The sequence below is a fragment of the Trichosurus vulpecula genome, chromosome 5 (genome assembly GCF_011100635.1).
Source record: "Trichosurus vulpecula isolate mTriVul1 chromosome 5, mTriVul1.pri, whole genome shotgun sequence".
Taxonomy (NCBI): domain Eukaryota; kingdom Metazoa; phylum Chordata; class Mammalia; order Diprotodontia; family Phalangeridae; genus Trichosurus; species Trichosurus vulpecula.
Window position 1 is genome coordinate 298,153,557 of NC_050577.1, and position 142,458 is coordinate 298,296,014.

At 50.0% G+C, this 142,458-nt stretch overlaps 1 protein-coding gene across 1 annotated transcript; it reads left to right on the forward strand.

Moving 5' to 3' along the window:
* Window positions 1-4,428: 4,428 nt before the first annotated feature.
* CACNA1I (calcium voltage-gated channel subunit alpha1 I) lies at window positions 4,429-119,518 on the forward strand. The gene is made up of 33 exons (XM_036760824.1): window positions 4,429-4,525; window positions 27,071-27,230; window positions 33,290-33,605; window positions 33,758-33,910; window positions 42,188-42,500; window positions 45,953-46,353; window positions 58,589-58,740; window positions 59,930-60,115; window positions 60,893-61,010; window positions 61,902-62,057; window positions 63,096-63,189; window positions 63,780-63,982; window positions 65,277-65,765; window positions 68,578-68,678; window positions 70,251-70,374; window positions 71,006-71,074; window positions 71,388-71,572; window positions 71,842-71,968; window positions 75,819-75,944; window positions 79,468-79,557; window positions 86,532-86,724; window positions 87,682-87,833; window positions 91,089-91,198; window positions 93,921-94,054; window positions 95,094-95,164; window positions 99,712-99,790; window positions 101,348-101,469; window positions 103,530-103,877; window positions 104,699-104,845; window positions 107,794-107,916; window positions 111,993-112,158; window positions 112,925-113,121; window positions 118,793-119,518. Exons 1-33 carry the CDS (start codon window positions 4,429-4,431, stop codon window positions 119,516-119,518), a joined length of 6,228 nt encoding a protein of 2,075 aa, XP_036616719.1.
* Window positions 119,519-142,458: the final 22,940 nt, after the last annotated feature.

The window sequence follows — 142,458 nt, forward strand, 5'->3', positions numbered from 1 at the left end:
TCCTTGTGCGTCCACATTGGTGGGTGCTCCGCCCACCCCATTTTCTCCCCTATCAGAATTGCAACTTTTGTATCATCAGCATTTTGTTCTTGAGAACTTCCATCCATCTTGGGCTGTGGGACCCAGCTTTTCTCTGAAATCTTGGCCATCAGTGCTCCCCCAAACTAGGCTGTACATCACACCATTCCCTATTTTCCATCCATAATTGATAGCAAAATCTAAGTTAAAGAGATCACTTCCACCCTGGTCTTCTGTGCTGGTAATGTCTAAGATGAGTGTGGGGAGCCTCCACATATGACCTTAAGGCTGCAGGTTCCCCACCCCTCATCTAAGATTTTAAGGAACAGAGACCAAACCTCAGATTCAGGTGATCCAACTATACCGTTTATTGGGAGAAGACAGACTCCTTTTGGATGCGCTCTCCTGTCATAGGAAGAGGATGAGAAAACATGTGCACTCAGTTTCATTGCAGCCTGGTGGGGCCTTGTCTTATCTGGCCTGGGGAAGCCGGTGTAGTGGATGGAATGCTGGGCTTGAAGGTGGGAAGACTTGGGTTCAAATCCTGCTTCAGATGCTCACTGCCTGTGTGACCTTGGCAAAGGCATTGAATGTCCTTCAACCTCAGTTTCTAAATCTATAAAATGAGGTCGTTGGACTCAGTGGCCCCTTCCAGCTCTCAATCCAGGATTCTATGAAATGTGAGCCAGCTTTATCAATTGTTCTGTCTTTATTTTTCCTTTATTATTATTTTAGATGTATTAAAACTGTGATTAGGTCTGTTTCTGCTCTCAAGATCATTCAGAGAAAACGATGGAAGGCTCTTTCTCTGCACTGCCCCATCCCCATTTCCCAGCCCCGTTTTTGAGCCAGGCCTCTCACCCACTGATTGCTGACAGATCCCCCCACTCATCCCTCTCAGCCTTAGCCCAGAGTTCCACCTCCATTGTCCCTGTGCAGCCTTGGGCAGTCTGCCTCCCCAATCAGGCCTCAGGTTCCACATCTCTGAAATGGGGAGGCGGGATTACCCGACACCCAGGGTCTCTCTCAGCTGGAAATCTTCGCTCTCTGATCAGCAGGTTGGCAGATCTTCTTTGATCTTCTAGCCAGATGGTCTCCAAGGTCCTTTCCAGCTCTGAATGTAAGATCAATGTTCTGAGGGCCTTGAAAAGCCAGTTATTAAGTCACTAGCAGCCTTCATCCGACAGGAGGGCTTGTGGAAGCGCTGCCCGGCATTGGCAGTTAGGAGATCTGGTTTCTGGTTTCTCTGCTGCCACTGGGGTGAGCCTGTTTCCTCCTCCGTAGAATGGGAACACTTGTCCTTGCCTTGCCCCACCCCCACCCCCATGGAATGGAGAAGCCCACCCGAGGAGCAGCTGACTCACTGCTGCCCTGCACTGGTGCCCACTTTGGGATACATAGAGATGCTCATGTCCCTCGTGTCCTCTAGGCCTGGCCTTGGCTCCTTCCAGATGGAGAGACTGGAGTTGGGTTAGGAATTGGACTCAAATGAGAGGAGGTTTGTGGAAATCCAAGAAATTCTAGCTCAGGCTCTGACAACAACTGGCCATGTGACCTCGAACAAGACCCTTTCCCTCTCTGGGCTTCAGTTTCCTCTTCTCCACAATGAGGAGCTTGGACAAGATGACTCCTGAGGCATCATGGCAGAGTAGAAAGAACGCTGAACCTGGAATCAGGGCCTGGGTTCAAATCCTGCTTATGATGTTTCTTACCCATGTGACCTTGGGTACATCATTTATCCTTCCTGGGCCACAGGTCCTCATGTGTTAAATGCAGAGGTTGGATTGGGTGGCCTCCAAGGTCCTTTCCAGCTCTTAATTCAGGATTCTATGAACAAGAGGGCCTGGATTCAAATCCTGTATCTCATGCTTACCATCTGTGTGACTTTGGGAAGTCATCTCAACTCTCTGGCCCTCTGTTTCCCCATTTGTAAAATAAAGTGGTTGGAGTGGGCAGCCCTATGATTCCATGAATGTGGCAAATTCTCCATCACACCTTTTGTGATGTGAGTTGGGGGGTGGAGGTGGTGGATTCCTAACTGCCTAGATCCAGCCAGCTCCAGTCTGCAGGCTGGGGGGCACCAGAGGTGGGAGGCTTACCGTGTGCTTTTCTACACCAACAACCTGCAGGCTCCAGACCCTCCTTCGTTCAGGCTGGGCCTCTTTTCCTCCCTGCTAGTGCAGATAATTGAGTGTGAGCAGTGTGAACCGAGTCAGCAGCTGGGACAGGCTTGGTTTAGGTCCTCAGTCAGGTCCCCTGGGGCATGATGCTCATCAGACAAAAGGCTGATCCAAACCTGGGCATGTCTTAAATGAGGGTTGCTGCATTGACGTCTGGCACCACACCGTGAAGAGGCAGAGCACAGCAAAGAGCCTACCTGCCTGTTTCTTTTCTTGCTAAACATTTGGATGCCAATCAGTCTTGGTGGCAGCAGGGACCAGGAGTATACTCCAGACCAACTAGCTTCTGGGTTCTTCTCACAGGTGAAAGCTGCTCCCCCCCAATGGACCCCTCCCCACATCTCTGAGGTCAGAGACCAAACCATTTGGTGTGGGACGGCTAGGCCAGCATCACTGGGGGATATTGGGGACATTGGGGGATATTGACAGAGGATATCAGACCACATGATCGTGGTGGGAGGCAGAGGGAGCTGGGCTCCAACCCAGACTCTGCCATTTCCCGTCTATATGACCTTGGACAAGTCTTTTCCCTTTACCTTTAAAATGAGGTGATCAGATTGGCTTCTCTAAGGAAGGCCCTTTCCTGCTCTTCTGTTCCGACTTCTCCCAATAATTTTAGGGATCATGATAGGGCCTGGACCCATGATTTTGTTAGCATAGTGTTTCAACAATCTGGCTGGCAGCTTCTGTGGAGGTATAAGATTCACCCACAACCAGCACCCAGAAAGCTGCCAACAGCACACGTTCTTCTGATCTGCTTAATTAAGGAAAGCAAGGTGAAGGGGTTGACAGGCTTACTTTTAATTCAGCATTCAAATATCATTCAGTTAGTTCAGGGGAAAAAGCCAGCACCCTGAACTTCAAAATAAAATGCAAACAAATTACAAACATCAACAGACTTTGTCTGATTCAAGTCCCAACAGATAGTTACCAGAGTTCAACAAAGTCTCAGCATCCAGGTTTACAAGCTGGAGGGCTCCTTAGCTACAGCTGCCCAGAGTCTCCTCATCAACACCATCTCTAGGGCCCTGCGCAAATGGCTCTGTCCTCCCTTCTTATAGGGCTTCCGACATCATCAAACATCATCTGAATCACCAGAGCTCAGGCTCTGGTGATTGGTTCTTGAGTTGGCCCCTCCCCTTAGGACCCTGGGAGGTTCACATCCACATGGATTAGGTTAACACCTAATGGGGTTTGGGCCTGGGGCTTAGCACCTAGTAAAGCTCACTGAGATAAATTGAGTCACTCAAAGAAAACAAAGGCCATTCTGGTTACACATAGAGTACTCTCAGGTGATGAAACTCTCAAGCAAGGAATGTTGACTCCTTCTCTCTGTCACTTAGAGAATTGTCCAGAACACTGAGAGATGGACACATGACCTGTCCAGGGTTCACACTGGGCACTAACAATTCCATCGTGCTTATTTCTGTGTGTTTGACTCCCTGCCCCTGCCCCCACCCCAGCCCCCCCACCCCACCCTCCCCAACCTCCCCACCCCACCATTAGACTGTAAGGTTCTGGCGCAAGGCTCTACATCCTCTCTTTTGTATTCCTTCCTATGCCTGAGCAGTTCCTTATGCTTTGGGGGTGGGGTTGCAAACCTGGGATTTCACCAGTATAAGGAACTCCCTGTATGGAAATGCCTTCTCCCAACGCAGGTTCATACCTATCTGTAATTTACCTTTTAGAGTTAGTCACCTGGGACCCTGAGAGGTTAAACTACATATCTATGACGTGTCAAGACTTGAACTAGGTCTTACAGACTTGAAGGCCAGCCCTCTAAGCACTGTACATTCTGCCTCCATACTATACACAATGTAGCAGACTGTAGTGGGCAGCTAGGCCTGGTGGGTAAACACTGGACCTGGAGTCAGGAAAACCTGAATTCAATACTAGCCTTCCACAAATTATTGTGATCCTGAGGCAAATTACTTAATTGGCAGCTGCCTCAGTCTCTTCACCTATAAGATGACCATAATAGCAACCCTTCCCTTCCAGGGATGTTGTGAGGATGGGTGTAAGTGCTAGCCATGAGGACAGTCAGGAGACCTGGGTTTGGTCCTGGCTGAGCTATTTGTGTGACCTTCCACCCCCAGGCTTTCATGTCTTTATCTTTAGCAGGGTTGTGGCTGGACTGGCCTAGGTGATATCTGAGGCCCCTTTCCAGGGGCCAGCCCCACCCACCACCCTTGCTCTCTGCCCTTACTCTCTCTCCATCTTTCCCTGCAGGATGGTGGAATATTCTCTGGACCTTCAGAACATCAACCTGTCGGCCATCCGCACGGTCCGAGTCCTGAGGCCCCTCAAAGCCATCAATCGAGTGCCCAGTAAGTCATTCCCAGTCTGACTCCCTTTCCCTGACTCGGCTCTTCGAAGGAACGACTGACAGGAATTAGCCATTCCCAACCGGGGTATAGTAAACTCACGTTCTGTGCCGTGTACAGACAGGGAGCTCACCAGCCTGCTTAGTGCTGCTGGCACTGCCGCTGGGCTGGGTCACTCGTCACTTGGATGAATGGCCTCTGGAGACTACTGGTCATTGAACGTCAGGGCCGGAAGGGACCAACCCCAAAAGACTTCAGGAGAAATAAACTTTTTAAAGGCGCCACCTATGCGTGTAGGGCAATGTTAAGAGTGGCAACTATAACATAGGATAATGTTAAGATTTCAAGCTGGAAGAGATAGAAATCTCCAGTTTTACGGAAGCAGAAACTGAGGCTCTGGCTAAGGGACAAAAGTTTATCTATGAAGGGGGAACCTGGACTGGGGATGGGGGCATCCCACTCTTCTTGCCGGAGCACAAGACATTCCACCCCATCCCTCCTCCTTAATGCCTGAAATTCAGAGCTAGCCTTCATGGAGGTGATGAGGAGGGAAGGCAGGCCAGGGCTCAGCTGGGAAGAGCCACCCATTCTCAGGGACAGGTGACACTTTGAGATCACTTCATCCACTTTCCTCCTGCTCTTCCCTTATTATACGGATGGAGAATTGAGGTCCATGTGACTCGACCACCCTGGGTCACAAGGGCTTATGATAAATCCTGTGGAAAAAAGCAGTGTGTGATGGACAAGGGGGCAGTCTAGGCAGAAAGTCTAGACATCAGCTTGGAGAATGAAGAAAGGCTTTGTGGTGGAGGCGGCCCTTGAGATGGCCCTTGAAGGATGAGAAAGATGAGAGATGTATTCTGTTGTTGCATAGTCTAAGTAGTCATGTCTGACTCTTTGTGACCCCACTGGGGCTTTGTCTTGGCAGAGATACTGCCATTTCCTTCACCAACTCATCTTACAGAGGAGGAAACTGAGGCAAACAGGGTAAAGTGACTTGCCTAGGGTGACACAGCTAGTAAGTGTCTGAGATAGATTTGAACTCAGTGTGTTCTAGGCATTTGAAAAGGTAGGAAGGGGAAGGACAATATCTGTTGGGGGTGAGTAGTCCACTTTGGTTGGAGTATGGAGTATACAGAGGAGATGTTGTGGTTGTGAAAGGAGATGGGAGACAGGCTGAGGAGAGCCTCGAATGCCAGGCCAGTATTTGACCCTAGAGGCAATTGGGAGCCATTGTTTTTAGGATCAGACCTCTGCATTAGGAAGCTCCTGCACTGTTCAGGCCAGCGAATGAAGAGCAGCCCTCCAGGATGCCGGGAGGTGACCCATCTTGGAGAGGGCAGTGATTTTTAGGAATGAGGATTTATTCCTAGGAAAGGCTTTGGAGTCAAAAGACCAGCTTCAGATTTCTCTTCTGATGCTTCCTGTCCTCAACCCTGTTGAATGAGGCAGGGTGGCACCATGAAATGGTCACTCACTGTGGACTCAGAGGACCTGGGTTCAGATTCTGTGTCTGAGGCTTTCATCCCCCTCCTTCGCCTTCTTAGGTTGAAGGCGTGACTAACAGGCCTCACCTATGCCTGTTTACCAAGGCCTCGTTCCTCCTGTTGGTGCTGAGGGGGTGTGACACAGGGACCCGTGTCCCTTGGACTTGGAGCCTCTCCCCCGGATTCCTGGCCTGAGAAGGCGGCTGGCAGATGAGTCAGGCTTCCAAGGAGAAGCCAAAGGCACTCTGGGGACCCTGAGAGTGGAGGGCCACAGGATTGGGGGGTGGTTTGAGAGGGCCCAGGGTTGGGGCAGGGACTGGAAACCATACACAGACGCAGACACTCCTAGCCACACAGACACTTGGAGGGAGTGCTGAGTGTGGACGGAGCAGGGCGGGCCCTTCAGGATGCATGGACACACAGAGAGCACAAAAATCCAGACACAGCAGCAAGAGCCCTGGGTCTGAGGCCAGAGACATGGGGCCAGATGCTCCATCCTGCACCGTCAGGCTATCGCCTCACCTCTCTGAGCCTCAGTTTCTCCATCCATTAAATGCGAACAGAACAACCTTTGTACTCTCTACCTCAAAGGGTTGTTATGGGGAAAACAGGCCTGAAGGTGTTACAGAAATGGAATGGGACGGGATATCCACTCCCAGACATACGAAGACAGATTCAGCTGGCAGCACTGAGGGTGGCAGAGACATAGATACAGACACGTTCGGATGCCAACCCCCACACCCTCGCCCCTGCAGAGCCCCACACTGTTACCTTTTGGGGGAGAGAGGCTTCTTCCTTCCATCCTTTGTGGCTCCCTGATAGCCCGGGGGTGCAACAGAAGCGCAAGAATGCTCATCATACTGGAGGCAGGTGGTTTAGTCAGAGGAGCCCAGGCTGAGCTGTCCCAAGAATGGGGTGAATGGCTTCTTCTCAGCTGTGACTGTGGCCCTGGCCAGGCTCTGGCATGTGACTACCCCAGATGGTCTCAGCTGCGTCCCTCCCCCAGGCTACACTCTCCCTCAACCCTTGCAGAAGTGAGGATGAATTCCATAGGCCTGTGGCAGAGGGGGAAACTGAGGCAGCCTAGGAGGGGAAGTGACTCATCCAAGGTCACAGGAGTTGTGTTGGAGGCAGGATTTAAACCCAGACCTTCTGACTACAGTCAGTACAGCATGCGTGTTCTGGTGAAGACTTCCATTTCATCTCTGCTATGGAGCGCTGGGTTCTGACTTTCCCCATGTGACCTTGGCCAAGTCACTTCCCTTCCTCTGGCCTCCGTTTCCTCCTCTGTCACTGAGGGTATTGGACGTGATAATTGTTCTGGTCCCTCTGAGCTCCAGGATCCTGGGCCCTGGTGGCTGCCGGTAATCCCTCTGGCTGTTAATCCAGCCATTTAAGTATGAAAGGCACTTTGGGGCTCTTTAATAAGAAACTAGGACATTTGTTGCAAGAGGCTGGAGGCAGAATACTCTGTCTCTCTCTCCCAGCCTGTTCTTCCTGAACTCCTTCTCCCTAGAATGGCTCCTACTCCAAAAGCCCTGGGGGAGGCCGGAGGGCAACCCAAGGGACTACGGGGAAAGGGCCTCTCAGCCTCCCATTTCATCAGGTGGTCCAGGCTTGGAGGGACGCAAGAACATAAAATATTAGGCTATACAATGTCAGAGCTGGGAGGAGCTTTAGAACAGGGAATGTCAGAGCTGGGAGGGGCCTTAGAACAGGGAATGTCAGAGCTGGGAGGAGCCTTAGGTCAGAGAATGTCAGAGCTGGGAGGAGCCTTAGAACAGGGAATGTCAGAGCTGGGAGGGGCCTGAGAACAGGGGATGTCAGAGCTGAGAGGAGCCTTAGAACAGAGAATGTCAAAACTGGGAGGGGTCTTAGAACAGGGGATGTCAGAGCTGGGAGGAGCCTTAGAAGAGGGAGTATCAGGGCTGGGAGGAGCCTTAGAACAGGGAATGTCAGAGCTGGGAGGAGCCTTAGGACAGGGAATGTCAGAGCTGGGAGGAGCCTTAGAACAGGGAATGTCAGAGCTGGGAGGAGCCTTAGGACAGAGAATGTCAGAGCAGGCAGGGGCCTGAGAACAGGGGATGTCAGAGCTGAGAGGCGCCTTAGAACAGAGAATGTCAAAACTGGGAGGGGTCTTAGAACAGGGGATGTCAGAGCTGGGAGGAGCCTTAGGACAGGGAATGTCAGACCTGGGAGGGGCCTTAGGACAGAGAATGTCAGAGCAGGCAGGGGCCTGAGAACAGGGGATGTCAGACCTGGGAGGGGCCTTAGGACAGGGACTGTCAGACCTGGGAGGGGCCTTAGGACAGAGAATGTCAGAGCAGGCAGGGGCCTGAGAACAGGGGATATCAGAGCTGGGAGGGGCCTTAGAACAGGGAATGTCAGAGCTGGGAGGAGCCTTAGGACAGAGAATGTCAGAGCAGGCAGGGGCCTGAGAACAGGGGATGTCAGAGCTGAGAGGAGCCTTAGAACAGAGAATGACAAAACTGGGAGGGGTCTTAGAACCGGGGATGTCAGAGCTGGGAGGAGCCTTAGAACAGGGAGTATCAGGGCTGGGAGGAGCCTTAGAACAGGGAATGTCAGAGCTGGGAGGGGCCTTAGGACAGAGAATGTCAGAGCAGGCAGGGGCCTGAGAACAGGGGATGTCAGAGCTGAGAGGAGCCTTAGAACAGAGAATGTCAGAGCTGGGAGGGGCCTTAGAACAGGGGATGTCAGAGTTGGGAGGAGTCTTGGAACAGGAATGTCAGAGCTGAGAGGAGCCTGAGAAAAGATGATATTAAAGCTGGGAGGAATCTCAAAATCATAAAGTCCAACACTCTCATTTTAAAAATGGGGAAACTGAGGCCTAGGAGGGCATGTGACTTGCCCAATCTCCTGTAGCAAATATGTGATAAATTCAGGACCAAGCTCAAGTTTTCTGGGTCTCAAACCCCTTCTGCCTATAGTGTGCTCTGTCCCCAGGCTCTGCTCACCCCGTTATTCCTCAAAGGGGGCTTTGGAGAGGAATGATAGAACAATGTACCTTTCTCTAACACTTTATGCTTTCCTTCTCCTGGCCTTGGGAGGAAGGTGATACTTGTGTGATTATCTCCATTTCACAGGTAAGAAGACTGAGACTCAGGGAAGGAGAGTGACCTTTCCAGGGTCACAGGGCTGGGACAACCCGGGTCCTTTTGACTTTCGGCATCCATTTTAGCAAGTCCAAGTCATTCCCAGGCCCCTGGGGAGTGACGTTTCCTCTTGGATCAGTTCCCAGAATACCCGAGTAGAAGGGAACCCGGGGGTCATCCAGCCCGACCTCACTTGAAAGTGAAGGAGATGAAATGCTTTGCCAAAGGCTGTGGAGGCAGAATTTGAACCCAGGCACTCTGAGTCATCACTTCTGCAGATCAAACTGCCCACAGTCTTCACGCTTGTGAGCATCAAAGCCAGCAGCAGGAACCGGGCCTTGGGACCCCCAGCTGCCTGCTGGCTTTGATGCCGTGCTCCCCCTTTCGTGAGCATGCTTTACGGAGATGCCGCATGTTCATTTGCTGCATGCCTGACCCAGAATTCTTGTACTGGGGTGGATGTGGTGGGTAATTGCCAGATAAATGAAACTGACTTCAAATACTCTGGTGGCCCCAGAAAGAGAAAAGTCGGAAGGGCCCTGCCTCATGCCTGAACGGGGGGCGGGGGGGGGGGCTCTTCTTTGCCTCCTCAGCAGGGCGACAGCCAGCTCTGCCGACAGACCTCCAGTGGCCTTCTCTGCTCTCCCTCCCCCCACGTTCTTCCCCACTACGCTAGGCAGCCAGCCCTTTTCACCGTCGATTTCTGCTCACGATTTACTATTCTACCTTAGAGTCGATCCCAGAAATCAGTGGGGAGCAGGAAGCAAACACCTCGGTATTATCGCTTGACCCTTGGAGAAAGAAGGACACTATTAAAAAGCTAAATATACACTGGAAAGAAGACTGTCAGGGATGTTCTTCAAAGCAGTATTTACCAGGCAGTGATCTAATTTCCAGAGTCTGAGTGTCTTCTTGGAAAGGATAACCTTCAGCCTAGAGAGACCCTCCCTCCTTACTTCTCTCTTCCTCTTAGAAACTCGACACAGAAATCCAATCAATCAACCAACCAACAAGCCTTGATTAGGCACCTATGGTGTACCAGCTTGTGTCTTAAACACTGAGTAGGACACACAAAGATTTATAGCTGACCTGCATTGCTTAAGCACCTACTGTGTATCAGGTTCTATGTGAAACTGTGGGGTTGGAGATACAAAGATTTATAGCTGACCTGCATTGCTTAAGCACCTACTGTGTGCCAGGTTCTATGTGAAGCAGTGGGGTTGGAGATAATAAAGATTTATAGCTGACCTGCATTGATTAAGCACCTACTGTGTGCCAGGTTGTGTGGTAAGCATTGGGGTTGGAGAGACAAAGATTTATAGCTGACCTGAGGGGTCATCTAGTCCAGCCTGCCCCCTCATTTTTTAGATGAGGAAACTGAGATCAAAAGGTTAAGTCACTTGCCTAAGGTCATGCCTCTAATAAATGGTAAAGTCTGGATTTGAACCCAGGTCCTTTGACTCCCTTTCCAGAGGTCTCTCCACTGTATCACACTGTCTTTCATCATAAGAAGTTAGTCTTCAATGGGCCCTGGGCCTAGAGAGTTAGACAGTTCTTCGCTGAGATTCATCAAGCTAGAACTTCTCAGAATATCTTTTTTTTTCTGTCTAGGTCAATAGAGTCAGATTTCCAGTAGAGACCACCCATAGCTCCCTAGAAATATCTGTCCTCTGACCTGGGGACCAGACGTCTAGTGCCTTGGACTCCCTGGCTAGCAGGTGGTGAACTAGGGAGGATCGTGCCTCATGCTCTCCTCCTAAAATATTGTCCCAGGAACTAGGGTGTGGCAGAAGGGCTGGGAGCTGGAAGGGGCCTCTTAGGTTATCTAGCCTGAACCCCTCACTTTACAGCAAAGAAAACTGAGGCCCAGAGTGCCTCCCAGAGACTGAGTAGGATCTGAATCCAGGGCCTCTGGCTACTTGGCTACTCGGTTCTAATCCTGGCACCTCTGCTAACTTGCTGTGAACTTGGGTAATTGTGTGGGCCTTGGTTTCCTTCACTGTAAAATGAGGGATTTGGACTAGATGGTCCCAAAGGTCCCCAGCAGCTACAAACGGCAATTATTCAAGGCCTCAGTCCCCATCCTGAAAGAAAGACCAAATCATTAAAGAAATTCTGCAGTGCAGACTCTGGCCCTCCTGCTGTTTATTTGGGCCAGCATCCCCAGAGTCCCAGCAGGCTTAGGGAGAGTAGGCCGGGTTACCCTTGAGCAAGTTTTTCTCCTCCCCCTCTCCCTTTCTCCCTCTCTTCTTGCCTTCTCTTCTCCTTCCTCCTTCCCTCTTCTCTCTTCCCTGCTCTCTTCTCTGGGGCTTTAGAAAAGGACACAAATGAGGAACAACAGGGGCTGGTAATTTGCAAAGCACTTTAAAGATGACCCAGGATCCCCACCCATTACCTCTAGTGATCCCCACAATCCCCACAGGGAAGGGGGTAATCCTTGAAGCCCCCAACCAGTGGGACTTCCTATTATGAGGATAGGCTTCCAAATCAGAATTTAGGCTCCTAGGGCCATAGGGTGAGAGGTAGAGGAAGAGGGCACCTAGACCAATTGTCCTCTCTGTTCGTGTTAGAGATTAGGAAACTGAGACTCAGAGTCTGACATGGAATTTGAACTCCCAGTTCCCCAGCTCCAGCCTCAGTGCTCTGAATAGCACCATGCTGTCCTTCCGTTCCTGCCCCCTTTCCCCTTCAGAGCTATCCCCTCAGCATCAGGCCATCCAGAGAAGGCTTTAGTTGGCTGCTGTGCTGCTGATGATCAGCCTGGTGCTGACGGACAGCTCATCTCTCAAGATGGCGGCAGGTAGATCCAGTGCAGGGCCTTCTCCCTGCCCTCTTCTGAATCAATGTAAGAAGGTTCTAGACTGGCAACAGACCAATGGTGCTGAGTGCCACAGATACCCTGGAAATTCCTGGGCAATAGTAGATAGGACAAAACCCAAGTTGTTCAGGGGTCATGGTAGAGACAGTGCTTGGGAGTTCAAATCTCACCTCAAATACTCTCCAGGTGACCCTGGGCAAGCAAGTGACCTCTTTGGCCCTCACTTAGAGGGGCTGGGCTAGATTTATGCTCCTACAAACCAACAAAGAACATTTCTTATAGCTAGACTGTGTCCAGAGCACATACTAAAGGAGATGAAAAGTTTATATGAGACACAGTTCCTACCCTCCTGGAGCTTCCCATCTACTAGAGGGAATAAGACACATCCAACAGATAACTGTGATACCTAAATATTATGTGGTAGGTGCCTCAGAGGGATGCAAAACCAAGAGCCATGTAAAGTAGAAAGGTACAGAGCAGGATGGGGGGAGAGCCAAGGAGGGAAGGGAAGGTGCTGGAGTTGGGCTTCGACAAAGGGCAGAATTCATCAGGCTAAGAGGGGAGGGAAGGAGGGCATTCACAGGAACAGCATGTGGAAGATCTTCCTGGATCTCATCACTACCTTATTAGTAATTGGTTGGGCAGGGGGTTGGGAGGAGAATGCCATCCAGGGCCGAGGTATCTCCAAGGGGGGAAATCTTCCTAAATATTTCAGTGCAGTTATGGTCCCACCAGAGGGCCCCCAGGAGCCTTCTGGGTATCCTCAGATCCCTGACCACCTCCACAAACCACATCAATACTGGCAGTGTCACAACCAAATAGCTGTTTGGGGTTCCAGAGCCCCAGCCTCCTTCTAATCTTCATAAGTTGGCAGATCTTAAGTAAAGAAGGAGTGAGGAGTGGTTGGTAGAGAGGAAGGGGGGCAGAGCTTCCTGGACTCAGCCCATCCTTGCTTCTGCCTCTGACCAGCGGTTTAGACCAATAATGCCATGCTGCATCTCTGTGATCCCTCCTGAGCTCACCTGGCTTTCCTCCTCCTCCCCTGCTCTGCAGCCCTAACTCTCCCAGTGTGAGAAAACACCACGTTGCCAGCTGGAGCTCTGGGATCTCTTCCACAGTTTGGCATGGCTAGTCCTTCACACTTTCTCTGGATTTTGCTTATTTATACCAGTTTGTTAAGATTCATCGACTCCCAGACTCCCAGGATGTCAGGCTTTAGACATCCTCTGGTCCATTCCTCATTCTCTGGGCATAGGAGCTGGTGCCCAGGAAGGAGAAGGGACTCAGCTTGTAAGAGGGAGAGCCAGGGTCTGAGCCCAGAATTTCTGTATTGAATCCAGCCCCCTTTCCACTATATTTCTTTTTTTTTTTGGAGGAGGGGAGGCAAGGCAATTAAGTGACTTGCCCAAGGTCACACAGCTAGTAAATGTGTCAAGTGTCCGAATCCAGATTTGAACTCAGGTCCTCCTGACTCCAGGGCCGGTGCTGTACTCACTGCGCCACCTGGCTGCCCCTCCATATTTCATTACCTATCATAATTCTTGCAGGAGAAGGGGTTCAAGGCTGACCCTTAGTTTCCTTCTGCTCCAACCAGCAATGGCCCTTCAGAGGCTCTGAGAAGAAAAGATTCTAACTCCTTCCTTCCCAACATTCCCCCTCTTACCTCTGAAGACAGTCACCTCTGCCCCCTAAATAGCCCCACAAAACTCCCCCTTCTCCCTTCCTGTCCCTTACTCACTTCTTCATGGTCTTCTATATACATACTTTTAAATATATAGCATCAATCTTCCAGGCAAAAGACTTGGATTCTATACCCTTTCTGCTACCAAATGGCTCTGTGTTCTTGGGCAAATCGCTCAACTATTTCTGGCATCAGTTTCCTTATCTGTAACTCCTATTGTTATGTCGGAGGTCTATGGGAGGAGTTTGGGATCATTGGCTCAGGGAGCCTGGGGCCGTGTTTGGTGCAGTGGTCTTTCAGGGGTCATGATCCCTTTATGCTTTTCTCAGAGGGGGAAGGGAGTGGCTCGAACCCAGGCTCAGAGCCAGTTATTCCACCTTCCTCTGTAGCCAAGGCTAAGCTTGCTTTCAGAAGGTCATTCAATCAGAACAGAACGAAGGAATGATCTCATTGTCCTCTGCTCTGGTCAGTCCCCAACTGGAGGATGGTGTTCGGTTCTGGGAGATACATTTTAGGAAAGATATTTACAGGCTCAAAGGTGTCATGATGTGAGATCGTGGGAATCACAGATTTAGAGCTAAAAGAAACCTTAGTCCAAATCCTTTGGTTCACAGATGGGGAAGCATAGACCCAGAGCTCTGAGATCAGGGGCCCTATGAAGGGACAGGAAGACTCAGGGGGCACATTATACCTGTACCCATATATTGAGAGGCCTGTTATATGGAGGAGGGATTAACCTCTGACCAAAGGGCAGAACTAGGAACACCAGGTAGAAGTTTCAGAGAGGCAAATTTCAGATGGACACAAGGAAGCAGTTACTAGTTATTCAAGCTACCACACAGTGGAATGGGTTGCCTCTAGAGGTAATGAGCTCTCTGTCACTGGAGGTGTTCAAGCGGAAGGTAGGTAGCCACATGTCAGGGATGTTGAGGATGGGATTCCTGTGCAAGCCTACACTAGACTAGATGGCCCTTCCATGTGGGTTTATGATTTTGAGAATCTGTAGTTGGGAAGAGGGTGGGAGAGGAGATGAAGCCAGAGGCTGAGCAGTAAGCAGCAGGGGAGGGATGGCTGAGGGGTTGCTGGTGTCTTCTTCCCACAGTGCCTTTGGATCTTCTCTCCCACCCCCAGGCCCACCCTATTAGTGTAGCTGCCCTTCCTAATGAGTGAGAATGGCTCAATCACCCCCAGAAGGGCTTTTCTAAATGGGACAGCAGCCAAGAGGAAGAAAAGGGAGGGGGAGGGAAGGGGGAAGGAATAGAGCTGAAATGGAGTGGAACCCATGGCGCTGGGGCTTCATCTTACTGGAAGAGATTCAGCATTGGCGAGGAGGGAAGGGAGTGTCGAGGGAGAACATCTGGACCCAGCATCTGGTTCAGCACCAAGGACAGAGACAGAGAAAGAACAGCTGCAGGAAGTAGGGAGAGAGGTGGGGGGTGCGGGGGAGTTGTGTCGTGCATAGAGTATTGGGTTTGGAGCCGGAGGACCTGCCTTTAACACCCACGGAGAGCAACACTGTTGCCTCCTGCCCCTTTTTGGACCCTACAAATGGAGACGCGGACGTTTCTGGTATGGTGGACAGCAGGGAGATGGGGGAACGTTAGCAAGGAGAACGAGGTAGTCTGGAACAGGGATGAGCCTGGGGGGCTCAGGGTGGCCTCCCCTAACTCAGTAACTTTGGGGGAATATCACCTCAGTAACTAGAATCAGGGGACAAAACTGTAACAGATTATTCTGCCATGAACACCCCAGGTTTGTGGTTGGGATGGGATGGGATACGGTTGGGAGGTCCCAGTAGTTGGAGGGACTAGTGAGCTCCTGATAACAATCATGAAATTACTGATCAACAATTGGGAAGGAACTTATAGGTCATGTAGTCTAACTCTCACTCTACAGAGAGGCAGATGAGTCCCAGAAAGGTGAAGTGACTCTCCCAAGGTCACACAGATAGTAAGGGATGAAACCAGGGCTTGAGTTCAGGTCCTGTGGCCCCAAGTTCATCATTCTCTCTGTGACCCCACACTGCCTCAGATGATCCAAATCCAGACATTTATACCAAATTTTATATGTTTCAAGGTCATTTCATATCCATCAACAAACAAGTTCATCCTATTGAGGACCAAGTGAGTAGTGAGGGCAGAATGGTTCCATGACAGGAGTTCTGCATCTGGATACAGAGGAGCTGGGTTCAAATTCTGGCTGTTACATATTAGCTGTATGACCTTGGGAGAGTCACTTCACCCTTCTGGGTCTCACTTTCCTTTTACATAAAATGAGGGGTTAGGATTCAATGACCTGTACAGTCACTTTCAGCTCTAGGGTCTGAAAGCTGCCCTGGGGTCATAGACCCTGGGAAATGAAGGGAACATAGAGATTATTTGCTTCCCCTTTGGGGGATGGTGGGTGGAACTGGAGATGTTTATTTAACCTCAAAAAGAAATGTTTTTGTGGGGACCTCATCCCTGCCTTCAGAAATCTGAAGGATTGTCATGAGGAAGAGGAAATAGATTTGTGTGTGTCTCCAGAAACAGGACCAGTGGGTGGGAGTTACAGGAAGGCAGATTGGAGTTCTCCAGCAGAGCTGAGCTGTCTAACAATAGAACAGGCTGCCTCTGGAAGACCTAGTGAGCTCTCTGTCACTTGGAGGTATATGAGCCCCGGCTGGCCAACCATCGTTCAGGAGCCCTGTAGAGGGTGCCCTGCAGGGCTGGGGGTGGAGTGGGGGCAAGGTGATCTCCAGGGGCCCTTCAGAATTCTCCAGTTGCATTTGGCATCATTAGGAACTAGGGCTGAGGTTATTACCCCCTTCAGTGAGATAACTGAAGCCCAGAGATGTTAAGACCGGTCCAAGACCACACAGCTAGGAGGAAGGGCAATTCAGCCCATGTTTTGTGACTCCTCCCCTTCCCATCCCCTTCTCTCTCTCTTTTCTCCACCTCCCTCTTTCTCCTTTCCCCTCTTTTTCTCTCCCTCCCTCTATCCTTCTTCCCTTCCTCTCACTTTCTCTTCTCTCTCTCTCTCTCTCTCTCTCTCTCTCTCTCTTATTCTCTCTTTCTGCCTGTTCATCATTCCCTCTCTCTCTCCTTCTTCCTACCTTCCTCCTCGTCTTCCTTCTTCCTCTCTCCTTTCTCTCCCTCCTTCTCCCTACTTCCCCCCCTTCTCCCCACCAGCTGTGGCAATCTGACAACTTTGATGTGTGTGTGTGAGTGAGAGAGCTCAGACAGACATAAAAAAACTTCCTGAAAGTTGGGGTAATTGCACACTAGATAGGGGACTGGGGCTGGACTGGGTCAAAGGTCAGTGAAGTGCACTAACCATTTGCCAGGAGATGCATGGTACTGTGGAAAGAGCCCTGAATTTGGGACCAGAGCTCCTGGGTTCTGATCCTACTTACTCTTACTGCTGTGTGACTTTGGGCCAAGTCACTTCCCTTCCTCCTGTAGAAGACATGGGAGTTGATCTCACCTTCTAAGGCCCCTTCTGATGTGGTTTGGAGTTGTTGGGAACCGCGAAATGTAAGGACATAGGGTGAGTCTGCCTGGAAAGAATTCAAGCACCCAAGCCTACTTTCAGGCAGAGTAGTGAGGTTTATTGTCACACCAACAGGAGATGGCGAGATTCCTAGTAAGTCTGCACCTTAATTGGGGTTATACAAAAAAGGGAGAAGAGGGTCAGTGAAAAGCTCTAGATAGAATTAAAGAGCATTGAGTAAGGTAATTAAGTAATTCAGGTGGGCTGGAGTGGTCTGGATGCTTTAGGTGAGTAGCCGGTGATCCCGGCTGCTGAAAGTGTATGGGAAAGTTCAGGGACTGACTTGCTTCTGGAGACATGGTCTTTTCCTTTAGGGTCCAGGTCTCATCCCATCATTTCTACTCCAAATCTATGATCAGGAGACCCCATTAAGCACCAGTGATAGGGGCTGGGCCCTGGGAATATAGGGGTGGGCGGGCCACTCTCCAGCTCTCCAGGAGTTTACAATCTAGAGGAATGAAGGGAGATGCCTTCAGCTTCCAATTCTTCTGGGACTCCTCTGAAGAAAAGGCTGGACAGACCCCTTTGAGGGTGGTCTTTCTGGACCCTTCCTCTTTTTTTTTTTGGCAGTGTGTGTGTGGGTGGGGTGAGGGAGGTCCTCTGCTGATCCAGTCTGACTAGACTGAGGTGTTCACACTGTCTCCACGGATGGCCATTCAGTGCTTCCTGTTGCCAGAGTCTGGCCCTTGGACAGCACAAACACATACAGTCTCTCATGCTGGCCATTTCAGACTTCCCAGAACTTGGGCTATTTGAGTGTGCCTTTTGAGAAGGCAGAGAAACCTCCACACCACCATGAAGCACCCATTGGAGGACGGGCTTTCTTGCATGGGAGTGGAAGACACTGAGAACTCTGCCAGGACAAGAGGGAGCTGGGATGTCCAAAGGAAGGTCCAGGCAGGTGGAAGGAGCACTCCCAGAGCAGAGGGGCACGGGAAGTGGGGGAGGGGAGGGCCCGAGGTAGCCAGGCAAAGTGATAGGAGAACAAGACTAAGAGTTGGGAGTCCTAAGTTAAAATCTTGGCTCTTACTTATTGGTTACTTCCTCTCTCAACCTTAACTTCCTCATCTGTAAAAAAGAGAATGAGATTCCTCCTCCCTAATACCCTCGTTAACATGTATAACATCCAGGGTTGTTATGGGGCGAATGTCTGGCACACCTCAAAACACTAATGAAATCCGTTCATTCAGTAAACGTTTATTAAATGCCTACTATGTGCCAGGCACTGTGCTAAGTACTGGGGATACAAAAAGAGGCAAAAGTTGATCCCTGCCCTGCTTACAGTCTAGTGGGGGAGGCATGGTGCAAACAAACGTATTACAGAGAAATAATTAACGGAGAGAAGGGTTTGGGAAGGCATCTGGGAGAATGTAAATTAAAACAATGTTCACCCTTGGGTCAGGCCTTGAAAGTAAGGAGGAATATTGATTGGATATAGATTGTAATTCTAGATAGAGCACTGGGCCTGGAGTCAGGAAGACCTGAGTTCAAATCTCACCTCAGACACTTACTGGCTATGTGACCTTGGGCAAGTCACTTAACCTCTGTCTGCCCATCTGTAAAATGGGAATGAATAATAGCACCTGCCTTTCAGGATTGTCGTGAGCACCACGTGAGATATTTGTGAAGTGCTTAGCATAGTGCCTGGCACATAGTAGGGGCTTAACAAATGCTTATTTCCTTCCTTCCACGTACAGCGGAAGAGGCTTAGAGGCTTAGATCAGGATCTAGAGATGGAAAGGACTTTAAAAGGCATTGAAAATGCCTTCATTTTATTGGTAAGGAAATGGAGACTGAAGAAGGTTCCGTGACTTGGCTCCAGAATCCTAGGCAGGATTCGAATGTAGATCTTCCAGACTCCAAGGCCAACACTCTATCTGCTGCACCTCTGACTTCTGGTCTAGTGTGACCCCCTCATATTAGATGAGAAGACCAGGAAGTGGAGAGGTGACTTGTCTAAGGTCACACAGGTAAAAAGTATCAGAAGTGAGATCTGAATCTAAGGCAGTGACTAGGCTGGAGCTTGGGGTCTACCCAGAACCGGCCTTTGTGCCTGTGGATCTCCTCTCTTGTTGAGGCCACCCTATTGTCAGGAGCTGCTGAGCTCCCGTTGTTATCTCTGCCCTCATCCTGGCCCAGGGAGTGCTAGCCAGGGCTCAGTGCCAGTTGCTCTGACCTGGGCAGCCACAGACCATATGTTCTTTCTCTCTCTGCCCTCCCCCTGGTGTGCCCTGCTGTGGCCCTGATTAACTTGGCACCAGAGGAGGGCAGAAGAGGAAGGAAGCTGGCTGTTTTCCCCTTTTCTGCTCACCCCAACCCCTTTAGGTTTTCTTGCTTCCCCTTCAAAATGGTCCCACCAACCTCAGGGAGTCCTTCTATCCTGACCCCCAAGGCTGTCACTGGAATTTGCAGCATTCTCTCCACCGTGGAGAGCCAAGGAGGAGGATGGGAGGGAAGGGATGGGGTGGAAAAAACAGCGGGATGCTGGGATTTCCAGCTGGAAGGACCCTGTGATCACTGCGTCTAACAGCCTCATTTCCTAGAAATGACATGGTCCAGTGAGGAGAATGCTGGCTTTGGAGTCCGGGGTCCTGGATTCGAATCCTATGATTGTGTGCTCCAGTTTTCTCATTTGCAACATGTGGAGGGGTGGCCTCAACGGCCTGTGAGGTCTCCTTCAGTTCTAAATCTGCAGTCCATTGACCCTGCCTTTGTTGTTTAGCTGCTTAGCCTTGGGCAAGTCCCTTACTAGCTCTCAGATTCAGTTTCCTGAGCTATAAAACAAGATGTCTGCAGAGTCTTCAAAGTCCCTTTTAATTCAAAATCCCATAAGTCTACACACACAAATAACTCCAATTTCTGTAGCATCCTGTGGTTTACTGAACTGGGCAGGGCAGATCTGTCTGTGGCACCTTTTCACCCTTCCCCATCTTGGCTTCCTGCTCATTCTACTCTCCTAGATCAGGATCTTGGGATGGAAGGGACTCTGAAGAACATTGAAAACACCTTCATTTTACTGATAAGGGAAAGGAGACTGAGCAAGATTCGGTGACTTGGCCCCGGCTCCTCCAGCCTCTCCCCTCCCCACCTCGCCCTGTAGGCTCTTCCCCCAGGGGGAGGCTGGCAGGCACACTGACTGAGCCTCTAATCTAGGATGACGGGACTGTCTAGAAAGAGAACAGCACAGTCTCCTAAGGTGATGGAGCCACTCAAGAATAGCCAGCTTCTCTCCCCTTTTGGTCCCTCCACCAGCAGGGCCACCCAGGCAGGAGCCATCCCAGGTGGGCAGTTCAGCTTCTCTAGAAAGGCCAAATCCATTCCATTACCACCCACATACCCCGATCCATTGGGGTGACGATAACTGGAATTTGTGTTTGGATGGTGCTAACATTTAGCTTATAGGGCTACCACACTGGTGGGTCATGGGAGTGCTGTAACACCTGGTATCTGTATTTCAGTACAGCTGCTCACAGCAGCCCTCGAGGCCTCCCCATGCCCAGGGCTCAGCTGACTCAGTTCCAGAAATGTTCACTAAACACTTCCAACATGCAAAGCGTGCAGCTCAGGGATGTGGGGGAGCTGGTCTGGTTCTGGATGGCTGCTGGCCTCCCTGCAGTGAGTGCCGAGGCTTGGGAGCAGGAGAGCAGGAAGACGGGAGGCCGTGCCTCAGGTGGCAGTGGGGATTCTTAACCAGAAACTAAACATACTAGCTCTCTTTGAGAATTTGAAAGGGCTGTCCTGTGGAAGTGGGATCTTGGGCAGAGCTTGGATCATGGGGAAGAATGTAAGAGGAGCAAGTGAGGTTCTGATTCGCCAAGCATTTATTCAGGCTCTGTCAGGTGATATGGGAGTGCTGATGAGAACTGGGTCTGGAGTCTCCTTCATCAGTTCAAATCTGGCCTCAGACACTTCCTACCTGTGTGACGCTGAGCAAGTCATTCTACCCTGTTTGCCTCAGTTTCCTCATCTGTAAAATGAGCTAGAGAAAAGGATGTGGCAAATCACTTCAGTATCTGTTGCCAACAGCAACAGCAATATAAAGACCCAGAGGTGGAAGATGAGATGTTTGTATGGGGAATGTCTAGCCAGCCAACTTGGAATAAAGAATGTATTTGAAAGCAGAAGGGAAAGATTGGCAGAAAACACATGGTGGAGCCAAAATTTCAACCTAAAAGAAGTAGGGAGTCCTTAGTGGTTCCTGAGCAGGAGAGTGACAGGGGCAGGTCTGTGTTTTTGGACTATCCCTGTGACAGGTGTGAGGAGGAGCTAACTAAAAACAGAACTGGGTTCCCCATCATCTGCAGTCCTTAAGCCATCAGAGATGTTATAAAAGAGCATGTTTATTTCACGATCTCTGAGCTTGCATCAACCTCTGAGATTCTGGGATTTAGATTCAGTGGGTCCCTGGTACCTGCCCTCAGACAGCTTAGAGTCTAATCTAATAAGATGAATAGCAGCGCAAACTCCCTAGATAAAAAGCAGAATGTTGTGATGAATGGGGATACCAGAGGAGGGCAGAACAAAGCTCTGGAGGAAGGAAAGACCTTGTGCCTAGTGGACTCCGAGAAGGGCCACTGGAGGAGATGACCTTTGAGCTGGACTTTAGCTGGGGTGGGGGTGGAGGAGGGCATGTCTGATTGGGGAACTGCCAGAGCAACGGCATGGAGTGGGGAGATTATTAGAGCCCACATTGGCTAGAGCAAGGATTCATTTTGTGCCAGGGACCCCTCTGGCGGTCTGGTTTGGCACTCATTCTCAGAATATTTTTAAATGCATAAAATAAAATATATTAAATTACAAAAGAAACTAAATATATTGAATTACTGTTTTTAAAGCATTAAAACAGCCAGAAGTTCACAGGCCCCTAGTCCCCTGGGCTAGATAGAGCACAGGGTGTTTGGGAAGGAAGGGGAGGGAGAAAGGAAGGATGGGAACAGATTGTGGAGCCAGTTCAGTCTGCCCTGTCCAGGGTGCTGGACTTGGAGTCAATAAGACCTAAGCAGAATGTGTTCTCAGATGCCTACTAGCCGCGTGGCCCTGGGCAAGTCACCTAACCTCTCTTTGCCTCAGTTTCCTCATCTGTAACATAGGGATGATACTAGCCCTCAGTGTTGTTGTGGTGATCAAATGTGCTTTGCAGACTAACAGGGCTATGGAAATTCAAGCTATTGTAATCCTTACTCTGTAAGCATTGGGAACAATGTACTAGTTTTGGGAGGGTGACATGCTAGATTGGTGCTCAGAAGAACTAACCTGATGGAGCTGGGGTTTCCACCTGGGCCCTGCCTACCCTTTGCATGGGGTAGAAGGAAGCTCGCACTCTAGTTTGGAGATGTTGGGGGTGGACATGTGGGAAAGGGGCTGTCTGGATGATCCTCTCTCCCTCCCTGCTGGCCTTGCCCCACACCTCCCCTGCCTGAGCTAGGAGGAGACTGACCAGGAGGAGTGGGGTAGGTTAGGGTGTGCAGACAAAACTTTGTGAGCCCCCCCCCCCATCATCCATATTTTAGAATTCTTGTAGCTTCCTTTTGGGCCTGATCAAGCCAGGTCTCTATGCTGGACTCATCTCACCCCCCCTCCCTCTGAAAGCTTATTCCTGCCCCACCCCCCACCTTGGAGTAATTTTTTTTTTATTTTAATTTTTTTGGAGTAGTTTTAAAAATGCTTCACTGACCTTTTTCTCCCATCCATCAAAATAGTTTGACCACATGGTCAGCTCATGGCGGGGGTGTATGTGGAACACATAACTACTCTGTGGGGGGGGGGCAGGGGGAGAGAGAGAGAGAGAGAGAGAGAGAGAGAGAGAGAGTGAGAGAGTCTATGGAGGAAAAGAGACAGAGTCAGAGACAGAAGGACAGAGACAGAGGGGGAGAGATCAATCACCAGTTGTGGAGCTGCCCTACCCCACCCCACCCCCCAGATCCAGGAATGAAGAAGATGGGAGAACTAATTACAAAGAGAAAGAGAAACCCTGCCCCCCCCCCCAGGGGAGATAGGGCTGTGGAACTGAAGGAGAGAGACGTCATGGGGAAAAACAGCTGGATTTAGAGTCAGATCTGGGTTCGAATCCGAGGTCTGCCTCTTACTGTATAACCTTGGGCAGGTTGCTTCTGCTCCCTGTGCCTCAGTCTTGCCATCTGTAAAACACAAGGGTGTGGCTATAGCAGATGATCTGTAAGACCCCTTCTGGCTCTGAATATCTGGGGCTATGAAGGGGTGATGGGGGATGACAAAGAGTCTTGGGAATTCACAGTCAGGGCTGGGGCCCAATGAAGGAGTGAGTGGGGCAGGGAGCCTGGAGATTGAGGAGAGAGGACAGAAGGGAAAGAAAAATGGGGGAGGGGCAGAAAAGGATTTTCTGGAACAGTCTGTGCCTGGGAGATGTTTTCTGCAGCCTTGAGTGGCTGGCCGTAGCAGCCCCTCCGCCCCTCCTCCCTCCCAGCAGCTAGGGGAGGGGAAGCTGGGAGGATGGGCAAAGTGGCCCTGATCCTATGCTTCTAGCTTCTAAGTGCTTTATAAATATTTACACCAGCTTTGTGTCAGCCCACCTCCATCTGAGCTGGCAGCCCTGCCTTCCCCTTTGCCTCTTCCCACTCCACTCCTGGCCCAGATAAGGTCTAGCCAGCCCACTTACAGGTTCAGCAGCAGGGGAGCTGCATTTGACTAAGGGTGCCCAGGGTAGTCACCCCTTCCCCCCCACATCTCAGCTTCTTTGCAGACAGACCTGAAGGGCATTTACCTTGAGAAACTTTTATAAAATTTAAAAAAAACTGAGAAATCCCCTGGGCAGGGAAAAGGGCAGTAACCCCACTGCTTCCAGGATAGGTAGTGAGATCCCCATCCCTGGAACTCTCCAAGCAGATGCTGGGTGGCAGTTCATCCAGCATGTTCCAGAAGAAGTTCCTGTTCTGGTGAGACTTGGATTTGACTGCAAAGCAGTGGAAAGGGCCCAGGCTTTGCTACTTGGTGGCAGTGGTAGCTGGGCAAAGTCCCATCTCCACTCAGAGACCTAGGTTCCTCCTTTGACCCTCAAAGTCCCTTCTAGGCCCTAATCCTCTGACTGCCAAAGGCTTTGAACTTGGAGGCTGTGAACTTAAAAACAGCATTGACAGGCCTATTTCAATAGATTTTATTTCTTTTGTCACACATGGTATTTCCTTCATATATTTAAACACATGGCTCTGAGAAGGGCTTATGGGCATCCCCAGACTGACTGCCCGAGGGGGCCAGAGGTGAAGGAAACCTTTGGGTGAGAAGGTCCTTTCCAAGGAGCTACTTCTGCCTCAGGAGTGAGGGAGGATCCAGATGGCTTTTTTATGTCATTACAGCAGCTTTCGAGGCAGCCTTTAGGGGAGCAGATAGAAAAGGCAGGTAGCAAGAGGATCCGTCTGCCAGGCTTACCTCTGCCACATCCTGCCTTAGAGGCTAAGGGAGCTGCCCAGGTCAGAATGAGCCCCTCAGTGCCCCCTGGCAACTCTTCAGATCAGGCACTGATTGGTCTCCCATGGAAGAAGGAATTTCCGACACTGGAACCTCCCCACACTGATGAAATCACAGATGGGGCCAATTAAGAGAATAGCTCACATTTATCTGGCCTTTGAAGTCTGCAGAGCACCTCACATACACTATCTCACAAGAGGTGGGTGGAATTAATACCTTCATTGCAGGAGAAATGGAGGTTCAGAAAAAAGGTGTGCCCAGTGTCAGTCAGCAGGCATCCGATGTGGGATTCAAACCTAGACCTCCAAGGCCCGTGCTCTCCGTACTACACTGCATTAGAGCACCTCCCAAGAAACTCCCATCTCTTTGTTGCTCCTGTCTTTTCCTCTCTGATTTTTCATTTCTTCCCCTCTTTTCTTTTCTGCTCCTTTCCAGTTCTCTTTCTTTCTGCAGCTTCTAGCCTGGTCCCCCCTGAGAACTGGCCACACACTGTTAGAGGCCCAACCTGACTTGGCTAATTACTTGACCACAGTCATAAAAAAGAGGATTAACTGGGGCCTCCAGGGTCTTCCCTGACTCCTGATTTCAATGTTCCCCTTTCCCTGGCAGCAGAAGCAATGGACTAGTTACAAATCCCTAATTAGCTAATTACAGTCTGGACTCCATGGATTGTCTAAAAGATTTGGAATTCCCAGGACACCTTAGAGGAAGAGAGCCTTAGAAAGGGGAGTGGGAGGGAGGGAGTCCTTTGAGGATGAGGGCCAGGCAGCAGGGCTCATTCAGAGGACATCTTCTCGAATTCATCATTCTCTTCCCCAATTTCCATATCCCCAGAGAAGAAGAGAAAGGATAATTAATTGAGGAAAAGGAGTGGAACCTTTCCTTTGAGGGGTGTGCAGGGGAGGGGCAGCCAAGCTGGGGGACTGAGAAGGAATCTGTATGGGCCAGCGCTCTGGTTTGCTGGGAGTCTGGTTCTCGTGGAGCTTTCTAGTTGGTTCCATTGAATGTCTCACCTCACCCAACCTTGGTGCAGTGAAGCATTCTCTGTTGGGTGGGGGTGGGGGAAGGAGGAGCAGAAACTCTAAACTCAGATGTGGGCCAGCTTCCTAGCTCATTCTGGGGCCTGGAGAGAAGCTACGCCCCCTTCCCCAGGAGGAGGCTGACCTAGTTTCAGGGGCAGAAGTTGGTGGTAGGCATTAATTATTGATCCACAAGCACTTGGTACTTGGAGCCAGGGATCTGAATCCCCCAAAATTAACCTCGTTAACAAAGCTGCCATCATTGGCCCCCAAACAAACAGAATTCTGGTCAAGGATGTCAGCCTCCTTCCTTATTTCTCCCTCACTCCCATTCCTCATCTCCCCTTCCCACTGTTTGTCATCCCAGTGCCATCTTGAGCACCACTGAAGAGCCTGTCCTGGTGTCGATGGAGGATCTGGATACTTGTGTCACCCAAAGTAGACCCAGCCCTCCGGGAGCCCTATGGCTGATGCTCATCTTGCATTCCTGAGGGATGTTAGGCTCATCACCAACTCCTCTGGGCCTTGGTGGTTTTATTTATAAAGTAAGGGAAGGAATCATTGTACGCAATGATCTCTAAGGGCCATCTCTAAATCTATGATCCCTGAACAAATGAATGAATGGAAAAATGTTGTTAAGCTCTCCGTGTCTGTGTGCCAAGCATTGTGCTAACCGTCTGGGGAAAACACACAAAGCAAAGACAGTCCTGACCTCAAGGAACTTAAATTCTAGGGCATAAGTCATTCCCTTCTCTCTAGGCCTCAGTTTCCCCCTCTGTAAAATGAGGGGATTTAAGTGAGACTGAGATTTCTTCCAGCTTTAGATCTATGATCTTGCCATTTATGACCTTATGATCCTGAATAGCTGGGCTGCATGGCTCTGGGGTCCAAGGATCTTGGTTCTTGTCTCATTTCTGCTATTTACCTTGAACAAATGGGTTCCTCTTTCTGGGCCTTGGTTTCTCAGTAAGTAGAAGGTTAGACCAGGCTTGGTTTCTTCCAGCCTTGTGATTTCAGGTGATAAGAGAGCAGCCAGTGGCTTGTTCCCACCTTGTTTGAATAAGGGGTTGTGGTGTAAAAATGGGGTCCTCTGCTAAATCTGCCCTTCCATGTTATCCACCTTTGGACAACGGCTTGGGCCCAAACCCTGCATGATCTCAGTGCCTCCTCTGTTACCCTCTCTGGGGTTTTCAGGAGGAGGTTGGGGGAGGGAGAGAGAAGACCCACTGAACTGAATTTCCCTCCATCTGGCGGGAACTGGGGAGCTGTGAGAGCTGCTGCCACTGCCCTGGTGATGACAGAAGCCGTCATTTCTTATTCCTCTGCCGTGTGCTTGTTTCCATCCGACTTTGCTCCCCTCCCCCATTGATGTTATCTTTCCTTACCTCTTCTTTCCCTCTCTTTATACCCCCTTCTTCCCTTCCTCCACCCTGTACCCCCTCCGCCCTCTCCTCCACAGGCATGCGCATCCTTGTGAACCTGCTGCTGGACACCCTGCCCATGTTGGGCAATGTGCTGCTGTTGTGTTTCTTTGTCTTCTTCATCTTTGGTATCATCGGCGTGCAGCTGTGGGCTGGCCTGCTTCGGAACCGCTGCTTCCTGGAGGAGAACTTCACCATGTGAGTGAGAAGGAGGGAGGGAAGGAGAAGCATTTATAGCACTCCTACTGTGTTCCAGACATGGGGACTTCTCACCTGACAATTTGAGTGGCTGGAAGGTTGGCTCTCCCAGCCAGGCATCCGCTTCCCTCCCTGGAGGTGTGGTAAATCAAAAACCATGACCCAACAAAGGCTCCTTAAGCACCTACTCTGTGCAGAACAGTTTGCTTGGCTAAGAGACGTAACAAAGTTTAGAAAAGACAGTTCCTGACCTCATGGAGCTAAGAATCTATTAAGAGGATTAAAAGCCAAAGACAAATAGCAGTAATTCAAGCCAACATTTATTAAGCATCTACTGTGTGCAGAGTACTGAGCTAGGCCCCTGGAGGATAGATATAGATAGATACACACATATATGTATAAATGTGTATACATACACAAATATGACCTCCAGAAACAAACAAAGGCACAGCTAACTGGCCCGTGAATGAGCTGCTTTGCCTGAGGACTCTCTTCACAGGAGCCAGAAGGAAGGAAGGAAAGGGAGGGGAGGGAGGGAAGGAGGAAGGAAGGAAGGAAGGAAGGAAAGAAGGAGGAAGGAAGGAAAGAAGGAAGAGGAGGAGGAAGGAAGGAAGGAAGAAGGAAAGAGGGAGGGAGGAAGGAAAGAAGGAAAGAGGGAGGGAGGGAGAGAGGAAGGAAGGAAGGAAGAAAAGGGAGGAAGGAAGGAAAGAAGGAAAGAGAGGGAGGGAGGAAGGAAGGAAGTAAAGGGAGGGAGGAAGGGAAGAATGAAGGAAGAAATAAGGAAGGAAAGGAAGGAAATAAGCATTTATTAAGTACCTTCTGTGTGTCAGTACTGTACTGAGCCCTTTATAAATATTATCTTATTCAATCCTCTAGTATCAGTGTGAGATGGGCTGGGGGTGATCATTGGACCAGGTCACTGACGGCCACACTGGCCACCACCATCGCCTTCCTCGTATTAAACTCATATCTATCCCTCCCCAGTCACTCTCTCCTTTGCCCTCCCTTTTGTGGTGCAGTGGAAAGATAGCTGGATTGAGAGTCAGGGGTCCTGAATCCGAATATTGGTTCCACCACTTATGTGTGACCTTGGATGAGTTCCTTGATCTCCCTGGGTCTCACCTGCCGAATGGCCTCTGAAGTTCATTCCAGCTCCAAATCTGTGATCCTGGATCTCTTTCTCTTGAGGTCCTTGCATCCAGTGGTACCCACTGAGACTGGCTTGGCTGCCCCTGCAAGGGTGACTGCTCCTTCTTCCACACTTCCTGACAGCTAGGGATGGGGGAGGAGTTGGCCAACTCCTCGATCCTCACTTCTGCTTTCAGAATCCGTAGAGGAAGGGAGAAGGAGAGTGGGAACAAGCATTTATGTAGCGTCTACTGTGTGCACTGTGCGAAGCACTTTACAAAGACAACTCTGAGAGGTAGGGGCTGTTATGATTCCCCGTTTTACAGTTGAGGACTTGCCCAGGGTCACATAGCTAGTAGGTGTTGAAGGTGAGATTTGAACTCAGGGCGTCCTGACTCCAGGCCCAGTGCTCTATCCGCTGCGGCCTGGTGGAATTTCTCTAATTGCTTTCTGGATTCCCAAAGTGTGTCGCCTACAGTGGAAGACGGTCCTGTTCTCCACATGTGGTCTGACCAGGGCAAGGGCAGCAGATCTTCATCCCACTTTGTTTTGGACATGATGGCTTTGTTAAGGTGACCTCAATCCCAATCAGAAGTTCTGGAGGTCCCATCGCACCGTTGATGCCTTTTGAGTTTGCAGTAGGCTCATGCTCTGAGGTCTCCTTTATATGAACTGGCGCCTTGTCACATCTCCTCTCTCTTGTTCCGGCTGCGTTGTTGGGTTTTTCATAACCCAGGCAGAAGCCTTTACAACCACCCGCATTGTGTTTTTTATTAATAGATTTGGCCATTGTTCTGGGCTGTCAAGATCTTTTAAGATCAGGTTCCTGTCACTGAGTGTTTGTCTGTCCCTGACAGCTTCACATCACCTAGAAATCTGAGAAGCCTGCCATCTCTGCCTCCATCCTCCTTGGCATGTGCTCCTTCTTGTCAACATTCTTCCTCAAATGAACCAGAGCTGAACATGGCTTCCAGATGTTTTCAGCGGTGTGTGTCAGAAAGCTCAGGGGCAGCCGAGAAACACGTGTGAGGGATAGCAATTAGATGAGCTCCGCTGGGGAGAAAAAGGAAGGCATCCAGGGACGCAGCCCACGTTGAGTGACCCATGATTAGCAACAATGAGAGCTCTGACCCCCATGATGGTGGAATCCATTCAGTAACTCAGAGTCGTGGCAGTGCAGATCCATACCTGGAAGGCCATCTGACAGCGTTTGCAGGATGTCACACCCATTCGCCAGCATCCCACCAGACAGAAGGATGTTTCATCATCGTTCCTCTGGAATCAAGATTGTTCTTTGCCTTCAGTCCAAATTCTCCTGTCTTTTATGGTTGCTCTTTGTTGCTATTATTGTGGTCACTATGCAGATCCTTCTCTTGGTCCTGCATCAGTACACACAGATCTTCCCATACTTCTCAGAAATCTTCAGTCATCATTTCTTAGGGCACGATCGTATTCCTTCACATGCATAGACCACCATTTGTTCAGCCACTTTCTTTCCAGAGTCCTGCTGCCACAGAGAGAATTTTCATTAATATTTTGGTATTTATGGGTCCTTTCTTTCTGTTTTTGATCTCGTCGGGCGACATGCTTAGTTGTGAGATCATAGGGTCAAAGGATAATAATGATTTTCACTTTCCTGGTAGAATTAAATTGACACAGAATGGTAGGCATGACCTGACCAGGGCAAAGCACAGTGGGACCCTCATTTCATGGGGTCACAGAGGTTGAGAGATAGAGGGAGCTTAGAGGCTGTGCAGTTCAGCCCCCTTCATTTTACAGAAAAGGAAACTGAGGCATAGAACAATCAGTGACTTGCCCAAGATCACACCAAAGCAAGATTTGAAACCAGGTTTTCTGAGCCCAGAGCCAGGATGCTAATTATCTGTTAATGTAGTCCCAGGACTACTCGGCTCCTCTGACAAAGCCCCTCATGTGACTACAACCCCCTGTTTGTGCTCATTTGTTCCCTGCAACGGCTGATAGGTTGGCTCCTTCTCCTCCTGGGAAAGGCCAGAGCAGAGTGATCTTGACAAGTGTCTTTCCCCAGGCACCGACCAGTCCAGATTCTGGGAGCACAAGAGCTGGAGAGAGGGCAGTGGGAAGGAGGGCAGGGAGGGCTGGCTGGCATAGGGAGGGGAAGAGGAGGAGGCCTCCAGGGATCTCTGGAGGAGACTGTCAGGGCTGGGAGAGCAAGAGGCAGAAGGGTGTGTGGAATTGTGTGCGCACACACATTTATGTGTGTCTGCATGTTCACATGTGTGTGTACATACATGTTCACGTTTGCATGTGTGCAACTGTGGGTCTCTGTGTGTGTGTGTGTGTGTGTGTATGTGCACATGTCTGTAACAAGACAAGAGGCTGAAGAGGGAAGAAGAGCCAGCAGGAGGGAGAGCTTCCAGCTCTAGGGTTTCCATGCCCTGGGGAACTGGGGACAACATGTCTCATGGCCACCACTTTACTGGTGAGGAAATGGGCAGGCCAATGACAGGCCAGCGATGATCTGGCCAGGCAGTGTCAGAGACAAGATTTGAACCCGAGTCTTCTTCACTTTGAGCCTAGGATTTCTTCCAAGTTTAATGGCTTCCTCTAAATACCCAGTTGAGCTCTTGGCACTGAAGGAGTGTATCTTGTTTTGTTCTGTTTTTAACTAGAGGAGGGAGGGAGAGAGCCCTGAGCAGTCCTGTGTGATGGGATGGGCTGTGGCTGTCCAGATTGGGCAGAGGCCCAGGAGGGAGGGGTGTGGCAGCACCTGGCCTCATGGGAAGCCCCTGGCAGGTGAGCTCCCAGCTCTGCTCTGCTCACCTGCCTCTGCCCACCTCCAGAGTCTGTGCTTCCACTGTGAGCTGGTCTCTCGTGGGCTCCCGTCCTCACTGCCACCTCTGGGAAACCGCAGCTTGTCCCAGGCAGAGACAGTGTCTTCCTCTCCCTCGTTCCCTCCTGGGCCAGGTGCAGGTGTGCCCCACTTTAGGTATGCACTGCAGGGCAGTGAAAGAGTGGCTACCCACTTTATGGAAGGGAATTCACCTACTATAAATAGGATTCCTTGAAAAAGCCAGCTTTGAGCTTGGGCAGGACACTTACATTCAGGAAGGTGGGGGAAAGGGGGAGTCCTGACCTGTGATTTCACTGGCACAGGGAGCTCCCTGGTGTAGAAACTTCCTCCTCAGATTCAGAAGAGGAGCTTATTGGTCATCTATAATAATAGACAGTTGCTGTGGATAGAGCGCTGGGCCTGGAGTCAGGAGGACCTGAGTTCAAATCCCATCTCAGGCACTTACTGGTGACCCTGGTCAAGTCACTTCAACTCTGTCTTTCTCAGTTCCCTCGTCTATAAAATGTGGATAACAATAGCCCCTACTTCCCGGGCTGTCGTGTAGATCAAATGAGATAACATTTGTAAAGGGCTTAGTGTGTGCCTGGCACATAGTAGGTACTCAGCGAATATTAATGGATTGATTGGATTGGATCCTTGCAACATCCCTGGGAGGGAGGGGCTATTACCGTGTCCATTTTGCAGATGAGGAAACTGAGGCTAACAGTTTTAGTGACGTTCCCAAATGCCAGATGTGGGATCCACATCCCACACACTCCCCACCGCGCCCACCACCATTGACACGCAATTATGTCTATAGCACATGTACATGTGTACATGTGTGTTGTACGAGGGGCAGGGTGGTGCAGTGGGTAGAGGTAGCTGGCTTGGTGCAGATGTCCTAACGCTGACATTGGGCAGGGAAGGGAATGTTTCTGTTCCTTACCTTGCATTTATTACTATATCCTAATTGCTACTATGAATGTAATTAATATAATAATATTAATAAGGTAATTAATATACATGAGAGAATTCGAATGTATGCATTTGTAAGATGAGGATTGATAATAGCATCCGAGGGACAGTGGAGTGTGCTGGGGAAAAAGCTGGCTTCAGAGTCAGGAAGATCTGGGTTCAGGTTCTCCTTCTGACCCCTACTGTATGTAAGACCCTGGCCAAGTCACTTAATCCAAGACTAGGACTCAGCCTTTTTTATGTCATGGGTCCCTTTTCTCAGAGTCACGTTCTTGAATGCGTAAAATACATGGGATTATAAGGACAAACAATTATATTGAAGTACAGTTATCAATTCAGTACAGATAAACATACTCACTGACCACATACTCCACGTATTAAGAGCCCCTGCTATACCTGAGGACTGTACCTGGAGAACAGAGGCTGATGGGCCTTGCTGGAGAGAGTGTCCATGCTGGGAGCTCCCTACATTAATCTGATCACAGGTCTGGTCCACAAAAAAGATACAACAGATGAAATTCATTTGGTTCTGAGTTTTATTTGACTACAACAATAAACACCATTCACCTTGGCTCAGCCTTACCGGATCCTGTGCACAACATACTAATAAAGATAATAAATCATGATAAAAGATTGCAGGAACTCTGGATGAGGGGAGGTGGCCCCCACCCTGTGGTTCCTCACATGCCCTGGGTTCAGGCCTCTCTCTGAAACACTCATAGAATGTTGTATGTTATCATTCCCTGTGTTTCTATCTAATCCCCGTCCTGGCCCAGATGAGGAGCTCAAAACTTGGGATCTCCTCAGCACCTCGAACAGCCCTCTGCACAGAGTAGGCACTTAAAGGTTTGTTTCCTGAATTAATGTATTAGTGAAGGAGTGACTGGATGGAAGGGTGGATGAATTAGCAAGCAAATGATGAATGAATGACTAAGTGAAGGAATGAATGGACAAGAAAAGAACAAATGAATTGATGAGTAAATGAATGAAGGAATGAGTGGCTTTCCTCTGGTGTCCTGATCTTGTGACAATGGTCCCAGTTCCCTGATGGGATGGTGGGAGCCTGTTGGTGGGCAGAGGACACTGGTCCAGGCCTCCCTTCTGGCTTCCCAGCTAAGCCCGCTTCTCTCTCTTCCTTGGTCAGACAAGGAGATGTTGCCCTCCCTCCCTACTACCAGCCGGAGGAGGACGACGAGATGCCGTTCATCTGCTCGCTGTCGGGGGACAACGGCATCATGGGCTGCCATGAGATCCCCCCGCTCAAGGAGCAGGGCCGCGAGTGCTGCCTGAGCAAAGATGACTTCGCCTACTATAGCACATCTCACCAGGACTTCAATGTCAGCGGCATGTGCATCAACTGGAACCGTTATTACAACGTGTGCCGCACGGGCAGCGTCAACCCCCACAAGGGCGCCATCAACTTTGACAATATCGGCTACGCCTGGATCGTCATCTTCCAGGTGATGGCCTGGCCCTAGTGGGGGCTCAGTGAGCATGGGGCAGAAGGGGCCAGCTTGGACCCAGTGTGTTGTGGGATACACAAGGGTGTAGATCAGTGCCTTGTGCCTAGCTGGCTGGCCCCCCACAAAGTAGAGCTGCCTCTGGGCATGAGGCACAGCCAACTGGCCTTCCTTTGTCTCTTCTCCCTTCTCTCCCTCTGGGTCCTCCACAGGTGATCACCCTGGAAGGCTGGGTCGAAATCATGTACTACGTCATGGATGCCCACTCCTTTTACAACTTCATCTACTTCATCCTGCTAATTATAGTAAGTGTGGGGGGGGGGCCCGGAAGTCAGGTCCTCAAGGGGCTCCCAGACCAAAGTCCCTTTGGAGAGAGGGGGAGTCATCTGGATCCTGGGGACTTTGTGCTCCCAAGTGGGCATCCTTCTGAGAGGCAGAGAGGCCGACTCTGAGAGGAAGAGGGAAGCAGGCAGGAGGAAGGGCCCAGGCATTTTCTAAACTCAACCAGCCAGAAAGTGATTGAAGGCAGCTGCTGCAAGGATCCATCCGTTATGATTACTGTGATTTTTCATCCTGGGCTGAGTTTGTTATGGATCATTTCTCTTACTCCCATTCTCCACTGGTCTGGGTTTTTTTAATGGGGAGAGGTGTGGGGCCCGAGCCCAGGCCTGATCCCTGAGACTCTCCCCATACCCCTGCTTCTGCTCAGGGGACTTTCAGAGATTCTCAGCTTCTCTGTGTCTCTTCTCCAGGGAGAGCTGAGGGGCACAGATGAAGGCAGGAGGAGGACTTGAGTTCAGGAAAGTGTTTGCAGAAACTCAGTCCATTTGTTTTCTTGGCAGACAAAGAAGGATCCTTGAGTGCTCTCCAGGAGCTTAACATTTTGAGTTGGGGCAGATGTGACATAGGCCTGGATAATGACCGTACCTGCCTCACAGGGCTCTTGGGAGCAGCAAATGAGAGGGGGCACGTGACTCACTCAATGAACTCAAAGTGCTGTACAAATACAAGTACTGGTATTGGTATTATTACTGAAAGACATCATGGTGCAGTGGACAGAGTACTGGTCTCCAAGCCAGGAAGAATCTTCCCTCTGACCCATCCTGGCTGTGTGACCATGAGCCAGTTAATTCATGACCCTAGGCTCTTGGCCAGTATTATAGACTCTTAAGTCAGACAGCTGGGTGGCAAAATGGTTAGAGCACCAGGCCTGGAGTCAGGAATACGCATCTTCCTGGGTTCAAATCCAGCCTCAGACACTTACTAGCTGTGTGACCCTGGGCAAGTCGCTTAACCCTGCTTGCCTCAGTTTCCTCATATGTAAAACAAGCTGGGGAAGGAGATCATAAACCACTCCAGTGTCTCTGCCAAGAAAACCTCAAATGGGGCATGGAGAGTCAGGCATGACTGAAAATGACAAAACAGCAGGGAAGTTGAAGAGAAGATGCTGACTTGCTTTGGTGGAGGGACTTTCCTCACCCGGGAGCTCCCCAGACCAGTGAAGTCACAGGCCCCATCCCACAGATCCCAGGCTCTCTGACCCCTCTTTCCATCTGTCAGATGAGATATTGCCCCTTAGATGACTCTCAGGTACTTTCCAGCCCTAAATTTGTGATCTCAGATGAAAGGAGATGCTCTTGAAGGTCACAGAATAATAGGTGGAGCCACAAGGGACTCTAGAGGCCTAACTCCCTCATTTTACAGAGGAGGAAACTGAGTCCCAGAGAAGGGAAATTACTTGTTCAAGGTCATACAAGTAGTAAGTGGCAAAGCCAAAATTTGAACTCAGATCCTCTGACTCTGACTCTAAAATCTGGGACTCTTTCTGCTTTCTGGCCACGGAGCCAGACCATGAAAGGGCTTGATTGTATTCCTGTCCCTGGAGTGGGCTTGGCAGTTCTCCTGGATGTGCTGAGAGCCTTTCATCATCCGTGGAGAGCTTCCCATCTCCCAACCAAAGAGGTCAGAGAGTCAAGGGAGCCTGGGATTTTAACACTGGCACATGGTGCTCTGGAAAGAGGTAAAGATTTGGAAACAGAGGACCTTTCCCTCGTATTCCCTGTGTGACCTTCAGTAAAGGTCAGCTTGCCTCCCTGGCCTCAGTCTCCTCCTCTGTAAAATGAGGGTGTTGTACTAGGTGGCCATGAAAGCCCTTCTGGCTCTAGGGCCAAGATGCCATACCCTTCAGGGTCACCTAGTCCTGGGTTCATGTATTTGGAGCTGGCAGGAGTCTGTGAAGCCATCGATTCCAACCCCCAAGTCCGAGGACCAGAGTTCAAATTCTGTAGCTGCCACTTCCTATGTGACTCAGTTTCCTCACCTCTAAAATGCAGAAACTGGACTAGATGGCTTCTGACATCCCTGACCCTTCTAAATCTATGATTTTGTGATCCTCTGAAGTCAGGGCAAAGTAACCCGCCCAAGGAAGAGAGCAGAGAATTGTCTAAATTTCTTGGCACCAAAAAGCAGCATTCTTTCCATGGTCCCATCCTCTCACATATAGACAGGGAAACTGAGGTCCATGTAGAGTGATTTGCCCATGGTCATGGAGTGAGGTGTCTAGCTGAGCTGAGATTTAATTCCTGGTTTCTGGTGCCTGGCCTGGTGCTTTCTACTGAGAGATGTTCTGTCTTCTGGGAGCTGGGACATTGGAATTCAGAGTAACGTGTCGATTCCTGAGGGACCCTTTGACACCCCAGAGAGTGTGGCCACAGGCTCCCCCTTCCTCACACTCCATGTCCCTGGGAATTGGCTGATGTCTCAGTGACAAGCCTTCCTGGGGATCTGGAAAATGTCAAGGTGATTCATAGCCTAGGACAGCCAGGTCTCTCGCTGCAGCACAGAGCCAGCTCTGAGACTCCCTTCCTGATGGCTGGCAGGGCACGTGGACAACTGCTCAGGGCTGTCCTTCCTGGTGGCCCTCATTCCCTCCCCTTAGCTTCCCCAGCCTGTCCCTCCCTGGCCCACCCAAGAGGCCAGAGGGGCCTGACCCTTGGGTGAAGCCAACTACAAATATTTACAGCTGGGACTGAAAGGCATTCATAGAAGAATGAGCGGAGCCAGCCCATGTCTAAAGTTATAGGCTCTGCTCCTTGGTTTGTTTAAGGGAAAGCCACGGGGCTTAGCTGGAGGGACTCTAGGGGGCAGGAGGCAGGGCAGCCCAAAGAGCCCCTCCCACCGGAGCCAGGACTGATGCCTGTGAACAAGAGCAGCCCCTCAAGTGCCTCCAACCAGGACCTGACACCCACAAATTCAGGCAGGGCAGTGGGGCCAAAGCTGACCTGGGAAGGACAGGGAAGTGGTAGAACCTTTCAGGCCTTGGGTCTGGGGTGGGGAAGACGGGGTGGGGGGTGCACACCCATCTAGGCCTCATGGGTCCAGATTTCAGGCCAACTCAGATGTTTCTTAGCGAGGGGAGGGGGCCTTCTTCAGTGGGCCTGACTGATTTCCTGCCTCTGGGGAAAGGAAACATGAATCCACTAGAACACTGGCTGTCTCTGGTCTGAAACAGAGAATTCCAGAAAGGGGGAGGTGCAGATAGGGTCATGGGCAGGGAATAGATGGCCTGGTGGATGGAGAGAGACCAGCCCAAAGAAGCTGGAGGACCTCCCAGTTCCTGCTTGTCCAGGGGCCATGCTTGACTCTAGGGGCAGAACGACAAAAGGTCAACATCCCCAGCCCCAGGAGCTTACTTCCTGCCCACAAGTTGGAGAGGAAGCCTACCACAGTGGAGAGAGCTCTGAACATGGAGTCAGGAAGACCTGGATTCAAATTCTGTCTCATATACTTCCTAGCTGTGTGACCTTGGGCAAGTCAATTAACCTCTTCCTTGGTCTCTCCCACTATAAAATGAGGGGGTTGGACTCAGGGCTTCTGAGATCCCTTCCATCTCTAGATCTAGACCAAGGCAATGGAGAACAGAGAACTTACTTGTGATGGAGGGGAAGGGGAAACAGAGAAGACTTCTTGGCAGAGGTGGCCTTTGAGCTGAGCTTTGAAGGAAGATCAGAGGAGGAAGGAGGGATGTTTGTACATCTGTATCTAAGGAAGTTTATTTAGGCAGCTGGAGAGGGGAGTGGGGAATAATCAGGAAGAGATTCTCATCATGGTCTGTGAAGGTAGAAGGGCCAAGATTTGGCAGCTGATGGGAAATGCGGAGGGCTAAGGTGGGGAGAGGTTCAAGGATGACTGAGGTGGGGAGGGACTAGAAGGGTGGCAGTGGCCGCCATAGAAACAGGGTGGCTTGGAGGGGGATCGAGAGAAAGAGGATGGATCCAGTTCTGGCCAGGCTGAGTATGAGATGCCTACAGGCCACACAGGAGGAGCTGTCCAGCAGGCAGTTGGCACCATGCCTGAGTGGTGTTCAGTGGAGAAATTCAGGCTGGAGCAAGGGAATTGATATTTGAGATTAAACAAGCAGTGTGGAGAAAGACGAGAAGAAGGCTCATGGACCTTCTCATTCCTCAGCTCCCACACTGGCTCTGTAGGCAGCAGCTGAATGATGGAGACAGGAGAGTGGCCAGACAGGCAGGAGGAGGAGCATGAGGGAGAAGACACTAAAATCAAGGCAGGAGGGAGTGGCCAGGGAGAAGGAGTGGGGTCAGCAGTGTTTAGAGCTGCAGGAAGGTCCTGAGGAGGGTCCGTGGGGTGGAGGAATTGAGAGATTTCTGGTAGCCTTGGAATGAGCAGGAAGAGCCGAGTGCCGAGGATGGGAGCCAGCTCCCCGGGGGCAGATGAGCAGGTGTTGAGTCCGGAAGTGAGGCCAGCGAGAGTGGACAGCTCTTTCTAGGAGTTTAGCAGAGAAGGGGGGAGAGTGGCAGGCTGGCAACTTGAGGAGAGAGGAGGGCCAACTGATGCTTTTCCTTCAAAGATGGTGTAGACCTGAGCATCTTCATAAGCAGCGGGGAAGGAGTTATTAGACATAGAGACCCAAGATGGGCAGAGCAAGAGATGAGTGATTGAGGCCTTAGATGAAGGATTGGCCTTGACAAGGAGAAAGAGCAAAGGAGAGAGACTAGGGGAGGGCATGGGGGGTGGTTTGGGGATCTGGAGCATCTGAGGAGAGAGATCTCATGGTCCATAGTCATGTATTTGGAACTAGAAGGGATGGTAGAGGCCGTCTTATCCAACTGCCTCATAAAACAGATGAAACCGAGGCCTGGGGATGTGGATGAGGCAGCTCATATGTGGCAGAGTCTCTGCTCCTCTACCTCCAAGTGGCAGGGATTTGGGGCCAGACTTGTGGGTCCTCAGAGATTGGATGGAATTCACCCAGGACTCTTTAGCTCAACAGATGAGATAATGTACTTAAGGGGCTGTTAAAATGAAACATCATCATTATTACTTCATCATCGGTAAGAGAAGGGTTGGGACCAGCTTCTCTGAAAGGCCTTGGTCAGCTCTGAGCGTCTCTGGATAGAGAAGGAGGCTCAGCTGAGTGGTGGTGGCATAGGAGCAGGACACTCCAGGCTCGTCCAGGGGGCTGGGCCATAGCAGCAAGGGGCATTTCCCAGAATCCTCCAGGGCAGTGGGTTCCCATCCAGAAAACCAATTTCTACCCTTTCTGGAAAGGCAGAAAGGAGAAGCATCAGAGTGAGTTTAGAGGGTGGGAGGAGAAGGGAGGGAAGAGGCTGGATTGATTGAAAGGGCAGCAAGCACTGGATTTAGAGTCTGCTTTGAAGGGGATAAAAAGCAGCTTTCTGTCCAGCTCCTAAGCAGGCCTGGGTGGTTTTCAAAGGCTTATGCAAATGACAGCAAGCAGGGCCTTCCTCTTTTGAAATACAGAGGGGTGGCTGGGATTGACTCCCCAGTCTTCAGGCACTGGAGCCCCAGAGAGAGGGGGAGCCCAGCGAGAAAACAGAAGGATGTTGGACCCAAAGGTGCCTCTAAAGCCAATGGCCAAGGGGAGGGGAAGCAGAGAGGCAGGTGGGGTGGGCAAATATCAAACTGATTAAAATCAGTTGCTGGAGATCGGAAGTTTTATGTCCTTGAATGGTGTAGCCAAGAGAGCTCTAGGTCTGAGGCGGTGGGTTCAAATCCTAGCTTAGTTCCTTGTAACCTGTGTGATCTTAGATAAGTGACTTGAGCTATCTCTAAAATAAGGTGAGTGAATTCTAGGAATACAGACTATCAGAGCTGAGAGGGAACTTAGAACATGGAATGTCAGGGTTGAGAGGGGCCTTAGAACAGGGAATGGCAGGGCTGGAGGGGCCTTGGAGCAGGGAATGTCAAGGTCAAGAGGGGCCTTAGAACAGGGGATGTCAGGTCGAGAGGGGCCTGAGAACAGGGGATGTCAGAGCTGGGAGGGGCCTGAGAACAGGGAAGGTCAGAGATGGGAGGGGCCCTTAGAACAGGGGATGTCAGAGCTGGGAGGGGCCTGAGAATAGGGGATGTCAGGGCTGTGAGTGCTCTTAGGGCACAGGGTGTCAGAGCTTCTAAGGTTCATTGCAACTCTTGGTCCTAGGATGCTTTGAGAGTCTCCTGAAAAGAAGGGAGATTGGCATTGGAGAATGGAGGATAAAGGACAGGTCTTAGAGTCAGAAGACCTAGATTCGAATCCTTCCTCAGAACATTTGCTGGCTTATGATCCCATTCAGGTCTCCAGCTGTGCCTCAGGTCCCTCATGTGAACTTGTTGCCTCTACTCTAAGATGCAGAGGCCTCCCCCCAGCCCCCACCCTTCAGGGAGGTGCCCAGTCTAATTTCTCATTGCTTTCCACATGCTAAGTTCCAGTCAAAATCTCCTGCTCCTTGCCCTTCAATTTCCTGCCTCCATGCAGGGCCCACAGCCCTCCTTTCTGGTTCTCCAAGGCCAGGCTCTCCCCCTCCACAAAATACCTCCTATTCATGCATCTATTTACACATCTCCTCCCAGCAGAGTGTAAACTTCTTGAGGGCAGGCATTAATTCGAAGGATTCAGTCTTTCTTATGCTCCAGCACCTGTGCCTGCTCGAGCTTGGAGGTGCTTGTCTGGTGACTTTTTAATTCTCTTGAAGTTGGTATTAATGACTAGTGGAGGAGTTGGGGGCCTGAAGGATAGGGTATAGGGAGGTTAAATGGATCAGAGAAGGGTTCTCTCTGCCTGAGCCAAGGTTTGCCTCCTCCTACCATTGGTCTCTCTCAGGTCGGGAAGCTCGAAGCTGTCCAGGCCTAAGAGAGGTCTTTCTGGCTGCTAGGTTTTTCTCTCCCTCTATTTTTCCCCATTGAAAGCCACTGGGAAGTTTCATTCCACCAGAGGGTTTTCTCTTGGTTTTTCCTCTGGCTAAAGCCCTGGAGGAGGGAGGGAGTTGTAGGGGAGAGAGAGAGGGAGAAGGAGAGGGGGAGAGAGAGACACAGAGAGAGAGAGACAGAGAGAGAGACAGAGAGAGAGACAGAGGGAGAGAGACAGAGACAGAGAGACAGAGACAGACAGATGGACAGAAGGACAGAGAGAGACAAAGACAGACAGAGACAGACAGACAGAGAGAGAGAAGAGAGACAGAGACAGAGAGAGGATCCTCCTTCCTCATCCTCTCTGGGAAGGTCAAAGTCCACTAGACAGACCAGTGTCTCCCTGCATATCCCTTCCTGCCTGAGGGTGGTGAGAGGGAATGAAGACAATAGGTTAGATGGGTAATGCCAAGGTTGCATCTGCTGGGCTCTGAGCTCCTAGCAGAAGCCTGGCTGCCACTCCAAGCCCTCCCCTTTTGCTCTCCCAGTGAGCCCTCCCCTACCCCAAGTCCCAACCCTAGAAGATAAAGGTACCTCCTCTTCAGCCTTTCCCCATAGTAGGCTTCTCTCAGGACCCAACCTGAGCAATCTTCTGTCTTCTCTCTCTGTCTGTGTCTCTATGCCTCTGTGTCTATTTGGTTTTCTTTCTCTGTCCCTCTCGATCATGATCTGTTTCTCTAAAACTTTGTGCCATTATCTGTCTCTCACTGTCTCTATCTCTTCTCGTTCTCATCTTTGTGTGGATGTCTATCTGTGTCTCTTCATCTCTCTTACCTCTGTATATCCTCCTTGGTCTCTGCCTCTCTCTGTCTAATTTTGTGTGTGTGTCTGTCTATCCCTAACTCTCCGTCTTCACATTTTTCTTGTATTTTTCTCATCTTTGTGTACATGTTTGGCTGTCTCTCTTCATCTCTCTTGGTCTTTCTCTTTCTGTCTCTGCCTCTCTCCATGTGAACCTCTCTCTCTTTGTCTTTCCTACCTTTGTGTATATGTCTGTCTATCCATCTATCCATTTCTCTCTCTCTCTCTCTCTCTCTCTCTCTCTCTCTCTCTCTCCCCCTCCCTCCCTCCCCTCCTTCCCCCTTCTTTCTCATTCTCTCTCTGTGTCTCTGTCTCTCCTCCCTCCCTCCCTCCTTCCCTCTCTCTCCCTATGTATGATCATCTCTTGTCTTTCTTTGTGTGTCATCCCTCACACTCTCACTATATCTCTTGGTGTCTCTTTTTTCTCCCTTTCTCCCCTGTGTGGGTCCGATGGTCTCATTCTGTCTCTCTCGGTGTGTCTCCCTGGTCTCTGCCCCTGCTTCTGTCTTTCTCCATGTGCCCCTCCCCTCCGTCTCTGTCGTTCTCCTTCCTCTTCTCCCCGTTGGTCACAGGTGGGCTCCTTCTTCATGATCAACCTGTGCCTCGTTGTCATAGCGACCCAGTTCTCCGAGACCAAGCAGAGAGAGCACCAGTTGATGCAGGAGCAGCGCAGGCGGTACCTGTCCTCCAGCACCGTGGCCAGCTACGCAGAGCCTGGTGATTGCTACGAGGAGATATTCCAGTATGTCTGCCACATTCTGCGAAAGGCCAAGCGCCGAAGCCTGGGCCTCTACCATGCCATCCGCAGCCGTCACCAGGACCAGGTGGAGCCTGGCGTGGGGGCCAAGCCTGAGGCAGGGAATGCCAAGGAGCAGAGGCGGGACAGTAAGTGCCGGGGTGGGGGAGTAAGCCCCAGATGTCTGACCACTCACTGCAGAAAGAATGACCACCACTTAAAATTCATTCATTCGTTCATTTACTTAATTAACACCGACTTAGAACTCACTCACTCTATGCACTGCACCGGGCTAGGGGCCCAACAGAATACAGAGGTGCAAGGCCATTCAGTTCAACAAATAATCGTTAAGCACCATGGACAGAGAGCTGGCTTTGGAGCCAGGAAGATTTGGGTTCAAGTCCCATCTCTGACACCTACTTGGCTGTGTAACCCTGGGCAAGTGACTGATTCCTCATTGTTTTTGGCAATTCTCTGAGACTCTAAGTTACAGAGGAGGTGCCAAATGCATTGCAAGAGGGAATTTCCTCGCCTGGGAGTTCTTTGTAGTCATGAAATCGCAGGCCCAACTCTGTGCAAGGCCCTATGCTGGGCCTTGGGGATGCAAAGATAAAAAGTTCCTGAGTCCCATCTTGTAGAAGCTTAAAGTCGAGCACAGGAACTTACAGCTGATTGCTGAAAACATTCATTGAATTCCTGCCCTGTGCTGGGCACCGTGCTGAGAGCTGGGGAGACAGAGTTGGACCGTGGAATGGTCTCTGCTCTCGGTGAGGAGCCATGGCCTGAGAGGTAGAGGACCTGATCGTTCTGCTGCTTAACTGGCCGCATCACTTCGGGTCTGCTAAGGTCTCCTAGGAAAACAAAATACTAGGAGAGAAGATGGTGGCATTGAGGCGAAGGAGGGAGGGCAGTGGGGGAAGAATTCAGAGAAGGAAGGAGAGAAGCTCTATCTGGGGCCCTGGGAGCTGTCCTTGGAACTGAAACACGGCGCCCGCGGAAGAGGACAAGTATGAGAGAAGACTGGAATGGTAGATTCGAGCCAGATTATCAAGGGCCTCAAATGACAGCAACTCACATTTCTGCAGCACATTAATGTTGGCAAATCACTTTACATGCTTTTAAAAAATTATTTTTTTTAAGTTTACAACACCCAGTTTCACAAGTTTTTGAGTTCCAAATTTTCTCCCCCTCCCTCTCCCCTTCCTCCCCCAAGACAGCACGTAATCTGATATAGGTTCTACATATGTCTTCACATTAAACATATCTTCCCAATAATCATCACTTTACACACTTGATCTAATCTGGGCCTCACCAGAGGAGCCTGGGAAGTTGCATGACATAGTGGGAGGTTTGAGATCCACCCTCTGATGCTCACAACCTCTGTGACCCTGGGCAAGTCTCTCCACTCCATGGGCCTCAATTTCCTTGTCTGTAAAGTGAAGGGCTTGGACTAGATGGCCTGGGAGGGCTTCTGAGTCATCCACATGACTTTAGTCTCTTTCATTCCTTAATCCTGAACCCTATACTTATTCCTGGTGGGGGTGTGGGGAAGTCAAAAAAAGGGTCACCAGAATCAGTGGAGAGGCTGCTGCTATTTTTGATGAGACCAACAAGTGATAGCTTAAGTGAATTCCCCAAACTATAAATATTTGTCATCATGAGAGCTAAAGTCCCTTGACCTCTGACAGAGCAAGGTATTATCAGGGACAAAGCTAGTTCTGAGCTTGCTGCCCATGGGTAGTCATCATTCCCAGACCTTTGGTGTTCTCTGTCAGCACATTTAGCACTGGAATCACAGTGTAAGGGCCAACTTGGGGGATTGAGCCTAGCATACTGGGATCTTCCTGCCTACAGGCTGTCCCGAGTGGGGAAGAGGCTGTGGTCCTCTTTAAGGCTGTTGGTTATAATTAAGCTGTGTGGCAAGAAACTGCCACCTTCCTTCCTTCTTCCTTTCCTCTTTCCTCCCTCTCTTCCCTCCTCCTTCCTTCTTTTCTTATTCCTCTTCCTTCCTTTCTCCTTCCTTCTTTTCTTCCCTCTCTTCCTTCATTTTCTTCCTACTCTTCCTTCATTTTTCTTCCTTCTCTTCCTTCCTTCTTCCCTCTTTTCCTACCCCTCTTCCTTCCTTCTTTTCTTCCCTCTCTTCCTTCATTCTTCTTCCTTCCTTCTCTTTCTTCCTTCTTCCCTCTCTTTCTCCCTTCCTGATTATGGTGACAAGTTGTCAGATAGGTCACCAGGAGAGAAAAGCTTCTGTGGCATCACAGAAACCTGAACCTGAGCAAAAGACCCTGTAAGCCTTTGAGTGGAGAAGATAGGTCTGCGCCCTTGTTCACACTGTCCCTTATATCTGTAATGTTCTTGCCCTCCTGCCATGTCTCCCTTTGTTGAAGTCCCTCCAAAGAATGAACAATGTGGTTTAGTGGAAAAAATACTGAATTTGGAATCAGAAGATCTAGGTTCAAATCCTGGACCTGCTCCTTGCCACCCATGTGACTATGGGCAAGTTGCTTCATTTTCCTAGCTCTCTGCTTCTAACCCTAACATGTAAAATAAGGGAGTTGGATTGGGTGATCCATAAAGTTTCTTCAGGCTCTAAATTGAAGATGTTATGGTACTTTGAGGCCTTACTTAGGAGCTACTTCCTCCATGAAGCATTCCCTGATCCCTCCAGCAGAAGGTCCTAGGATCATGTCTTCAAGACATGATTATAAAACTAGTAAGTAGAACTGGATTCAAACCTGAGCCAACTGATTTTTTGTCTCCTCAGATAATAGCCCCTGCCTTGCAGGATTGTTGTGAGGGTCAGATGAGATAGTTTTCATAGAGAGTACTTAGCACAGTGCCTGGCACATAGGAGGTGCCATGTAAATGTTTATTCTCTTCTCTTCTCCTAGCCTAGATCTCTTTTTCACTTACCTCACTCTCCCTTGTGTCATACCATAGATGGTACTATCTAAAGGTATGTGTCCCAGCTCTGACATTCCCTATTCTAAGCTCCCTCCCAGCTGACATTCCCTGTTCTAAGGCTCCTCCCAACCCTGACATCCCCTGTTCTCAGGCCCCTCCCAGCTCTGACACTCCCTGTTCTAAGCTCCCTCCCAGCTCTGACATTCCCTGTTCTAAGGCCCCTCCCAGCTCTGACATCCCCTGTTCTCAGGCCCCTCCCAGCTCTGACACTCCCTGTTCCAAGCTCCCTCCCAACCCTGACATCACCTGTTCTAAGGCCCCTCCCAACCCTGACATCCCCTGTTCTCAGGCCCCTCCCAGCTCTGACACTCCCTGTTCTAAGCTCCCTCCCAGCTCTGACATTCCCTGTTCTAAGGCCCCTCCCAGCTCTGACATCCCCTATGTATTCATTCTTTTCCTCTTTAGATTGTAAGCTCCTTGAGGACAGAGCTTTTACCTATCTTTGTATACCCAACACTGAGCCCAGGATTTTTCACAGAGTAGGTTCTTGAAAAATGTGCATAGACTTGGTATTGAATGATTGTTCTTTTTGTCGTGAGTGGATTCTCATTGAATTTCCAGACCTTTCCTTTTGGGTCTTTTGGGAACTGGTCTACCACAAGGAGCCTGACTGTAACCCCTTCTCCTTGCCTTACAGGGCTGTGCCAGAAACACATTCCCATGGATTACCCACCTCATACTCTTATGCAGCCTATCTCTGTGACACAGACCTCCGACCCTGGCAACTGCCCCCACTGCCGGCAAGAGAGAGATCAACATCTATCCCTGGCAGAGAGTGATGATGACTTTGGGCAGGAGGAAGGCTCTGCCAATGATGATGAAGGGGAAGGTGGAGGGAGCAGTGAAGGAACCCTGGACCTGGAGAAGGAGGAAGAGGAGGGAGAGAAAGGCAATGGGGCAGCCAGGCTGTGTGGGGATATATGGAGGGAGGTGAGGGCCAAGCTGAGGGGCATCGTGGACAGCAAGTATTTTAACCGAGGCATCATGATTGCCATCTTGGTGAACACAGTCAGCATGGGCATCGAACACCATGAACAGGTGAGTGTTGCCCCAGGCCCTGGCCTGCAGGAGCCAGGGGTGGGGCTGAGGAAGGGGCACAGTGGTGCTGAGGTTCTCGGGTGATGGCTATTACTTTTAAAGTCTTACTAATGATAATAACTCATATTTCCATGGCATTTGGAGGTTTTTGAAGCATCTTCTCTGAGGCTCAGAGAAATCATGTGACTTGCCCGAGGTCACACAGCTCAGAGAGGACAAGGCTGAGATATATTTACTGAGTGGCAGCAGCCATCAACATGTTCAGTACCCTTGTGTACAGAGCAGGGCTGGGCACAGGGGAAGAGATACAGTTTGCAGGGACCTCAGAGTCCAACTCTCGCCCCTAGAGGATCCCAATGAAGACATCCCTGACCAGGCCATCCAGCTTCTGCTCACAAAGACCTCACTAAGCTCCCAAGGCAACTCTGCCCATTCATGGACAGCTCCTGTTGTTGGGAAAGTTCTTCTGCATCAGACTTATATTCCTCTCTTCTCAGCTTCTCCTCACTGCTCATTGTTCTGCCTCCTGGGGCCAAGCAGGACAAGGCTAAGCCCTCTTCCATATGATACTTGGTATTTCTGATGCTTGAAGACAGCTCTTAGATTCCCTGGAGCAGAGGATTAAAAGTAATAGGACCTGGGTGTGAATCTCAACTCAGTTACTTACTAGCCATGTGACCTTGGGCCAGTCACTTAACCCCTCTCTTTGGAGTTTGGTTTTTTCATCTGTAAAATGAAAGGTGTTGGACTAAATAACCCTTAAGATCTCTCCCAGCTCTGACATTCCCTGTTCTAAGGCTCCTCTCAGCTCTGACATCCCCTGTTCTAAGGTCCTTCCCAGCTCTGACATCCCCTGTTCTCAGGCCCCTCCCAGCTCTGACATCTCCTGTTCTCAGGCCCCTCCCAGATCTGACATTCCAGATTCTGAGGTCTCTTCCAACTTTGACATGTGAGAAAGCCTCGGCTCTGACACAGGAGGAATTCCAAAGCAGGGGAGATTAGAGGGTTGCCGGGATGGAGGCTGCAGATGTGCAAACAGCTGTTTGGTGGTGGTGGGCTCCCTCTTTCAGGGCTGGGATGAAGAAACCCGAGGGTCAGTGCTGTAAGCTGTGGCTCCTTCTGCCCAGCATTAGGGAGATGGATTTGGGCTCAGGGTAAGGAAAGATTTCAGAGTAATGTGAAGAGGCAAAATGTTCTGGTAAGTGGTAAGCTCCCTGTCACTGGAGGTGTTTGAGGAGAGGCTCAATGAGCTTCTGTCAGGGCTGTTGTTACAAGAGCCGGTCCCTTCCCACTCTATCATTCTGTGCTCACTTTTTCAAATGAAGCAATATATTCCATAGAGAGACTTCAGGAACCTTAAAGTGTTATAGAGATCTTAGCTGTCATTATTATAATTCTCTTCTGTCTCTGCTCCCCTGCTCCTGACTTCATGTTAGCCCTTAGGACCTCAGAGGCCATCTGGGGAAACTGAAGCCCAGGGAGGTGAAGAGACCCAAGGTCACAAGGCATCAAGTGGCTAAGAAGGATTCAAACTCAAGCCTTCTGATTCTAAGTCCAACATTCTTTCCACTATCCCATGTTACTGTTTTCATTCCCCCCACCCCCACCCTGGGCCATCTGTAAAATGGGAGGGTTGAGCTAGATAGTGTGTGTGTGTGTCCCTTCTAATTCTACATCCCATGAGCCTTTTCTCTAGGGTTATTTTCTTCATATCTACCTCTTTCTCCCTAGTCTTCTCTCCCTCTCATCCTTCACCCTTCTCTCCTTTCCTCACCTTTTTTCTGTTTCAGAAGTCTCACTTTCCCTTATTCCCCCACCTCCATACAGCCCTCTCTGGGGTTCTGTCTCCTCTCCCAGCGTCCCTCTCCTTCCTGCTCCTCACCCTGCTCCACACTCATTTCCCTCTTCATTAGCTAACTCAGTCCTCAGACTATTCAATTTACTTAAATACCCCTCATGGGAATGGCTCAGGCACTGTACGTACTTCTTTGTTCAGAGTCACCGGTTTGCCAGCCATTCTGACTTGATTTAAAAAAAAAAAGACGTCACTGGGCTCCTGACAGGGAGAGGCCTGGGGCCCCCCAGCACCATCCGGTGTCCACACCCCTGTCGTGTCGCCTTCCCCACCTCCCAGAATTTCTCATGGACCAGGATCTTTTCACTGACTGCTTAGCATCCATCACTGGCTTGGTGACTGACTGCCTCGCCAGGTGGGAGAGAATGGAGATCTTCTGTACAGTGCCAGGCTCAGGCCCAGCTGGCTCACCCTCTTCCCCAGGAAGTCTGTCATCCAAGACATAAGAAGGGATTTGGAGGCTGAAGAGATTGGCTTCTGAGAAAGAGATTAGCTGAACAAAAACCACTTAGCCCAGCTAACAGTGACCACGATGGCCATTGACAGTGGCTTGAGGCCCAGAGATGGGCTGTGGACCTTGGAGCAGTAGTGTGGTATAGCAGGTGGTGTGTTGCAGTTAGAGCTTGGAAGACTCGGTTTCAAGTACTTCCTCAGAAACTCACAAGTTGTGTAACCCTGGGCAAGTCCTCCTCTGTAAGATGGAGATCACTGTGGAGCTCGCTGGTCCTCCAACACAAGCATTTTCAAATGCCTCTGAGCCATCTCCACTTGTCCTCATCTATATCTGGCCACTGGAGCCAGACAGGTCTGGAGGAGAAAGTGAGGCTGGTCAGCTTGCACAGTCCTCCCTCACTCAAATCCAAGCCACTTGCAAGTCACGGTATCATCTTTCTGATGCCATGGTCCTCTTTGAGAACGAAGGACAAACCATAACACACAACTTCAACCGCAACTTTTAAATGCCTCCTGATTCAGAATGGGGGTTGGGCAGCAGCATGCATGGGGGCCAATAGGATCTCTGCCTCTCTGCAAATGTCCTGGAGCACTTTCCCTGACAAGAGCGGGGTGGTTGAGAAAGTCTTTGCCTTGCTGGAATTCTTATCCTCCAGCAGGAGGAAGTGACTACCAGGGGAACTGCTCTTCTCACCAATTAGAAAATGCAGAAAAAGAAGAAGAAGCCCCATAGCATGGGATTCAATCGAGGGAGCTGGTCCAAGGCGGGATGGGAGGTTCACATCAATGGAATTCTGAAGATGAGGCAGACTCAAAAGCTTTGTACCATGAAGGAGAGATGGTACTGTGTAAAGGTATCGATGAGGCCACGTAGAGAACTCATCAACCAGCCAGCATTTATAAAGAATGCTTAGAGAAGATGGGAGTAAAGGCAGATTACTTAGGATGAATACAAAGCATCAGGAACCTATAAGAAGAGGCTGGCCATAATTACTGAATAGGGACCTGGCCCAGAGACTTAACAAGTCATATTTATACCAGGGCAAAGTGAACCAGGTGGGGTTCACTTGGAATGTGGATGAGGGGAGGGGACTTTTTGTCTTTATATCTCTAGCACATAGTAGGTGTTTCCCTAGCACATGTTTGTGTGTGTAGATTTCCCTCATCCTGGTTTTTTTTGGAGGGGGGAAGGCAGGGCAATTGGGGTTCTGCGACTTGCCCAAGGTCACACAGCTAGTAAGTGCCTGAGGCCGGATTTGAACTCCAGTCCTCCTGACTCCAGGACCAGCCCTCTACTTGACACCTAGCTGTCCAACACATCCTGGTTTTTAACTTCTGCCCTCTGGACGTCTCCGATCAGGACTGATTTGGAATGACCTCCCCTGCCCTCCTAGATGGGGCTTCTCTCCTACCAGTCTTTCACAAGGATAACAGAAAGGACTTTTGAAACCTATGAGGAAATCCAGAATACCATGGAGGGACAGGCAGGACCTCTGCTCCAAGTAACTGAGGCCACAGCAATGTCTGAGGAGGAGGATGTTTGGTCTGGGAAAAATAGAGTAAAAATGGCTACCGGGCAGCTGGAGGCCAGGAAAAAGAAGGAGATGGTGAAAGAAGACCTAGCTGGCCCCCAGGGAGCCCAGATCTTCAGGTTGAGACAAACTACATCCCTAGCATAACTGGGACCAATCAGAAATGGGATGCAAACCTGAGGCTTTGTCAGTAGACTCTTTCTATGGCCTCACATCGCCCCCAAAAGAGGCACTTGTGGACCTCCGGCAGCCTTTTCCTCCCACTGGGTCTCGGTGTCCTCCTTGCAAAATAACTTCCCTTACCATTATGACATTTTGATCCAATGAGTCAATTAGCAAGCATTTATTAAACTCCTACTGTGTGCCAGTCATTGGGCTAGAATTGGGGTCAATTCTATGATTTTTTCTGACAAGGCTATAATTTTTAGAGCCAGGAATGTGTGGCTTCAGCAGCAGACTAATAATAATAATATTTATTTGCTGCTTTTGAGGTTTATAAATTGCTTTTTGTACAACAAACGTGTGGAGTGCGTGCCTCAGGCATCATTATCCTGATTTTACAGATGAGGCTCAGAGAGATTAAGTAATTTGCCCAAGGTTACACAGTAAGTCAACAAGGTAAGATTTGAATTCAGCACTCCTCACTCTAAATTTGAGGCTCTGGCCCACTACACTAGGGTATTTGGATCATCTTCTCCCATATATCCCCTCCCCCCAGCAGCCCAGACATCCAGATTGTCAGGAAAGAAACGAGGGTGACATCGGGAGAATCTGTTATTTTTAAAGGTATTTTTATAAAGCAGCAGCAATTGTTTCAAGTCAGCCAAGCATCGTTCTGGGCCGATTGATATTTTTAATCTCAGTTCCCAGACAGAGAGCAGCAAACGTTCCACCCCCGTGTTTATTTCAGGATGCTCTGTCTAAGGCGCGTGCCCACCGAGGAGCGCTATCGGTGAGCCGCGAGGGGGGTGGATGACAACAGCAGAAGTGAGCGTCCACCCCTCCGTGTTGTCACCCTGCCACACTGTCGATTCACTGATTGACAGGTAGAGACAGCCGGCTCAGCGCTTGCCGTCTCTAGGGATGAGAAGCTGCTAGCTCAGGAGAACCAACACACGTTTCTCTCTCCTGCAGTTCCACCAATCATGCCCCAGAGTATCGGGGTTATACCAAACCACCCCCGCTGTCTCTTGTCAGGGATTGCATGTGGGGGAGCAGATTGGCCGCGATTAGAAAGCAGCTCAGAATCCCAGAGCCGGAAGGGACCCCAGGGTCCATCCATAACATCCCAGAGACTACCGAAAAGCCCTAAAGAGGGGAAACACAGCACCTCTCAAGCAGCCTTTTTACATGTGGGCAGTTCTCACCGTAAGAAGATATTCCTGACCTGCCTCTTTTCAGCTTCCGTCTGTCCTTCTTAACTCTGTCCTGAAAGTCCAAGCGAAAGAAGGCACCGAATATCAGCATCTAAGAGCTGGAAAGGAGAGCATCCATCTGGGGAGGATGGCCGGGATAGAATGGAAGGCCAGAGACCATCCCACTTTCCTCTTTGTAACCGGCACAGGTGCCTGGCACACAGTAGGCACTTAATACACAGAGCCTAGATTCAGAGCAGGAAAGGACTCTAGGAAACCTTCTGATCTCACTCTGATGAGGCAGCTGAGGAGCAGAGAGCTTATGGTCCCACAATGAATAAGTAACTGGGCTTGGATTCAAAGCCAGTCCTCTATCTCCAGATCAATCACTTCTCCCGGTGTTTGCCTGGCCAGGATGTTGGAGATCGGTGCTTCTTTGGTCTCCGGATCCATTGACCCTCTTAAAATTATTAAGGCTCCAAAGAGCTTGTCTATGTGGCTTATATCTATCAATCTTTACCATACCAGGAATTAAAATGTCAGTGTGATTATGAAAATGGTTTTGACCTCTGGATCCCTGGAAAGAGTGTCAGGCCTCTGGGGGGTCCCTGGACCATGCTTTGAGAATGATATCTAGTTGTAGGAAGCGGGCATGTTTAAACCTGAGAAAAGAAGCCCCTGGGGGATATGGGAGCTGTCTTCAGGTGTTTAAAAGTCTGTCACTTGGAAGATTGGACAGAGTGTGAAAGATAGTGGATGACAGAAGGGCCTGGCATGCTGCAGTCCATGGCATCATAAAGTCAGACATGGGAGAAGGATTGAGCTTATTCTCTTTGGCCTTAACCAGGAGCCATTGGGGAATGTTGTTGTAAAGAGGCTGATTTAGGCTGAGGTTAGGAAAAACTTCCTAAGAAAGAGAGCTGACCCAAAGTAGAACAGGCTGTCCTGGGTTAGGAGGTGGTGGTGCTCACAGATGTTTAGGTATGCCCAGAAAAGACAGGAGAGGGGGACATGGCAGCTGTCTTGAAGCATTTGAGGGGTGGTCATCTGGAAGAGCAATTGACTTTGGTCCCAGAGAGCAGAACCAGGGTGGTGGGGGGTATTTTAAGTGAGGCAGATTTCAACGTCGGGAAAGTAAAACTTCTTAACAATTCGGGGTGTCCCAGTGTGGAATGGGCTGCTTTGGGAAGCAGTGTGTCCCACCTTGTTGGAGGTCCTCCTTGCTAGGGCCAAGGTACAGATTAGAGCAGATGACCTCTGGGTCCTCTCTGGCCCTGAGAGTGTGAGATTTCATTTCAGTTGTAGCTGCCTCATTTTCAGGTTGTGGTCATTGTCTCCCTTAGATGGTATATGACGCCTAGACTCCCCATCTACACAAATGTCAACTCTATGAGGGCAGGACTGTGTCTAATGGAAATGGGGCCACTCCCAAACTGTCATGCCCAGAGCTCTCCACGGGGCAGGGGTTTTCTTAATATTTCATGAGTGGGACTGCGCTCTTGGAAATAGGTGAACAAAAATGTCAAGTGTGTTTCTCAGGATGTATTTTTACATTAGGAGGCAATGTGGTCTAGTAGATGAAGGGCAGGCCTCAGAATCGGAAAGATCTGGGTTCAAATCTGACCCCAATAAGTAATGACTGTGTGACCCTCAAGCAACTTTGTAAGATTACAAATTGGTGAGCAATCACCAATTTTCATTGGTAGAGGAGATTTCCTCATGGGGTTTCCCTGTATCAGCAAAATCATAGATCTGGCCTACCCTCCCCCAAATTAGGTTGCCCCAGGGATGACTCTTTGTCTGAAGGTTCTAATTTCTATCTTACTCCTAAATGGTCTAAGAATTGTAAGATGGGATGCAGTAGATTTGCTCCCCACCAATTTGTGTGTGTGTGTGTGTGTGTGTGTGTGTGAGCCCTAGAACTCACTGCTCTTGCTGGTTGCCATGTTGGTTCCCAGGAACTGAGGATCAGAGAGTTTTAGAGAATTGTCCCAAGTCACATGGATGGCAGAATTTGAACACAGAGCCTCTGACTCCAGAGTCAGTTCTCTGTCCCCTAAGGATGCTGCCTTTCCATACGGTAGATATTCCACAAGTGTTTGTTGGATTGAATTGAATTCCAGTCATCTTGGGCAGAAGTCATTGGGGCAGGCTTCCTGTAGGAGGTGTCAGCACAGCCAAGCCTCGAAGGAAGCTGGGGATTTCCTCCCACCTCCCCAGCCCAGGCTCACTCCCAGAACTCCTATCATTTTTGGCTTTTGTCTTTCTCTGGCTCAGTGTGAGGAATTGTGGGTGTCATGGCTGGAAGGATTCCTGTTCCCAGGCTTTCAGGATGGGCCCCAAGGGAGTCTTTTCCTCCTCAGGCATCATTCTGTGACTCAGGCCAGAAAGTTTGGTGGGGAAAGATAGCAGGCAAGTCAGATGAGGTATTGGAACCTCTGTGTGAGGAGCCAGAGGGAGAGACAGGCAAGGAGAGAAGCTACCCTGTCCTTGCTCAGCCCTCCCAAGCTAGGAAGAGACATTGGACATCCCTCCTCTGCTTCCTGCCCCAGGCTTATCGCTCAGGGCAATGCCAACGGTGCAGGAGGGGGTCCTCTTCAGGAGTCTCGGCCAGAAATTATTTCCCTTGCACCCTCGGCAGGAGGCACAGTCCTTCCCAGTGGAGAGTCTGGCTCAGCTCAGGACAGAGCAGAGGGCTGGATGTGCCCTGGCCTTTGTCTGCCTCTCCAGAATGGCCTGGGATGTGCGTCAGTCCAGGCCTGGGACATCCAGCTGGCCCCTTTCCCTTCTGCTCTCTTCCTTCTCCTCTCTCTACTATCACTGCTTCCCACATGCCTGACCTTGGGCAAATCACTTTACCTCCATGGTACTGAAAGAGGAAGGGGTTGGATGGGATGACCTCTGAGGCTCCTTCCAGCTCAGGTTCTAGGACACTCCGGGCCTCAGTCTCCCCATCTGTAAGATGAGGGAGTTGGCCTCACTGGCCTCGTGCTGATTCCAGGACCCTCTCCCTCTGTGCTCCCTAGGATTCTTCCTCTCTATCGCTTCTTCCCTGTTCTCAGCCCCCTCTTCCCTAATCTTCCTGTCTCCCTCTCCCTTGCCTCCTTTTCTCTGTCCCTTTGGGGCCATCTCTGTCTCCATCTTCCCCAGGTGCCTCTGGCTCCATCTCTCACTCCTCACTTCCTGATTTGTCCGTCAGTCTGTCTGTCTTCTTCTCTCTCCCATCACTCCCCGCCTCCCTCCAGAGAAGATGCTTGGAGGAGTGATGGATGGCCCATTAGGAAAAGATTAACAGGTGTGTGCTTGACTAGAGAAACAGCTGTCAGGCAGGAGCGTGGGAGCAGGAGCCGGTGACCTTTCTTGAAGAGAGGAGAACCCGACTTTTGTCTTGGCACTCGGCGAGTCCTTGTGAGGAGGGGGCGAGGCTGGGCCGCCTGGCTGGGGGAGCCGGGCCTCCTCTGCCAGGGCCAGGGGATAGACTACCATCATGGCCTGTCACCTTCTACATTTTTCATTACCGCTGACATCATCATTTGCTTCAGGTTGAAATTGGCATCTCTGCTCAGCATCTGGGCTCTGGGTGCCCAGCCGGCATCAGACATCATTACTGCCTGGCGGGTTCCAGCCTCTGCTCTGTGTGTGTGTCTCTCTCTCCCCACAGTGGGCCCTCCCTCCTCACCCCCTCCTCTTCCCAACAAGCTCTCCCTCCCTCCTGGGCTTTGTTCTCCCTTTCTGGGCCCATTTTATTATTCAAATGTAATTATGGATGGAAATGGGGCCTTCTCCTTTTACCTGGGTTTTTGAAAAGCTAGTATATAGATGAGAATCCCTAGACAGGGGGCTGGGGAGGGCATTTTTCCCCCTTCTTTTTTCTGCTCAGAGGAAATGAAACTGGGTCCCCATCCCCATCCCCATCCCCATCCTGCTTTGAGGGCAGGCATGCTGGGGAGCATTGCAGAGCTGTACCTTCCTGCGGGTGGGGGCATTTGGCCAGAGATTCCTGGGTGCAGGAGGAGCAGAGACCAGGGGCTGAGGTGGAGGCAGCCCTTCCCAGAACTATGTAAGGGACCTTAGCAGAGGCTCATAGATTTAGAGGAAGGAAGAGACTTCAGTGACTGTTGAATCCGACCCATTTCACAGATGAGGAAACTGGCCCACACAGAGGAAGTGACTGCTCAAGGTCACACAGGTAGTGTGTGGTTTTGGATCGGGGTTCAAACCCAGGTTTTCCTGACCCCAAGTCCAGAACAAGATTCATTACAAGTCTTGAGATTGTCTCTTCCAATTACTTCATTTCACAAGTGAGGAAACTGAGGCCCAGACACTTGCCTAAGGTCACAAGTCCTAGATCAGCCATTTATCACCTGTGTGACCTTGGGCAAGTCACTTCCCTTCCCAGGGCCTCTGTTTCCCCATCTGTGAAATTAGGGGCCTAGGTTTCTTCCAGTTCTATCCCAAGGATGCCACGATCCTTCGATGGGCAGTTATAAGAAAAGCGCTTTGTCAACCTAAAGTCCTAAGCACATGAGACGGTCGTGGTGGCTCCCAGGGCTCCCATGTACACGTACACCGTCTCCTTCCCCCGGCTCAGGCCTCATGCAGTCTCCCCTCACAGACATGGCACCCGGATCCAGCCCTCTGCTGTCCTCCATGGCCCTGCCAGCCAATCCAGAGGGCCCCATGAGGCCAGCTGCTGGCTCTGTTCCTGGCCTTCTGAAAGAAGGAGCCCCTCTGCTCTAGGAGGGGCCTGCCAAGCCTCGACTTGACCGCTTCCTTAGAAACCCAGCCCCTTCCTTAAAGCCTGAGCAAGAAGAGGCCTTGCTTGGCTCAGGGGAGGGAGGCTGGAAAGGACCCTGAGGATGAAGCATGCTGAGGACTTGGCCTGTTCAGAGTCAATGCGGCGGGGTGGGGGTGGGGGGCCTCTCTTGGGGGATGAGGCCTTATAACAATAACACTCATATTTGTATTGGTGCGGCAGCCACAGTGCTGGACCTACAGTCAAGGAGACTCGAGTTCAAATTCTGCTTCGAACATGCTGAATGACCATGGGCAAGTCTCTTAGCCTCAGTTTCTCCATCTGTAAAAAAGAGACAATAGCACAGAGATGTTGTAAGAATCAAATAAGATAATGTCCACAAGGCATTTAGAACAAACCTTAAGACACTCTAGGAATGTTAATTATTGTGTAATACATTTTGTATTTAAGTAACACATTACTTTTCCAAAGCATTTTCCCTGTACCCAGTGATTTGATCCTTGTAACAGCCCTGTGTTTCAACATGGCCAGGGTATTAGGTGAGGAGCTGAAGCTCAGAGAGGCTATTCTTAGTAATTATACTCATTTTCCTAGTGCTTTAATGCTTATAAAGTAACTTATGTCTTAGTGTGGTGGTTGGCATACAGTAGGTGCTTAATAAATGCTTGTTGACTTGACTTGTTCATGTACGAGGGGCAGTGTGACCTCTTGGATGGAGTCGTTGTTGAGTCCTTTCAGTCATGTCCAGCTCTCTGTGACTGCATTTGGGGATTGGAATGGTTTGCTGTTTCCTCCTCCATTTCATTTTACAGGCAAAGTTAAGTGACTTGCCCAGGGTCACAGCTAGGAGGTGTCTGAGGTGGGATTTGAACTCATGAAGATGAGTCTTCCAGGTTTCAACCCTAGTGCTCTATCCACTGTGGTGGAGCCTAGCTGCTTGGATGAAGAGCCACCAATAAAGTAATTCCTAACTTTGAGAGTAGGAACCACTTCATTTTTGGAGGCAGTGCGGAATAGTGGTTAGAGAGTTGGCTTCGGATCCAGTAGACACGGGTTCAAGTCCCATCTGACTGTGTGATCCCGAGTAAGTTAATTAACCACTCAGGGTCCCAGGCAACTCCCCAAGACTCTTAGTTACAAAGCAGGGTCCAACCTCATCGAGGGAGAGAGTTTCCTCATCCCCAGGTCCCTCTGTGGATGAAAATGCAGGTCAGGAGAAGGCGCCGAGTCCCCCCCCCCCAGCCCAGTGTATTCACTCAGTGCAGCCTCATGCTGTTGGGGAGGTTGGTGCTGATGTGGCCTCAGCAGACCCCTCTCTCCCCTCCATCTGTCTGTCACCCTCCCTACCAGCTCCACCCATCAGGACCCTGGAAGATTCTCAAGGGAAAGTGCTCTTAGAAGCATGAAGAGGGGAGACTCCCTGGGATGCCTCCTCTGGCTCAGCCTCTCCCTCCCTCCCTCCTTCTCTCTTTGACATCCTCCAAGAGTGTTTGTTTCTGTTAGAGTCTGTCCCCCTAGCCTGCCTCTTCCGCCTTCAGAGTTGGGCATTAGTGGGTTACTCCCTACTTGCTGATGCCTAATTCGTATAATCAGCTGGCTCCCTGAGCAATTAGGGAGACCACAGGGGAGAGGGGGAGCTTTCTGGAGCCAAGAGGTGCTGGCCAAGGCAGGGGGCAGGGGAGGGCAGAGCTGAGTGTGGAGAGGAAGTTCCATCCACAGCCAGAGTACTGGGAGTGGATTTCTCAGAGGGTTGTGAGAGTGGGGAGAGAGCCAGACATGTGGAGAGACCTGTTAGCTTTGTTACCCTGGGAAATCACTTTCACTCCGAGGAGTTTCCTGTTATATGGAACAATGGGGCTGGACTCAGTGGTCTCCAAGGTCCTTTCCAGCTCTAAATCTATGCTCCTCCTCACTCATTTGTTCCCTCACTTTGGACAAGTCCTCTGGTCCTCATTTTCTCTGTGTGTAAAATGAGAGGATCTCCAAATGTCTGACATCCCATGTTCTAAGATTCCTCCCACTTTTGATATTACATTATTCTAAGGCTCCTCTCATCTCTGACATTCCATGTCCTCGGATCTCTCCCAGCTCTGACATTCTTTGTTCTAAGGCTTTTCCTACCTCTGACATTCCCTGTTCTAAGGCCCTTCCCAGCTCTGATATTCCATGTTCTAAGGCCCTTCCCAGCTCTGACAATTCATGTTCTAAGGCCCCTCCCAGACCTGGCATTCAGGGACTCTGTCTAAGGTCATTGCCTGATATCTTTCCTCCTCTCCTTCTGTAGCCTGAGGAGCTGACAAACATCCTCGAGATCAGTAATGTGGTATTCACCAGCATGTTTGCCCTGGAAATGATCCTGAAGCTGGCGGCCTTTGGCCTCTTCGACTACCTACGGAACCCTTACAACATCTTTGACAGTATCATCGTCATCATCAGGTGCCAGGGGCTGGGTTGTTTCCCCCCCCCAGCCCATCCCTACGATCAGGACCACCCCTCCCCTATTCATCGGGAGCCTGCCTCCCAACCCAGACACCTTCCCCAAGCACAGAGGCTGTGTTTACCCACTCAAGGCTGCCTCAGTACCTTCCCTGGCTTCTTTCATTCCCCTGACCCCTACTCCCCACCATCTAGGAGCTGATTGTGCAGGCAGCATGGGAACCAAGCCCAACTCCTGCTGCTACCTGCCTTGCAGTGTGTCCTCCAGAGGCTGAGAAAGGGAAATGGAAAGAGATACTGTCCTCAGCAACCCATTTTGCTCAGCTTTGGTCAGAGGGCGAAGGGGTGGGAGGAAGCAGGTGGCACAGAGGTTGAAGCTCTGGGCTAAAATGAAGCTTGGAGACTTGGAGGAATTTTAATTAACTCTGCTAGGTCTACCCTATGACCAGGATGATCCTTCATCAGGCAGAGTGGTCCAAACAACTCATCTCTTCATTCCTCGTCCTCTGTTCCACCCCCATCCCCCATTCTCTCTGGTCTCCTCCATCTCTCTCTCCTCCTCTTTAATGCCCCATCTCTTCCCTCCTCTGCCTCCCACCCCCCTCTCTACCCCACTTCCCCTCGGGGCCCTCCTCCTGCCCTCCTCTGTCTCTCCCTCTCTCTGAGTCTCTCCTTTCTTTGTGTGTCTCCTCCTTTCTCATCTCCCATCCTGTCGGCCTCCCTGGCTCTTCTCTGCCCCTGCACCCCCTGCCTCCCTTTGCCTTGGGCCTATTCCTCTTCAACTGGGCCATTCTCTGTCTCTCCTTCTTTTCTAATTCTCTTCTCATTCCTTATTTTCTCTGCTTCTTTCCCCAATTCTTCCCCTTCTCTTGATGCCATCTCTCCTCCTATGGCTCGAACTTTCTTGGACTTTTTTCTTTCTACATTGCCTGTTCCCTGGGCCTCAACCCTTCCACTTTTCCTTCCCCTCTGCATCTCCCCTGTTCTTCCTATGATCCCCTTTGTCTCTGGTGCAAACTCCCCCTCTCCACTGTCTGCTCCCTGCTTCTCCCCCTTGCTCTTGCTCTCCTTCCTTTCCTTCCCCCCATTTCTCCCCTCCCTGCTTCTCCCCCTCCCTCTTTCTGCTCCCCTTCCCCTCCCCCATTTCTCCCTTCCTTCTCTCCTCCCTCCCGCGCTTGGTCCCCCGCAGTATCTGGGAGATCATCGGCCAGTCGGACGGGGGCCTTTCGGTGTTGAGGACTTTCCGCCTCCTGCGGGTGTTGAAGCTGGTCCGCTTCATGCCAGCCCTGCGCCGCCAGCTGGTGGTTTTGATGAAGACCATGGACAACGTGGCCACCTTCTGCATGCTGCTCATGCTCTTCATCTTCATCTTCAGGTGGGCGAGCCATTGCGGGGTGCCAGCCACACGCGGGCATCCTCCCAGGGCTGCCCAGGAGCCGGGCTGCCCAGGAGCCGGGCTCCATCTGCTGCTGCCCAGAGAATCCCCCAGCTGCCCTGCCCCAGACGCTCAGAGCTCAGAGAGCACCCCAGGAGGAAGGCAGGTCCAAGCTACTGGGCACGGTAGAGGGGCACTGGGCACTCCTCCTGGCAGAAGACAGGAAGCCCACGACCTGAGAACTCCGCTGCCACTTGGTTCTAGATACAAACCCCTGAAGGAAAATAGCCTCTGCCCTCAAGGAGCTTACGTTCTACTAAGAGATAAGCACACAAATGAGCAAAAAGTGATTACAATTGGCAGGAGCAGGACCCGCCCCATTTCAGGGCTGGCACTTGCATTGTCTTGAAGGGAACTGGAACAGCGGCCCTCTAGGCATGGGGAGCCGCTTATAAGGGCACGGAGGTGGCCAGGCTGTACGTGGGCAACAGAAAGTCAGCCCACGTGGCTGGAATAGAGAATGCATGATGGCGAGCGGGATGAACCGGGTGTGGAGAGGCAGGTCTGAGCCGAGAGCTGTGGAGGGATTTGAATGAAGGGGAAGGGATGCCCAGGAGGCAGGAGGGGTCTAGGGGATGAAGAAAATGACGAGAGAGATGGCAGCCCTAGTGGGGATGAAGGAGAGATGGGAGGGGGCCGGGGGCTCCCTCTGCGCTCTAACCACCACCTCCTTCCTGGCGTCTGAGACCCTTCACCGTACCCTTCTCTTCTCTTCAGCATCCTAGGGATGCACATTTTTGGCTGCAAATTCAGCCTCAGGACTGACACCGGAGACACGGTGCCCGACCGGAAGAACTTTGATTCACTTCTCTGGGCCATTGTCACAGTATTCCAGGTGAGGAGTGCATCCCTTCAGGGTGAAAGAGAAAGTCCCTACCTCAATCCCCCGCCTGGCCAGGACCGCTGGGACCAAAGTCCGCTCCTTTCCCAACACACATACACACACCTCCCCACCAACAGTGATGTCCCTGCAGATCCTGAAAGAGGAGCAGCAACCCAAGCCCTAGGTGGGGCATCCAGGAAAAGGGGGTGAGATGCAGTTAATAGGAATAATGAAAGTTGGGGTTAGCAAAGGTCATTCCAAGGACAACTAAGTGGGCTTGTCAGCTGATTTCTGAGTAGTGCACAAATAAATAAAAGCATACACAATACACAATAGAGGAGAGGGCACAACAGTGAGTGTGTAAGGTTGAAGAAGTACACGAGTGTGGGTGTGGATGAGAGAAGTGCACGAATGGAAGGGAGCACAAATATGAGTGTGCAAACTCGAGGAGCCTGCACAGGTGTGAGAGGGCACAAGGGAGAATTTGCAAGACAGAAATGTGCAAGCATGAATGTGTAAGGTTAAGGCAGTGTACCATCATGAAATCACACAAGTGAGGGAGTGCACAGATGGGGCAGTGCACAGGTGTGAGTGTGCACCACTGAAGCTGTGTACAAGTGTGTGGCTGCACAAGTAGGAACAAGCACAGGGGACTGAGTGTTCGTGGAATTGGACCTGAGTGTGGATGTCTGGAAGGGAGAGAATCTTCAGTGTGAGCGTGGCACAGGAGCTACTGCCCTGGATATCCTGGTCTGGCAGCCTGGACCTGCCTGGCGCCCCTCCCCCCAACCTGCCCCCCCCCCCGCCCACCCCTCCTCCACCCCGCCTGCCCCCCTCTCCCACTGCCCACCCCCCTCCACCACCCCGCCTCACTGAGCATCCCTACCCGATTCCCCTCTGCAGATCCTGACACAGGAGGACTGGAATATGGTGCTCTACAATGGCATGGCATCCACCTCCCCTTGGGCCTCCCTCTACTTTGTGGCTCTCATGACCTTCGGCAACTACGTGCTCTTCAACCTGCTGGTGGCCATCCTGGTGGAGGGCTTCCAGGCAGAGGTGAGGTGCCCTCCCATGCCAGGCAGGGCCTTGACTTGGGCTCCATGCCCCCTCCCTGAGCTTCCTCATTTATGAACTAGGGATGGGAATCCTTGTCCTGCCTGCTCACAGGGGCCTTATGAAGAGTGTGCTTTGGGAATCCTAACGTGCTTGGAATGGAGTCATTATCAGCAATGTCCTCCTCCTCCTCCTTGTTCCCATCACCGCCTGAGAAGGCTGGAGGAAGGAGGGAATGAGTTAGTGAAGGAGCCTCCAGGATCAAAGGGGAGAAGAGGAGGCAGTCAGCCCAGCCCCTTGGCAGAGGTTGGCGTCAGGAGCCCATCAAAAGCTCTTCCTCTTCCCCTAGGCGCAGGGACGGGAGGGGAGTGCTAGCAGCTAAAACAGACAGTAAGACAGGATCTGCACATCTGTGGCTGAAAGGGAACAAATGAATGAACAAGCTTTTATTGAGCCCTACTATGTGCTGAGTGCTAAGCAAGCATATAGTCCCTGCCCTTGAGACATTTGCATTTTGAGGGCAGAGAAGACACAAAAAGAGAGTTGGGAGAGGAAGAAGAGGGGATGCTTGAAACAGCTTGGTTTGGAAATGGTCTGGAAGCTCCCCCATCAGAGCCCCTGGCCCCAGGGACCAGAGTCCATGTCCTAATGGGAGGAGATGAGGAGGATGGCCAGAGTAAGGGTCATGTCTGGAGAGGTTCTTGATGGCATGGATATTGCCATGGAGACATCAGTCAGTCAGTCAGTGAGCATTTAGTCATGTCTTGAAGCCCCTGAGAGGTGGCAGAGGACCAGCCTCTCCCTTCACAAATATTTCTGGTGGTCCAGCTTGGAGGCAAGGTCTGTGGGGATTTGGGACTCTTGCCTCCCTCCTTCTCCCTCCCCACTGCCTTCACTGCCCAGCATGGTAGAATAGGGAAAGCACCGTTTCATCATTTGCAGAGTAGGGATGTGAATCCTGTACCACGTGCCTCACTGGATCATGAGCGAGCCTTAGACAATGATAGAAATGCAGGCTGTTACTGCTTCCCTCCCCTCCAGGGAGATGCCAACCGCTCCTACTCAGACGAAGACCAGAGCTCATCCAACTTGGAAGAGTTTGACAAGTTCCGGGAGGGTCATGAAGGCCATTTTGGTAAGGGATGCCCTACCTGCACATGCTTGGGGCCCCAGCCAGAGCAGGCCAGGCCAAGCCCCAGAAAAGCTAAGGCTCTGAGCAGCATACATTATATCCCCTGGCACAGAGGGGGAAATGAGACACTGTCAGTAGGGAAGGCCCAGGTTCTCCTAGGCCCTCACCACCTGGGAGCCAGGTCCCTTTCACCTTGGGCTAAGCAAGGTGGAGAAAGCAGCCTGTCTTTGAGAGCATCTCCCTGCTTGGTGTCCTGGCAGGTGCTGAAGAGCCTGCTCTCCAGCTGAGGCCTAGGGCTTGATTCCAGGTTCTGTAACTTGGTCATTGCCCATTTCTGGGCCTGTTTCCTCTTCAAAATGGGGATGGGCAGATTTGCATTCGCTGCCTCCCAGGATTATAGTGAGAGGACTGTGCTCTCTGAACAACTAAAGTGCTGGAGGGATGTGGGTGTGTGGGCAGGTGAGGGCCCCTCTGTGGGAGGTCAGCAAGGGAAAGCTCTTGACCCTCCTCCCCTCCCCCCTGCTCTCTGTGTCTGTGTTTCTGTGCATATCTCCCTCTCCCATCCCTCCCCATCTTTGGATCTCTCCTCTCAGATATCAAGCTCTGCCCCATCCCCATGACCCCCAATGGGCACCTGGACCCCAGCCTTCCACTGCCTGGCTCCCTGGCCACCATGGGGGGCATGCCCCCTGGCCCTTGCCACTCCCTGCAGCCTGACCAGGTGCTCCTTGCTTTGGATTCCCGAAAGAGCAGCGTTATGTCTTTGGGGAGGATGAGCTATGACCAGCGGTCTCTGGTGAGTCATATCACAAGATTTGAACCCAGAGCCAGCTCTCATTTGTCTCTAAACCATCCAGTGCCAAGCACAGTGCTTTGCACACAGTAGGTGTTTAATAAGTGTTTGCTGAATAAGTATTCTAGGGATTTTGAAGCATGAAGGCCAAGGCTGTTCCTGCCTCAGGCTTCCTTGTCTACCCTAGCCAGGCTAGGATGATTTCCCCTGAGGCAGCCAGGCCACACAGGCCCCCTGGGATTAGAGCCTTCTAAGACCTAGCAGGCCCCAAGGACCAACAAGCTCATAGTAGGGTGCTCCAGCCTACGTCCTCATCCCCAGCCCTGCCCCCGCACCTTTGGGGCCTGACCATGATGTCAGCCAGGAGCTTTCTGAAGGCAGGAATGCTAAACTGCTGCTGGTTTGGAGCCTAACTCCAGCCAATTCAATTTAGCCAACATTGCCTAAATTCCACCTGTGTGCTGTGCCTAGCACTGAGCTGCTTGGAGAAGATATAATCCTAGCCTGAATTCAGCTCAATCCAGGAAGCACTTATAAAAGGCCTACTGTGTGCCAGAGTCATTGTGTATGTGGAAGAGCCAAATTGGTGAAAAATATAGTACATGATGAGGAGTCATGTATAAATTATGAAGAATTATACATTTTAAATGGAAACTGTATTTTGTCATAGAGACCATAGGAAGCCAGTGAAGCTTCTTGAGGGGGTCACACTTGGGCTTTAGGACTATCAATGTGCAGGATGCATTGGAGAGGAGAGAGGCTGGAGGCAGGGATGCCAATGAGGAGACTATGACCATGGACCATGACCACAGGGAACTTACAGTCCAGTAAGGGGATTAGGTGCCACACAGCTTAAACATGAACTATTACATGGTGAGTGCATTGGAAAGTTAGGAAGTACTGTACCATGTGAGGTCAGAGGTCATTCTAGCCAGGGGATCAGGGTAGGCTTCATGGAGGTGGCATCTGAGGAAGCCTTTAGAAGAAGGCTAGGAATTACAGTAGATATTCCATTAACAGGAAATGAGGAAAGATACAGTGTATGGGTCATAGGACATGTTCCCTGTTTGGTAGTGAGTAGAAAGTTTGGTTAGAGCATAGAGCACATGGATGGGGGTAATATGAGACAAGGCCAAAAATGTAGGATGATACTATGCTTTGGAGGGCCTTGAATACCAAGTAGAGAAGTTTGTACTTTCCTTGGTAGGCAGTAGGTAGCCATAGAAGGTTCTTGAGCAGGAGAGCTATGTGCCCTGCTTCTAACCTCTCTCACTTGCTCTCTGTGTCTGTCTCTCAGTCTAGCTCCCGAAGCTCCTACTATGGGGCCTGGGGCCACAGTGGAACCTGGGCCAGCCGCCGGTCCAGCTGGAACAGCCTGGCCCGGGGCCATAGCCTGAAACACCGAGCTCCCTCTGCGGAACACGAGTCACTCCTCTCTGGGGAGAGGGGCCGGTCAGCAGAAATGGAGCGGGATGATGGCACCCCTCGGGGCCCACCCCATCACCTACCACCTCATCCTCATCACCACCACCACCACCTCCACCACCCGCACTGCTACCGGCACCGTCGGACGCTCTCCCTTGACACCAAGGACTCCTTGGACCTGGCAGAGCTGCCACCACCGGCTTCTCATGCTCATCTGAGGCCCACCCGGAAGGGGGGCACAGGTCTAGGCACCAGTGAGCACCAGGACTGCAATGGGAAGATGCCCAACATCGCCAAAGATGTTTTCACCAAGATGGACAACCGGAAGGACCATGCAGAGGATGAAGAAGAGATTGACTATGTGAGTGGCCCTGAGGGGGACAGAGAGAGGCAGGGCAGGGGCAGAGGGCACAGCAGAGAGTCAGACAACCATCCGAGAGCCTGCCTTCCCTCTAACTGCCAGAGAGAAAGGACCAGACTAGGGGCCTGAAGACCTGGGCTCATCTCCAATTAGCCATGTGACCCTGGGCAAGTCACTGCCACTCTGGCCTTCAGTGCTCTCATGTGTTAAAAAAGGGATTGGGCCTAGATCATTTCTACTGTCCCTCCCGGCTCTGACATCCCCTGTTCTAAGCTCCCTCCCGGCTCTGACATCCCCTGTTCTAAGCTCCCTCCTGGCTCTGACATCCCCTGATCTAAGCTCCCTCCCGGCTCTGACATCCCCTGTTCTAAGCTCCCTCCCAGCTCTGACATCCCCTGTTCTAAGCTCCCTCCCGGCTCTGACATCCCCTGATCTAAGCTCCCTCCCGGCTCTGACATCCCCTGTTCTAAGCTCCCTCCCGGCTCTGACATTCCCTGTTCTAAGCTCCCTCTCGGCTCTGACATGCCCTGATCTAAGCTCCCTCCCGGCTCTGACATCCCCTGATCTAAGCTCCCTCCCACTTCTGAATTCTGTGGTTCTCATTACCCCTCCTTGATTTGAACTTAGGTCTTCTGACCCTAATTCTACATTTTGCAGAATCACAGAACTTGAGAACTGGAAGGAACCATCTGGTCCAGCCACTGCACCAAAAGAATCCCTATTTTAACCCACCTGACAAGTGGTTGTCTGGTGCTCACTTAAAGACCTCTTGTGAGGGAAAAGCCCCTTCCCCACTCCAGGCAGTCCCTTCCCCACCCCATCCCAAGGCTCTGGAGCTTCTATTTTCCCCTTTGCAGCTTCCCCTCCCCCATTGCTCCTGGTTCCACCATCCCTCCTCCCCATGATGGTCCCTCAGACTTTTGAAGGCTCCTCTCACTACCCCAAGCCCACTCTCCAGGCTGAACAGGCCCAGTTCCTTTAACTCATCTTCATATGAGACTGACTAAAGGCCCTTCATCTCCTGGTTGCCTTCCTCTGTGTGATCCTCAGCTCCGGCTTATAAATGTCCTGCTTAAACCTTCGCTCCTAGAATTGAACACAAGACTCCAGAGGAGATCTGATGACAGCTGAGCACAGGGGGACTCTCACCTGTTCCGCAGAGAGTCCTCTCTTAATGCAGCTCAAAACTGAATTAGCATGCTGACAACTCATGTGGCTTGCAGTCCATTCAGACCCTCAGATTTCTTCAGAACAGCTGCTGTCCAACCATGCTACTTCCCTCTTAGACTTATAATGTTGATTTTTTTATAGTCAAGTGTAAGACTTAATATTTATCCTCATTGAACTCCAGGTCATTAGCTTCAGCCCAATGTTCTTTGTTGGATCTTATTGGATCCTGTCTCTGTCATTCGCCATGTTAGCTATCCCTCCTAGCTTGGTGTCTTCTGCAAGTCAGATGGACACACCATCTATACCTACCTCCATCCTAGACTTGGCTTAGAGTTTGCTAGTTCTATGGTCATTTCAATTTTGAAATTTTTGCAGGGAGACATTCTCCTTTATCCAGTTCTTGTGTCTTATCCAGTCCCCTCCATTTTCCAGGATCTTTCAGATATCACTGACAATGACTTAATCATCACATCTGCCAGCTCTTTCAGGACATGTATTTATCAAGGGCAGCCAAATGGTCTCTCTCTTTCTTCTTGCCTGTCTTGGGTATCAACATCCTGTAATCATTTTTCTTCTACCATTCCCTATGCATTCCCTGGCTGCCTTTTTTTCCTATATAATTACCCCACCCATCTCAAGCAAAAGCTGTACCCCTTTTCTTCCCAACACAGTTTAAGAAAAACCCACCCCTTTTGCTGTCATTAGAGTCTCTTGTTGGTTTTAAAATCTCAACTGGCTGATGAGCTCCCTGTGCATCCACATCCAACTTTTAAGACCAATCCCATTTTTCCTCCTCATTGGAATAGATTCCCTTTATTTCTTTGGAATTTCATTCGTGAATATGTCTCATCCTCCTGGGCTGATTTCCTCTGAAACATTTAACTCCATGAGATTCTTTTTATATTTCCTCTGAACTTTTTGAAATCCACACGCTTCAGATTTAGAATGCACCCTAGATTTATTAAGAACCACCTACAGGAAAGGAGAAAAGGCAGCACGACTGTAGTGGATAATGATCAGTTCCAAATAAGCCACAAATCTGTGTCAGAGGAGGACTCTTCTACACTAATGAAATCCCAGTAGAGGTCATCCAGGAGCTGCGTGTACAGAGATGAAGCAAATTTCCCTGCCCTCAGGGAGCTTAGAATCTACTATGATTTCAGAAAGGAGCCACCCAGGGCTGATATCAGGGACTATTGATCTGTCCATTACAGTCATCATTGTGCCCTAGGTAGGCACACTTGAAGGAGGTTGAGGGCTGAAAAAGGAGGGAAGAGACATAATCCACGTCCCCAGAGAGCTTATACTCTTCCTGGGGAGACTTAGTTGCACTAGACAGAAGCACATTAAGACCTGAAATGGGGGCCCAAACATGTGAAGTTGAGTACTGATGGTGTCAGAAGAGGGAAGGAAAGAGCCCTGGGCACATTTGGAGGCTGCCATCCTTGGATGCCTGCCACATTCAAGGAGGTAAGTGCTGGTGGTCTCACATCCCAGGAATGCCAGGGGAGCAGCAGGAGAGGGGGCTGGTCTATTTCAATTCTTACCAACCAGCACAACCCAGAGGTGAGTTATGAGAGAAGGAGCCAGGAGACGGGGTCTCATACTATCTCTGACTCTCACCCCTCCCCACCCCCGCCAGAGCCTGTGTTTCCGAATCCGGAAGATGATGGATGTTTACAAGCCCGACTGGTGTGAGATCAGGGAAGACTGGTCTGTCTACCTCTTCTCTCCCGAGAACAGGTGGGTGAGGGCTGGACTGGGAAGGGAAGGGGGAAGCATTTGGGCCCTGGGAGAGGGGGAGCAGTGCAGGTAGTGAGGAGCCATGGAGACTGGGACTGGGTCCTTTGCTGGTGGCTGAGGCCGGGCCCTTTGATGGGCCCAGTTGTTACCTGAAGGGGAAACCACAGCCTAGTGGATAGAGCTGGTCTCAAAGCCAGGAAGCTTTGGGTCAAGTGCTGCCTCTGACTCCTTTAGCCAAGTCCCTTAGCCTCTGAGATAACTCTAAGACTGTAGAAAAGGTGCCTACCTGCATTGATAGAGGGACTATTCTCACCTGGGAGTTCTCTATACCAGTGAAATCTCGGGCCAGGTTTAATCCCTGTGGTACCCACCTCATTGGTTTGTCATGAGGCTTAGGTCGTGGGATGTAAGGGATGTAAGACTCTGAAAACCATAAAGGTCTATTTCAGTTGAGTGTGGGGCAGTGGGATAGAGCATTTGGGGTTTGGAGCCAGAGAGGCTGAGTTCAAACCCCAGCCCTCTCTCTTCCTGCCTTGGTATGTCACCTAAGTTTTCTCAGCCTCAGTCTCTTCTTCTGTTAAATGAGCAGGTTGGGCTAGACAGTCTCTAAGCTTCCTCCTAGCTCTAAAACTCTGAACCTAATGTCAAGGATTATCATTGCCTCCAGCCAGAGGTGGATAGTTCATTTCAATTCCACAAACATTTCCTCGGTGCCTACACCCTGCACCGGGCGCTGGAGAGAGGAAGATGAAAACACACTTAGTACCTGCCTCAACTGATTGCTCAAGCTATGAGACAGCATTTATTAAGCACCTACTATATGCCTGAAGCAGTCTGGCATCTAGCAAGAGCTAAATAAATGGATCATAGATCTAGATTTGGAAGGGCCTTAGAGGCCACCTAGTACAACCCCCAACCATTTAACAGATGAGGAAAATCAAGCCCAGAGAGGTTAAGTGATTGGTCAAGGTCACAGAGAGACAGGATGTGCTTGTTGATTGATAGGGGTGTATATGTGTGCACGTATGTATGCATATGTGTGTGTTTGTGTATGTGTGTGTGGATAAGCATAGGGATGATACAATATAAGGGAGGGGAGCAGTGGGGTGAAGGAGAGCTCCAAGGAGCTTTAGCAACATTGGAGGAAGGGGAGAACAATTTTGTCTCTGCCTCAGTGGCAGTCTTCAAGCAAACACTGGCTGGCCCCCAATATCAGGGATATTATCCAAGGGATAATGTTCAGCCATGATGCTCCCTGAGGTCCCTTGTGATTGTGAGATCAGGGAAGGTTTTTGGAGGAGGGGGCATCTTGCTGAGTCCACTGGAAGAAGCGTGACCCAGGGAGAGAGACTAGGGCACCCGGTCAGCATTGGTTTTCAGGGTTCATGTATTCTCAGTGAATGTGGAGAGAGCCCATCATGGCATCCATGGCCACTCTCTCTGAGCCCATGCTTTCTGTTCCCGGAGAGCTTCCCTCATTATGCCCTGGTCCCCTCCTCCCCACTGCCCAGCATGCTCAGGCCCAGGCCTGGAGGAGAGAGGCTGAGGTGGAGGGCATCTATCTCCTGCCAGGTTCCGGGTCCTCTGCCAAACCATCATCACCCACAAGCTCTTTGACTACGTCGTCCTGGCTTTTATCTTTCTCAACTGTATCACCATCGCCCTGGAGAGGCCCCAGATAGAGGCCGGCAGCACTGTGAGTGGGGCCCAAGCAGGGGCAGGGCCAGGCAGCTGGTGGGATTGGGGGGGGATGTGGCTGGAAGAAAACACTGCACCTGGGGTCAGGGGATCCGGACTCAGACAGACCCTGATTCTGCTGCTTTCTAACCATGTGAGGTGATCATGTGCTGTGGGGTGCAGTGGAAAGCACTAACTCTGGAGTCAGAAATCCCACCTCTTCCGTTTACTCCCTATGTGACCTTGAGCAAGATGCATCACCATCATGGGCCTCGGTTTCCTTTTCTGTCAAATGAGGGGCTTGTATTTGATGATGTCTGAGGTCCTCTCCAGCCCGAGATCTAGTATCTTATGATTTCCCATGAAGAGCATTTGAAGACCCAACTTACACTGACTAACACCCTCTTCCACACCCTAAGAGGGAAGGGAGATGGGATTTATAAAGGGACCCTGGGCTACAGTGGGGGGATACAGGTGGATCCAGGACAGACAAAGGGAATAATGAAGTTGGGGTGGTAGGGTAGAGGGAGGGAGAGTGTTAGCATGACTATTGGACAGAATGATGGGATTATCACAAGGATGAGAACAGAGGAAAAAGAGGGCTTGGAAGTCCTCCCTGGGTCCAGTTTTATCCCCACTTCTCTTTCCAGGAGCGAATATTCCTCACTGTGTCCAACTACATCTTCACCGCCATCTTTGTTGGAGAGATGACACTAAAGGTAGGTTGGACAGTCCAAACATTCCACCTCCTGGGCATAGCCCTTCCCTAAATTAGTTTATTTTGTGACCCTCTTTTTGTGCCCATGGATAAACTGTACTCCCTCCCTCATCTGTACATTCTACCTTGTTCTCAGCAAAGGCTCTCCATCACCATCACTGTGGTCTTCAAGCAAATGCTGGACAGCTCCTAATGATCGGGGATAATTCATGTTCACTCATGGGTTGGACCACATGATCTCTGAGGGCCCTTATAATTGTGAGATTCTGCAACACCCCTCCTTTGTCTCTGTGCACCCTTCCTGCCCTTGCCAGGTGGTCTCCTTGGGCCTGTATTTTGGGGAGCAGGCCTACCTCCGGAGCAGCTGGAACATCTTGGATGGCTTCCTGGTCTTTGTGTCCCTCATCGACATCGTGGTCTCTGTGGCCTCTGCAGGAGGAGCCACAATCCTTGGGGTCCTCCGGGTCCTTCGCCTCCTCCGGACCCTTCGCCCACTACGGTGAGGAAGCCCTTGGTCACCTCCCTGTGCCCTCTACTTCCTGCCCCACCAGCCATTCCCAGGGACCCCCCCCCCAGTGCCAAACCTAGTTACTACAAGGTCCCAACAGGTACCTGTGTGACCTCAGGCAACTCATCTGGCCTCTTTGAGTCTAGACTAGTGACTCTATGACCCTTCATTTCCTTGGTGCCATGAGGGTGGGCTCAGTAAACTCCAGGGAGATCCTTCCCCTCATCCCTAACTGTCCCCATCTTGACACCCAACTGCAGGGTCATCAGTCGCGCCCCAGGACTGAAGCTTGTGGTGGAGACTCTGATCTCATCCCTCAAACCCATTGGAAACATTGTCCTCATCTGCTGTGCCTTCTTCATCATCTTTGGCATCCTGGGAGTGCAGGTGAGTGGCTGGAGGACATGGGGGCTGACTGCACCTCTGGGTGATGGCAGATGGGGGAGACCTGAGAGACCATCTAGCCTGATTTAATAATTTTATAGCTGAGGCTGAGGCTCAGAGATGCAGACTGGTTTACCACACAGACAAGATTTAAATTCAGGTCCTCTGACTACAGATCTCATAATCTTAAAAAAAATACCAGTATTCTGGTGCCCTGGGGCTCAATACCTGTGAAAAGGGTGGACCAAGAGAAAGTAAAAGTTGGGAGACCATCTTAGAATGAGATCAACTAATTAATCAATTAATTCATAAGTATTTTGAAAGAGCCTACTAGGTGCCAAGCACTGTGCTAAGCATCAGAGCTGAAAAGACAAAAATGAAATTATTCCTACCCTTAAGGAGCTTACGTTCTATCTATAAGTACATGGAGACAGTGCAAGGGGCTATGAAATCTCATGAGGGAGGAATCATTGCCTGCTGAGTGGGGAGGAGGAAAGACTTCAAAGAGGAGATAGAGAGAGAAGAAGAGAGGGAGGGAGGGAGGAGAGAGAAAGAGAGAGAGAGAGAGAGAGAGAGAGAGAGAGAGAGAGAGAGAGAGAGAGAGAGAGGAGAGAGAGAGGGAGACAGGAGAGAGAGAGAGGAGGGGGAGAGAGAGAGGAGGGGAGAGAGAGCAGAAGAGGAAGAGGAGAGAGGGGAGGGAGGGAGAGAGAGAGAATTTTTAAGTGCTTATTATGGAGCAGGTACTGTGCTAGGTACTGAGGGTCCACACATAAGCAAAGTCCTGATCTCAAGAAGCTTATATTTTAATGGAGGACACAGCAAATGAATGAGAGATAGAAAGTAGGGGGGCCCAGGGGGCACTGGTGTTCGTGCTGGTGGCACCAGAGTAGAGGAGACGACCAGAGAGCACCATGGAGGCCTGCAGCCAAGTGGGATTAGGTCAAAACTGGCCCATCAGAGCCCAGGGTGGTTCCAGGGGCAGAGCCCGGTTTTCAGTGGAGAAGAGGTGGGGATGATGTCTCCAGAAGAGTCTGCCCAGTCCTCAGAAGTGGGGTAGAGAGGACTGAGTAGAAGTGGTGGGCTGGAAGGACAATGAGGCATCTACCTGTAGAAAAGAAGGGCCAGAGGCATTCCATGAGCAGGAAATAGTGTGCCAAGCCAACATGAAAGGAGAGTTGCCCAAGGAGTGTGAGGAGCCCAGCCCGGCTGGAGCATAGAGGAATAATGTGAAGCCAGGTGAACAAGGAGTGTAGGGCCAGGCTCTAAAGTGTCTTGAGTGCCAGGATGAGAAGCCACTGGCCAGTGTCCATCTGTCAGAAGCTCCTTGAGGGCACAGATTATTTCATTTTTGCCTTGGTGTCTGCCATGGTCCCTGAAACGCAGTCATGCTTCCTGAGCCCCTCCTCTGGGGAGCTTCCAGTTTGATGGAGGAGACAGGACCCACAGTCAGATGACATTGAGCCCTGGACTTGGGGCTAGAAAACCTGAGCTTAGGTCCTGCCCTGTCACTTCCTCATCCTGGAGAGTCTAACCAGTGCCTAACCTCCTAGGACTGGGCAAACCCCTACCCTTCCCTACGTCCTAGACAGTTGCTATTGCCCCTGGACTGTGGGGTAGAGAGGAAATACATGCCCTTAATTAATGCTTGTTAATTGTTTCATTGATACTGTGTCCTAGTCAGTGTAATTTAATGGGTTCACTTATTCACTTACCCAATTAAATTTCCTCATGGTAGTCTTTAGAAAATATTACCCTACAGGGCTTATGGAATCAGGACTAGGGACAGGGACATGGGATTTCACAGCTGTAGGGAACTCCAGGATGGGGAATACCCTCTCCCAGAGCAGGCTGGCAGCTTCTCTGAGACTCATCATTTTTGAGAGTTGCCTGGAGATTATACGTATGATATTAATAGTTCTGAAATGGGAGGCGGGGTTATGGTTCATGTGGGTTCAGCAAGAGCAGGGCTGGAGGACCCCAGAGGTTCCCTCCAGCTCCAGCATTCTGGGCTTTTTAAATTGGAGATGAATAGGAGCTCTCTGAAGGCAGGAATTGGCCATTTCTTTTATTTGTATCCACCAGTGCCCAACACAGATTCTCATACACAGTAGGTACTTAATAAATGCATGCTGCTGGATTAAACGCTCCATTTATCCTGAATCATAGATTTAGAGCTAGAAGAAATGTTAAAGGTCATCTAATTCCCCAGTTTTGTAGAGAAGGTAACTGAAGCCCAGAGATTGTCATGCCTGGGGTCACTCAGTCAGTAAGTGGCTTCGAATGCCGCTCCTTATGGCCCTTTCAACTGGACCACGTTACTTCCCCATCATTAATTCCTGCTCAGATAGGGCTGGGGTGTGATGACCCCCGATAGCCCTTCCAGACCTGACATTTGAGGATTCTAAGAATAGGTAGGAGGTGACAGGCGGCAGCATTCCAAGAGGCAACTGGAGAACAGCAAGGAGGTGGAGGATGCTCTGGCCATCCCGAGGACTCTGCTGACCCTGCTTAAGGCAAGCACCATTGCTGAGGGAGCCCCTGGGCCAGAGGGGCAGGGTCTGGGCAGCCTGGTGGGGAAGGGTATCCTGTGCCGAGGCTAGACCCTCCCTGGCACACCCAGCCCTGCTTCACGAGCCCGAGTCCACCCACAATGATATTTTTTTTCCTTCTCCTGGCTCTTTATTTTAGGAATCCGCTGTAGAAGAACACAGAGAGTGGGTGTTTCTTGCCTCTTACAGAGTGAGCTATAGATAGCCGTAGCATGGATCCTGGGCCCCACGTATCCGCCCATCCCCTCCTCATGGAGCGGGTGCCTCTGGGCAGGCCAGTGGCTGCTGAGGAAGGGATCAGGAGGGCAGCTGTTTTATGCCTGTTTGTTTTTCTGGAAGAGAAATTGTTTTCTCTCCAGTCACATACCCAGCAACCCATCCGTGCCCCAGGGATGCAGGATTCAAACCTTCCCCTTCCTTTTCTCACCATGTTTTCCCTGTCAAGAATACTAGAATTAGAGTTCTCGCCCCAGAGATCAGCAGCTTAGAAACTCAGTGTCCGATATCTCTGGATTTGTCTGGACCGTCTCCCCTTTTCACCCCCTCCTTCACCTTGTCCCTCAAAGCTCCCTTTGGACCTCCCTGGGCTCTGGGTGATCTGTAAAGAGACTCCAAAGGAAGCAAGATAGCTCAGTGGAGCTGGAGCCAGGAAGAGTCGAGTTTGAATCTGGCCTCAGATACTCACTAGCTGCGTGACCCTGAGCGAATCACCTCTGCTTGCCTCAGTTTCCTCATCTCTAAAATGGGAATGATAAGTGCCCACCTCCCAGAGGGGGAGGATGGTAAGGATCAAATGAGATAATATTTGAAAGAGTCCTTTGCAAACCTTAAAGCACCTAATAAATGCACCCAGGCTGTTTTCTTATCTGTAAAGTGAGGGGTGGGACTCAGCCTCTAAATCTAGGACCTGATGATTCTTTCTGTGCTTCTAGGGCTGAAGTTTTCTGGTCCAACCCCCTCATTTTACAGATGAGTAAACCAAGGCCCAGAGAGGTTAGGAGGCTTGCCCTAAGTCACACAGATAGTGAATGGCAGGGTCAGGATTTGAACTCAGGTCTCTTGCCTTAGTCCAAGGCTCTTTCCACCACCCCACACTGTCTCACTTTGTCACCTTGTCTCCCCACTCCCATCCCAATATTTGCCTGTTGGGAGATTCTGGTTTGGAGTCAGAGGACCTAGATCCTCTGTCAGGTACTACCTGTATGACCTTGGACATGTCCTTTCCCAGAGTGAAGGGGCTGGACTGGCAGACTTCCAAGGTGGTCTGCCGTTCTACCTCTGATCCTCTGGTCATCCCCCCTCAGCTCTTCAAGGGGAAGTTTTACCACTGCCTGGGGGTTGACATCCGGAACATCACCAACCGCTCTGATTGCATGGCTGCCAACTACCGCTGGGTGCACCACAAGTACAACTTCGACAACCTGGGCCAGGTGAGCAGCCCCCCAGAACCCCTTGGGTGCCAGGGAGGCAGAGAGGAAGGCACAGGGATCAGTTCTCATTCCATCACCATACAGGGGACAGAGAACTGGAAACCAGGATGTCCAAGAATTGGCAAAAGGGGCTGGGAAGGCTCAGGGGGCAATGATTGCTGTGTTCAAGGCTCTGAAAGGCCATCATTTGGGAGGGGGATAAGGCTTCATTTCCAGAAGGCAGAACTAGAAGCAGTGGTGGTGTTGGAGGCTGCGGGGGTGAGCCACAATAAGAGCTGTCCAGAGATGAGATGGGGTCTCTAGGGAGTAAGCAGGCTTCTCCTCAGTGGGCATCTTTAATGCCCAGATTGATGCCCAGATGCCAGATTATCTCTTGTTGGGTGTCAGGGAGGTTCTTGCTCAGGCTGGATTAGCCCTGAGATTGATGAGCCAGCCATGTGAGCGTGGATAAATCACTTTAACCTCTGGGCTGTACTCAATATTCATTCAACAAATATGTTTTAAGCAACTATGATGCTTAGAACACTGGTGTAGGATACACAAGGCATGGTCTCTGCCTTTGGGGAGATTGGGGTCTAGTAAGCCTCAGTTTCCCTATCTGGGAAATACCTATAATGGTGCATCCTACCTACCTCAAAGTGGTGTTGTGAGCACCAAAGGAGACCCTTCTTGTAAGAGTGGAAAGTACTCTCCAGAAACAATGAATTGCAATTAGATCCATTCCCTTCTCTCCACTCACACTGACACACCTTTGTTCTGGCACCATTCTCACCTGGACTATTATAGCACCAGTCTCCTATCTGTTCACTCTGTTTCTAGTTTCTCCCTTCTCCATTCCATCCACAGTTGCCAAACTTCCTCATGTATATAGATCTGACCATGTAACTCTAGAATCTTCACTAGGTCCCTATGGTCCCTGGGATAAAATGGGAAATCCTCAGCCTGGCATCTAAAGCTCTCCACAATTTAGTATCTACCTCCTTTCCAGACTGATTTCATGGCACTCCCCCCTCACACACCCGTAGAGTCCTGCACACTCAATACCTAACCAAACTGTCCTACCTTCTACTCCCAATCCACAACATTTCCAACTACCCTGCTTTTGCTCAAGTTGTTATCCGTGTCTGGCATGCTCTTTCCCTTCACCTCTGAGTCTTAGAATCCCTGTCTTCCTTCAAAATTCAGCTCAGGTACCTCGTCCTCCATGATGCCATTCCTGATCCCCCCACCCCCCAGTTATTACTGTTCTTGTCTTACCCTTGGGGACTACATGCTTAAAGACTGCTGGGAAACTGGGGTCAGAGATCAACTGAATGTCAGTGGCTGTGACTGAGTACTCCTGCCCTGGCAGGGGAGGAGGCCATGGTGACTGGGCATGGTGAACGGGGAGAGGTTTGCCAAGCACCACATTCATTTAGCCGAGTAGCTCCAGGGCTTCAGATGACAGAATGAGTGAGTGTGCCCTCCACAGTCAAAATCCCTCATCCCAAGGACCCCTCTCTGTTCTTCACACAAGCTCGGGGGGGGGGGGGCAGCCTTTTTTTCTCTTTTATTATTTAATGAACTAAGAAAGCATCTTTGGTCTCAAGTCTTGTCCTCCTTTAAAAGGCAGTCTCTGCCCTACAGAGCCCAATGCCTCCAGCTCTTAGAGTCTTTCTGCCTTTGGCTGTCAGGGACCTGTGATCTGTAAATGTGAGAGTCCTTTGACTTCCATCTACAAGGGTCTCATACCCTGCAGCTCTCAAGGACCTGCTGCCTCTGAATGTCGGGGTCCTATGGCCTCTGGCTGTCGGGATCTCATGACCCTGATGCTAACATGCCCTAGGGGAGAGGGAGTGTAAGATGGAGACCATTATTACCCTCGGTACAGACTCAGCACTCCCAGTTCCTTTGGGGGTTGTGCCTCAGCTCCAGCAGCCCAGCCCAGCACATAAGACTTTCCTGGAAAACACAGCACAGGAGGAGCACACCCACAGCACACATGGAGAGACACCCAGGAATACCCCAGGCCCGCGGCCACCTGTCTCTCCTCTCCTTCCAGCACTAGGAGCTTCTCCACAAGCACTGGGAGGGGGTTAGGCTCAAACACTAGCAGCAAGTGCCTTCCTCTAAGCTTGCACGTTCTGTCTGGGGGCAGCCCCAACGTGGAAGAGGCCGGTGGTCCTTACAGCCACTGCCTTGGAGCATCCCCACATCTCCACTATGCCCTGCCAACTCCAGCTTTGCTCAGGCCCAGTGGTTCAACCCAGAACAGGATGACCTTGGGCAGCACAGCTCCATAGCAGAGTGAGCCGGAGGGCAGGCTGGCGCTCTAGAACCCCATTTTCAAAGAAGGCTGTGATGCCTAGATCCATGTCCTACTAGACACATAGATACATACTTACATACATAGGGAGGTAGATTGATAAATGGATGGATGGATAGACAGATAGATAGATAAGTATATAGATAAATAGATAACTACATAGACAGTTGGACAAATAAATAAATAGATGGATAGATACCTACATAGATAAGTAGATAGATAGACACATAAATAGACAGACACATAGATAAATAGATAACTAGATAGAGAGACAAATAGATAAATAGATTAAATAAATAGATACCGAAGTAGATAAGTAGATAGATAGATAGATAGATAGATAGACAGATAGATAGATGTTTGGATAGATAGATGTTTGGATAGATAGATAGATAGGTAGACAGACACAGACAGAGCATTAATTAAACACTTACTATGTGCCAGGCAATGTACTATGTGCTCAGAATATAAGATAAGTGAAAAGAAAGATATTCCCTCCCTCAAGGAACTTGCCTTCCAATGGGGACGACACATGACAGGGAGCTGAATATGTGGTGGGGGGAGGGTAGGAGATCCCTAGAGAAATAATGAAGATCAGGAGGAGAGCTGAGAGAGGAAGGAAGGAGCACAGCTGGCTTGGGCATTTCCTCAAGGGCAAGTTCTTAGGAGGAGCCCACACCTCAGAGGAGGGGCTTTGGGGGAGATAGATCTTCCAAGGTGCCAGGGCTTCTAGAGAATGGTGGATGTATCTGAGGAATTGGGAGCAGGGCTGGCCCAGTGTTCTCTCCCCAAGCAGCCAGACCAGCCCCATTGGGAATCAGGGTGGGGCAGAGAGCAATCCACTGAGGAATCAGATCTGGGTTCTCTATCCAAGTCCACCTCTAATGAACTGTGTGATATTGGACATTTTACTTCTTGAGCCTTGGTTTCCTCATCTCTAAAACTAAGGGGTTGGACCCTTCTGGTTCTAGACCCAAGATCTTACCTGGATGATCCAGGGTAAGTAGGTGAACCTGTTGGGGCCTCAGTTTTTCATCTGTAAAATGAGATTGGACTGGATGGGCTTTGGGGTCCCTTTCTAGCACTACACTTATGATTCAACCTGAGTGACTTTGGGAAAGTCACTTAACCACCCCGGGCCTCAGTTTCTTCATCTGTAAAATGGGGGAGGTTGAACTCAGTGGCTAGACCTCATGATCTTCTCATCCTTTGTTCCAGGCCTTGATGTCCCTCTTCGTCTTGGCCTCCAAAGATGGTTGGGTTAACATCATGTACAATGGGCTGGATGCGGTGGCCGTCGACCAGCAGGTAGTATATGAAGCTTGGAGGTGAAGGGTAAGAAGGAAGGGGGTCTAGGGTGAGCAGGAGGATTAGGAGGTGAGATATGTCTTTGACATTCAAGTCAGGAAATGGTTATTAGACTCTCCCATGCACAAAAACAAACAAAACCCCCAACCCAACCCAACCCAAACCCTTGTCTTCAGCATGGGGAATAATGAGCCAGGGAAGAGACTGTCTTCACCCTCAGTGGGCTTCTACACTGGTGGAAGAACCATAACCGGAGATCACAGCACCTGGGGCAGCTGGGGGTGGGGTGGCGGATGAATGGGAGCCAGACAGCTGCAGGGGAGGTTGTGCTGCTAAGAAAGGAAGTTGGGCAGATCCATTTGGACAGGAGCTCCCTTAGGCTTCCCTGGGCTGCACCAGGGCTTTAGGACACTCCCTCAGGCTGCTGGCCTCCAACCTTCACCTTCACTGTGCCTTGGGTGGCTTCATGTGAACCCCTACCTCGTGTAACCCATGCTGCACAGGTGTGGTCATGCTAGAGAAGGACAGCCCCATCCCCCAGATGATCTTTGAATGTCCCAGCCTCTACAATGAGGGTGGGGGTTGGGCCAGGAGGCAGATGGGGTGAGGGAGGGGAGAGGAGCAAGAGAAGGGACTGTAGTGGTTGTCTCTGTCTGACCTAGGGTAAAGCTAGAACATCCTAGCAGTGATATGTGGTAGGCTGGGCATGGGGTCCCAGGAGAAGAGCATGGTCAGGACTCATAACTCAAGTCCCAGGCAGGAAAGTGAGGCCAGACACATTATACATCCAGGGGGGCTTTGGTGCAGGCTGGAGGTATGGAGTCCTTCCCAATGGGGCAAGAATCCTGCCCTCTTAAATGTCAGTGCCCTTGGGTAAAGTGCTGGTTGCTCCACCCTAGTTACCATTTTGACTAATGATGGATGGAAAGGGACAACAAGTAATGATGATACAGTAAATATCTCAAATTTCTAAAGCATTTACTGACTTACAAAAGGTAACACAAGAAGTCCTATTTCAAAGACAATGTCATTGGATTCAGAGAGGTCAGGTCATTTGCTTATGGCCACACAGTTATTAAGATCTGGAACAAGACCTCAAGCAACCCAAGTCTTTTGACCTCAATTCCAATGCTTCCCTCCTGTACCACATTGCCCTCCAAACAACTACAATACAAGGAAGAGTAAGATACAAGCAAAGGGAAGCCTAGGAAGGCTAGGAGGAATGTAAATGTGATGCTATTGCTTTAACTTGATCAGGGAAGGCTTCACAGAGGAGGTGAGATCAGGGTCAGGGCTTGGTGTTCAATAGTGGAGGTGAGGGAAGTCCATTCCAGATGGCTTGAGCCTTTAAAGGCACAGAGAAGAGAGGGGACAGAGGATAGAAATCTGGCTTAATGATACATAAGAAATGTAAAGGAGAGTCATGACAAATAGCTTCACTTGTGGAATAATCCCATCCAGTAATGTAATAAGGGACTGCCTACTCAGCATGATGAGATCTGCCAAACCCCTTCTTTCCCCGGACAGCTTTCCTATGAGCTTGTCACAGCCCTTCTCTCAACTCTCCTGGGTTCAGCTAGAAACCACTTGTGTGCTACACAGATTTTGTCTAAGAGGGTGAAGGAGGCACCTCTTGGTGGATGAAAAGGACCTCTTTTCTTCCTTTGCCCTTTCCCATGAGCAGAGATCATTGGCTGTGAGTGAGTGAGTGAGCTGGTTGTGCTCTTGGATATCTTGGAAGACAGAGTAAGGGATATAAGATGATAATTTTTGGTGGCTTGGATAGAGGGACATGCCCTGCAGGGCTGGAGGTCTCATAAAGGCATTGGACCAAAAAGGGTCAACCTAGAGATGGGATGGACCAGCAACAGATGTCTAAAGAGAGTCACAGTTTTGCTTGTGTTCAGCCCCATTCTACTCTACCTCTCTACTATTAATTCCCTTCAAAAGGGAAGGGGGTGATGGAGTTCCATGATCATGGGCTGCCAGGTCCTTCAGCCTCTGACACAGCTTCACCCAAGAGAATGGGGAAGGGTTCAGAAAGGGTGGCCAGAGATATGGCTGGAGCTCCTCCCCTGACAGAGACTGATGGCTACCCAGTTCTTTTGAGTTTTCTGCGCTTCAGAACTCCTCAGCTCATGACATAGTCAGTGCAAAGATTTTCCCAGGGACCCAAAGTCAGAGGAACATAGACATCCAAGGAGAGCCACCCACTTAACTAAACCACAGAGATAGACTGTTCTGCCCTAGAGAGGTATCACCTGGCTGTCATCCTCCCTCCTGTCAATATGCTCAGCTCCATAAACTGGAGAAGGGCCAGTTCGGGAGCACTAGCCAGGAAGCCTGGACTCTCATTGCTTTTCCTCAGCCTCAGAGTGAGAGGCTAGTGCCTTCAGGTTGTTGGCAGGATTGGCTTCCTCCCTGTTCCCTCAGCTCAGTTGCCTGCCTCCCTGGCTGCAGTCACAGGTGGGGATCAGGTCTGAGAAGGTACTTTGTCCCCTAGCCCTGCTCTTGAGCAAGCCTTAGACTCTCAGTCCTTCAACTGGCCCCAGAACCGCCCCAGGCACCTTCCCTTCCCCTCAGCACAATCCTCCTCCCCTTCTCCCCAGGCAAATGGAGGTCACAGCTCTCACTCCCATCCTCCCCCAGCCACAGAAAGCGAGGGATGAGCTGCTGCTGGGAGAGAGTTCTCCAGGGAGAAAGTATGTGAGATAAATACCAAGGTAGAATGACAAGTTATTACATTTCAGTTTATAAAAACACACCCACTTCCCTTGGCCTCAGGGCTCAGACACATCACTCTCCATAAAGGGATATAAATGCACGGAGGAAAATCAGCCTCTGAAGGATTACATTGCTCCATCAGCTCTTTCCAAGCCTGTGCCTCAGCCCCCAGCCTCACCCTGTGTCCTCCATCACCCACTCCCCTGTTGCCTAGAACCCCCAATTCTTGACTGGTGAGAGCAGGAAGGGGCAAGTGATCTGGCCTTGGTCCTGTCCTGCCTTTTTCTGGCTTTTTCCACCCCCATCCTGGTGGTGGGTGTTCCAGCACCAGGCTGGTGAGGCACATTGCAGATTCCTTTTTACCCATGAGTCAGGTCCTTCGGAAGGGTAGCTGGTTGTTGGGTTGCAACATCTTGCCTCCACCATGAAAAGAGATGGGAGACAGCCTTCTAGCAGAACTGGCCAGAATGCCAGCCTACATCTGCTCTTTGTACAGCCATGAATCCATGACTCCAGAACTCCCCCAGCCTCTACAGCTTTGGGCTGTTGTATGCGTGGAGCACTGAGGCAGTGTTCTTCCTGAGATAGCCCGCCATCTCCCCTCCCCCATTTCAATTTTGGCACTTCTCTCCATGTCTAGCAACTCCTGATCTATGATATTTCCAGAAGCATAGTATTTAGAGCCAGATGGAACTGTAAAGATTTTGGGGCCCTTCTCCCACCATTCATATCAGCCCCCAACTCTCCCTTCCCCATTCCTATGAACCCTAATACTATATCTTATAGAATCTCTGATTTGGAGACCTCCCTCAGAGGTCATCTAGCTCAACCCCCCTATGAGGAGGGGAAGCCCCTCCACAATATGTCCAGCAAATGGTCACCCAGCCTCATTTGAAGACTGCCACTGACAGGGAAACAATCACCTCCGAAGACCTTGGACAGTTCTCCTTGTCAAGACGTTCCCTTATAGGACAGGCTATGATACAAAGAGATCATTAAGCTAGATTGACTTAGTCTCTAAGGCCATCAAATCTAACCCTCTTTTTACAGGTAAGTAAATTGAGGCTAAGTGACTATTCTAATGTCACAGTGGTAGTGAAGATCAGAGATAAAATTGGAACCCTGTCCTTTGACATCAGAGGCTGTGCACTTTCCACCTTATATCCAGCCAAAATCCACTACTTTGCAACTCTCTTCCTTCTGTGCCCTTGGTTCAGCTTTCTGGGGCCAAGCAGGATAAAGCTAATCCCTCTTCCAAATGACACCCTCTTAAATGTTTGGACGCAGACATCATGTCTCAGGCTCTATCTTCTTTTCCAAGCTAAACCTCCTCTGTTCGTTCAAGCCACCCTCACGGGGCATGGTCTCCAGTCTTCTCTGGGTGTGCTCATTTATCAGTGGTGCCCTGATGGGGTCAAACCCAGGAGAGGGGGGCTATAATCTCCCTCTTTCTGGATTCTCTGCTTCTGGAAATGCAGCTTCTAAGGCAGCTAGATGGAGACCCTGGGCCTAGAGTTAGTAAAATCTGAGTTCAAATCCAGCCTCAGACACTCACTAGCTGTATGACCCTAGGCAAGTCACTTAACCTCTGCCTGTCTCACTTTCCACAACTGTAAAAAAATGATAATAGCACCTACCTTTTGCAGTTGCTGTGAGGATCAAATGAAATGACGTGTTTAAAGTGCTTAGCATGGTGCCTGGTACATAGTAGGTGCTTATTCCTTTCTTTCTACCCTACCCACGATTCCATGGAAATATTTTGGTTGCCACATCACACCATTGACCCATGTTGAGCTTAGAGATTACATAGCACACACCCTTAAGACTTAAAAAAATGGGCCCTATTGTCCAGCCATGTCTGTTCAGTCATCCTGTATTTAGGCAGATGATTTTTGAACCCAAACCAATCCATATGTGATACTTCAAAACTTGTCCCAAATACATTCCATCTGATTGGACTTGGCCCATTTTCTAACCCACCATTCAATGACACCCCCCACATCAGACCCTTTTGGAGGTCAGGAGAAGATGGGTGAATGCAGGGGCTGGGGACAGATGTGGTGCCCAAGTGCAGATATATGAGGTACTTGGGCCTGAATCTAGGGGGTGGGTCTCCAGCCAAGCTGCCAATTCAGTGGTGGCAGTGAAGGAGGTCTTTTTATGCATCTGTTCTGCTTTCACTTGGAGGGATATTTTTGGTGGAGGGGGAAGCCTCAGATCCCCTAACCTAGGGGCAGGAGAGAGAGAAAGGGGGAGAGAGAGAGAGAGACAGAGACAGAGAGACAGAGACAGAGAGATAGAGAGGGAGAGAGAGAGGGAGAGTGACAGAGAGAGAGAGAAAGAGAGAGAGAGAGAGAGAGAGAGAGAGAGGAGAGAGAATGGTACTATACAGTAAAGGTGTTTTTTGGGGGAATGCAGATTTCTTCCAGAATTCTTTACTTAAAGTAAAATTTGCATAATATGAATTTACGTAAAGTAAGAACTGTCTGCATTCTCAATTCATCCTTTTAAGAATAAGTTCTAGATTCTGCCAGAAATTGAAGTCAAGCTCATCAGCCTATGGTTTGGAAAATCTTCCCCTTTGAAAATTCAGGACATTTTTCTTTTTCTAGTCCTGCACTTTCTCTCCTGTCTTCTGTGATTTTTTCCACAGATCCCCAATATCATCCCTGCATTCAAACACACACCTGCATGACATCCTGGGATACAGTCTGCCTTGTCATCTGGGTTCAATTGCCTATTAACCATCTCATGACTTCTTAGTCCAAACATGTTCTTGGTTAACAAACAAACAGACAAGAAGCATTAGAGTTGAGTAGTTCTGCCTTCATTCTGTTGTCTTTTGTTAGTACCTAGAGTAGAGGCAGCTGGGTAGTACAGTGACCCCATAGGTGAACCTGAGCAGTGGATTCTTCCATTTCTTACTTCTGTGTTTTTGTGCTGATTGCCCTTCCCCACATCTGCAGTGCCCTCCCTCTTCTGCCTCTTAGAATTCCTAATTTCCCTCAGAACTCAACTGAAATATCACCTTCCACATGAGACCCTTCCTGACCCCTCTTACCCAACCCCCTTCTCAACAGCTAGGGTCTCCCTATTATCCCAGTTATCTCATATTTAGATATGTACATATTTGTCTTCCCCAATAAAATAGAAGCTGCCTAACTTTTTTTGTATTCCCTGGCTCCTAACTCAGTTCTAGGCACAGAGAAGACTCTTAAAAAATCTTTATTGATTGATTCTGACCTTAAAAAGTAGGACATAAGTAAAAAGCCTATTTGGGTTCAAGAAAGGGCTGGGTAGGCTCCCAAAGGATATCACCAAAGTAGGGCATTAAGGGAAACAGAGTCTGTTGGATGTTTGGAGTTGAGGACCAGTATTCTCCTGACCTCCCGACTTTCCTAGATGCCCCTGTCAGAAAGTATTCATTGTAGGTAGGCTGGGGTTGCCCAGCCAGGTTTCACGGAAAACTTGAGCAGGTTGAGGATTTAGATAGGTGGAAAAGAGGCAAGGGGCATCCCAGGGACAGAGTAAGTGAAGGTTTAGAGGTAAGATTTGGGGGAAGAAGAAGTAGAGACTAGGAGAACAGCCTGGCTGTCACATACTGTCATTTCCCACCTCTTCTCCTTATCTTGCTTCTCAATCCACCTTACTCTCCCCCAAGCAGCCACCTGTCCTTAGAATGTTGCCACATTTCCTACCAAGCAAAGTTTGGAAAAGGAAAGAAAAAAGTTTCTTTTAAGTTCTGAGCTTTATTCTCAGATTCTATAGCCTTGGACACATTTGGTAAGTGAACCTCTTAGTCACTATGACATTCTTTTCCCATTTAGAACATTTTTTCAAATTGTTTTTGATCATTTGCATTTCATCTTCTGAAAATTGTTAGTTCATAACTTTTAGCTGTGTATTTATTGGGGGAAAGTTCTTGGTCTTATATGTTTTTGTAAATTATCTATATATGTTGGATCTTATCAGAGACATTTGATTTTTTGTCCTACTTGACTGCTTCCCTTTTAATCCTGGCTGCATTGATTTTGTTTGTACAAAAGCTGATTCATTTTCTGCAATACAAGTTGTTTGTATTATCTTGGTTAGCAATTTCCCACTGACTATAGGTCTGAAAGATACCTTCTCCCATTTTCCTCAATTGTTTTTAATGGTATGTCTCTTTAAGCCACATGTTCATTTAGTGATTATTGTGGAATGTGGTGAAAGATGATGGTCTAACTCTGATTTCCAACTTCTTTTTCTAGCCTGTAACCAACCACAATCCCTGGATGTTGCTGTACTTCATTTCCTTCCTGCTCATTGTCAGCTTCTTTGTCCTTAACATGTTTGTGGGGGTGGTGGTGGAGAATTTCCACAAGTGCCGGCAGCACCAGGAGGCAGAGGAGGCTCGTCGGCGGGAAGAGAAGCGACTCCGGCGGTTGGAGAAGAAGCGAAGGAGTAAGGCCCAGCCTAAGTGTGCGTTGGGTTCGTAGGCTGAGGTTTTCCCAGCAAAACCTTCTCCTCTTCTCTACTCCTCTCACCTCCCCCATTCCCCAAAGTTTCATCCATTTTGCCCCTACCCCTAGTCTGGACCGTGGAGGTGGGGAGGACAGGATGGGCCTGTGGGATCCCAATCTATTAAGTTCAACAAGCTTTAGTAAACACCTAGTGTGCCTGGGTGCCATCTTGGTTTCCCTCTGTTCTAAATCTAGTCTTACATGGGATCCCTGAAGCACTGAGGAACCCCAAGGGCATTAGTTCTTACCAACATCCTCTCACCTCTTGGATAGACTCCTTGCCCAATTTTGCTTGTACACAAGTGACGACTGAGAGATATCAAAGCCTTGATGTACTGGCCACTGGCCTTCAGGTTGAGAGGGAGGCATTTCCTGATGAATAGGAAAACCACATTCCAGTTTTCCTGGAGTCTCTGTGCCCCAGGCTTTCCAAGTGCTCACTTAGGCTTCGGACTCTGGCTCTGGAACCCATCTCCACTTGGAAGGCTGGCCCAGCTTCCTTCACTGAGTTGAGGAGAAGGGGTAGATTTGGCCTGGTCCTTCCACTGTCTTCCTCTCCTCTCCCACCTCCAGCCCAAGACAGGGGATCTCCATTTCCTGCCTGTTTCTGGTCCCTCCTCCGAGCTTGTCTTCTCATTCATGGTCTTAGTTCATTGAGGCATGTTCTGATTCAGTCCCACAGATTGTGCTGGATTCGCTAACTGTCTTTTACTCCTTCTGGTCCCTCCTTCTTCCTCCTTCTTCCTCTCTGTTTTTTTTTAATTTCCTTGATCCCTTTTCCCCTCTCCCTCCTGATTCCCCACCTCTTCTCCCCCTGACCTTTGGCTCCCCTGCTCCCTCCCTCCTCCTCCTTCCCCATGTCTCTCTGGGGTGGGTCCCCTCCCCTTTGCCTCTGCAGAAGCCCAGCGACTCCCATATTATGCCACCTACTGCCCTACCCGGCTCCTTATTCATTCTGTCTGCACCAGTCACTACCTGGATATCTTCATAACCTTCATCATCTGCCTCAATGTCGTGACCATGTCCCTGGAACACTACAACCAGCCCATGGTGAGTGGACCCCTAGTATCCAGACCCACCCCATAGCCACACCCACCTCCACCTTAGCTTCTCTGGCCGGAGCTCTCCATCTCTCTGGTTGTAGGAGAGGGAACCCGACACAATGGCAAGAGCACTGGCTGGCTTTGGAGTCTGAGGACCCAAGTTCAAATCCCGTATGTGATGTTTACGTGACACTTTTTACCCATGAGATTTGAAGAAAGAGAGAAACTTTGAAAGACTAAGATGAGGTGCAGAAACCACGTCATAGGAGCTCAGATGTAGAGGAGGAGGAGACTCCAGAGGACCCCCTTATTTTACAGATGAGGAAACTGAGGCCCAGGCAGAGGAAGGGGCTTGTCCAAGATCACAAAGGGAGTGGTCAGATGATCCAGACTGCAAGTGTCTGAGGAGGGATTTGAATCCAGATCATCTTAAGCTGGAACAGATTTCTGTGGTCTCCTAGTCCAACCCCTTCATTTTACAGGACACTGGCCCATAGTGAAATAACCTGCCCATGTTCTCTTAAGTACATAACTGGAAGAGGCAGGATTTGAACCCAGGCCAATTGACTTGAGACGAGGCACTCTTTACCTCCAAGCTTATCCCAGGTCTTGGTCTCAGTGGAGTACATTGGAAAGACCCTGACTTGGAGTTAGAATATGTGAAGGGATAGGGTGAGAAAAAAAGCACAGGGGATGGAGAGCCATCCCGCATCCCAGATGGCACTATAGACCAGGGTAATGTGGTTCTCACTTTCCTGGGAGGATCCAGGACATACAAAGACAAGGTAATGAGAATGGATCTGAGGAGGGGGAGCATACTGGAAGAGGGGCTGGAATCTAGGGTGGCTTCATAGAGATGGTGGTGCCTGACCTGGCCATGGAGGGAAGCTGGGAGAGGTGAAGATGGAGGCAGAGGTAGAGGCATGGCAGACAGACTATGCCCTTGATGGGAGAGGGTGGGGTCAGGGAAACCGGAGGAGTTCAGTTTGGCTGAAACACAGCTTGTGAAAGGGTGATGAGATAATGAAGAATGGGTGTCTCACTTCCTACCCTCACCCCTTCCTATCTCCTGTGTGCTAGCCCTGGATCTTTCTCATGACTTGCCGGAGAAGGGATGGGCAGTCAGCCATTATCGATCTATAAACAGACTGTAGTTGTTCATGAAAGGTTTTTCTGGGTTTATTGTTTATTTTTTTATCTAGATAATAAGATCAGAAATGGCCCAGTGGTTCATCTCATGCCCAGCCAGCCCAAGAATCTGTCTCTGGCAGGGGGCACTAAGGGATGTGAAGTGTCCTTTCTTGACATTAACCTCAGGGGTTAGTGATGTCTCTAAATGTGCCTCGCTCACCCTGCTAATGAGTGTCCCGACGTGGCCAGGGGGATGGAGGTCTGATTGGGCAGGGAGTGAAGGGGGTAGAGGGTGATAGGCAAGGCTGGTTCTGGGTGGAGGACCAAGCCTCAGGCTGAGCTGGCATGGGAAAGCAGAGCTGTCATCATCTTTCAAAGAGCAGACAGGTGGCTGAGCGCAGTGTCCAAGGCATTGTAGCCAGGACAGAGGGCAGGAAGCAGGAAGGGCCTAAAGGCCTTCAGGGAGGAATCAGTGGAGAAACTTTCAAGAAAAAAAAGCCCTTCAGGAGCTAATTTTCTCTTCCCACCAAATAAACATGGGCAAAACGTTGCCTTCTGACCCTCTGCTGGGACTTCGGCACTTGTATTCTGACCTTCATAGATATTCTGGAGATTGTCTGTGTGATGGGGAAAATAGTAACCAAACAGCCTTAAATAAGAAAGAACAGAGAGAGAGAGAAAGAGAGAGAGAGAGAGAGACAGACAGACAGACAGACAGAGGGAGAGACGGGGAGGAGGGAGGGAGGGAGAGAAAGTGAGAGACAGAGAGAATGGGAGACAGAGAAAAGAGGGAGGGAGAGAGGGGGAAATGGGAGAAGAGGGTGGAGAGAGGAAGGAAGACAGGGAGGGAAGGAGTGAGGGGGAGAGGGAGGAAGGCCAGAGAGAGGGAGGGGGGAGGGAAAGGGAGAAGGAGGGGCAGGGAAAAGGAGGGGAGAGGGAGAGAGCGAATGAGAAAGAGAGAGGAGAGAGTAGGGAGAGGGTGAAGAGAAGAAGGGAGAGGGGAGGAGGGAGGGAAAGGAAGGAGGTGCAGGGAAAGGGAGGAGAGAGGAAGAGAGAGAGAATGAGAAAGAGAGAGGAGAGAGAGAAGAAAGGGGAGAGGGTGGAGAGAGGAAGGGGGAGGGAAGTAGGAAGGGAGAAAGGGGAGAGAGAGGGAGGGTAGAGGGAAAGGGAGGAGGGGCAAGGAAAGGGAGGGGAGAGGGAGAGAGAGAATGAGAGAGAGAGAGGAGAAAGAGAGGAGGGGGGAGAGGGTGGAGAGAGAAAGGGAGGGGGGAAGAGGGAGGCAAGGGGAGAAGGAGGGGCAGGGAAAAGGAGGGGAGAGGGAGAGAAAGAGAGAAAGAGAAATAGAAGAAAGTAGAAAGTAGGATTTTAGTTGGTATTTAAAGGAAGCCAAGTACTCCAACCAACTGTGACTTCATGCAAAACTTAGTCCTGTCTTCAGCCCCCAGTGTCCCCACCCTTGATCGAATTCTGGAGCTTCCCTGGTCAGAGACTTAACTACTGCCTGTAAGGTTCCTTTAACCTCTTATGAAGAGAATAGGGAAGGGAACAGCAAGGGTTGTCAAATAAAAGTGTTGTTGGCTTTGTGACACAATCCCCTGTGTCTAAGACCTCAAGTAGCTTACAACTCAGCCAAACACACAAGACTTTCCTAAAGACACACATATCATGAGAGAAACACAAACATGGATGCCCAGGGAAAGCATCATAGGAAGACCAAACTCCCTGAAATTACACTGCCCTGCCTTAAACAAGTACCACTTGATTCTCTTGCATTTCCTCTTGTCAGTAAACTCATCTTAAAAACCACAGTACAAGGATCAGTTTAAGCAACACCAGCCCAGAAGCCTGATCGTTGGAGAGAAGTTGATGGCTTGGTTTGAGCTGCCTTCCTGTTCCCACATCTCAGTTGCCCTGCCTCCCTGATGGTGCTAACAGCCCCAGGAGCAGGGAGCCCATGTTCTGCCTCTATGCAGCTCCCTCTTCTAGGGAATCTCATTCAAAAATCACATGTCTGGCAGGGCCTGGGGTGAGCCATTGGCCAATGCCTTTCTCCATTGCAGCGCCCTCCTTGGCCATCTCAGAGGAAGACAGTTCTGTGACATGACTCATGCCTCCTTTTCTCACCCCACAGTCCTTGGAGATCGCTCTCAAATACTGCAACTACATGTTCACCACGGTCTTTGTGCTGGAAGCCATGTTGAAACTGGTAGCATTTGGGCTGAGACGCTTCTTCAAAGACAGGTGAGTAGACCAGACCTGCAGCCCACCTCCCCACCACAGAGAGGGGCAGAGCAGTGGAAACCCGGGATGAGGCAGCAGTTACAGTGAGGGGTAACCTCACTCTCTCTTCCTCCTTCTTAGAGCTCCCCACGGGGCCAGAGGGTGACTAATGGCACTATCCCTCACATACATATAGACTATGTATACTATAGAGCACACACTACAGAATACACACCTTCCAGAATACGCATGCTATAGAATACACTCCTTTCCTGGCAAGCCCAGCTCAGGCATAAGAGTCAGTGCTGCCTAGTGCACAGAGTGCTGGTCCTGGAGCCAGCAAGATCCAATTTCAAACCACATCTCCAACACTTGTGTGACCCTGGGCAAGTCAATTCCCCTTGAGCATCAGTTTTCTTATCTGTACAGTGGGACTGATGATACCTGTCATACCTACTTCGCCGGGATGCTATGAGACTCAAGTGGGATCATTCATGTAAAGTGCTTTGAATTTCAAAATACCATATGGACTTTGATGATTGCTTTTGACCCCTCTTCCAAGAAGTCTTTCCTGATTTGCCTCTAGCTGAAAGCGATCTCTCTCTCTCTCCTCAGCTTTCTCATTTCACTCTGCCTGGACCTCTCCCCAAAGTCACCCAATGAGTTAATAGACAAGCCAGGTCTTCTGACAGCCAGTCCTGGATGCTTTCCAGGGCACCATCCTTGCTACCTTAGCTGTTTCCTAGCCTCACGATTTGCCATTGATGGCAAATCCAGGCTGACTTGAGATCATTGGATCAGAGATTTCAAGCTTGAGGGGACCTCGAGGACCAGCTGGTCCAAACCTCTCATTTTATAGGGAAGATGCTGAGGCCTAGAAAGCTAGGTCAGTCACACAGAGAGAAAGTGGCAGACTCAGGATTTGAACCCAAATCCTTTGACTCTACATCAAGACTATTCCCACTGTATTATAGACTCGTATCCACCCTTTGTGGAATTGTCCCAGCTGGAAGTTATCTCTTCCTTGGGGCTTCCAGCCTCTGCTGGTGCTGTGGTCCAGGGACTAGATCACTAATGGGAGAGAGAGGAGGGCTCATGCCCAGGGCCTTGGATGTTGGCTGGACTTTTGCTCTCAGCTGCCAGACTGTCCAGGAATAAAAGAACAGTTTTCTCCTGCTTGGTGCTGGTTGCACAATGCTTGGATCTCAGGTCTGGGCACCATGTTTTAGGAATAACATTGACAAATAGGAGATGGTAAAGGGACTGGAAGTCATAGCCTACAAGGACCCTTTGAAAGAATCTCAGGGACAGAGTATACTCTGCTCTGGCCAGTCCACATCTAGAACGTTCCAATTCGTTCTGGGCTCCACAGCATAAAAAAGGACATCAATGAGTTAGAGAATGTGGGGCCCTGAGTCCGTGCCATATGAGGCCTGGTTAAAGGAAATGGGGATGTTGGTGTAGCCTAGAAAAGAGGAAACTCAGGGGACATTACAGTTGTCTTCAAGAATTTAAGATGTTGCCATGTGGATGAGACTTCAGCCTTGTTGGTCATGACCCCAGAGGGCAGAACAAGGGAATACAAAAGTTGGATAGAGGCAGTGTGAGGTCAGCATAAAGAAAAACTTCCTAAAGATCAAAGCTGTCCAAAACCAAGTTGGATGAGTTGCTCCTCCCTGGGAGTTTTTTGGTGGAAGCTGGATAACCCCTTGTTAGAGACCTCACAAACCCTCCATCTCTTCTTGGAATTCCGGTCCTGACTCTCCGTTTGCTGCTGAATTCTCCACCTCAAACTCAACCTTTTCCAAAACAGAAGAGAAAGCTGGGGTGAGGGGGGACTATGGTGTAGTATCTGGTCACTGGTTTTTATGAAGAAGAGGGATCAGACTTGTTCTCTTGGCCCCAGAGACCAGAACAAGGAACAATTGAGTGAGGGGAGTGGGAAATTGCAGAGGGACAGATCTCAGCTTGATGTAAGGGGAAACGGCCAGCTTATAGAGACAGCCATCCCAAGGTGGTATGGGCTATCCCAGGACATAGAGGATGCCCCTTCAATGAGATCATCACAAGCAAATCAGCCACACACAGGGGATATTGAAAAGCTGTGTGCTGTAATGCAAAGACTTCTGGGTTTGGGAGTCAGGAGACCAGGGTCTGAGTTATGACTCAGGGCATATTAGCTGTGTGATCATGGCCAAGTCTCTTCCCCTCACTGGGCCTCAGTTTCCTCACCTGCAAAGTGAAGGCATTTGGACTCAATGATCTCTAAAGTGGCATTCTGTGATAGGGCAGAGGAAAGAGTCCTGGGACCTGGGTTCAAATCCTGAATCTGACACAACCAGTATCATTATTTAACCTTCCTTGATACCAGTTTCTTCATGGGCTATTGGACTAAATGGTCCCTAGATCTGTGATCCAGTGAAGTAAGTGGATAGTTTTAAAGCCATGATCCTCTGAAATGACTTGGCCCTTAAGGTTTCATTTCCCCCTAACTGTGTTCTGTGATTCTGTCATTCTGAGTGGCTGCATAGGGATGGTTGGAGCCAGACACTCTCTGGGGGCTCTTCTGACCCCAGAGGCACCAGGAGGTGGGGGGGCCTCTTCCTCTCTCCCCTCCCCAATTCATCCCATCCCAAAGCAAAGCCCCCTAGAAGTCAGTGAGGACTATCCTTGCCTTGGTGTCACTGCTATGAATCTGAGCTGCTGTGCTACTGTGTCCCCACCTTCTGTCCTGGGTGTTCAGGTGGAACCAGCTGGACCTGGCCATTGTGCTCCTCTCAGTCATGGGCATCACCCTGGAGGAGATTGAGATCAATGCCGCCTTGCCCATCAATCCCACCATCATCCGCATCATGAGGGTGCTGCGTATAGCCCGAGGTGAGGAGGGGCTGGTTTGGGAGTGCTGGTACTGGGGGCGGGTGGAGGCCCTGTTCAAACAGCCTGCCCCCTCAGATGCCCTCAGAAGGTCTTAGAGGCCTTCATGAAGTCCCTGAACTATACCCATAGCCCTGAGCACAGGAGAGGAGATGGACTGAGGGCCCACCTGGGTGCAGTGTGGGAAGCCCAAATGTCTCTCTTCTGTTGAGGGGTGGGGAGTTAGAACCTCCATTTGTAGCCTTTGTACATGTTAAGAATGGAAGGCAATTTTTTTTCTGCACTTGGTCAGGGCTTCATTGGACTGTGGCTGGGGGAGGTGGGAGCAGGTGAGAGGGAAGGAAGAACCATAGAAAAGGGGAGCAGGATTAGGATGGGGTGTGAATGGAGAGCATGGTGAAGAATGTGTGACCCTAGAAAAGTCAGTTCACACCCATGGGTCTTCTTAGTTTTCTCATCACTAAAATGGGGGGCCCCCAAAGGGCCCATCTCCAAATCTATGATCCTCTCTGGGCATCTGGCTCTTCATTTGGCAAATGAAGGGGTTGGAGTAGATGACCTCAAAGGTCACTTCTAGCTTTCAATCTGTGTTTCTATGATGAATGAGGAGGAGGAAAGGCTATGTTGCCCTGAGAGGGAATGAAGCTAGAGGAACAAATGGAGGGGAAAAAACAAACAGAGAGGGGGCTGAGAGAGCAGGGCTTACTGTAGAGGAGGGGAGAGCATCCTGTGGGAAGAACTGGCACCCACACGCACTCACAAACTCATTCACAAACACATACTCACACACATGTTCATTCACACACACTCACTCTCTCTCTCTCTCATACACACACACGCACATGCTCATTCACATGCATGCTTACTCCCTTTCTTGGTATCCCTGTGGTTATAATCATGCAGACAGCTTACTCACACTCAGACTTTCAAATCACAGTTTCCCTTTCTCTTTTGCCTTCACACACAAACTCACTGATACAGGCAGTTACATATTACTCCTGGCCTTCTCAACCCCTTACCAGCTGTTTGGCTCTCCCCTCAGTGCTGAAGCTGCTGAAGATGGCCACCGGGATGCGAGCCCTGCTGGACACAGTGGTGCAGGCTCTCCCCCAGGTAAGGCAGTCCTCAGCCTCTCCCCCAGAGCATTGACTCAAGGCCAGGAGACCGGGTGTGAGTCTGAGCTCAGACTGGCCAGGTGGCCCCAGGGTAAGTAACCCCCATGCTGCACCTTAGCTTCCTCTTCCGAGAAATGAGGAATGAAAAGTCTCTTAGTAAAGGGGCTTAAAGTCAGGAAAGACCTGGGTTTGAGTCCTACCCCCTACACTTAGCCGTTTGAACTCATTTTGACAGCCACAGTATAAGAATCAATATAAAGAACATTAGCCCAGAACCTCAGTCTTTCTCCGCCTTTTATTTACTGCTTCAGACATGGAGAGAAGTTGATGTCTGAGCTGCTTTCCTGTTCCCACTGCTCAGCTGCACTGCCTTCCTGGTGGTGCTAACAACCTCAAGTGCAAAGAGCCTATGTTATACCTCCATACAGCTCCCTCTTCTCAGGGATCTCATTCAGCATCTATGTATCTGGGATGAACCATTGGCCAATTCCTTTCTCTCCTGTGAGACTCAGTTTCCTCATCTTTAAAATGATGATAATATTTATACTACTTAACTTCCATGGTGGCTGTGCAAATGATATGAGCTAAATGTTAATAAAGCACCTTGTAAACCTTAAAGCTCTATATTTGCCTCAGGTCTTTCTGCCTCCAGGCTCGGTGTTCTATCTACTGTATCAGCTAGCTACCCATGTTCTAGGGTGTCTGCCCCTAATTCTCTGGATCTTGCAAGGATACTAATGGATTGCATGAGTTATACATGAGTTTCTCCTTTCCTCTCATCATATTTTTTCTCCTTGTTGCTCATCGTTTTTTTCTGGTTAGGCACTTCTCTGATGGCATCTTTCTCCTGCATAGTTCCTTACTGGTAGGATCCTGTAGCCTGTTCACACCCACTGGGCACTTTTCCTTGGCCTCAAATTCAACTCTTCCAAGACTATGGACTCCATGACTCACAGTCATTCAACATCGCTGGAAGCATACAGGACTCTTACTTCTGGTAGAAGCTCAGGGTCATTAAAAACATTGTACAATTTCCTAGAAGCAACCCAGCCCACTTTTATCCTTCTGTTCACTTCTGGGCCTGGCTCACTCTCCATGGGCTATCTATCCAACTGCACATCAAAATCTGGACAAGGGGCATTTTTCATCCACTTGGTTTTTCCTGTGTGGATAGGCAGAACTATTCTGAGTGATTAAAGCTCTTATATAGGGAAGCTCTGTAATGTTCTAGGGCTTGCTGCAATTAACCCAAGGGCACACACAAACAAGAACCTCTGTAGGGCCTCATCATCTAAAGGCATTCTCTTCTCCATTTGGACCCTGCCCTGGACATTCTCCATGACAGTGGCAAACACCTCAAAAATATATCTTATGCCAGCTTAATAATAATGACCTGTTGAGTGAGGGGTCTCTGTTGTTCCATTTTCCAAACACTCTTGCACAATATTGACACATGCATGGAGGATGCCTGACTGAAGGAAAGTCCATGAGGGTGGCATCTCATCTGCATAATAAACTGCTCTTTTTAGAGTCATCAAACAATAAGCACAACAGATCTCCACACTGACTCCACACTGGAGTAGTAGATGGAATGCTGGATTTGGCACCAGGAAGATCTGGGTTCAAATCCCACCTCAGATCCTTATCAGTCTGCCCCTCTCTGGGCCCCGGTTTCTTCATCTGTAAAATGAGGAGGTTGGACTTGGTAGTCTCTAAGCTCCTTTCCAGCTCTAAATCTGTGACCCTGTGGTGTGTGTATATGTGTGTACGTACACATATATGTACTTAAACGTATTATTATGTATTGTAATTAGATATTCTAAATCATTATTATACTACATGACATATTATAACACACATGCACACACTGGTCCATCTCTCTCCTCCTTGTAGGGTTTTTTCCTTAACCCTGCCCCCTTTAGTCTTTCTGCTAGTCAATAAGCATTTATTAAATGCTTACTGTTTGTTCCAGGCCCAAATGGTACTGCCGTTGAGTTGTTCCAGTTGTGGCTGACTCTCTGTGACCCCATTTGGGGTTTTCTTGGCAAAGATACTGGAACATTTGCCATTCCTTCTACAGCTCGTTTTACAGATGGGGAAACTGAAGTAAACAGGTGACTCGGCCAGGGTCACACAGCTAGTAAGTATCTGAGGTCAGATTTGAACTCAGGTCCTCCTCACTCCAGGGCCAGTGCTCTATCCACCGTGGCCCCTGAGCTGCCCCAGATCTGCCCTCATCCGAGCCTAGTACCCATCTCTAGAGGTCAGGGGATCCTTCTGGGGCCAGTACCAATCTGCCTTCCAGCTTTTTTAGCATATCAAGCAAGGTGTTTTAACCTCTCACAGTCCAGCTTGGGACCTCATCATTCCACCCAAACTGCTGTCTCCACAGTTACTAATAATCTGTTAATTGCAAATCCAATGGCCTTTCCTCCTTGACCTCTCTGTAGCCTTTGATGCTGTCGATCTCTCTCTCTCTCTCTCTCTCTCTCTCTCTCTCTCTCTCTCTCTCTCTCTCTCCCTCCTCCCTCCCTCCCTTTCTCTCCCCCATGCCTCCCTCTCCCTCTTTCCCACCCTCTCTCCCTCCCTCTCTCCTCCTCCTCCTCTTCCTCCATTTTCTCTTCTCTCTAGGTTGATCCTCATCCAGATCATGTCCTTTAATCAGGGGTGTCACACAGGGTTCTGACTTGGTCTTCCTCTCTCTCCAGACTTCTCCACTTGGTGATCTAATCAGCACCTATGGATTTAATGACCATCTAGATGCTCAAATCTCCCTTTCCTTCCACAAATTCTCTGCTCTCCTCCAATCTTGTATCTCCAGCTGATTCACAGACATCTCAAACTGGATGTCCCATAGACATCTTAAGCTCAATATGTTGAAACCTGAAATCATTATCTCTCCCCCTCTTCCCTTCCCTATTTACTGCAGAGGACCACACCATCCTCCCAGTGCCTCAGGCCTAGGACTCATCTTGGATTCCTCCCTTTCTCTCACCCCTCATCCCAACCAATGCCAAGGCTGCAAATTTCTCCTTTGCCACATCTCTTGAATATTCCCTTTCTCTCCTCTAAAGCTGCCCCAACCCTGTTTATTGCTTTTCTTCGTATCCCTACAGCTTAGTTAGACCATTTAATTCAACAAACATTCATTAAGCTCCCACTGTATGCAGTGCATTCCAACTACAGGGTGTATGTTGGGGGGGGTAGTCAATCCAAAGGTCTAGAACTATGAGATAAGGTAAGAAGGAGCCAGGTGGGGAAGAGGTCCTCACCCTTGGGAGCACTAGTACATCTATCTCACAACTCTTCCATCAGTTAACAAGCATTTATTAAGTGCCTATTATGTGCCAGGCATTTTGCTAAGCAGTAGGGATACCAAGAAAGGCAAAAGACAGTCTCTGCCCTCAAAGAGGTCACCTTCCAATGATGGATAGAACATGCAAACCATCATGGAAATATGTGGTTTATAGGGTGTGGACAGTCTCATGAGCTGTTGTGGTTAAAGTCTTCTTCTGCTGGCTATTCTGAGTGGGGTGATGCACCTCACCCCACTCAACTGGTCTGGTCCTTGAATGACAGACACACTGCCAACATTGGGCCATCTTGCTTGGTCCTGTTCTCAGGGCCTTTGAAAGCTGGGGGTTGCCCCACTCCACCATGATACATCTGAGTAGAAATGTCTGGTGGGTGGCCATAGAAATGAGGCAGTACAAAAGCATGGAGGTGAGAGATGGAGTACCACACAGTGAGCAGGCCAGAATGGCTGGATTGCAGAACCTAAGGAGGTTGCTTTAGATTGATCTGACATTGGCTCCCTGTGTAATCTTGGACAAGTCATTTTTAATCAACCTAGGCCTTGGTTTCCTCATCCATAAAATGAGGGGGTTAGACAAGATGACCTCAAAGGTCCCTTCCAGTTCTCATGACCAAAGATGTCAGTCAGGCAATGGTGGAAGCCCAGGAGAATGGAAGAGAGGGGAGAGACAGAGAGGGGTATTTGCAGAGGGACCAATACAAAGCCTTGGATTATGGGATAGGAAGAGGGACCATTCGAAGATATAGGAGAGGGGTTAGAAAGGGGCCACACATGGCACAATGGATGGGCAGCTGGCCTTGGAGTTAGGGAGGGCTTGGCTCATGGCCCACCTTTGATGCATCCTAGTCATGTGACCCTGGGTAAAGCATCCACTCAGGATCCCTTTCATAAGCTGGGGAGTGGGAGCTCATCCACACTATAGAGGAAGCTTTCTCAGTGGTCCAACAAAACCACAGGGCCTGTCCAAAGTGAGCTGACTAAGAGAGAGATCACAGTGGTAGGAGGAAGCGGCCCTTCCAATCACTCCACAAGCATTTATTAGGCACTAACCCTGTCAGGTTCTGTTCTGGGGGGTGTGCAGACAGAGACAAAAGGCAGATGACCTTGGCCTCCATGAGCACCAGTTCCATCAGAGGAGACAACAGGCACAGAAACCCGCAAGCTTCCCCAGCCCTGCCACCTGCTGAGTGGGCCTGTTGCCCTTCCTAACAGGTCTGTGCTTTTTTCAGGTGGGAAACCTGGGTCTTCTCTTTATGCTTCTCTTCTTCATCTATGCCGCACTGGGTGTGGAGCTCTTTGGGAAGCTGGGTAAGTAGGGAGGGTATGGGCAGGAGTAGGCGGGGGAGGGGGTAGTTTTCCCATTACATTGCAAGGTTAGCTGCTTGCATGGGTCAAGCCTCAGGCTGGGAAAGAATCGTTCCCTTCTTTCTGAGCCAAGTTTACATTCCTGCCAAGGTGCCCTCTCAGCGAGGCAGCCTGGAGCTATAAATCGCAGCCTGGAACCCCGGGCCTGGTCCTGGCTGAGTGCCAGGGAAGCTATGACTTTGCTTCTTGGGACCTCTGTTTGTCATCTGTAAAATGAGGGGGATATCTAGGGGGACTTTCTGGTTTGGGGTCTTACAATCTTATGGTTTCTCATGGTTTGAGATTATTGGGAAAAATCATTGTTTTTGTGTCAGGGGATGAGAGATGGTTCCCTGTGGACACTCTAGGAAATCTGAGGCTGATGAGATCTTCAGATAATCTCTCTAATATCATGGAACCCAAGTGAAGTCTTTCCCTCAAAGTGACCTTAACTCAAGGACACAAAGCCCTGTATCAACTGAAAGCTGTATGTGACTCTACCACTTGCTACTTGCATGACAAGGCCGTTCTCTTCTTTGGGCCTGACTTTGCTCGTCTGTAAAATGAGAAAGTAGGATTGAGGTCCTAGCCAGCTCTAGATCTGTGGTCATAAATGTTTGGGAGAGGGAGAGAGATAGGGAGGGAGGGCAGTGAAGGGAGACAGAGACAGAGGGGGAGAGAGAGAGAAGAAAGACAGAGACAGACAGAGAGAAGGGGAGAGACAGAGAGAGAGAGAGAGAGAGAGAGAGAGAGAGGGGCAGGTAGTGAGGTAGCTGGATTTGGATTCAGAAGACTGGAGTTTGACTCCCAGCTTCGCTCCTTACTGTCTGTGCAACACTGGACTAATCCCTTCCTTTATCTGGGCTCCAGTTTCTTTGCCTATGAAGTGAAGAAGCTGAACTGTATAATCTCTAAGCTCCTTCTAGCTCAAAGTCCTATGATTTCACTTATGATTTGAATCCCTACAAAGGTGCCAGCTTTCATGTTATCAAGGCAGTATATTCCTAATTCACCATAAAAAATCTCAGACTTCTCCATTTTGTGTGAGAAGGGCCCTTCGAGATGATCCAGTGTGGCCCCCTCTTTTTTCGGCTGAGGAAGCAAGGGCTTAGCCAAGGGCATGTGCCAGTGAGGGGCAGAAGTGGCATCAGCACTAAGTCCACTGCCTCCGGCCCCAGCCTTTCTACCACCCAGGCTTATTCTGCCGTGAAATGTGCCAGACACACTTCAGAGAGCAGGAGGCTGGCCCGGCAGATGGCATTGTGCTGCCCACTCTCACCTGTAGTCGCAGGAGGCAAGGATGACAGCTCAGCCTGACCTAGGAATGAGGCTCCCCGCCCCCACCCTGCCAGAGCAGGGTTTGCAGGGGAGGGGGGCTTCTGTCCCCCCTAGCTCTGACAATGACAGTAGTCTCTTGCCACCTAGAATGACCAGCCTGCCAATGCAAGGAAGCCACCCTAAGACCCAGAGGATGTGGGGGTCTGAGCCTACTTCTAACGTTATTTTTCCTTCCCTTCCTAGTGTGCAGTGATGAACATCCCTGCGAGGGCATGAGCCGCCATGCCACCTTTGAGAACTTCGGCATGGCCTTCCTCACACTCTTCCAGGTCTCTACTGGGGACAACTGGAATGGGATCATGAAGGTAAATGGGGACCAGGAGGGAGGGCAGAATGGGGGGATAAAAAGAGGAAGGAAGGAAGGAATGGATAGAGGAAAGAAGGAGAGCAGGACAGCTGGAGGAAAGAAAGTCTGGACAGAATAAGGGAGGGAACAGGAAGGGCCGGATGGAGAAAGGAAGGGATGGATAGAAGGGAAGAAGGAAAGAGGAGGGACAGATGAATGACATGAGGAAGGAAGAAAGAAAGAAAAATAAATAAACAGATTTTTGTTTCATTAATGGATAAATGAATATAGGGAAGGAAGCAAAAAAATCCCTGAGCAGCAAGATTAGCTATCTCAAATATATATATACATACATATATATATATATATATATATATATATATATATATGAGGAAGGAGAAAGAGGAAGAGGAGGAGAAGGAGAAGAAGGAGGAGGAGGAGGAGGAGAAGAAGAAGAAGAAGAAGAAGAAGAAGAAGAAGAAGAAGAAGAAGAAGAAGAAGAAGAAGAAGAAGAAGAAGAAGAAGGAGAAGGAGAAGAGAAGGAGAAGGAGAAGGAGAAGGAGAAGGAGAAGGAGAAGGAGAAGGAGAAGGAGAAGGAGAAGGAGAAGGAGAGGAGGAGGAGGAGGAGAGGGAGGAAAAGGCAGATGGAGGAAAGAAGGGATGGATGAAGGAATGAAGGAAGGAACAATGTTCCTCTCAGAATTCCCCAGGGTTGGCAGTGGGGAAAGGTTGAAGAACAAAGTGATGAAACCAGTTTCAGGTTAGGTCGGGTAGCATTTTCCCATTTCAGCAGTTCAATTCAGCAGGCATTTATTAAACATCAACTGTATGCTAGGCACTGTGCCAGACACTAGGGACAAGACAAAAATAAAACACTCCTTGCCCTCAGGAAACTTCCATTCTACTAGGGAAATGACCAGTCACCAATAAATCAAGACAGAATAAATACAGAGTAATTTCAGGGAGCATCATTAACACTGAGGATGTGTAGAGGGGCCTCAGGTGGCAGGTGGCACCTGGGCTGAGCCTGGAGAGAAGCCAAGGGTTTAAAGAGATAGAGGTTAGCAAGGAGAGCATTCCCAGCTTTTTGGACTAGGTGACTCTCCCGTGAAATGGCTTGAACACATCAGCAGGTCTTCCCTTCCCTCTCCTCTCCCGTTGTCTGCCTATCTACACCCTGCTAAGTGATATCTTGGGGAAGGCAATGTGTTCTAGTGGAGAGAGTCCTGGGCCAAAGGCACGAGGCCTGAGCATTGGTCCCAGAGTTCATTCATTCGGCAAACATTTATTCAGTACCTGCTATGAACAAAGGCCTGGACTGGTCTCTGAGGGACACAGAAAGACAAATAAGACATAGTCTGTGCCCTCAAATAGGTCAGCCTAGAAGCGGTTGAGACACCAGCGCTAATAACTATCAGCCATATTATAGAGTAAGCATGTCCGGAACACAGAAACAAAGTATGACTTGAGGTCAGCAGGGGAACAGGATCCTGAGAAGAAGAGCCACAGGAATATATCTACGCTAGAAACAAGTCCCAACGAGATAGAATATAAACTGACCCCTGAAAAGATCCCTGGTCAGGAGGGGGTGAATGCCAGCTCTGCCACAGACAGGGACCTCAGCATCCCACTGTACCTCTGAGGGCCTCAGTTTCTTCATTTGTAAAATAAGAGTTGAATTCATTGACCTTCCAAGGTTCCTTTTCATTCTAAAACTCCACGACTCCGGTTTCCGGTCCATGGGAGCCGGACAGACTCACGGCAGGAAGAGCTAGTTACAGAAAACCACAGAAAATTTCCTTAAGTAGGTAGGAGGAAGACTAGGAAGTGATTGGGAGGAGGCTGGAAACTTCCACCCTTCTTCCAATCCTCCTTGCCATGAAATTTTTGCGGACGAGACAAAAAAAATGCCAAAAATGCCTTGGTTGGCCAAGGTCTGACAAGAGCCGACCTCGGGGGCGCGTGGGATCTGCCATGGCTCACCTGGGCGACGAGGGGAGGGCATCCTTGGGCTCCCTGGGGCCTCGGTTCCAAGCGCAGCCGGGGAGATGAGCGCTGTCCTCCTCTGCTCCCACGCAGGACACGCTTCGGGACTGCACCCACGACGAGCGCAGCTGCCTCAGCAACCTCCAGTTCATCTCACCGCTGTACTTCGTCAGCTTCGTGCTCACGGCCCAGTTCGTCCTCATCAACGTGGTCGTGGCCGTGCTGATGAAGCACCTGGACGACAGCAATAAGGAGGCCCAGGAGGACGCGGAGATGGACGCCGAGATCGAGCTGGAGATGGCCCATGGCCTCTGCCCGCGGAGCTCAGGCTCCCCGGGCTCCAGCAAAGGAGGCTGTGCGGCCGGTGCGGGGACAGGAGGCGGGGGGCTGCCTGCTGAGCCCGAAGCGCGCCGCTGCATGCGCTGTTACTCCCCAGCACAGGTAGGGGACTCCCAGGGGCACAGCTCTTACTGACGGGGTGCGACCTGCCAAGGGGATGGCATGGTGTGGGAGTGTGGATTCATTGGCCCAGTGCCGACTTGGCTGTGCCGAGATCCAAGTTTGGGCGACAGGCCAGCTCGGGGACCCAGACCCGATCGAATGGCAAAGGCGAGATGCCGAGCTGGGCCATGGAGTGGGCTTTCAGAGTTGAACTGGGGTTCGTGCAATGAGTTAGCCCTCAGGGGCGAGGACAGGGGCATGGTGGCCCGCAAACATGATGGGTGAGGAAGGCTGGCTGGCTGAATGGAAGAGGGTGGATGGGGCCTCTGGAGCATCCCCGGGCTTCGAAAGCCGGACCTGGTTTGGTATAGACTGATGTGGGCCTGGAGGCGGGCAGGGCAGGAGTGGTGTGATACTGCTCCCAAGAACAGAAGCATTGGCCTCCTCTTTTGGAAGAGCGGGCAAAACTTGCAAATGCAGCCTAGTGCAGAGGACAGAGCACCCTCAGAGGATATGGGTTCAAATCCTGGCTCCCCTACTTACTAGCTGCGTGACCTAAAACAATTCCCCTGCCCTCCCTGGCCTCAGTTTTCTCCCCTGTAAAATGAGGTGGTTAGACTAGGTAATCTCCAAGCCTCCTCCAGCTCTGGATCTTATGCACTCCCAAAGCTGCCCCAGGTCCTAGAAGGCTCTGCCCCTCACCTCCACTTCCCTGCCCTTCTTCCCCCACATTTCCATCAAGCATCGCTGTTCCACTTTGGCTCCTTCCAGTAATTTCTCCCCTCCTCCTCCCCACCCCCTTCCTTCTTGTCCCCCCCTAGGAGAACTTGTGGCTGGACAGTGTCTCTTTAATTATTAAGGACTCCTTCGAAGGAGAGTTAATGATCATCGATAACCTGTCAGGCTCCGTGTTCCATCATTATTCCTCCCCGGCCGTGTGCGAGAGGTGTGATCATGACCAGCAAGAGGTAACATCTGGGCAGGGGTCCTGAGGGGGAGGGGGCCACTCCCCCACCCCACCCCACCCCCAGGCTGACACAGGCTTAGGCAGCAGCTTGGGAGCTGTTTGATGACCGGGCTCCCTTCAGGGTTGGCCAGAGTGTCTTCCTTGACAGGGTTGGTTGGGGAGGGACTGTGGGATAAGAGGGCAGAAAGGGCAGCCTTGTCTATGGTGTGGGGAGGGCAACCTCACCGTGTGCTCCTCAGTTGCCAGAGAAGCTCCTTCTATCCATTGATACTTGGCTAGGACTTCTGGAGACTTGAGTTCAAGTGCTGACTCCATCTGTGACATGCTGTGTGACCTTGAGCCAGTTATGTGACCTCTCTGGGTCCTGTTTTCTTTGTGTGTCAAACAGGGAGCACAGCCCCTGTGTGCTCCTGCCCTGGCTACTTCACGGGGTTGTTGTGAGAAGAGAATGAGACAATAGACTGCGAATGGGGAGGGGAGAAGGTGGTCAGACCAAATGAGCTGTTCTTGTAAAGTGGGGCAGATAGCATGGAATGTGCCTTCAGGTCAAGTCTTTGAAAGACTTGAGTTGGGGAGTGAGAATGGGACATGGCAAGCTAGAGATGTGGCAGCTTCCGGAGAAGCCGGGGCTGGTACCTAGGACATGGCCAGCTGGAGGTGGAAGGAGTAACCTCACTAAATAGTAGTTTCTTATTTTAACTAATTATTCTTCCTAACTAGGCCCTAAGTTTGGTTGTTTCTAGCTCTGGAAAGACAGCAAAGACTATAAAGCACCCTCTAAATTTTGGCATCCTGGGGCACAGCTCTGGTTGCCCTATCCTAGTTACAGGTCTGCCAAGGACGCATTGTTCATGCCAAGGCTGCTGTCATTCTTGACCTCTGCTTGAAGTGATCTTGCTTTTGGACATTTCTAATGGTCTGAGGGAGCTTTCCTTGTTCCCAGAATGGAGCAGAGGAGAGAACACTAGATTAGGAGCCAAGGAGAACCAGATTTGAGTCTTGGCTCTACCATTAACATATAGTGTGACAGTGGGCAAAGCATACTCCATCTCTGGGCCTCAGATTTCCCATCTGTAAAATGAGGGGGTTGAACTGGTCCCTTGCATCTCTAACATTCTGCCCCCTCCCAGCCCTGACATCCCCTGTTCTAAGGCCTCTCCCAGCTCTGACATCCCCTGTTCTGAGGCCCCTCCCAGCCCTGACATCCCCTGTTCTAAGGCCTCTCCCAGCTCTGACATCCCCTGTTCTAAGGCCCCTCCCAGCCCTGGCATCCCCTGTTCTAAGGCCTCTCCCAGCTCTGACATCCCCTGTTCTGAGGCCCTTCCCAGGTCTGACATCCCCTGTTCTAAGCTCCCCTCCCAGCCCTGAAATTTCCTATTCAAAGGTTCCTCCCAGCTCTGACATTGTATCTTCAGGTCCTTCCCAGCTCTGACATTCTGTGTTCTAAAGTTCTTCCCACCAGTGCATTTTTGGGGCAGCCTCTTCCAGTCCTAGCCTGTAGTTCTGTCTGCTGATTTCGAAGTCCCCTTTCCAGTGGACAGGAGGCACAAGGCATCCTCCCATCCACCTAGCTTGGGAGGAAACTCCTTCCTGTTCCATGAACGAGAGTCCTCTAGTCCTGCAGCTGTAGTGTGCCATCCACCATCCCACTTAGGCAGAAAACCTTTCTCTCATTCTGCTTTGTAATCAGGTTATCAGATTACTGTGTCCCTGTTGTCATCTCACCCTTCCCTGAACTGGAGGGCAGCTCTCCCTGACTGAGGCCTCCTACAGGGTTTGTGCAGTCCAGACCCTGGCCTCAATATAGTATTTGGAGAAAGCAGATCGAATCCAGAGAGAGAACTGGAGGAAAACTCATCCATTTCTAACCCCATCTCTGAGTTTGAGAAAATAGCTTCCCTTCTCCAGGCTTGTTTCCTCACGTGTAAAATTTGGAGATTCAACCAGATGGCCTGGAAAGTTCCTTTTTAGCTTTAAAATCCCAGAATTTCACAACTCCTTAGATATGGTCCTTTTTCCCTAAGATGCCCAGTGACAGCCTGTGGCAGGGTGGGATGGGGGGTGGCTATGATCTCTTCCTGTCTCCCTTGCTTCTCTTTCCCTCCAAGCCCAGCAGTGGCCCTGTGGGTGAGGGTAGCATGGGACTTCTCTCGACCCTCTCTACCTCCAAGCCCATCTATGACTTACTGGGTGGTTACAGCATCATAGATCTAGATCTGGAAGATCAGAGACCAGTTATTTAAACTCTGATTTTACAAATGAGGCAACTGAGGTTCATTGAGGTTAAGTGTCTTACCCAAGGTCCCCCAGGCAGTAAGCATCAAGAGCAAGATATGAACCCAGGTCCTCTGACTAGAGCCAATGCTGTTTCCACTGTAACACACTGCCCTCCCTGAACTCCTTTTGAGCACCCCTCAGCCATCCCCCAGGCTCAGTGACGGCTCCATGACTACTCCCCATCCCTCCTCCTACAAGCCCAAGGATGGCTATCTGAAAATGTATATCTCATTCGTTACCTCTAGTTTATCAACTAGACCCCATCATTGGCCTTCTAATTGGTCCTTGCTTTGATCAGAGTCCGTATGTCTTTCCAGGTTCTTTCTTTTTTTATTTTTGTGGCTGGCCATTGTATAAATGGTTCTCGTGTTTCTGCTTAATGTCTGTTTGCATCAGTTCACACAAGCCTCCCCAGGTTTCTCTGAACCTAGCCTGTTTGCCATTACTCATGGTGTGGAAATACCCCATGACATTCCTATGCTATGATAGGTTCAGCCACTCCCCCCCATGACTGGGCACCCAATTTTTTCCTAGTTCTTTGCTGCTAGAGGGGTTGTATATAAATGTAAACATTTCCTTTCCTTGGCTCCTTTTGCCCCCCGCCCATCCCCCTTACCCACCATCCCTCCAAGCCCATTGAGGGCTCAGCAGATGGTCTGTGACTTCTTCCAGGTCCAGCTGGCTGAGGTGGAAGCCTTCTCCCTGAACTCAGACAAGTCCTCCTCAATCCTGCTGGGCGATGATGTGAGCCTGGACGATCCCCCAGCGTGCCCTGTGGTCTCCAAGGAGATCCAGGTGAGAGAAAGATACGTGGGAGGGAAGGCTGACCAGAACTGCCCCCCCCCCCCCGTCACTGTGAGAGGCTGCACGGGTCCTTGGGATTCCCTTCGAGCTCTGATTGCATCAGAGCTCTTGGCTATTAAACTATCCAAGATGGTGCCCCACATAAAGTCTGCAAAGCTGTATTCTTAGCCCCAGTGCTTCCACTAACCAGCTGTGTGACCCTAGAAAAATGACTTACCTTCTCTGTGTTTCAATTTCTTCATCCGCCAAATGGGGTGAATACGTTGTTCCCCATCTTCCTCAGAGGGTAGTGAGGACAAAGTGAGGTCATAGGTATGAAAGAGTTTCTGGAAAAGAAATTCTATTCCTGACATACATCGGTGGGGAGCAGCTGTGATTCTAGGGGACTAGTCATTTGGGGTTTCGATCCGGGCTCGAGGTGAGGGAGAAACCAGATCACCCCAGATGGTGACCCCTGGAATGGGGGAGCTGAGCGGCCGTCCTCAGAACGCCTGGCATTTTGATAGCTTTTCAGGTTCACAGAGTACCTTGTCAAGGTCACCTCATTAGGGCCTCATGACAGCCTGGTGAGGGAGGGGCTGTTCTAATGAAGAAAGTGAGGCTGGAGTGGTTGGTCTCTGGCCACCCAGCTAGTAAAGGTCAGAGGCAAGATTGGAACCCCAGGGTGACAGAATCCAATTCTGGAGCTCTGTGCACATGACACCCACTTGCATTTGAGAGGGGCTTCTTCTGTTGGGGAAGAGCAAGATGAAATTAAAGCCTGTTTCACACCCCCCCCCTTAAAGCCTGGTTCTTACCCGAGCTTTGTTAGCCCTCACAAGCAAGAGGGAGGAAAAGGCATTGGATTTGGTGTCATTTCTTTTCCCTGGCCTTAGTTTCCCTATCTGTAAAATGAGAGAGTAGACTAGATGGACTCACAGGTCCCGTATAGCACTACAGCCACATCTGTGTGACCCTGTGATTCCTTGATCATGCAGGTAAAGCCCCTTCACCCAGAAGCCTCAAGGTACCTAAAGGTGCCACTTGCCAAAAGCCAGCCCAAAACAAGCTCTTCCACCAGACATCCCCGATTCTGTTAATGGCACCAGGGCCCTCCGGGTCACCCAGATCCAGTCACCCAGAGCTTTCCTTGGCTCCTCCCTCTCCCTGGCCCTTGGCATCTATCAGAGCAATTGCCCAGTCCAGTTTCCAAAACATCCACTCTCCGTTCCAGTCCTTTGGCCATCCCCCAGTTCAGTCTCTCATTCCCTCTCCCCTGGACTATTGTAATGGCCTTCTGATCCCCCACTCACTCCCCCATGGGAGGTAGTCTCAGAACGATGGGCTTTTTAGAGGTTCAGCCTGGGCGGTAGCTGAATTATTCTATTGTCATAGATTCACCATCTGATATATATGCCCCCTACCATGCCTGTCCACAGCTCGCAAGAGGCCAAAGAGGAGGAGACACAGATACCCTGAAATGGTTCCTCCTTCTCAACTCTCAGAAAGCTTCTTGAGGGTCTAGAGCCCAGGCCAGCCTGTAGAAAATACCCGTGTGAGCCAAGACCCCCCTAAGATCCCTGGGTGGTACAGCTCTTGTCTTCCTTAGCCCCTGAAGCTTCCCTTGGTCTAGTTCTACCCAAGACACTTCCCTTCCCTAGGCATTAGGTTACTTCTGTGTCATATCAGGGGCCTGGACCATATGGTAAGGCTCTCTTCCAGCTCTAATGTCAGTTCTAATATAACCTGATAGGTAGGAGACAGATTCCCTAAGCTCCTAACTCCCCCAGTCTGGTGAAGAAGACTCATGTCCCTGCCCTCAGGAAGCCTCCAGTCTGATGGGGAGAGATGAGTCCCCCACACTCAGGTAATCCCCAGTTTGATGCTGGGGCCTGGACAGACCTGTAGTAAGAGCCAAGAGTTCTTGGTAACTTCCCCCATCAGGAGTCCCACCTGGCAGTCATCCAGGCAGTGAGATCTTCTTTGTGTGAATACTTCTGGAGGGAAGCCAGCTGTTTTCACACACACACACACACACACACACACACACACACACACACGCACACGCACACGCACGCACACGCACGCACACGCAGGCACATATATACTTTCTCCCCCTCTTCTCTCTCTCTCTCTCTCTCTCTCTCTCTCTCTCTCTCTCTCTCTCTCTCTGTCTCTCTCTCTTTGTGTCTGTATCTCTGTTTCTCTCTCTGTCTCTCTCTCTGTGTCTCTGTGTCTCTGTCTCTGTCTCTCTGTCTCTCTCTTTCCCCCCTCCCTCCCTTGCTCCCTCCCTCCCTCTCCCTTTGCCCACTTCTGTCTGCCACTGCTGCTGACTCCCCACTTCCCCCTCTCTCTTTTTAAACCAGAAATGCCCATCTTTTCTCCATTCTCCTCACCCTCCGCAGAGTCCTGGGTGCTTCCTCTGTGACCCAAACAAAATACAAAGGGCTCCCCTCCCCTAATGGCTGAAAGCTCTGCCCTGGGAGTGGGGCAACTGGTGAGCCAGACACTTGAACTAACAAAGAATTTGAAAATTATAGACATCGAGATGGAAGAGGAAGGAATTGCGAGCCAGAGAGTTTCTGTAAAGGGGGAAGACAGAGGATAAGAGCCCTGCACTTGGGGTGAGGAGGACCTGAGTTCAAATATCACCCCAGATACTTTCTAGCTGTGTGTCCTTGGACAAATCCCTTAACTTCTCTTGGGTCCAGTTTACTTCTCTTTAAAACGGAGATGATCACACCCTCTACCTCACAGGGTTATTGTAGGGATCAATGAGGTCATTCATGGGACAAATGCTTTGTAAACCTTAAACACTAGTTAATATGTAATTTTATCTGTGTTATTATAGCAGAGTACAGTTAATACAGTAGATATAATACATAGTATAGTTAATGTTACCATATTTACTACACAGCTTTAGGTGACAGCATTAGGATTTCAATCCGAAGCTTAATATCTTCTACTTGGAGCTAGAAGGAACCTTAGAGGCCATGAGGCTCAGAAAATAAAATGACTTGACCATGGTCATACAGATAGTAAACAGCAAGCTGGTCTCATGGTCACAAATCCAGTTTTCTGGGAACCCAGCGATACACAGGTTCCCCCTTGTCAAATACTTAGACTATGTCAGAAGGTTATTTATCATTGAAATTTGACAGCGTAATTTAATCTTTGAAGTGTGATACAGCGGAAATAGCTCTGGATTTGAAGTCAAATCCCAGATCTCCCCCTTACTGCCTCTGTGACCCTCGGCAAGGCCCTTCACACACAGGCCTCGGTTTCCTCATCTGTAAAATGAGAGGGTCGGATTGGATGACCTCTAAATCCCCTTTCACTCTCGAATCTGTGATCTAATAAATAGTCCCTATTACACACGCAGTAAAGATATGATCACCCTGTTTTGTGGGTGAGGAAACAGCCTCTGGGTCAAACATGTTATGGAGCTTTCATCACAGAGAGACACCGAGACCTCAGTGCAATTCAATTTAATAAACATTTACCATGTACCTGCTGTGTGCAGGGTGCCAGGCTCTGTCTGCAAAGATAAGGTAAAGGTAAAATCCTGCCCTCAAGCCCCTTACATTCTAACACGTACCATGTCACAGACACAGGCGTAGGAGAGGTCCTTCAAGCCACTTCTGTTTCAAGGCAGCCGCTCTCTCCACCTGGGACAGCTCTCCCTTCTATGGCTTCTCACTCCCTGTGATTCGGACCCATGTAAAGAACAGTGATTTCTTCTACATGGCTTCCCAAGTAGAAAGTTAACTCCTCGAGGTCAGGGACCATTTTATTTTTGTATCTCTAGTGCCCAGCACAAAGCCCAGAACATAGTACGATCTCATTTGAGCCTGGCAATAAGTCGGGAATAGGCCAGATCAGGGATTATTGACCCATTTGACTGACGAAGAAACTAGGAATCAGAGGCCTTGGGTCTTGCCAGGGGCCACACAGGTAACAAGGAATAAAGCCAGCACCAGGGCCGGGTCTTCTGATTCTTCATCAGGTGCTCTCTCCAGTGGAAACTGCTGAATCTCTGATGCCAAAGGCCCTTCAGCCTCCTAATCTGCCCTCCCTTTCTCCAGCAGGGAGAGTCAGAGACTCCTGACCCCATCAAGATTGGGGACTTGGGAGAATGCTTCTTTCCTTTGTCCAACACGGCCGTCTCGGCAGCCCCAGAGAGTTACCTGTGTGAGGTAGAGAAGGACCCCTTCAATCCTGTGCAGTCCTGGCTGAAACATGAGAGTAGTCAAGGTAAGGAGGGTTCCTGCCAATATTCTGGGGGTGGGAGGGGAGCTGATGTTAGGATGCCTGCTTCCGAGGAATGCTAGCCTCTCCCAAGCTGCAAGACACCGCAGAGGTCATCTGGTCTAACCCCTAATCGATGTGTGAACAACATCCCAAAGAAGGGCCATCTAGCCTAGGCTTGGATATCCTCACTGATGGGGAGCTCATTCCTTCCATTGTGGAATGGCCTTGGTGGTTAGAAAGTCTTTCCTTGGATCAAGCTCCAACCTCCTTCCCCACCACTTGTCTCACAGGTGTGATGGTATCTCATACTGTAATGGAAATCAATTCCCAGAACCCAGCCCTGGGTTCCTGTCAGAGACAGAGTCCAAGGCTGAGCCCCTGGGAGCATGAGAGTATTGGGGATCATCAATGGGGTGGCTGCTGGCCTTTTCCATCGAGTGGTGGCCAGTTTGAATCCTCCCTTCCCTGATGGCTGCATCACCGCCATCCTGAAAGCAGAGGGGAGAGTCTAAACCAGGGATGGGGAACCTGCAGCCTTGAGGCCAGATGTGGCCCTCTAGGTCCTCAAATGTGGCCCTTCAGCTGAACCCAAACTTCACAGAACAAATCCTTTTACTAAGTTTAGACTCTAGCCATGCTGGAGGCAGTGTTGGCCTAGCTCAGAGGATCCACAAAGCTTGGCCCTTCTGCATGCTGCCTCTGCTCAGTGACAGCAGCCCAGCACCTGGGAGTCTCAGCCTTGGGGGCTGTCTTCTTTCTGCTCTGACAGTTCCGTCCAGTCCTTTCTCGCCCGATGCTGCCAGCTCGCTCTTGCCTGTGCCCGCAGAGTTCTTTCATCCAGCTGTGGCCAGCAGCCAGAAGGTCGAGGACAAGGCTGCCTGCAAGGGCACCCTCCCCAAGATCTCCCTGCAGGGATCCTGGGCATCCTTACGATCTCCAAGCGTCAACTGCGCCCTCCTCCGACAGGTAGGGGCCGGGCCCAGCCTCGCTTCCTTTCTGCTCCAGAGGCAGAGGAGGGGGGATGGGGAGATGGGGGCCAGCTCCAGCTGAAAGGGGATGCCCCAGAGGGTCAGGCCTGTAGGCCACATTCCAGGCCAGTTAGCAGACGGTGAAAGTAACCATCTCCCAGAGCCCAGAGAAAGGCGGCAGCAGAGGCCCTGGGCTGGGCAGCCTCTCAGGGAACACTGGCAGGAGAGCCCAGTGGAGGAGGGGAGGGCAGCATTGGCACCCAGAAGGCCAGGGCAGGGGCAGAGTCAGGGGTCCCACATGTGAATCCCACCTTGATCACAGAGCCTCATCTGTAAAACAAGGCAGGAGGGAGATTGAATGACTTCTAAGCTGCCTTCTAGCCCTAAGCGGATGATATTCTAGGTTATAGATGTGGTGAGGTGGCTGTGTGGAAGAGCAGAAAGAGGGTTGGCTCTGGGCCAGGAGGACCCGGGTTCAGATCCTGCCTTCAGTGTGACCTGGAGAAAGATGCTTTCTCTCTCTGGGCCTCGGCTTCCCCTTCTGTAAACTGATCTCAGAGGTTGCTTCCAGGTAGATATCCAGGAGCCCTTTCAGGCTGATCACACATCACTCTTCTTCATGGTCCCTAGAGGCCAACCATACCAGTGTTCTTGCTGTTTCCCCACCACACAGCATCTCTCACTAGGCTTTTGTACCAACTGCCCTGCCCCACCCCTGCCCCACCCAGCCCCCCCTTCACCTTGAAGAATCCCTGGTGTCCCTCAAAGCTTAGCTGGAGCCCTGCCTTCCCAAAGCCTTTTTTGGTCCTCCTAAACCCCAGTCATTCCCTTCCCAAATAGTGTAAATATTTTGTGTTTATTTAGATGTGTGTAGTTATACATACATAGATGCTTATAGACACATGTTTAGATATGTATACATCTATCATACATTTATACATATTTATATTCATTTATACCTATACACAGATTTATATATACATCCTAATAATACACACTCATACTATATATATTTATACACAGATGTATATTTACACACGTATGTACATGTTTATGCGTATGTGCACTATTATATACATTCATACCTATATAAATCTTTATGCATATATAAATGTACACATGGATATCACACATACATATTCATATGCCCACATATTTATACAATACACATGTGCCTTTCCACATATACATACATATTTATACATATTTGCATACATTTATACCCCATACATATACATCTTTATACATTCATACATTTTTATACACACATATTTTAATACAATTATACATGTGTCTTTACACTCATACATATATATTCATACGTGTTTATATATTTACATACATTTATACCTGTGTACATATGGATATATTCATCTTTGTACATATAAATACATATTCAAACATTTTATACATGCCCATGTATTTATATACATACACATATGTCTTCATACATATATACATCCACATTTATACGTATATCTTTGTGCATATTTACGCAACGTGTCTTTATTCATATGTTTGTACATTTGTGTACATATGCGTGTATACATGGTTTCCCTTGATACGGTGGAAGCTCCTTGAGGGCAGGGACTGTTCTATCTTGGCCGTGTGTCCTCACCGTCTATAACAGTGCCTGGCCCATAGTTGGCACTTCAGTTCTTGTTCATTGACTGAACATCTATCGTAGAGGCAGAAAGTTCCCATGAAGAACGTGATGTGGCGCGGTATTTACCCCGATACTCGGCGACTCCAATGCCGGCATGAGCCTGGAGGATGACAGTAAAATCTATTTTGGAAAATATGATTCAGGATCAAGAAATAAAAGAGGTCTTGTAGATTACTCAAAGGTCTTTTGTGAATATGTCATAAATATTCTATTGGAGAAGAAGATGCTGAATATGGCAAACACTGAACAACTTAATGAAAAGTGAAACTGCCCAAATCTTAGCAGACAGAAATGGCTGATTAGGGACATGGGGGAGGGGGCACTGATTTACTTCTGAATGAACTCTCCATGTGTAGTTGGATGATCCATCGATTAGAGCTAAGGTCAAAACGAACTGCACATTAGGAGAAAGGACAGAGATGAAACGTCATTGGATGTGATCACAGTAATTCAACACAGCTGATTTAAACAAGCTGTTAACTGAAAAATGTGAAACTGATGAAAAGTCTCCATTTCTTAGAAAACTCTGCCCACTGTAGGGCAGTGAGGTAAAAAGACCTCAGAAAACACTTGGGCCAGCAAACACCCTGCTAGGCAGAGACACATGACAGTCTTTGCTTTAGAGTACGAGCTCGTTTGCAAAAGATTATGGAAAAAAAATTATGGGTGACTGTGAGCTTTTCTTAAAACAGTGAAAATCAGGAGAGGGGAAATAAGCCTTTGGAGACCTTCGTGTGAGGTCTGGCTAAGCTACACAGACCATCCTAAGAACATCCAGATGAAACCTGAAGGGGCACAAGGACTAGGTGTGAAGCAGAAGAGATCTGCAGCATTTCCATAATGGCTTATTCTCATCCATAGTGATCACAGAACACCCCTATCTGGATTCTGCCACCTCAGTGCCCAATGTGCCATGTGAGGGTGTGCCCAAAGCACCCAAGGAAATGGAGTCAGGAGGAGTGTGACTGGACCCGACTTAGAGAAGAAATCTGTGAAGAGACCATCAAGGACCAATTTTCACAATTATATCAAAGAAGGGAAGATTCCCACAGAACAGATCATAAATGGTACTATTACCATCACAAAGGGCAAACTAGAACCCACTTAATCTTTTCCACACAATCTTTATGTAAATTGTCTATGGTCTATGTACACCTCAGGGGTGTCCTTGAGGAAAACTGGACGTGGGAATAGTCAGGCTTTTGTAGAAAGGTCTCTAAATAGCCCACATCATCATAGTCACAAAATGGACTAAAAGTTCAAAGGTACTGGAACCTACCATCCCAACTATTTGTAGATCACAAAGGAGTATTTGATGCCATAAAGATGCAGTCTCAAAAGCCATTCTCCAGCGAGGTGTCTCCCTTGAATATAAATTATGGTTGTTTGGTTGTTTTTTTAGTCATGTCTGATTCTGTGTGACCCCCTTTGTGGTTGGTTTTTTTTTTTTTGGCAAAAGTACTGGAATGGTTTTTAATTTCCTTCTCCAGCTCATTTTACCAATGAGGAAACTGAGGCAAACAGGGTTAAGTGACTTACCCAGGGTCACACAGCTAATAAATGTCTGAGGTCATATTTGAACTCATCTTCCTGACTCCAGGCATGACTCTATCCACTGCACCGCCTAGCTGCCCCTTCAATTATTATAGTTTGATATAATTAAAGGAAAAGGCCACTCTTTCTTAGAGATTGGGGGGAAAGCTTAAAGAAAGATTTGAAACAGAATCATAAAACCCCAGCAATGGGAGGAACCCTACTGGCAATCTGGTCTACCCTATCCCTGAAAAAGAATCACCTCTCTCTTGGGTGGGAGGGGAGAGGACCAAACCCGTGACTTCATTAGTCCAGAGAACTCTTGCCTTGGGAATGACGTTTGCCAACGTTGAGGAGCACCTTCTTAGAATGCCCGGGATGCTGAGAGGTCACCCAACTTGTTTACGATGAGGAAACCAAAGCTCAGATGTTCAATACGTTGCCTAATGTCAGGTAGCTGACAGGTTTCAAAGGTGGAATTTGAATCTCTGACACCCAAATGTCACTGGAGGTGGGCTTCTTTATTATGGCCAGGCCAGAGCTCTGTCCACCCCACTGTACTGTATCCGATCCCACCAGGGAGAAAAATTAAGTGGAAGCTCACTAGGTCTTGCACAGAGTCTGAAGAAAAGAACACCTGTAGATGGGGAAGCCCTTCAGGTGTGGTGTTCCCATTCTCCGATGATGTTCACCTGATTGCATCGAGCCACAGAACACTTGGAGGGGCTCCGGAGAGGGGAAAAACCAATGTGGACCAATTGGGAAGGGGGCCTAGAGCCCAGACCATGCCATTCTGTTGGATGGGTAGTCCACCACCCGGGTGCATGAGTGTAGATCAGCACCTTGGACAGCCTTGGGGGACCTTCAGCTGAGCCCTTAACTGACCCGGGAACAAGAGCAGGTGAGATTGCCTTTGGAAAATGACAGGAACCAGAGCTGCTCCTGGCACCGAGGTAAATCTCTTTCCACCATTGTTCCCCAATCCCGTGATGCTCAACAACTGTAAAGGACAGAATGGCCATGATCTCAATCACTCAGTCAGCAAGGATTTAGTAAATGCCTACTGTATACAGGCATTATGCAAATGCTGAGGATACAAAGATGCAAAAGAAACAGTCCCTTCCCTCAAGGAGCTTACAGTCTGTCAGGGGAAATCCTGAGATCCATTAAAGTGTCCAAACATTCTGACGGTGTTAAAGGCTGGAAAGAGCCCTCAGTAGTAGATGAGGATATGGCAGGCAAGAGACCGAGGTGAAATCATCATCAAAATAGGTCATATTTATATAATGCTTCATCCATGCCATGGGCTTTACAATTATTTCATTTGGTTCTCACAATAATCCTGAGAGGTGGGTGCTGTTATGATCCCCATTTTACACATGGGGAAATTGAGGCTAACAGAGGTTAAGTGACTTGTCCAGGGTCACACAGCTAATAAATGTCTGAGGCTGGATTTGAACTCGGGTCTTCCTGACTGCAAACCCATCCACTGTGCCACCGGCTGCCTCAGAATCTCTTGCCTAAGGTCACGCAAGATGTAAGTGCCAGAACGAACAGAGGGGAGTTGGAGGAAAAAGAGCTGCTGACAGAGGCAGAGGAGAAAGAGGGATGCATAAAAGAAGGAAGGGAGGAGAAGGGAAGATAGAGAATGACAGAGAGAAAAAGAGAGGAAGAGACAGAGAGAGACTCAGAGGGAGAGAGAGAGAGAGAAGAAGAGAGAAAGAGAGAGGGAGGGGGGGAGAGAGAGAGAGAGAGAAGAAGAAGAAGAAGAAGAAGAAGTCGAGAGAAGAAGAGAGAAAGAGAGAGGGAGGGGGAGAGAGAGAGAGAGAAGAAGAAGAAGAAGGAGAGAGAGAGAGAAGAAGAGAGAAAGAGAGAGGGAGGGGGAGAGAGAGAAAGAGGAAAGAGAGGGAGGGGAGAGAGAGAGAGAGAGAGAGAGAGAGAGAGATTCAGAGGGAGAGAGAGAGAGAAGAAGAGAGAAAGAGAGAGGGAGGGGGAGAGAGAGAGAGAGTGAGAGAGAGAGAGATTTCTTCTCACCCTTACAGTCTCTGTCTATGTCATACACATGGTGCTGAGCTCAGGGTCAGGCACCAAGTGCCTCAAACAAATGCTTTGAATCGAGAACTAGAAGAAAATCTGGGCTTTATTTTGTTTGTTTTGTATCTCAGAATTCTGACTGTCTCAATTGGACAGATGAAGAAACTGAGGGCCAGAGAGGGGAGTCTGTTTGTTTGGGGTCACACAGTGAATCAGGGACAGAACCACTAGGACAGCTTGGGGGCTAAGGCCTGGGCCTCTCCCAAGACGGCTCAGGAGGTGCCCATGTACGGTAGAAAGAGTATCATTAGCTCAGAGTCAGACTTGGATTCAAATCCTGCCTTTGCTTCTGTGTGCCCTCAGGCACCTGTTTCCTCATCTGTAACATGGGGGTCCCACCAGCTCCATCCACCCGCATCTCATTTCTCTCTCTCAGACCACGGAGAGCGACACCTCCCTGGACGACAGTCGGAGCAGTGGCTCGGTGGGCAGCCTCCAGACAACGTTGGATGACAGCCTGAATCTCAGTGACTCTCCCCAGTGCACCCTGGACCTGCCCTCTGCCCTGTGCCCTGGACTGCCCGGCCCCCATGCCAGGGCCTCCCACAGAACTGTGGTGGCAGCTGCCCTGTCCCCAGCCTCTCGGCGCCGGAGCCTGCGAGGCCGCGGCCTCTTCAGCCTGCGAACCCTTCGAGGCCACCAGCGCAGCCACAGCAGCGGGGGCAGCACCAGCCCCGGCTGTACCCATCATGACTCTATGGACCCCTCTGACGAGGAGGGGGTGGGCAGCAGCCTCCGGGGTGGAGGCACCAATAGCAGCGAGCAGTCCGAGACCCTCAGCAGCCTCTCGCTCACGTCCCTCTTCTCCCCTGCCCTCCCACCCCCAGGCCTTCGGCTGGCTAAGAGGTGTAACAGCACAAGTAGTCTGTCTACAGTGGGCCCTTTGTCCTCCAGCAAGGGCCCACTGCCTCCCCTGGGGACTGAGGGCATGCAGCCCTACTCAGTTGACCCCAGGGGTTTTCTGTCCACCCCCTCCTGGGGGACAGACTTCTGCAAGGACCGCCACTCAGCCAGCGAGGAGACCCAGGGGCCAGACGGCCACAGACGCAAGCAGCCTCCCCAGGTGGAGCTGGGGGCAGGGTTGGCCAAGAGGAACAGATGAGGTTCCCTGGCCCCAGGGGGGTGCAGGCCGAGGAGCGGTTGTGGCAGGGGTGCCCAGCGGGGGAGGCCATTCACTGTGGCTGTCAGTTCCGAACTCCCACCGAAGTGAGTGAGCGAGCCTACCAGGGTCCCGGCTGGGTGTCCAACACACTTACCTCAGGCACGCGGGAGACTGAAGGCACATGCCCCTGAGCTGGAAGTATTATGGGCAGGGAGGAAGAGCTGGGGCAGCTCAGCTCAGGTGGGGGCCTCTGGCCACGTGCAGAGCCAGATGAGGCCCTTTCCGTATATATATATATACATATATACATATATATACACACACAAAGACATATATATTTATTTATTTTTTTTACTGAAAGCTTATGACTTCCAGAAAGTGCTGAGAATAGAGAGGAGGTGGGATGGGGAGGTGGGGAAGTGTTTGTGAAACAAAACTTGCTGAGAACCAGTCGGGCCCCAAGAGCAGGAGCCAAGAGGACAGAATGGTTTCAGCCTGGCTGGGAGGTTGCCCTTGGCAGGGCCTGAGGCCGTTCGATCTGCCCACAGGTGGTCTGGGGCAGCCCACTGAGGCCGCCAGCACTCCTGGGAAGGGGTCAGTTTTTTGTCCTTTCATTCTTGGTGGTATTTAGAAGCCCCAAAGGCACAAGAACCCTAATTAGCAAATAGGTACATATATTTTTTTCATAGTAAAAACAAAAAAAGGTGAGGAAGTGTATTTTTCCAGTAACAGGAGAGAGGAGGTGGGCATGTCTCACTGGGCTAGCCAGAGTCCTCTCCCATGGCATACAGAACCATGTGGTGTCAGGACCAGCAGGCACCACAGAGCCCACCTGCCTGCTCCTCATTTTGCAGAGGGGAGACCAAAGGCTCAGAAAGGTAGGTGACCTACCTGAGGTCACTCGGGGAGTCATTGAATGACAGAGCTTGGACTCAAACCTAGGCCTTTAGAGTCTTTTAGACAATGAGTCTGGCACTCCAGTGCAGGCAGGTTGTGAGGATGGGTAGCACCTTCCTCTGCCTTGGCATTGGTAACAGAATGACCAATGACTCCAGACCAAGGTCTACCTTCCATGGATGTGGCCTTCCCTCCCCTGCCTATATCTCATTCCTGGAGCTGAGGGTCTGGACAATGCCAGTGGCCACATTGTTCTTCTAGGGTGGGATCCCTTCTTTACTCTGCCTGCCCCTGGGCCTCTTGCTGTGATCACTCAAAGCTCTGGCACCTCAAGATCTTGGTGGGGAGGGAAGAACTATGGGACAGGGTGATCTCTCCATCCGTCTGTCTTTCTGTCTCCCCATCAGTTCTAAGTGTTTTAAGCAATAGTTAGGCCTCAGAGAGACAGAATCATGAGTAAAGGGAGAGGGCCTATGTTCAACCAGGAGCCAGTCACAGGCCCAGGCAGAGTCTCTGCCAGTGAGATCTGGAAGAGATTAAGTGATTAGTGAGTCCAACAACCTCATTTCACAGCTGAGGAAACTGAGGCCCAGAAAGTGTGTATGACTTGCCCAGGGTCATCTAGTCAGTGTCGGAAGCAGGATCCCATGTCCAATCCCTTATCCTTTATGAGGGGAGTGGCTGGAGGGAGGAAGGGAGAGAGAGAGAGGCCTGGGGTGAGGGTAACCCAAAACAGATGGACCCTAGTGTGGACTGTGAGAGCTCCCACTAGGCATGACTGGGCTCATCGGTTTATTTTTCCTGAGTCTAGCTGCTTTTCTCATCAGTCTTGGCCTTGAGGATCCAAATGTATCTAAGCAAATTCCAGAATTCAGGGCAGAGCATCCCCATTCTCTTGTCCTAAGCACAAGCCTGGCAGGCTGGGGCTCAGGGGGGTGAGATGTGGCCCTTTGAGGAGCCCCTCCTCCCATTCACCCTGCTCCCCCCTCACAAGCACCCACCTACCCCTCCCAGCACCAACCTGCATCTACCACTTACCTAGACGACAGGCCCTCAGTCCATCACCGGCCTGGGCTTTCCAGGAGAAGGCATCCAGGCCTCAGAGGACAGAGGGAGACATCCTTCCACCTGTCACAGATCTCAGCCCATCCATGCCATCCCATCCTGGGCAGTCTGGGTTCCTGTCTTCTCATGAGTCCTTCCAGCCAATGAACTGCACATCCCTAATAGGATCATAGGGTCCCATGTTTAGAACTGGGAGGGACCTTAGCGGTTATCTTGTCCAACCCTTTCATAGCATAGTGGGGGAGACATGCCTACAGATGCACAGACATTCACTTTCAAATACATGCTTCTACTCACACATGCCCAACACCTGTGTGCACACCCATACATGTCATTTCACAGAGACACACAGAAACATATGCTTACACGTTGCTCTAGCTTCCCCAACCCTTCTCCAAAGTACTGGGTCAAGTTCCACGTAAGCAATAACAAGACCCGAGGGTGGGCTTCATATCCCCTCCCCCTGCTGGAGGCCCAGCTGTGACTGGCTGGGGAGGGGCTCACTCTCAGCCCTGAAGAGTTACCAAGGTATGTGAAGGAAGTGAGAGGTTCAGACCCCACTCTGAGCCTCCCACCAAGTCCTGTGAGGAGTTGTAGAGGTGATTTTTCTGACTGGAGAGGTAAGGGTAGGGTTGGTTTACTCATCTCTCCCCCTGTCACCTCCAAGGGAGTCAGTTAGTACCTGTGTTTACTCCCAGGGAGGAGATGCAGCCCTGAGAGAAGGATTTAGATTAACTGGGGTACCAAGGCTAGAAAACAGCTCCATTTCCCAAATGAATCATTGGGACGCTAGACTCCTAATGTAATTATAAACATATAAACCCTCCTATGTATCCATCTAGCCTTTTCTTTACAGCCCGCATTTTTTATTTTTGTAGTTTAATTAATGCCTTTTATGTTTACACCTTCTGATCAGATTTCCAGGCCAGTGATCTTTCCTCCTATTACCCAGCTGACAGGATGCCAGATGGTAGCAAGCTCAGAGAGCTCCCATCTCTATAGTACCTTAAGGAGTGAAAAGTATTTTATGCCCACTACAGCCTCATGAGGTATTTCCATGATCACACAGTTTGTTTCATTTCAGGTGCTGGACTCAAACCTAGGTCTTGTAACTTCCAAGGCCAACCTGTCAGGGAGAGGGGTCTAGGCAGCCTGGCAGGCAGCAAGGGTGACCGTAGTTTGGCCCAAGCTGACGAGTCAGATTGTAGATATCTACCAGGGTGAGGAAGAAAAGGGAGGGAGTTTTCAATGGAGGGATGGAGGGTTACAGGTGTGGAGTGTTACATACAATGTTTGGGTCGGTTTCTAAAACTCCAGTCTGCCGCAATCATTGAGTGGGGTGAAGCTGAACAAGGAACGACGTGTTCTGTGTCCTTGTTTTGTTTCAGCTCAGGGCACGTCAGGGCGGGAGGGTGAGCTTGCCTTACCTGGGCTCAGGACAAGGGTGAGGATTGGGAAGGATGGCACGTGGTTGGGCAGGGAGGCTTTCTGACAGTGGCACGTGGGTTTTTTCAGAGAAGGGCATCAATCCCAACCCTGGCCCTGACAGGAATCTCCTGTAGTATATATAAAAGTCAGTACAGAGAAATGTAAAATACTACCCTCATGCTTCAAAAAGCCAGCTTCCTAAGGGTACGATGAGAAGGGAGGTATGGCTTGATAGGAGCTTGCCTGAAAAAGAGCTGAGGGTCTTAGAGAACCACACGTTCAGCATGATTTAACAGCTAGAGAGAGAGACCTAGGTTTCCTAGGTAGAATGAAATCCCTCCGGCAGGTCTGGTTGGCATCCTCTCTGCAGCCTAGAGCAGCCTAGAGCAGCCTAGAGCATTGAGAGACAAAGAGGATTACGCAGACTCATCCAGTCTGATGGTGAAGCAAGAAAAAAAAGTGAATGGAATCTTAGAGCGTATTAAGAGAAGCAGAAGTGTAGGAACGAGGGGGTGACGGTTCTGCTGTTCTTTGTCAGGTGACGCTGCCCCCGGAACGTGGTGCTCCGTTGTGGACGTGCCTTAAGCTGAGTCCAATGGAGGCAGAGAGGCTGGGGAGGGTCTTTGAGTCTGTGTCATAGGAAGGGAACAGTTTAAACAACCCGGGATGTTTGGTCCAGAGAAAAATGGACTCAATCTGGTGTCTGCCTTCCAGAATCTGAAGGGCCATTGTCTGGAGCCAGGCTTAGCTTTGTTCTGCCTGGCCGCCAGGGTCCAGGAGGAGCCCTGGCTGGGGGAAGCTGGGAAGAGGAAGATGTAGGCTTGACATCAGTTAGAGACATCCAAAAGGGGAAGGTCTCAGGCCCTCCCTCATTGTTCTCCTTCCTTCTCTGGGCTTATCTCCTCTGTCAAATGGGCATCACAAACATACCCGTCCCTACAAGGTCAGAGTGAGAAAAAATGATGGAAGAATTCTAATGTGCTTTGGAACCCACAAAGTGCTAGATGGTTCTGAACTTTTACTTCCATTGCAGAGCTTCGACTAGCATTTAACAAGCATTAATTAAGCTCCTACTGTTTGTGCGCTGGGTGCTAGGGGGAGATAAAGCTTTTCAGCCAAGACCTAGCCCTCATGGAGCTTGGAATTGAAGAGAGGGATGAGACGAAGTCAGAAATGACCCTGTAGGTGACACAGGAGTCAGTGAGCAAAAGGAAGAACCATGTGAAAGATCAGGAGAAATCGGGGAAGGCTTCCTGGTGTAGGCAGCCTGGCCAAGGCGGGTCTCTACTCCATGGCTCCGAGAAAAGGGCCAAGAAATGAGATGGCCATGGGTAGGTTTCCTTCAGAGACGTGTTGGGCTCTTTCTTTTGATATCGATTCTCACTTTGGGGGTGAAGGAGAGGAGGAGCAAAGTGGCTTAGCTTCTGAGGAAGCCAGAAGGGGAAGAGGGAGCCTGAGGAATGGCGGCTGCTTTTGCAGGGTATCGTTCAAGAAAGGGAGCCTTCTTCCACCCCCTCGGGGCTGCCGTGTTTTTGTGCACCAGGTAGGAAAGATCACAGATTTAGGTCTGGGAGGGGCCTCGGGGGCCATCTAGTTCAATCTAGTCTCATTTTACAGATAAGGAAACTGAGGCTCAGGATAGATTTAGAGCTGGAAGAGATTGGCCACAGCCAATTCACTTACTTGACAGTTGAGGAAAACAGGCCTAGGCACTAACCTGACCTTAACTCATGTGACCATTGGCTGGGGTGGGGGATGGGGTGGGACCCTTCCTAAGACAGAAGCTTTTCCCTACTAGAATATCTAACTTGTTTTCAAGTCATCATCTGGTCAGTGGCCCAGGCTTGAGAGAAGGACTGAGCAAAGCCAGTATGGGCAGTATGGGGCATGGTGTCCACATACACCCCAAGGTCCCCATCACCCGAGTACACGTCTGCAGGGCCCCAGGGTGGCCGGAGAGCAGGACAGTGACTCCATCTGGACCCTTCCTCTGTCTAGAATGTCGTGCCACTGTCCCTTTCTCCTTTGCCTTTCTCTGCCCCGAATCACTTCTGAAAAGCACAGTCCATTCACACAAGCCCCATGCTCTGCCCCAGGGACTCTAGGAAGTCAGGGCTAGAAGGGGCCCTCCTCATCTTAGCTGCCAGGCTTCTGAGGCCTGGGGAGGGGGAAGTAACTCACCCAAGGCCACACAAGTACTAAGTAGCAGAGCAGGGGCTCAGACCTACACCCAGTGCTCTGCCCATTGCACCACACTGCCCTTTCACATCTGATGTCCCAAATTGTCTCCTTTTGCCGCTCTCCAGAACGTCCCTTCTCTGACAAAGATAGAAGCAAAAATGGACATACTTCCAGCAGATCCCAGACACTCACCCCTCTTTCCTTGCCTTTCTCTCTCTCTCTCTCTCTCTCTCTCTCTCAACTTGCTATAGTCCAAAACTTGAGCCGCTAGAAGCCAAAGCCCACTACTAAGTCTTTTTTGTCTTCATATCCCAGCACCCAGCACAGTGCCTAGCACACAGCAGGTGTTTAATAAATGCCTGTTGTGCCTAGCACACAGCAGGTGTTTAATAAATGCTTGTTGATCTGCAGATGGTTGAGGGCCGGAGTTGTAACAAGGGTGGGGCAAACAGAGCTTTGCCCTAGGGTACTAGCTCACATCTGTGGGAGGCATGCTGTCTCCCCAAGAAGTCCCTGTAAGGGTGTAGAGGGAGTCACAGACTGCTGTCGGTCTGCCAGGGGTACAGGATAGACTCGGTGACAGGCAAGTCCCCTCCTAGTGGGGCTTCCCCCAGACTCCTCACCCCAGCTTAGCTTGGGCTGGAGTGTAAAAGTCCTAGTTACAGCTTGATGGAAGACAGATGCGTGGTCTGTCTCTGGACCTGTCCTCAAAGCTTTTCCAGCTTGAGAAGACCTCCTGGGCTTTGGCCTCCAAGGACCCAAGTTCACTTCCAGGCCATGACAGGACTTCAGCACAGGACTTTAGTGGAGGCCCAAAATCCCAATAAACTCTCCCTGACTTCATTCCTCTCCCCCCTCCCTCCAGCTCATCCATCTGGAGGCTGCTGTTCCCCCTGCCCCAGGCCCACTGCCCCTCACCCCTCATCCCTCTGCTGTGCCCTTGGGTGGGGGAAGGGGGCTCTTCCTGGATGTTCAGAGCAGCAGCTTTCGCTGCACCAAGATAGCTCCTTGTCTTCATGCAATAATTGGAATTTCAAGGTTCAGACACCCCAGGGGTTGGGGGAGGGGGATAGCCATCAGGGAGGATGAGGAGGGACAGTTCTCTCTCTCCTCCTCCTCCAGGAAGCCCTCCATCCTGTCCCCTTCCTCTTTTATTAACGAACTTCCAGTCGGATGTACAGTTTATATGATGTGACAATTTTATTTGTAGTTGCTGATGGGTAGTATCCGCTGTTCTCTTACCATCGAGGTGTAGGAAAACCAACAGCCAACAGCATTGTATTGAATTAAAAACCAAACAGCTATTTGAGAACCTGTCTGCGTGTCTGTCTGAGGTTCGCTCTGGAGTTGAGGCGGCGAGCCCATGGAACGATTCCCTGCCTGAGTCCTTTACTTACAAGCCTTCTCCAACTCCCAGCAGTGATGGGTCCCTAGGACAGAGGGGAAATGGGGTGTCTGTGGTGGGAGAAAGGCCTGCCAGGACTCCCCCTTCCCTGGCCATTGCCTTTACAGGAGGTGGAGACTTCACCATCAGCCTTTCTCTCTCAGAGGATGCTAGAGGAGCTGGGAAGGACCCTGGAGTCCATCCTTCTCACTTTACAGAAAAAGAAACTGAGTCCCAGAGAGCTCAAATGATTTGCCCAAGTCACACCAGGAGTAAAATGGGAAGCTGGGATTTGAACACATTTTGGGGTTCAAAATCCTAGGCCCCCCTCCCACTGTGCCTGGGTCAATTGGCTGCTCCTGTGGGTGGGAGTCTGTGTTTGGTTCTGGGAGGAAGAGAAGGAGAAGGTCCAGACTTCTGGAGCTGCTGGCCTCAGCTTGGAACACAAGATGATGCTCATGAAAAACCTTGGGTGTGTAAGGTCTAAGGCTCCAGGAAGGCAGAGGAAGGAGTTGGGGCCCACAGGGGTCGCCAAGGAAGGTTTCCTGAGACCAAGAGGGAAAGGCTTGGGCTTTGAAGGAAAAAGAACTGCTCCCTCAGACTGACATGGGCAAATAAAATGTCAGATCTGGGAGGAACCTCAGAACAGGGGATGGCAGACCTGTGAAGGGCCTCAGAACAGGGGATGGCAGAGCTGGGAGGGGCCTGAAAACAGGGGATGTCAGGGCTGGGAGGGGCCTCAGAACAGGGGATGTCAGACCTGGGAAGGGCCTGAGAACAGGGGATGGCAGACCTGGGAAGGGCCTCAGAACAGGGGATGGCAGAGCTGGGAGGGGCCTGAGAACAGGGGATGTCAGGGCTGGGAGGGGCCTCAGAACAGGGGATGTCAGACCTGGGAAGGGCCTGAGAACAGGGGATGGCAGACCTGGGAAGGGCCTCAGAACAGGGGATGGCAGACCTGGGAAGGGCCTCAGAACAGGGGATGGCAGAGCTGGGAGGGGCCTGAGAACAGGGGATGTCAGAGCTGAGATCTTAGAGTGCATCTTGTCAAGAGTGAGAGGAGCTTTTACAGACCCAACCCCATCATTGTACAGTTAAGGGAGCTGAGTCTTGGAAGGGATTTGCACGAGGTGTCACAGCTAGTGAATGCCAGCCGAGATCCCAAGGGCCCTCCCAGTTGTGACAGACCCTTCCACTAACTCTAACTGCCCTTCTGGGGTTGGGCTAGAGTGAAGAGGCCCCCCTCCCTCCAGCTGCTCCCCAGCTCCATGAGGGAGGCCGTGGTATCCGACTACAGCTGTGGAAAGTGGGGCAGGGAGGAGGTCCCACCCGGCCCACAGGGATCCCTAACCACCCTCTGGCAGCCTTAGGAGGATGGCCCAGGGCTGGCTCTTTCATTCCCACCTAGAGCACCTGGGAGAGACAAGCCCATGGATTTGCAGGCTCCTTTTGCCCTCAGGTGTTGGTCTTTGAGGGTCTCCTCTCCGGGCTGGTCCAAGCCTGTGAGTAATTAAGGAGACAAAGAGGGGGTGTGGGGGGGAGGGGAATTGAAGGGGAGGGGGTTGACTTCAGAGACATTGTTCACACACAGGGGCTAATTTCATGCTTTGCTAGTGTTAGATTGGGGGGGCAGCGCTGAGAGCTCAGCAAATGCAGCACCCCCCCACCTCCTCTGCCCCTAAGAGGAGAATAAGGCCTAGAGACAGCCAGTGATGTGTTCAAGGTCACACAGCTTGGTGAGTGACACGTGGGGATGCACAGGTCTTGGGGCAGGCTCAGCTTTAGGCTCAGGCCTGTTCTGGGGCTAGGTCTCCATCTGATAGAAATAGGCATGACACTGAAATGCAGGTATCGGGGCAATTTATTATGATTGAGGACTCCGAAGGAATTGGTAAATGCTCCTGGCCAGGAGCGGACTCCGCCCTCCTCTAGGAAGAGGGAGTGGGGAGTACAGGAGTGAGACTGACTTTATTCTGTTAGACTGACGTAGATTGATGTACCATCGGCTCAGTACTTCCCTTCAGAGAACAAATTGGTCTGCTCTCTTCTGGGTTACAATCTTCCCTACATGCCCCTGGCATGTTCTCTCCTTGATATGTACAAGCGTGTTCCCCCTCCCTCATCATATGTCCCATGTTCAAAAATGGCGGAAAACTCCTCCCTGTGGGTATGTGAGGTAATATCCAATTAGCCAATTAAGCATGCCATTTGACCCAGTTTTCTCTTCAACTCCAACCATCTCCTGGCCAGTTTAGACCAGTTTTCCTACATCCTGGATAGCATCCTGAATCTGTGGTTTCTGCAAAATCACAAGCTTTATTCCCATTGGCTGGGGACCCTCATCCTGGTTAATTTTTACTCCTTCTTTGTTTCAGCTGACAATTAATTATTCTGTGGAACTCAACTCTTCTGTGGAAACCTAACTTTCCCTAACTTTTACCCATCTCTCACACATCTCTGTGGGTTCCCACTACCTGAGGAGAGATTATATCCCGGGGCCTTGGTCTGGGCTGCCTAAGAGTAATAGCTGACATTTCTGTAGATTTGCAAAACCACTTCGAGGTGAGGTCACCACAATCCGGTGAAATGGGGCCTGTTATTGTCATCTATATTTTATAGATGGGGAAACTAAGACATGGTGAGGTAAAAGTGACTTGCCCAAGGTCACCTGGCCAGTCAGTATCTGAAATAGGATTTAATCTTGGGATTTCTGCCTTCAAGGCTGGTGCTCTGTCCCCTACGGGGAGGCAGTGTGGTACTGGGGGTGGCCCCTTGGACTTGGGGGCTTACATCTTGCTTTTAATACTGACTTGGCCATGTGACCCAGGGTCAGTCACTTAACCTCTCTAGGTGTCAGGCTCCTCCTGTGTACTAGGATCAAATGAGGCATAAAGGCTATAGGAATATTCAGCTGTGGCCACTCTCAGGCCTCACTCCTCAGAGGCATCTGGAGGCACTCCTTGTTGTTTTTGGTCTCCAACCTTGTCTGGGAATTGTCCCCTTGGCGGAATTGTCTCAGACATTTAGAGGTTAAATGGTTTGCCTAGGGCCATGAGCATCGGGATCCTGGATAGACACAGAGATGATCACCAGCAAAAGGTGGAGCCTATCTGCTGGCTCTGACAGCATTTACCATGAGGTTGACAGCTCCCACAGCTGTGGGATGTGTGATTGTTATAAGCTCCCACAGAGTTTATGTAAACTCACTGAATTTCTCTCTCCCCCCCTGTCCCCCTCTCCCCGTCTCCCCCCCCTCTCTCTTCCCCTCTCTCTTCCCCTCTCTCTTCCCCTCTCTCTTCCCCTCTCTCTTCCCCTCTCTCTTCCCCTCTCTCTTCCCCTCTCTCTTCCCCTCTCTCTCCCTCTCCCTCTCCCTCTCCCTCTCCCTCTCCCTCTCCCTCTCCCTCCAGTAGATTAAGGCAAATACAGATAAAGTGACTTGCCTAGGGTCCCACACCCAGTAAGAGCCTGAGGCTGCATTTGAACTCAGGCCTTCCTAACTCCAGACCCAGCACTCTATCCACTGAGATACCTGTTACCTCCTCCCTGGTCTATATCTTTTCATAAATACTCTGGAGATATCATACTCAAGTTGTCTCTGGCTTTCTCAGGGTTTCCTACAGTTCTGATAATGTCATGCCCCTGCTCCAGAACCCATAGCGACTCCCTATTGATACAGCATTTCACAATCTGACTCTCACTTGCCTTTCCAACCTAATTTCAACGAATTCCCCATCACATACTCCAAGTTCCAGCTAAATTGGCTTCCTTGCTAGTCTTCATACATAACACTCCATTCCCCATCTCTGTGCTTGGCTGCCCCCTTTGGCCGCCAAGTTCTTCCCTTCCATTTCTGCCTCTTGGGAACTCTGGCTCCCTTCAAGGCTCAGCTTCAGGGCCCCCTCCCCGAAGAGGCCTTCCCTGACCCCTCCTGTTGTTAGCTCCTCTTCCCTCTCCCACCCCCTGTCCTGGTCTTACGTACCGTTGATGATACCTCTTATGCCATTCTTCCCCCATAAACCGTTGCTGGCCATGGATTCAGCCACCATCTGAGCCCACCATATGTCCCTCCATTTACCTCTGCATCACTCATCATTTGCACTTTTCAGCCACCGTGGTTCTTCATGATTTGTAGCCATACAATATCCCCAAAGGAAAACTGGTGTGGAAAAAGGTGGTTTTTAGCGCCAGCCTGGCATTGCTGAAACTTCTGACCAATTTTCCAAGTGCAATCCATCTTGCTCGGCTCTCGCCTACTTTTCCATTCTGGGCCCAGTTCATTGCCCATCTGCAGTGTCTGTTCAAAATGTATGCACTGAATCCAGACAGCTTCAAAAGTAACAGCGAATTTATTATAAACTGAAAAGGAAGCGCACGTTGTACATAATAGAGATTCACAGTTTTGGGGACGGTCCTCATTATCTACTCTGCTTTGTATATGGGAACGCTCATTTTATTTAGAGCCTGTTAGGTTCAGAATGAAAAAAAATTTACATGTGGTGAGAGGAAGGGCCAGGAGAGTACCAACTTTGAAGAGACCAACAGTTGAGAGATGGACATGTATAGACACTATCTGATATGTTTGCTATTCCAGAACAATATGGCGGGCTGGGAACCATTTAGCTAGGGAGCCTGAGCCAGACAACCAATGGCCAAATCAAGAATATCTTGGAGCCTTGAGCTCATAGATTCAGAGACACCCTCAATTTGCCAACTGTAAGACTGGTTTGGTGGTTAAAGGGCCAATCACTGAGCTACAATAGGCATCCTTCATCCACCTTATGTGACTGACCCTGCGTGGTGCCTACACACGCTTCTCACCAGTCATCAGTCAGTAAGGTTCATTTCTTCACATGCTCACAGGTTTGGGGTGCCCCCCCCAGTAGGGCTGCACCCTACTAGTGGATCACTTTGATGACTTTAGGAACAACGGTCATGTTTCCCCTTGAGACCCCATTCCCATGGCTACCTTCCCCCTCCCCCACACTGTACTTCCTTAAGGTTCATCGAGCAGACTTGCTCAGAGGATTCTCCCCCCTGGGGGCTCCCCGTGCCCTGGTTCCTTGTGTCTGAACACAAATGGGAATTCTCTCTGGCTGCCCCCCCAGGCCTGGAACACTCTCCCTCCTCTGTTCCTGCTCCTGACCTCCCTGGCTTCCTTTAAGCCCCAAATAAAATCCCACCTTCTACAGGAAGCCTTCCCCAACCCCTCTTCATCCCAGCACCTTCCCTCTGTTGAGGGCTTCCTATTTATCCTGTTGGTAGCTTGCTTTAAAGATGTTTATATGCATGTTGTCTCCCCCATTAGACTGCAAGCTCCTGGAGGGCAGGGGCTGTCTTTTCCTCTTTTTTGTCCCCAGCACTTAGCACAGGGCCTGGCACATGGTAAGTACTTAATAAATGCTTACTGGTTGATTGGCTCACCAGTAACTGGAGTCTGCCATGGACCACAGAGATAGATTATTCTAGTCTACAGTGACTAACTTGGATCCCAGTGGGGCAGCTCTTTGACCAGATTCTAAGGGAATCAGAGGGGTTGGAAGTAACCCCCGATCTTTAGGGCAAACAAGGGTAAAAGGCGTGGGAGAGAAAGTTCTTGACTGGCAGAAGAAAACACTAGCCTCCTCCTAGCTCTATGGCCTCAGGGAAGATGCCCATTCTCTCTGGGCCTTGGCTTGCTCCTGGGCGCACTGAAGGAATGTAAGGAGGTAACTTCCAGGGTCCCTGCCAGGCCAACCTTCCTTTCTCCATGATAGATCAACCTCGATGACCCTCAGGCCCTGGCAGAGAGCGCTGGTCTGGCTTGGCCTCTGGGCTGACGTCTGGAGTGGGGGACTGGACATTTACAATGCTTGTGCTCAAGTATTGAGACCATGAGCAACAGATTCCCTCCCCCCTGCCCAGGTTCCAGCATCTTCTGGGAAGGGGACACTGACTCACAAGCAATCATCACTTGTTGTGGTCACTGTTTGCAGAGATGTTCTAGCAGCCCCAAAAGGTAAAGAAGGAGTGCCAAATGGAGGCGGGAGGAGGGGTTAGCCCCTCTCTGGGTTCTGGGGGGTCCTTAGAGGTCACTCAGGCTGACCCCCTCATTTTACAGAAGAGGAAACTCGGGTTCAGAGAGAAGCCTCGATTTATAGTTGAAAGGGAACTTCCAGGCATTCAACCCAATGCTATCAGCTGTACAAAGGAGGCTTGGAAAGGCCTAAGTGACTTGGCCAAAGTCCAGAAAGTGAGGAACCTAACAACACAGAATGTGAGAGCTGGGAGGGAGCTTAGAACAGGGAATGTCAGGGCTGGAAGGGGCCTTAGAACAGGGGATATCAGAGCTAGGAGGAGCCTTAGAATAGGGAGTGTCAGAGCTGGGAGGGAGCTTAGAACAGAGAATGTCAGGGCTGAGAGGGTCCTTAGAAGAGAATGTCTGAACTGAGCAGTGGTACGCTGGAACCAACTCACAGGGGCTCACAAGAGCCAATGTTAAGCTCTCAATGTGAGCATTTACACCTCACAAATGCTACAAATCAGGGCTTGTTTTATTGTTTTGTCAATTGTCTAGACTTAAGAAAATTACAAAGGAAATCATGCAGGTTAAAGTCAAAGGCGTCTCAGCACACATTTTCCCCCTCCAAGAGCTGGTTGTTAAACACTTACCAGCACTCTCCTGGCCAGAATGAACCTTAGAACATGTCGGAGTTGAAGGTGTTCTTAGAACAGAGTGGGCAGGATGTGGGAGGAACCCCCATGGCTATTTCCGCTCTTCTCACCACTCCCTCTTCTTACCTTGGCCTCTTGGCATCCTTACTTTCTCACCTTCCTTCAAGACTCAACTCCGGGGCCACCTCCTACCAGATGAAGCCTTTCCTTATCTCCCCCGTCTCTGGTTAGCATTCTCTCCACCTTCAGATAATCATGAATTGACTTATCAGCACACTCACGTGCACCCTCGGTAAAATAGAAGCCTCTAGAGGTCGGGGGCTGACTTTCCTTTTGTCTCTATCTCCCTGGACTCCAGTACAGCTCTTGGCACGTAGTATGTGCTTTATAACAAATGTTTGTTGAATTAGAGATCATCTCATTTTGCTGTTGAGAGAATTGAAGCCCAGAGACTGTAAGCTCCTCGAGGGCAGGGATTGTCCTTTGCCTCTTCTTGTATCCCCAGCACTTAGCGCAGTGCCTAGTACAGAGTAGGCGCTTAATAAATGTTTGTTGAATGACTTCCTCCTCCAACCAGCATTAAGGAGGAGGAAGATTCAACTTCCCTGGCTATAAATCATGTTGCAACCTGCTATACTCTTTAATGCTCATGTATATTTCTATCCTTTTGAAATCCTTGTTCGAGTATTTACTTTTATTTTGCTTTGCCTTTGAGTAAGTGATTTCAGATTCAGAGAAGGAAAATAACCTGACAGGAGAGACTTTCCTTGACTCAGGCTGGGGTAGAGGATGACAAACCGATTAGAAAGAGGTTTTCTGCGGTCTTAGTAATCCCCGAGATATCCATGCCTGCTAGACTGTGTCAGGAACCCAGAGAGAGACTTAATAAGGAAACAAGCCGCTAGCCCCGAGCTGTGGAAGGCAGTGTGTTTGTTCAGCCCGCACCTGGCTATAAGAGAACTGAATGGCGAGGGTCGATGTAGAACGGGGGAAAGAACCTGGAGTCAAAAGACCTCGGTTCGAATCCTGCCTCTGTCCTTTACTCTCAGGATGACTTTGGCTCAGTTTCCCTCTGGAATAATTGGAGTCTAGGGCCTCTTCCAGCTCTGCATCTCTGAGGCTGTGACTTGAGGCAGAGTGGGCGTTGCACGGACTCCAGGTCTAAAGTCCAGCCGGGGTCCTCAGCCGCCCTGGCTCCCTGACCTGGAAAGAGAGCAGGGGTCTTCTCTCTCTTTTTTTTCTCTTCTTCACCTATTAAGTAGTGGAATTGTGCACAGGCTGCCTGGAGTGACAGCGGGGGGAGGGAAGGAATCTGCCTGAAACATTCTTTCGGTTCGGGTTTGTTTGTTTGTTTTTTAAGAAAAGAGAAACTTCTCCCATCAGCACTTTTTGTGTCAAACTGAATTCATGAATTTTAAGCCGGCTAACAGTCATGAATTTGGTATTAATCCTTGTGTGATTAGGCGCCACCACCATTGTGGTCCTGGTGAAAATGAGAGTCTGGCTGGGCGGCATCGGTGGAGAGGAGGCTTCCCTAGAGCCGGCAGCCTGACCTAAGACTGCCGTTGCCGTGGCAACAGGAGGGCTCCAGGGGGATGGAGAGGAGGAAGGGGGAGGAAGGCAGCAGGAGGGGAAGGCGCTGGAGAAGAGGAAGCCGCGCCACACTACAGCAGGTCCGGGGACGCCCTGGGACCACCTGGCGCACAGACCAGAGACAGGCATCTCTTTTCTAGCACCTCCTCCTCTGGCCTTGGAGAGAGTGAGAAAAGCAAGCCTTTCACCCCCAGCACGTTGGGGTCAGCGAGGGCAATGGCCCCATTCAGAGAGCACCTCAGAGCTTAGAAAACGCGGTCCTTAGAATACCTTCCGCACCCTAAGCTGGCAGGGCAGGGATGTGGACGCACAGCACCCGACTCAGGTGCAGGAACAGTGGATTTGGAGGCCAGCAGCCTGGGTTCCTGGGACTGTCACAGCTCCAGAGCTGGAAGGGACCCCAGAGGCCATCTAGTCCAACGCCCTGATGTTACAGAGGGGGAAACTGAGACCTAGAGGAGTGACATTGAACCCAGGTCTTCCTGGTGCCAAATCCAGCACTCTACCCACTAAAGGCAGGGATTGTCTCTTAGATCTGTGTCTTCCATGCCAAGAGCAGGGCCTGGCACCTGGTGGGCACCAGGACAGGTTTGTAGTTATTAATGATGATGGCAGTGCTGGCAAGTGGGCAATAAAGGGTGAGTTTGTGGGGTACAAGCAGGCGGTGAGCACTAGAGAACTTCCAAAAGGGGTGCTCCTGGGTTCTGCAGGGGCTAGGGAGGGGGAACTCTGGGGCTCACACGAGCCACCATCTGTATGAGTGGCGGTTCCAGTGCCCGAGGTGTTTGGGACTCCCAATTCTACTGCCCTGCCCGCCCATCAAATGCCCCTTCTGGAAAGCCTTCCCACAGCTCCCTGACCCACGTCCTTCAGCCTCTGCTCAGCTCTCTCTCTTTCTCTGCTCTTGGAGTTTGGGGGAAGAGTTCATTTGTTCATGCCTCATCATCCTCTTTTTCTCTCCTCCCTCTCCTCTTTCTCTTTCTCTTCTCTTCTATCTCCTCATTTTTCCTCCCCCGGATCACATTTTTCTTTACCTTTTTTAGTGTACCTTCCCAAGCTTTCTCCCCCTTTATGCATTTCCCTTTGCCTTCCTTCCTCTCCCCATTCTTTATCCTCCCCCTCCCCTTCCCCCATTTCTCTCTCTTTGTAGCTGGGTCCCTCCCTTTCCCATATCCTGGCCCCCAGACTGCTTTCTGCCTCTCTCCTGCACCTTCGTTCTCACTGACCTTTTTGCTGTGGCTTTTTCTTTCTGTCTCTCATCTCACACCTCCCACTCTCCCCCAATCTGTGTTTCACCAGCTTCTCCCTCTCTTCCCATCACCCTCCCTTCAGCGTCCATCTCTGTCCCTTCCTTTTTCTTTGTCTCCTCTGACCCACTGGTATCTCTCCTTTTCTGTGTCTCTGTCTCCCTGGTGACCCGATGATTTTTCCCTCTTTCTTCACAGTCTCCCCATCTTCTCAGCTCACTTCCCCACAGACTTGAGTCTTCAGTGGGGTCTCTCAAAGGTCTCAGTTTGGTCCTGGTCTCCCAATATGCTGTCAGCCTTAGGTCTGGTGAGATGCCCCTAATCTCCACCATCCCAGCACCAGCCCAGGGCAGAAAGGGACTCTGAGTGTTCATCAAGTCCATCCCCCTAAGAGCCTCCCATGTAACCCGTGTGTCTATTCTGACCACAGGGGGGAAGGCTCTTCCTCAGGCTGGGGGATGGAAGGAGCTGGCACCTGCATCACAGCATCTTTCAGGTCCCACAGAGAAGGGCTGCATGCAAGGTTACAGGCAGCATCCCAGAACAGAGGAGATGGGGCATCAACTTAGGGGTGGGGCAGAACCTCAGAGGCTGTGCAATCCAACCTCCTCTTTGGGCAGAAGAGGAAACAGGCCCAGAGAGACTTAGTGAAAGGCACAGTACCTGGCAGAGCTGGGGTTCTGAGGCACATCTGTATGTCTCCATTCCCTTCTCTCTCCCCATCCAGATCCATGGCCTCCAAATGGACTGCCCTTTGCACTGGCCTGAACTTCCTCCCTTGGCAGGACAGATCAGATGGGTGTGTAGGATGAGGGAGGGTATGAGGAGCCTCAAAGGCAGATAAATGCTGAGCCACTTGTAAAAACCACCGGCTCCTTGGCTCTGTGTCGAAGACTCATGAATCACCCAGGGGCTGACCAGAGGGACGCTTAGGCTGAGACTGACCAGAGGTCCAGGGCTGCAGCCCTTCTCTGGGGGACCCGAAAGATGCTCTGAATGCCCCAGAGCAGGAGCCAGCCCCCCACACAACCCCCAGGATGGACCCTCCCCCGGATCTGAATAGACACATGTGTCACCTGGGAGACCTTCAGGGCATATTTGTGCAGTGTTGTCTGGGAGTGTTCACTGTGGGGTAACATGCTGGGATGAACACAGCACTGGGACAAAGAGATCTGAGTTCAAATCCAGACTCTTCTGTTTCTTACCCACATGGCCTCGGGAGACACAATTTCTCTGACCTTCAGTTTTCTCCTGGGTAAAATGAGAGAATTGAACTAAGTGATTTCAAAGACCCCGTCCCAGCTCTGACATCCCCTGTTCTAAGCTCCCTCTCAACTCTGACATTTTCTATTCTAAGGCCCCTCCTAACCTGACATCCCCTGTTCTAAGCTCCCTCCCAGTTCTGACATCCCCTGTTCTAAGCTGCTTCCCATCTCTGACATCCCCTGTTCTTTTTTTTTTAAATGCAATTTATTTATTTAACATATTTGGTTTTCAGCATTGATTTTCACAACAGTTTGAATTACAAATTTTCTCCCCATTTCTGCCCTCCCCCCCACTCCAAGATGGCTTATATTCTGGTTGCCCTGTTCCCCAGTCAGCCCTCCCCTCTATCACCCCCCTCCCCTCTCATCCCCTTTTCCCTTCCTTTCTTGTAGGGCAAGATAAATTTCTACGCCCCATTGCCTGTGTATCTTATTTTTTAGTTGCATACAAAAACTTTTTTTGTTTTTGAACATCTGATTTTAAAACTTTGAGTTCCAAATTCCCTTCCCTCTTCCCTTCCCACCCACCCTCCCTAAGAAGTTGAGCAATTCAACCTAGGCCACACATGTATTATTATGTATAACCCTTCCACAATACTCATGTTGTGAAAGGCTAACTACATTTTGCTCCTTCCCAACCCATCCCGCTTTATTGAATTTTCTCCCTTGATCCTGTCCCCTTTCCAAAGTGTTTGTTTTGATTACCTCCACCCCCATCTGTCCTCCCCTCCATCAACCCCCCCCCCTTTTATTTTTTTTTTATCTTCCTCCCTCTTCTTTCCTGTGGGGTAAGATACCCAACTGAGTATGTATGGTATTTCCCCTCAGGCCAAATCTGAAGAGAGCAAGGTTCACTCATTCCCCCCTCACCTGCCCTCTCCCCTCCTCCCATAGAACTGCTTCCTCTTGCCACCTTTATGCGAGATAATCCACCCCATTCTATCTCTCCCTATCTCCCTCTCTCAGTATGTTACTCTCTCATCCCTTAATTTCATTTTATTTCTTTTAGATATCTTCCCTTCATCCTCAACTCACCCTGTGTCTGCTCTCTCTCTTTTACATATATATATACACATACATGCACATACACATAGATACATACATACATACATACACATTCACTTATATATATACATAAACATATATATATATAGGCATATATATATATATATATGCATATTCCCTTCAACTACCCCAATACTGAGGTCTCATGAATCATACTCATCATCTTTCCATGTAGGAATGTAAACAAAACAGTTCAACTTTAGTAAGTCCCTTGCAATTTCCGTTTCTTGATTACCTTTTCATGCTTCTCTTGATTCTTGTGTTTGAAAGTCAAATTTTCTATTCAGTTCTGGTCTTTTCACTGAGAAAGCTTGAAAGTCCTCTATTTTATTGAAAGTCCATATTTTGCCTTGGAACATGATACTCAGTTTTGCTGGGTAGGTGATTCTAGGTTTTAATCCTAGCTCCATTGACCTCCGGAATATCGCATTCCAAGCCCTTCGATCTCTTAATGTAGAAGCTGCCAGATCTTGGGTTATTCTGATTGGGTTTCCACAATACTCAAATTGTTTCTTTCTGGCTGCTTGCAGTATTTTCTCCTTGATCTGGGAGCTCTGGAATTTGGCAACAATATTCCTAGGAGATTTCTTTTTGGGATCTATTTGAGGAGGCGATTGATGGATTCTTTCAATTTCTATTTTGCCCTGTGGCTCTAGAATATCAGGGCAGTTCTCCTTGATAATTTCCTGAAAGATGGTATCTAGGCTCTTTTTTTGATCATGGCTTTCAGGTAGTACAATAATTTTTAAATTATCTCTCCTGGATCTATTTTCCAGGTCAGTGGTTTTTCCAAGGAGATATTTCACATTGTCTTCCATTTTTTCATTCCTCTGGTTCTGTTTTATAATATCCTGATTTCTCATAAAGTCACTAGCTTCCACTTGCTCCAATCTAATTTTTAAAGTAGTATTTTCTTCAGTGGTCTTTTGGACCTCCTTTTCCATTTGGCTAATTCTGCCTTTCAAGGCATTCTTCTCCTCATTGGCTTTTTGGAGCTCTTTTGCCATTTGAGTTAGTCTATTTTTTTAAGGTGTTGTTTTCTTCAGTGTATTTTTCAGTATTTTTTTGGGTCTCCTTTAGCAAGTCATTGACTTGTTTTTCATGGTTTTCTCGCATCCTTCTTATTTCTCTTCCCAATTTTTCCTCTACTTCTCTAACTTGCTTTTCCAAATCCTTTTTGAGTTCTTCTATGGTCTGGGGCCAGTTCATATTTTTCTTGGAGGCTTTGGTTGTAGGCTCTATGACTTTGCTGTCTTCTTTAGGCTGTATGTTTTGGTCTTCTTTGTCACCAAAGAAAGAATCCAAAGTCTGAGACTGAATCTGGGCGTGTTTTTCGCTGCCTGGCCATATTCCCAACCAACTAACTTGACCCTTGAGTTTTTCAGTGGGGTATGACCTGCTTGTAGATTACAGAGTTCTATGTTCTACGTTTGGGGGGGAGGTGCCAGCTCTGTCAGAGCCGCACTCCTCCTTCCCCAAGGACCCCCAGTCCAGACTGGGCTCAGATCTTCGGCAGGCTGTGCACCCTGCTGTGATCCGCCACTTAATTCCTCCCACCAGGTGGGCCTGGAGCCGGAAGTAACAACAGCTGTAGCTGCCCCACCTCCGCTGCCCCCGGGGCTGGAAGCCGAACCGCGAACTCCTTCCACTCCCGCAGCTTTTCCCACTAACCTTCTCCGCAGTCTTTGGTGTTTGTGGGTCGAGGGGTCTGGTAACTGCCGCAGCTCACATATTCAGGGCGCTAGGGCCCCCTCCGCCCGGCTTCTGGTCTGGATCGTCCACGCCGCTCAGGCTGGGCTCTGCTCCACTCCGTTCCCAGCTCCCAGCTCCGTGTGGAATAGAGCTCACCCAGAGACCATCCGGGCTGTCCTCGGCTGGAGCCCTGCTTCCCTCTGCTGTTCTGTGGGTTCTGCCGTTCTAGAATTGGTTCAGAGCCATTTTTATAGGTTTTTGGAGGGACTCGGGTAGGGAGCTCACTCTAGTCCGTGCTTACCAGCCGCCATCTTGGCTCGACATCCCCTGTTCTAAGCTCCCTCTCAGCTCTGACATCCCCTGTTCTAACCATTTTAAGTCCCTTCCACTTCTAATATGCATGTTCCAAGGTTCCTCCCAGCTCTGATTGTCCCCAGTCTCAGGACTGAGCAAAAGAATGAAACCCCGTTTAGACTTAGTACAGACAAGCCACCTCCTCTTGCAAAGTGCATTTATTTTAATAAAGTGGCTTCACCTGGGTGCTCCTGTGCCAATACAAGCCGTGATGGATTGCAACACTTTGCTCATTGTGGCCTGGAAATAACCACTGCATCTCAAGCCCTGAGCGGGTTCCGTGATGCTTGGCCTGGCCCAGCCCTCCCCGCACACTGCAGCTGCTGCTTTTCTCTGCCTTCTGAACATCAGCTGGGCCCTGGAGGCTGTCCCCCACCCCCCACAGCAAAGCCGAGCTGTAGCTGTACCAGGGGTCTCCCCACCAGACTCCCTCTCCTCCTGACTCTGCTGAGCGGCCTCCACAGGGAGACTCCTGGTGTCTTAGCTAAACTGTCTATCTCCCCCCATCCTCTACACATACTGCAGACCATCAGAATGTGCGGTAAAATGAGCACGCTCTAATTATGTGGCCAAAATCATGAAACTTGCTTGTGAAAAACATGACTCACATCTGTTGACGAACTGTGCTTCCAATGTCAGTTTTGGAGATTCAGCAGATAGGGGATTACAGCTGTGTATGTTTACATAAACACACGTATACGTTAAAAAGCAATCATCTTAAAAGCTGTAATTGGGTGAAAAGAATTTAAGACACATCAATGAGAGATCGTAGAAAATCTAGAAGCACAATCGACGAGAGATTGTTTGGAAAATTTAAGAGGAAAGCATTGAGGAAAATAAATCATTATTGAATAAAACAACGAGGAAAGGTGAATATCGATACCAAAAAAATTAGTCTGGGTCCATAAACTACGAAGGATGGGGACGTATTCCTGACCAAAAATTGGCCGACTTATCCTAGACCGTCTGAGCTGGGAGGGTCTTTAAAATGCGAAACATCAGAGCTGGAATGGGCCCGAGAACACAGCATATGACAGATTATGGAGGCATTTCATTTTTTATAATAAACTTTTATTAGTATATTTTGGTTTTATATCCCCTGAATTTCCCCGTGTATTCCACCCACTCCTACAAAGAGCTATTCCATAGAACAAGGAATTTTTTCAAGAAAAAAAGAGGGAAAGAAAAATTAAAGTGGTTGTTGACAAAACCTGACTACATATGTGTATATATTATATCCTATATCTATACATACACACATAAATATTGTTACATATACATACATATGGTATGTATAGTATATGTATATATAATTACACATATATATGTATAAATGAATTTTCCATACCTCACACCACACATCTTTGCAGAGGAGGGGGAGTTATCCTGTCCTATCTTCTTTGGGGCCGACTTGTTCTTATAATTTCTCAATGCTCACTTTTCATTACTTTGTCCTTTCCGTGTCGATGGTTGGCATCATTATGCACGTTGTTTCCTTGGCTCTGCTGGCCTCTGACGCTGTGCATCAGTTCATAGAAATCTTCCCAGGCTTCTCCGTCTTCATCTTAGTAAGATTCTATTATGCTCATACGTTGTCGATGGGCATCTACTTTATCTCCATTTTCTTGCTACCAAAAAAGGTTCTACTATAAATACAATTAATATAAATCTAAATATAAAGTATGGGGAGGTTCTCTTTATTATTGATCTCCTTGGGGTCTAGCACTGTAATGTTTGTGCCGAAGGGTTTGCATATTTGAGTCACCTTATTGGGATAATTCCAAATTACTTTCCAAAATGGTTGTACAGCTTCACCAACAATGCATCGGTCTGCCTATTTTTCAAAAACTCTTCTAACATTAACTATTCCCATCTTTTGCCACCTTTGGCCAGATGTGGGGTGAAACCTCAGAGTTCTTTTTATTTGAAGAGGGTCCTTAGAACAAAGACAGAGAGAGCTGGGAGGGGCCTTAGAACAGGGAAGGTCAGGGCCGGGAGGGGCCTTAGAACAGGGGATGCCAGAGCCGGGAGGGAGCTTAGAACAAGGGATGTCAGGACTGGAAGGAGCCTTAGAACAGGGGATTTCAGGCTGGTATGTGGGAGGGTAGCTCAAGATCA

Bases quoted from the DNA above. Each gene is read 5' to 3' on its own strand.
- CACNA1I (XM_036760824.1), top strand. From the start codon at position 4,429: ATGGTGGAATATTCTCTGGACCTTCAGAACATCAACCTGTCGGCCATC. The intron at 65,766-68,577 runs GTGAGTGGCCCT...CACCCCCGCCAG, and splicing joins ATGAAGAAGAGATTGACTAT to AGCCTGTGTTTCCGAATCCG. The intron at 113,122-118,792 runs GTAGGGGCCGGG...TCTCTCTCTCAG, and splicing joins ACTGCGCCCTCCTCCGACAG to ACCACGGAGAGCGACACCTC.